General features: G+C 41.6%; 1 protein-coding gene across 1 annotated transcript; it reads right to left on the bottom strand.

Annotated features, from left to right (window-relative positions):
* Positions 1–31508: 31508 nt before the first annotated feature.
* On the bottom strand, positions 31509–115270 carry vegfc (vascular endothelial growth factor c). The gene is made up of 7 exons (XM_069712023.1): positions 114884–115270; positions 82626–82869; positions 80626–80816; positions 60711–60850; positions 48608–48750; positions 39977–40301; positions 31509–32077 (listed from the first exon to the last, which is right to left on the bottom strand). Exons 1-7 carry the CDS (start codon positions 114995–114997, stop codon positions 31969–31971), a joined length of 1266 nt encoding a protein of 421 aa, XP_069568124.1. The 5' UTR covers positions 114998–115270; the 3' UTR covers positions 31509–31968.
* Between the last annotated feature and the right edge of the window lie 28909 nt (positions 115271–144179).

Here is a 144179-nt window from a genome sequence, read left to right on the forward strand (position 1 = left end):
ACCACTGAAGGTCAATTATGCACCTTCTAAGCAGAGAGAGCACACATCATTTTACTGGAGATACCAGTAGCAGAATTCGATTAGTTTTAAGCAGAAAAGTGGGTGATTAGTTTTCTTCACATCTTGAGTTAAAGTCATATGTTTTGTTGAAATACTTTTTACTATTGATTTCCATTGTCTAAGACAAAAGGATAAATACATCTCTTCAGAAAATGTTAAATAAAAAGACAGAGACATTGGAGTAGTTCTAGAGAGTACCACTCACCCAGATGAACCTGTGGCAAAAAACAGCAAAGTAGGGCAGAGAAAGTAGGGGCTCATGTTTAGAGGTGGAATTATGTATTTTGGATGTGTATAGTATCATGGTGTAACGTCATTCATTTTTACTCAGCTGTATGTCGCTGGTATGAATGACCCAGCCTCTCTGACTCTATTATTGTGAAATGACATAATTACATTGTATTACAATATACTATATTGTGTGACTGCCATCTGTTTAAAAAACCCCGTAGCTTTCTTTGTCTAAACATCTGGATTTTAATTGATTCTTGTTTTGTGCAATTCACTGTTTCTCAGCTTCCTGCTTGGACTGCGTGCATATCCTCAAAGGTGAAGTCTTACAAATCTGTGTGTGTACAGCATTGTCACACTAATTGCTGGGCTCGTATCTGTGCTTGTGCTGCAGGGAGCTGAATGACACATTTGTTCCTTGAGTTTAAGAAAAGCTCCAGCCGAACCACATCCTGCCTCTGAGGGGCGCTGCTCATTGTTTAAACATCTGGCTTCCGATTGCATGTTTGACGAATTGGCAGCAAGTCTGAGTGTGTGTGTGTGTGTGTGTGTGTGTGTGTGTGTGTGTGTGTGTGTGTGTGTGTGTGTGTGTGTGTGTGTGTGTGTGTGTGTGTGTGTGTGTGTGTGTGTGTGTGTGTGAGAGTGTGTGTGTTCATTACAGTATGAAGGAGATGGATTTATGTGGCATTGATAGATTGAGCTATTTGTTTTCCATCGCAATAGGAAATGTAATTGATTGCTTGACTGGGCAGGTTCAACCCTCTTCTGGAAATAAAATCCTTCCACACACACACACACAAAATATGTTAGCCTGCATACAGCCAGTATTTAGACGCAGAGTATATCTCCGGTGCCAATTACAGGGACACTCTCACCCGCCTGCACAGGTCTCAGGGTCCTTCTCCGCCTCTGGACTCTGCCAGAGTTCCTGTCCCAACCACGGAAAGATCCCGGGTGGCTAGTGAGTGTTGTTGGCTTACAGCCATTCTGGACTTGCCTCTGTACTCGCACATAATCCCATTAACTAGTTTCCTGTTCTGTGTGGAAAATAAACCTGTGTTACATCAAATCTTCTGCTGTGTGTGTGCATTTGGGTCCGTTCAACCACCACCTCATAACAGATTTCCTGATTGTCAGTTAGTTCTCACAAAATGTTTATATATATATATTATGCGAATCATTTATGATCTCAAGTTAAAATGGAATAGAAAGTGGAGACTACAGATTTTTGGCAAGATATGAACTGCTGTATTATCACAAAGATATTAATACAAATATTGAGTTTGATGTATGGCCACATTCATTGACTTAGATGCCTCGTGAAGAATTGTTCCATTACTTGCGAGCTATCTTCTCCTTCTCTGTCTTTGCTGACACATTGTTCTTGGTGCATTACCAGCAGTATGAACAGCTGCCCCTCGTTACAAGCCCATGGAATATACAGAACAGGGGCCAACCCAGCTCCACACCACAAAAAGGTATTAATCCTTTAAAATAAAGGGTTTCTGACTATAATTAAGAAACGTAGTTCAGTCCAAAATTCCCATTGTTTGAGCATTAATGACTGGATGCAGGGGGAACCTGCTGTACTGGCCCCATCAAAAGCTCAACATATTATCTTGCTGGCTGCCTACTGTCAAAGCTCTATCAGTACTTGGATGTATGAGTGACTGCCAATTCAAAATACAGCTATGAATACTTCAAAAACTCACCTGTATTCATCGTACCATAACCCTGTCAGTCAGTTTTGGAGGGTCAACATTAGTTCCACCAAGGCCTCTAACTCCTGTGAATAAATTTGACTGAAGAAAACTTTCTTTTTATGGATTAATCCACAGAAGTGGCCTCCAGAGATTACTGGCCCTACAAATGGTACAGCATCACCATTAACTCAATCCGATGCACAAAAGTAATTCTAGCAGAAGTAGACCAGCAATGAATCGTTGGCTGGGATACAAGTCAACACCTTTCTAGCTAGGATTCTACATTTGCTTCAAATGAATCAAGGATAACTTGTAAATTGTAACATATTCCTCATACAAGCTCTATTCGGCTTCTATCCATCAAAATGTTTTTCAAGTGCAACCATTAAAAGTAACATTCCTCACCCTTTTCTCTGAAAGAAAAAGTCACCTGGGAGGGAAGAGCATAAAGAAGAAGGCTTTGTTAGAAGAAAAAACTTTGAAGTTGTAGAAAACCAAACTGAAGTGGCACAAGAGACTTCTCAGTCAATCAGTTTTTGATCAGCTGTGCAATTCTACAAGGAGAAATAAATATACTTGTATTAGGCTGTGCAGCAGAAGAAATGCAACATTACGGATTCGCTTTCAGTCGAGATTCTTGAGCAAACCCCCAAAAAAGTTAAGCAAAAACATGTTGTAAACAACATCAACAACGCAAGAAGACATTTCTTATCTCATGTAGAAAAAAGGAATAAAAGCTTTGATCACACGTCTGAAGACAACGTTTTCTGCTTTCTTTTCTCAAGGTTTCAGTTTTAAACTCGGTTCATGGTTTACTTAAATGAATAAATGAGGAACTCCATGACTGAACAACCAAAAGACTGCCCCCTGCAGCAACTGTGACATCCACAGAAAAAAATCCAAAGAATACTCACTACCCTCTGGTATGTATGCATTTCAGTGTGTGTGTGTGTGTGTGTGTGTGTGTGTGTGTGTGTGTGTGTGTGTGTGTGTGTGTGTGTGTGTGTGTGTGTGTGTGTGTGTGTGTGTGTGTGTGTGTGTGTGTGTGTGTGTGAACCCCTGTATGCACTGTGTGTGAGTCACTGTGTGTGGCCTGTTTCTTATTCAAAGTGACATTTTAAGCCGTTTAGCTGTCACTCAGCAGCGCAGTGACACGGTGTTGATGACCACCCCCCCCATGGGGGTTTTGGTACGACCCACTGGAGCTTTGCCTGTTAATAAGGGTCCTGCCATGTCCGGTGGGTAGGGGGGGTTGACAGGATAAGTGGCTATCCTAGCGGGAGTGATACAGCTGAATAAGTCCGGAGTCTTTGATGTGATGTCTAATAAGATTTTAAAGGAGTGAAAAAAGAAGCAGTCTGGAAGCAGGAGGCCAGTTAACTGCGAGTCATTTGAAGCTCTTCTTAAGTTTTCTGTAGTGACAGACAATCAATCACGCTTCTGAACTTACTGAGCCCAACAGTAAAGCTGAGCAAGTTTAGTCTGTTATCTGGGGAGCTGACGACGACACATGAAAACACAACAGTGCGGCTGTTTGTCTGCTGTGCAGAGACCCAGCAGAGCCGAGGCCATTCAGGGTCTCAGCTGAAGCTTCACTGTAATGTGAAGAATTGTGAAGAAAGCTGACTCCAAGCCAGAGGACATATTTGTTTTTTGGGTCTGGTGAGATGTTTGGATGGCTCTCTGTGTGCTTGGGTGTTTGGCCAAGAAACGCGCTGAAGCAAACCACAACACCAGTCTGTGACTTTAATCCTTGACAAACTTCCAGTGGGTCCTGCTGATCCAGACATTAGCATGGCTCAAATGGCCATGAAGCTTTGTATGATGCCATTAGAGTATCACATCCCCCGTAGTTTTTGCAGCTCTGTTTTTGTACAAAGCCCCATTTATGGAGTTTAAGATATGAAATTTAGGAGGACTAATAAAGAGAGATTGTTTGCATTATGGAAAAGTGTATGGAAGTGTATGGAAATGTCACAGAAATGGGTGCTGCCGTGTGTGTGTGCAGTAGTGACTGGGGGTTGGGGACGCATGCACAAGGTACTGCTTCCTGCCTGGCCCTCAATACCAAGCTAAGAGCACAACTAATCTATGGGGGGGATGCCGTTATATGTACAGTTGCAGCTGAATTTGTTTATACCTTTCCAGTAAAGAAAAGATAAAACCCACAAGTTTTTTTTTATAATTTTAAATTGATAAAAGTCTCCATGATTTCTTATGCAATATCAAGTAAAAATTGGACTTTGCTTTTTTTTTTGTGGATGTAACAGACTTTCCTAAATAATAAAACAAAAGAAAATGACAATGACAAAAATGATGGGAACCTTGATCTAATATTTATATTAGTAATATTTATATGTCCCTGTCAAAAAAGTTGTGACAGTGCATGTTTATCACTGTGTTGCATCACCTCTTCTTTTTACAACACTCTGTAAACATTTGTGAACTGAGGAGACCAGTTGGTGGAGTTTTGAAAGTGAAATGTTGTCCCATTCTTGCCTGATATAGGATTTCTGGATTTCAGCTGCTCAACAGCTCGGGGTCTCTTTTGGCATATTTTCCATTTCATGATGCGCCAAATGTTTTCAATGGTTGACAGGTCTGGACTGCAGCAGGCCTGTTTATCGCCCCGACTCCTCTACTATGGAGCCATGCTGTCGTAATACGTGCAGAATGTGGTTTGGCATTGTTTTTCTAAAATAAGCAAGGCCTTCCCTGAAAGAGGTGCTGTCTGGTTGGCAGCATATTCTGGATAACAAGCTGGATGGCCCCTCTCCTCTTAAACCCAGATGATGCAGCATCCATGATTTCCAAAAATAATCACAAATTTTGATTTGTCAGACCACAGGACAGTTTTCCACTTCACCTCAGTCCATCTTAAATGAGAAGAAGAACTGTTGTGATGATCAGAGACGTTACAGTGAAGGCTTGTCTGGGCTATTAGAAAAAAGAAAAAACAATAATTTGGTTCATGAAACAGTATATCAAATAAATGTCTGTCTTATTTTCTACATACTACCTACACATTTATTGGTTTTGTCCCTCTTTTCTCCATCTCTGCTTTATCCCACTAAATGATCCATTGTGTCCTTTTACACATCTACACACCGACTTACACTTAACGTGTCTTCACTCAAATCCTATTTTTACTGTGGAATTAAAGTGCCATATATTAAACGAAAGAGAAAATGATAGTCAGACAACATTGTGTGTGTGTGTGTGTGTGTGTGTGTGTGTGTGTGTGTGTGTGTGTGTGTGTGTGTGTGTGTGTGTGTGTGTGTGTGTGTGTGTGTGTGTGTGTGTGTGTGTGTGTGTGTGTTCAGTGAGACAACATTAAAAGAGTGAGAAAGAGATCAGACAGTGAAAGGATGCTCAGGGGATTTTTCTATACCTTCAGAAGTGTCATTTTCTCTCTCCACACCAACCAACACAGCCAATTAGCAACTACTCCTGCTAAACATAGACTGGCTGAGTGACTGCTTTACTGCCTGGCCGCCTTACAAAAGAAGTGGGCCTGATGCTGTTTGTTTTCATGTGGTGATATCAGGCTTGGATTGATATGGAAGTCTGTTTTTGTCCTGTCACTAACAATTCAGTGAGTGTTGGGGAATCTTTAAAATTGTATGTATAAATATGTATTTAATTTTATATGATATTATAAAATGTAATTTCGATGTAAAAATATTAGTTTTCAGGGATTTAGTCCATGTGCAAAGAGGAACTTTAATTCAGCAGGTGACTGGAGAGTCTGAAGGCTGGTCATTAATATACTAGCATCATTAATGGCATCAATGTAGACATTTTTAAAAGTATTTGACAGAAAATATGCCTGGCTCACAGTATGAAAAGCTCTCTTTAAATCCATAGGAAAAGCACTTATTTCACTTCTCCATCTAATTTTGAGTTTACACTCACAGGAAATTAGCAGTTATATATCTCTGTTGAATTTTTTGCAAAATCCCAATTGCACTAGATGCAAAAGGTTATGACCCTAATTCAAGTGGGTGAAAGCCATTTCTCACCCACCTTTGACGACTATAGTTACAATACGGTTTGGCCTTTAATTTTCTGCAGATGTTTAATACGAGCAGCTATCTTTGGAAAAATGTCTTGCTTAACTGACAAATCAGATGAGCAATAGGGTATGTCCTTTTAAAATGTGGTCTCTAACGTCTTTTACTTTTGAGTCTATTAAGTAGCTCATGATGCTAACACTTCTGATTCAGATACAGTATTTTTTACTATTCTAAAAATGAATGAAGGTACACGATGTGGTTCTGAAGAAGTGTTGACCAGTTCCTCAACTGACTATAAAAAGGTTGTTAAAAGTACTTGTGTTAAGATTTGTAATCCTCCCAATGTGGCCTTGCATGGCTGGGTAGATTTCTAAACCAGACGAGTAGGTGAAGTGTTACCCATTCATGTATAATTAAATTGCTATTCATTTGTAGTTACTTGAGTTCCCTTCAATATTTTTGGGCTGAAATTGGCTACTGTGTCATGACAGGCGCCGACTCTCTAGTTCATTTTTACGTCAGTAGACAAGAGTGAGCTTGTTTTTTTTATATTGCTAACTGATTCTCAAGGTTGCATGAAAAATATGATCTGTTGTGTGCTTTTGCCCACTGAAGCCACAAAAATAACCCTCAGTCAGCCATGTATAGCACTTATAATTAGTTTGAGCTGGCAGAAACACAAGAGTGGTTTCACCTCAAAATTGCAATTCACGAGTGTATCCTTAGAGATCCACCCTTTGTTGTACCGTTTCACCCATCTCAGGGCAGCCTGGGTCATGTACGGCTATGACAATAGCAACTCGACACAAGTGAAGAAAAAGGCCCTCGTGCTGTACCACATTCCAAATAAAAAATAATAATAGAAAATTGTTGGGGAGGGAAGACAGAGCCTCGACAAAAGCAAAGTGAAGCTTGTGATTGGTCAGAATGACAGGTTTTTTTGCCCACTTAATGTGATTTTTGGGCATTTTGTTCAATTGTATGCACAGTTCTGTCAATACATTTGCATTGCATGTCTGAAAATAAAAACTTGATTAGTATCACATATTTGTTTTATCTTCTTTTGTCGTGGTTTGATGGTTTTCGAATGTAACCCCATGGATTTCATGTGGCAAAGCATCTGGGTTTCACAGGTAAATGAATGGGTAGTTTTAGCAGAGCAGCTCCCCCTCCCTCTCCTTCCCTCTGTGTGCTTATAAAATTGTCTGCAGGTGTGCCGGGGTCAGGGGCGGAGCCACCAGCTCCACCTCATCAAGACCTCCACATTGACTCAGACCTGTTATCTCCATGCTGCATCACAGTTAGCGGTTCTACATTCCAGCCTGATAAATGCACAGTGTTTTCACTTTTGTTTTTGACCTTGCTGTGACTAACTTCATTCTCCATCTCCTCCTGGTTTTGGCATCCTTGCCTCTGACCTCGCCTCTGACCCTGCCTGGTCTCCCTCAGCTGCTGCTCAGCATTTATCTCTCCCACTCACTTTTGGATCCCTGTTCACTCAGTTCAGCTGAAGACCTCTTTGGACCTGCACACCTCTGCACCACTCCCGACGCCTCCACAGCGTGTCTGCATCTGGGTTTACTCGCCCAGCCCTTCAGATGGTTTCACATATAATCCCATGGGTTTCATATACAGTGGTGTGAAAAAGTGTTTGCCCCCTTCCTGATTTCCAATTTTTTTTTGCATATCTGTCACACTTAAATGTTTCAGATCATCAAACAAATTTAAATATTAGTCAAAGATAACACAAGTAAGCACAAAATGCAGTTTTTAAATGAAGGTTTTTATTATTAAGGGAGAAAAACAATCCAAACCCACATGGCCCTGTGTGAAAAAGTGTTTGCCCCTTCCTGTTAAAACATAACTTAACTGTGGTTTATCACACCTGAGTTCAATTTCTCTAGCCACACCCAGGCCTGATTACTGCCACACCTGTTCTCAATCAAGAAATCACTTCAATAGGACCTGCCTGACAAAGTGAAGTCGACCAAAAGATCCTCAAAAGATAGACATCATGCCGAGATCCAAAGAAATTCAGGAACAAATGAGAAAGAAAGTAATTGAGATCTATCAGTCTGGAAAAGGTTCTAAAGCCATTTCTAAAGCTTTGGGACTCCAGAGAACCACAGTGAGAACCATTATCCACAAATGGAGAAAACATGGAACAGTGGTGAACCTTCCCAGGAGTGGCCGGCCGACCAAAATTACCCCGAGAGCGCAGCGACGACTCAGCCGAGAGGTCACAAAAGACCCCACGACAACATCCAAAGAACTGCAGGCCTCACTTGCCTCAGTTAAGGTCAGTGTTCATGACTCCACCATAAGAAAGAGACTGGGCAAAAATGGCTGCATGGCAGAGTTCCAAGACCAAAACCACCGCTGACCAAAAAGAACATTAAGGCTCGTCTCATTTTTGCCAGAAAACATCTTGATGATCTCCAAGACTTTTGGGAAAATACTCTGTGGACTGATGAGACAAAAGTTGAACTTTTTGGAAGGTGTGTGTCCCGTTACATCTGGCGTAAAAGTAACACCACATTTCAGAACAAGAACATCATACCAACAGTAAAATATGGTGGTGGTAGTGTGATGGTCTGGGGCTGTTTTGCTGCTTCAGGACCTGGAAGACTTGCTGTGATAAATGGAACCATGAATTCTACCGTCTACCAAAACATCCTGAAGGAGAATGTCCGGCCGTCTGTTCGTGACCTCAAGCTGAAGCCAACTTGGGTTCTGCAGCAGGACGATGATCCAAAACACACCAGCAAGTCCACCTCTGAATGGATGAAGAAAAACAAAATGAAGACTTTGGAGTGGCCTAGTCAAAGTCCTGACCTGAATCCTATTGAGATGCTGTGGCATGACCTTAAAAAGGAGGTTGGTGCTGGAAAACCCTCCAATGTGGCTGAATTACAACAACTCTGTGAAGATGAGTCGGCCAACATTCCTCCACAGCTGGAAAAGACTCATTGCAAATGATTGCAAACGCTTGATTGCAGTTGTTGCTGCTAAGGGTGGCCCAATCAGTTATTAGGTTAGGGGGGCAAACACTTTTTCACACAGGGCCATGTAGGTTTGGATTGTTTTTCTCCCTTAATAATAAAAACCTTCATTTAAAAACTGCATTTTGTGTTTACTTGTGTTATCTTTGACTAATATTTAAATTTGTTTGATGATCTGAAACATTCAAGTGTGACAAACATGCAAAAAAATAAGAAATCAGGAAGGGGCAAACACTTTTTCACACCACTGTAGGTACCTGTATGTGTCTCACAGAAGAATATACATGGTTACACCTTTGATTTTTTTTTTTTTTTTTTTTTTTTTTTACATTTTTCGACTTTTACATGAGAATCTACACGGGTTTCACATAAACATCATTAAAAAGTTCCAAAACCCAATGTTTTCCATGCGTAAAATACATGTTCAGAGCACACGCTCTAAAGATTTCACATGTTTAACATGTTTTCACATGCAAAATTACATGTACAGTGAACCCTCGTTTTTCGCGGGGGTTACGTTCCAAATAGAAACCGTGATAGGCGAAATCCGTGAAGTAGTAACCTTTATTTTACAATTGAAATAGATAGAACTGGACATTAAATATATCTACGTTACATATAGTCGTAATGTGATTTCAATGCACGATGCAAATCCGTGAAGCAGCGAGACCGTGAAAGGTGAACCGCGTTATAGCGAGGGTTCACTGTATACTATTACATGAGACTCGTGTGTTTTTTGTACCAAACCGCTCATGATGCTGCTGCTCACGCCCAGACAAGACATCTCAAAGACCAGATTAGACAGAGAGTCTGCTGATGTCTTTGTCCTGCTTTCCTCATTGTTATTCCATGGACAAGAACATGGTATATTACAGTAGCTCACATTTAATCAGAAATTGCTATTCTTTTTTCGCTCTTCCTCACCCTCTCATCTTCCTCCACAAACCCCACCTCGTAAATACATTCTTCCTCTGCTTTTCGGATAGTTTCTGTTGATTTGGTGATATGAACTTTCAGCAACCTGTGCACTCTGAACTGGCTCATATTGGTTTCATCACATCATTAGCAAAAGGTATGATCAATTTGGAGTCGGGCTGAGGAAAGATCATCATGGTTCATCCTCTGAACATCATCATTCAATGGATAATTCATGGCCAGTCAAGATCTTCTAGATCACAGTATTGAATGGACAGACACATGGGGCAAACAACAAATATGTATATGCAATTCAACATTTCACTGCCACAGTGTGGTGAAAAGACTTTTCTTTTTGTTTCACTGTTCAGACCAGTAGTTACATTTTGTAGGATCTGTTAACTTTTCAAATAATTTGTTTTTGTAAAACTACATTTTATTGTAATTGCAATGCACAGATGTTGGTAATGATAACATGTTGACAGTGAAAAATGAAAAAACCTTCCAAAATAAATGATTAATGTTTTGCAGAAGCTTTTAGTGCCAATGTTCTGTTCAAGTTGAAAGTCATTCAACGTCACCCTGTTTTGGTGCTAATGTTAACGCTGCAACATGTAAAATTTAAGATGTAATGCTTATTATTATTATTATTACTACTAATCATTAAAAGGTCAGTCACCTGCTTGTTTTTATGGTTGTGTGTGTATGCTGTATCTGCATTATACAAATTTTAGACTGATACTACTACACACAAGTAGATTGTAGAAAATTAAAGGAAAGGAAAAATGAGAAAAGTGAGGCTGTACCATACTGCCATCACAACACAACAAGTTGCCCCGCTTGTGTTTCCTTCCTCTTGTTTAGGAGTGAGTCCAGTAGCATCATTCATCACACTGAGGCCTGAGTCTGGTAAAAGAAGCTATTGTGCTTCTCCGTGAGGAGTGTCATTGGAGTAGGCTCAAATCTGTAGACAGACTGCCCTAAGAACAAGGATCAGAAATAGAGATTTCTGGGATGATCTGAATCCTGAAATGTAGCCAAAGTGATCATGTTGGTTTATGCCACCAGTGGAAGAATCCAGCACTGACTTAATATGGTCAGACCAGGGAGATAAAAGGATAAGCTAACAGAAAACTGTCAGTGTGCAGCAGCTTTGGAGCTGCTGGAGGTTTATGTAGCTTCGCTTTTGAAAAACCCTTTTGGTTTCAAGAAATCAGCACAACATACTGATACACAGACACAGCAAGATCGCCACGATCAAAATATGTAATAGAATTGTATAGAATATTTGAAGAATTTCTGCTGGTCCCTGGAAAACACACAGACTTCACACTGCAGCCAGTCTAGAAATCCAGAAGTAAAAAGTAACATTCCATCACAAGTTGGATTCTCCTTTTAAAAAGGAAGTTGACACCAGCTGTGAAAGCACTCCTCTTCAGTTAAAAGGTTCAGGCCTGTTGCACATGACAACACCCAGCTTTGATGGTGTGATCAGAGGTGTGTTCTTTCCAGGTTCACATCACAGCAGTGTATCCATTTACTCTGGTTGTAATGACCTTGAATAAGTAACTTTGGCTGACATGGACACCGATACTTGCAACATACCTGATGCAAGCTTTTCAAAGTGGAAATATGACAGATACTTTCAACATGACCAATATGATAAAGCACCTGACTTCAACACATTATAGCAATTTTACCTTGGTGACAGATGTAAGCGGCAAACTTTGGAGGGTACTTCAATGATGAGAGGAGTTTTATTGGGACACCGGAAAGCCCTGAAAAAGACAGAGGAATGATTTGACGTGATTGAATTTAGCCCCTTTGTGTGGCTGGCTGTTGGTTTTTCCCTTATGGAGTCTTTGACAGTTTTTGAAGAAAAGTTATCAAACAGTGTTATCAGTGTGACTGTGTTATGTGGGGAAATGTAATAATTGCATCAGTCTCAGTCTTGGCAACTACCAAATATTAAATGATTAAGAGCTGGACTGGGACCAAAGTTTAAAAGTTTTAGAGTTAGGTTAGAATAAAAAAAAAAACAGGAATAAATTTCCTCTCAATAGCAATCTAACGGGCCTTTACAAAGATTTTATACATTTTTGTGTGGAGTTTTTTGCCCGATAGCAGGAAAAGTGGACAAGGTAAGGGGAAAAAAATCACAAAATGCAGAAATTATTAGTTAAATATGACGACCATGAACTTTAGGCCACGCCTCTGCCCACGATGTCACAGCTAGAGCTTTCCATCCCCTGTCAAAAGGAAAATCCCCCCTGTGACATCATGCTTGGCCTCTTTCGACCCTCATGCTGTAGTGGCTTTCTGCCATGTGTGATCAAACTCAAGACCCACTGATGAAGAGACATGATCAAAAACTCCAAAAAAGCTGAATTAGAATAAGTCAAGTTTTCTTTCCCCCAAACATACTCTTATAATATCCTCCAAATTAAAATATGACATTGTTGTTGAGTCTCAATTGTAAATTAAAGAAAATTGCACCTACACCGGGCTGAGAGCTCATTCAGGGTCGTTGTTACATGACACTGCTAGGTCAGGCAGTGAGTATCTGCAAGGTTCAAATATGTTGAATACCAAGTCAGCACTGACATGGTGTCTTGCAGATGAAAACTTTTTTTGTTAGAAAGAGGAAAATGTGTTGAAAAAGTTAGCTTCCACAACATTGATAACATTTTAATGAGACGCAGGTCTTTCAAGATTTGGAAGTACTGATTGTCTGAGAAGACTTTAGTCTTCCTTTTCAGTTCAGTCACTTCAACAGAATTCATCAAGTGCTTCCTGACTGTGACAACCTGATAATACCAGCACTTTGGAGATACTTGAGCTCAATCCACTCACATCAAGAGTGGACTGAATTTAAAATGTTTGTCAGATGTGTCCTTCTTCCCTTTTTTCTTTCCTTTTTGTTTCAGACATGGTTGTATCTTTTTCCATTGCTGTTTGGTTAGCTGGAGACATCTTACATTAGTGTGCCGTCATGTTTTCAAAGCGTGATCAGGAGGACGGTGATGAAACTAGAAAAAAAAATGAAAAAAATCAACTTGTGTTCCTGTCAAAAAGCTCAAAGATACACATGAGAGAAGAGAGACAAAAAAAAAGATGACTGAACTTTCCTCAGTGTGTGTAAGAGCCTGTGTGTCTGTGGTTGGTTGGTAATGTGGGGGAACTAAATATTCTTGTGGTTATTCTCCCGTAGGGAAAAGGCAAGTCTATGAAGTGTGTAAGCTGCTCGGAGTGTGTGTGTGTGTGTGTGTGTGTGTGTGTGTGTGTGTGTGTGTGTGTGTGTGTGTGTGTGTGTGTGTGTGTGTGTGTGTGTGTGTGTGTGTGTGTGTGTGTGTGTGTGTATGTGTATGTGGGAGGGGGTTGTGATTGACAGGCCGTGACGAAGTGCCTCTCATTCCTATCTCATTCCCATCTGCACGCTGAGCTTCCGATCCGACAGCACTCCGGATCAATCAAAAACTTCCGGGATGGGAATGCTGAGGAGGAAGGAAAACACGGCTCGCTTCCCTGGTTTTACACAAACCCAGACAGACAGATAGATCGATCCACGGCCCGTCTCCACTGCGTAAAAACCAAACCAGACAACTGATCCTTGCTGAATCTCAAGCACTCTTCAAATTACACTCGAACTTTGCTATAACTAAAGTTTACAGCATTGATGGGAGCTGATTTAACCGTTCTTACTGTAGACATCTACTAGTTTAAAAGAGGGGCTATGTCGTTGGTTTGATTCAATTCAAAACAAAATAATGAAAACCTGTCAGTTTTTTCCACCAAGGCACACCAGTAAAATGTGAACAATGTAAAAGTCAATGCTAGCCCTACCTCAAACTTTTTCTTCAACAAAATGGTTAACACTGTATGTTTAATTTCTTTCTGACTAAGACTTAGCATGTAGACATGTGAGTGGCAATCTTGTAATCTAAATATGAAACTCCTACGAGCAGCCTGACAATTTAGCTTAGCATAAAGACTAGACTTAGTAAGCAGCTCACCTGGCTCTGTCCAAAAGTAACAAAATCTTCCTCCCAGCTCATCCAAAGATCACCAAATAAAACATTATGACACTTTATTTGATGGGGGTTATTTACCAGTCTGGGCAAGAAATGGACTGGCCAGAACTCCTGCCCATTTAATTGCACACAGACCAAAGGCAACATCTTGAAACCGAGACATTTTATTGTTTTATGAAATATATGCTTATTTTGAATTTGATGGTAGCAACACGTCTCAAAAAAGTTGGGACAGGGTTATGTTTACCACTGTTTTGCATCACTTCTTCTTTTAACAACAATCTGTAAATGTTTGGAAACTGAGGAGACCAGTTGTTGAAGTATTGAAAGTAAAATGTTGTCTAATTCTTAATTTCAAATGCTTACAGTTCAGGGTCTTTTTTTGTCATAGTTTTCATTTCCTGATATACCAATTTTTTTAAATAGGTGACAGGTCTGGACTACAGGAGGCCAGTTTTTTTACCCAGAGTCTTCTACTACGGAGCCACGCTGTTGGAACATGTGCAGAATGTGGTTTGACATTGTTCTGCTGAAATAAACAAAACCTTCCCTGAAAGAGACGTTGTCTGGATGGCAGCATATATGTTGCTCCAAAACCTGAGCACTGATAAAAAGCTGGGTGGTCCCTCTCCTAGAGGATGCAGCATCCATGATTCCAAAAAAGAATCTCAAAATTGTGATCCATCAGACCTCAGGACAGTTGTCCACTTCACCTCAGTCCATCTTCAATGATCTCGGTCCAGAGAAGGCGGCGGTGTTTCTGGATCATGTTTCTATCTGGTTTCTTCTTTGGAGAGTTTTAACCTGCATTTGTGGACGCAGCAATGAACTGTGTTCACAGACGATGGTTTTCACAAGTGTTCCTGAGCCCATGCACTGATTTCCACTTCACACTGGCCCTGTTTTTAATGCAGTGCTGCCTGACGGCCTGAAGATCACCACCATCCAATATCGGTTTTCTGCCTTGCCCCTTGTGTTCAGAGATTTCTTCAGATTCTCTGAATCTTTTAATGATTTTATGTACCGTAGATGATGAAATCCCCAAGTTAATTGTGAGGAACATTATTCTTAAATTGTTGCACTACTTTCCAACGCAGTCTTTCACAGAGTGATTAACCTCTCCCATCCTCACTGCTGAGAGACTACCTCTCTGAAATGCCCTTTTTATTTCCAATAATGGTACTGATCTGTTGCCAATTAATCTAATTAGTTGTGAGAACTTCAACCAGGTGTGTGTTTTTTTAACTTTACACAACTTTTCCAGTCATGTATTGACCCTGTCCCAACTTTTTTGAAATGTGTTGCTGGCATCAAATGCAAAATGAGCATATATTTTCATAAAACAATAATATTTCTTGGTTTCAACATTTGATATGTTGTCTTTGGTTTATTTGAATTAAATACGGGTTTATGTGATTTGCAAATCATTGCATTTTATTATATTTTATACAGCATCCCAACATCCTTGGAAATATGGTTGTATAATGGAATATAAATGTGTCTCCTAAACCACAATTATTCAGGTTTGATCATCTAAGGCGTTCATATCATGTGTGTATTGAATTCAAGGCCGACTTGTCTACTGCTGAAACAGTGCTTCTCTTGCTTAATCAGAAACACAATTGATTTGTTTGACATAGCAGCTAAATATGCCCAGAAGCAGCTGTCTTTTGCTCGCCCTGTGCAGCTCATTATTACAAAAAGCCAGAGTGAGTGAGTGAGTGAGTGAGTGAGTGAGTGAATGAGTGATGAAATTACATCCAGGTGGCAAATCCCCTTTTTGGTTTGTGAACGAATGCTTTAAACATTCGCCAAATGTCTTACTGGCATTTGGCAACTTCTGTTTTTTGCAGTCAGAAATTACCATATTTGAACAAGTTGGGGAGGACTAAGTGGTGGATCTGACTGAAAACCTGAGGGCACCATGCCCCGCCCACCCATACCGAAAACCTGCCTGCACCTCAGGCATGTCAAACAAACCAGGCATGCTCTCAGATAACCCTCTCTTTGAGGTCTAATATCTAATTAATGATGGAATTATTTCATGTTCATTCTTCAATTAATAAATCAGAGGCCTGCTGTTAAAAAGCTGGATGTCACCACGACAAATTTTTCACTCACATAATATATCACATAATAATATGACAGACACAGACACAAATCCATGCCTTTCATCCAGGACTTGATTATTGGGCCAATTTGATATCTTTCCTTTTTTTATTTTGTCATCAGGCCTGTCATTTCCTAGTAACACAATATTCCAAATGATTCAGAAGAATGCAACTAGAGTTTAGCTTTTTTCATGAAAAAAGAACATATTTCAAAAATTTTAGTTCACCTTCATCGATTATGATGTCACAAAAAATTCCAAAAGGGCATGCACCCCTCTGATCTTCTAAAACGTTGCTCTACACATCCTTTGGCCTTCAGGCAGATTAAACTGGCCATAGTCTCAATTTGTATTATCAGACTATATAGTGCATACTATTTCTTTACAGCTACAGTATGTTTAGACCAATTTAAGTTTTAATCTTAAAGACATTTCATGTTTTATAGTAGGAGGCTCAGCATTAAATTTAAAACATTATTACTATGTGTGATAATATCTCAAACACAAAAGTGTGTAAAAGTCTTCATGCTCTGAGGGAATGTTTCATTGTCTAAATTAATAGAATAATGCCTATTCTATGTTGAGTTGTTTTTTTTTCTACTAATGCTCTTACCTTGTGAGCAAAAACCGTGAGATACACAAAAAAAGTGTAAAAAGAAATTTCTCGGTCGCAGATGTTTGTGTCAGTGCAATTACTGGTATCCATTATAAGCCGCTGGAAGCAACATGTACTCTGACCTGACCATCCATTTCAGTAATGCTCACCATCATTGTAAATCATCCTTCTGCAAAACACTCAGTAACCTCCTCAGGAGCAAAGCATTTGGGATGACCCCATTGTCAGGGCTCTGGGCTCTCTGCTTCATGTTACTTGGAGGAAAAACAGACCTGGAGCCGATGTTGTTCAGTCTTAAGTGTTGCAGTTACATTAGTGCTCCTGTGCGACTGCCAATGTCGCCAACATTATGTGAATTCCACTGCTTCACTAAACCCCTCTCATGTGGCACTTACTCCCCATAGCTTAAAACAAACACAGACAAATTTGCAGCTGCTAATTAACCCAGCAGGTCAGATGAAAAAAATGTTAGCGCAGAAGTGGATGCTGGGATACCACCTGCTGCTTAACAGCAAATACAGTCCCAGAAGGCCAGGGCCTCCCACGATGCATTAACTTTCATCAATCTACCGTAGAAGAGGTTAATGATGAGGTTAGACACACCACACAATGGTCTGAGTCTCCAAGCTGTTAGTCAGATCAGTCAGTCTTACAGAGTTGATACGGTTGGTAAGGTCTCTAAAATTCCTTAAGCCCTTTCTGTTCCTGACAGCATAATATAGGAGTGTAGCTCTGGTCTCATAGCCGCAGATCACAGGTCCAGCCAGACCAACTTGCCCACAAGCTCAATTGCCCCTGGCTACAATAGAAATGGGTATTTGGACCAATTGGATTTTATGGCGGAAGCAATCTAAAGTCAAGTAGCTGTTACCAATGAGGCTGAGCAGATAACTGACCCTCAGTGAGTCTATGTCACCATTTTCCAGAGGGAATTCAATTAATTTCACATTTGGTTTGAGACACTACAGCGCAACAAAAAATGAAGAAGTAATTGCCCTGACCTGATACTTCTTGCATTTTTGATCAAACTTGATTCTCTGTCATTCAAGAGCATTCCAGTATAAACATTACTGAGTGCTTTCTCAGACCAAAGAAATAGTTCCAGCCACATCATGAATTACTTCCCAACATTAATTTAATCATCTCGGATGTCCACATCAGTTATTAAATCCTTCAGTAGAGAAACTGTTGAAACAGTTTTATTAACAATCATTAACTCAATGCAAAACATGGCAATCTCTCTTTTTCATTTTTTAAATTAAAATACAAATGAATAAAAGATTATCACTTGAGATCAAATCTACTGATTTATGAACGCCACAAACCACATCCTGTCACGTTGTAATGTTTTATTTAGACCACAAGATGGCAGCATTAACCAGAAGGATGGTCCTGCTGTACTTGGTGGCAGCAGTGCAGCACAACACCACTGCCATTCTGTCATGGTTTTCACTTTGATGCAACATCACTGTCTTTGGAAAAAAAACCAGGATGGAGCACTCAGTGTAAAAGTTGAACCTCGGCTGGTACTTGTTCAGACCGGCGGGTGGCAGTATTAAGCTACATCAGGTCGATCTGGGGCACAAACAAGAGGAACAATGCCCGGCCTTCAACTATTGAACTGTTGCACTTCAATGATGAATCTCAGCAGAAAGGTGTGCTTTGACTTTTGACTCATCATCCACTCATTAGGGTCAGTCAGGGCTTACATTCCTCTGAACGACCAGTCAAACTGTGTTGGCCACAGTTCTGTATGAGTAAGAGTTGTGACATTGAAGGGTCTGGAAGCATTTTAGGCTTTGAGCGGTTAAGTCTTTGTTTCCTGGAGCAGCACTCTGTTGCTAAGCATTGTCAGCTACAATACAACCTCCTGGCTGGTACAGTTTGTGCGATCTGGAACCGTTAAGTGATCAAACACCCCCTCAGGAAATGTCAGAGCCCTCCTGAGGACACAGTCGAGGTGAACACTGGTCAATGATAACAAATCCTTTTTTAATACAACAGCAGTTTTCTTGACATTTTCTCAAAACACCGTATGGAGGCAAAAACAATCTGTCCTTTCAGGACTAACAGGGTTTTCTGTTGTTTAAACAGAAAGTATTGTGTAGTGAGTGGGTTGAAATGGGACACCACCATACTTCACCCACCTTCAAGGTGCTTTTCTTTATCATTTCACAAAAGGGTCCTCAGACACAAACGCCATGAAAACTTAAGGGCTCAGCGTGACCAATGCTGAGTCAGGTTTAATGTCCACATTCATTTAATATCCAGTAGCTTAAGTTTGAGTCAAGCAAAACGTATCATGGATCCCACTGAGCCCAACCACCTCGGAACAAAGAATACTTTAAATTCAACAAGTGCAATGTTTTTATCACACAGTTTTGGATGTAATTTCAATGTAATTTCAATAACAGCACTGCTCTCACAAGTCAAGTCTCTTGTTCTCACCAAAGTTTGGAGTCAGTCTGGGAACATAAAAAAGCATCATTCCAATGAAGTCTGATGGATTTAGAAACATGAGCAGTCAGATGTCAGACAGGTTTCAAACATATAGTTTAGCATAATTCCCCAAAGGCTGGTCTTTTTCCCCTGCAGCCTTTCAGCCGATCTTAACCTGAGGCCAAACTCGTCCCTGACCTGAGGCCTGTACCACAAAGCAGGATTTGCAGTTATCAAAGTAACTTTGGGTTAAACTCCAGGTTTTCAATACTACGAGGCTGGTTCACTTCTTACCAGGATACATTCCCATGACAACTCATGCTGCAGAGCTAACCTGCTGATTTCAGATCAAAGTCCCGCCTACTGACAAATCAATTCTCTCTGAAAAATGTCATCACCAATCAGAGAAGATCCCGTGTATCTCGACGCGCTGTCAGTGAGACAGTCCTCTGTGGAGTGAGACAGTCCTCTGCGGAGTGAGACGGTCTTCTGCGGAGTGAGACGGTCCGCTGTGGAGTGAGACGGTCCTCTGCCGAGTGAGACGGTTTTATGAGGAGTGAGACAGACCTGTGTGGATTGAGACAGTCCTCTGTGGAGGGTAGAGTGTCCAGAGGCCGACAAACATCTGTGGCTTTCCCTGGGGATTTTTATGAGATATGGATTCATACTTGTCGTATGTATATGATAGTAGGTAGGTAGGTAGGTAGGTAGTTACTTTATTAATCCCCAAGGGGAAATGTTTTCGCTACAGCAGCATTTATAGATACAGGAAAGCAATAAAATAACAGTAAAAAAAACTATTAAATATAAAAATGCACAGTATATACAGTACAGTATATATATATATATATTATATTTAAACGAACAAGAAACACAGACAACAGTGTTATTGTTGTGTGATGGATTTTGCCAGAGGTGAGTTATTGTACAGTCTTATTGCGGTGGGCAGGAATGATCTCCTGTATCTATAGTATAGTATAGTAGATAGTAAGCCAATTCATAGGCTGGAGCCTATCCCAGCTCACATTGGTTCACCCTGGACAGGTCACAGGGCCAAGTGATATTAAGTCATTCAACTCATACAGTCTGCGATTTCTTTTTTTAACAGCACATTCTTCTGTCATTCAGCAGCTGCAGCTGTGCTGCTTTTAACTGGATTATGTGTTTCACTTCTTCATATGTTTCTAAAATTATGAATGGAACATGTGGCTCTGCTGTCAGTACACTTGTCCATGTTTGTGATTGGTCAGATGCTGCAAACACCTCCTCTTTTATGTGAACGCACTCGTAGCTGGATTGAGAAACTCTGGGTTGAGATAGTGAGTTCTTATCGCTTAGCGCTTCTTGTGACCGCTTAGCGCAATTTCATTTGTCAGGGTTTGTTAAGCCAGATAACGGAAAGACATCTTGGGTATTTTGAACTTGCTTCGTAGTACAAGCCTCTGGTTCACCTATCAGAGAGATAGGGGTGCTCTTTTTCCACATGCTGACCTGCAGAGTTTTAAAAGGAGCGCTGAGGACAAGAGAGTTTTGAAGAGCTCAGCCTTCGTCCAGCCAATCAACACACAACAAATTGATGTACAACAGCGAAAAGCCGACCAGCCTACTTTAGGGACTCCATTGAGGATTGCTACTGCAACAATCAACAGTGCTGTAGATAACTATTAGAGCTTAATAAAGAGATAAACGGCTGCATCTGTGGCATTTCTCTGCAGTGTCTATTTTACACCAATTCCTTCTCTGGTTCTTTTAGATCCAGTTAACCTTTCTTGACCTTTAATTCACAACTTCATAGTGCATACATAAATAGATGAGTTCATACATGTTTTCATTGTCTTTTTCTGCACATGTGCTCGTGCATATTTTTACAACTTTACTTAAAGCTATAAAGCCCCACGAAGCATACGGCACTTTAATAAAGTGAATCAGGAAGTCAAATATTTGATTCAATAACCTCCCTGAATGTGGACATCCCCCCGGACTCCAGCAGACCCCACTGAAAACACTGTCCCAACGATGTGAGAGGTGATCTGACATAAATATAGGTTTGTGTTCATTAAATATTTTATGTCCTATGTGATTGACTGTTTCATTCCTCTGTTTAGAAGTCTGAATGAACGACCTTATATAGAATAATGTGTGTTTTCCAGGAATTTAATATTAGCTAGACCAAGTGTCTGCCAGTGCTGGCGGTCGCTGTGTTTTCATAACCAGAGGAGAGGAGTAGTAAGGCTGCCTCTCTGTTTCTCTACCTCACACACACACACACACACACACACACACACACACACACACACACACACACACACACACACACACACACACACACACACACACACACACACACACACACACACACACACACACACACACACACTGGTTGCAGCCAGTGAGAGGTTCAAAGATGTTACATAAAAAAACATATTTTGGCCGATATAGGCATCCCATGTGGCAATTCAATGTTAGTGAAAGGTCAGGTGGTGAAGAGGTTTTAGAGATACACGCTGTATATCACATACCGACCTTTTAATGAAACTCATATTAACCAAACATACATTCAACCTTCTTTAACTTTGTCCACAAACTCTGTTGATACAGCTGCAATATTAAAGGGTTTGCTCCATGGACTATATATAAAAGTGGACGTAGCATTTGGGTATGAAAAAGGAGGCGGATGCAGAAGTGCAATATCACCATATGTCGCAAGAGGTTGCCTCCAAAAAGCCTCCAGTTCCATAGACCCCCATTCAACTTCTGACATGAATTATGAAGTTAATACATTTTTTCCAACTGTTATCTCGGTGTTGTTAGCTAAAGTCACTCCTTCCTTTTAGTTTTCTGGAGGTCCATCTGAATATAATCCTGTCATTAAATAGAAAAAACCTTCAAAAGGCCATGTTTTTGGGGGCGTGTCTGTTTGATTGACAGGGCTGTGGTGCAGTCAGGGGTCCGCTTTATGTGGGCAGAGTGGAGTGTCCTGGCATTTCCAAACAGATCGAGTCAGATCCACCGCTTGCTCCTCCCCAGCTCGTCCAAATATGGTCACTTCTGGCTCCAAACCCCCAAATCCATCAGACGTGTTGCTGCACATCAAATTCAAAATGAGCATATATTTTTTTCAGTTTCAACATTTTATATGTTGTCTTCAGTCTATTTGTAATTAAATATGGGTTTACATGATTTGAAAATCATTGCATTCTGTTTTTATTTACATTTTACACAGGGTCCCACATTTTGGGGAAACACAGTTGTATGTGTGCTCTCATGTAAACTATTTGCCTGCAGTTAGTAAGAAGAACAAAATGAGCTACAGTGCTGCCATCTATTAACTCTTTTTACCAGAGAGCAAAGAAAAATACTGCCTGTCTTATCGATCTTCAGAGTTGTGCTCCCCTGAGAATTCAGCTAACTGTAGCTACTGCCGTTAACACTGTCTCTTCACTTTTACACTGAGAGACAAAATGAAATGAAAGAAAATATTTTCTCTGGCTGTGTCTCAAATCCCATTCTTGTGAACTTACAGTTGCTATTTAGAGTGCATAATTGCATTCAGGCAACTAGACACTATAAGTACCCAGAAGGGGTAATCATACTGGTCCACAGATTTAGTTGGAACGCTTGACACTTTCCACCCCACTTTGTAAATACAAGTTATACATGTCCACAGTGTTTCCAAAGTACCACTTCACTGTTGGTGAATAGAAGCCATCATCATGTGTATTGTGTGTGTAAAACAAAGGGCATGAAAACATGTGAATTTTTAGGTCAAATAACCAAACAAAGCCAGGAGATATGTCTGCGGGTGATGCATTCAAATGTTATGGTCATCATCGTAAAGTGCATAGTCTAAATTAAAGTACTAACCTGGAAGTATACTAATGTGAAGTATACAAATTGAGACACAGTGAGTGCTGCTACTTCCTGCCACACAGTGGTTCATCCAATTTAGCAACCACACAAGCAAAGTGCACTGAGGAAACCTGAGATTCTACAAATAGTCCACTCCACAAGGCCATCTGACGGCCACGGGCCAAAAAGCATCGTAAACAGCCTCAGCCTGCTGGACCAGACTACACATAAGCAAACACAAGATAGTGTATCTGATGCTGCTCCATACGCTTTTCACCTTCTTACAAATAAACATGCAGGAATCATTAATACAACGTTTTCTCAAAAACTGAGAACATTGTTAAAACCCTTTCTTTTAGATTTTTTTTATTGATATGAAAAAATGACTACAACTGAAGGTATTTAGCATGAAACAATGATCTCTGTCAACTGTTTTAGTTGAGTACTACAAAGGAACAAGGGGTTTTAATGGCTGACGTGATTCCGACTCACTGTTTGTAGTCGTTTAACTGTAAAGCAATCTGTCTCTGTTCGGCAGCTTGTTACACATTTAAGAGGATTTTATGGGTGTTGAAATTAGGATTGCACACACACACACACACACACACACACACACACACACACACACACACACACACACACACACACACACACACACACACACACACACACACACACACACACACACACACACACAGATCACCCAGGCAGGTGTTTCTAATCTGTGCTGCCTTCATTCACAATTATTCACAGCATGTTTGAATATTATGAACCCACAGGAGACACACACTCATGTGAGTTAAATAAAAACCTGATGCGTAGGATATCATGTTGGTGCGTACAAGGGCCCAATGTGACTTTTTAAATGTGAACACTTAATGCAAAATAAACTCCACTTTTTTTTTAATTTTAAGTGTGGAATAAATCAGCATCTGGAGTGTGTCGGTACAATGACGCAGCAGGAGGGTGCAGTAATGGGATATTCCAGGTATCAGCCATTTGTTAGGCAGAATGAGGCTGGTCTGACTGCACACCGCTCAGCCAAATGATCTGCGCTGACATTTTAATTTCTCATAAGAAGACAAATAATGCCCTTATCAACATGTTGCCCTCATAAAAAGGATTTGAGAGAGCAGTGTGTGAAAAGCATGAACAACAGGATGTGCTGAGGTGAGGCAGCTGCCAAACAACCGGAACTGACTTAATGGTTGTGATATAATGAATTCAGTGGTAGATTACACAGTAGCATGTCACAGTATGTAAGGGGGGATGAACAACAATCTGCATAAATTTGAGGTAGTGCAGGTAGAGTCTATCAGAGCTGTACATGTTTCCCTCTGATCCACAGAGAAAGGCTGAGCTGTATCCTGATGCAGTATCATGCATGAGACCACCACAGGTTGTAATCACAGTGTTAGAAGGCACACATAGATAACAGGGGGCTATTTCACCCAGCTGATCAGGGTGACTAACGCTGCGATCATCACCTGTAACCATGGAGTGCTGCTTTTGCTTTGATTGTTGTGTGTCATCATCCTGACAGTGACACTCTAGTTTATAATGGGTTCACACGAACTACATGCAGCAATTGTGTATGCAGAGAGTCGGCATGGTTGTGTTGGCCAGACATTTGAAAATACAGTCCGCTTAAACTCCCGTGGCATATTAGTATGTCATCTGTCATATCCATAGACTTTATAGAATAAAGATGGACAGCATGACTGCTCCCCAGAAGCGAAGCCAATATATAATGGAAATGGGTGCTGCCATCTTGCGCCTGGTGATGTCATTTGCAACCAGACCCTGCACAGCAGTGATCAGGGTTGGGGGAGGCTCAGAGGTCCCACCTCCTTGGGATTGGACAGATATACATGAAGTCAAACATTACATTTTGATTTTGTGAAAAATCCGTGACTGCATAAAGTCTTGGACCGACAGAGATCGGGAGAAGCTTTGTGTCTTCAGCAGGTGGCATTCAGCTCACCTGGCTTGATGTCACCTGAATGACTCTTTAGGATATCTTTCGGATTGTTGTCCTGCTGAACAATGAAGTGTGGCCCTGTAAGTTTTGATGCATGTGTCTGAATGTGACTTCACAGAAATCTCCTGCATATCCCTTCACTCCTCCTGCTGCTTCTGTCAGCAGTGAAATCATCAATAAATGCATGCCGGTTCCATTGGCAGTCAAATGTCCAAGCCAAAACAGCAGCACAATCACGTTTACAAATGAGCTGGTGATTTGGGTCGGGAGCTTTTTTCTCTCGCCACTTCTCTCTTTTCATTATATTGACAGCGGATGAATTTTAATCTCATTAGTCCATAAAACTTTCTTCCTCTATCGGTTTGTTTTTGTGTTTTTGTGATCTGCAGCTCAGCCTGTCTGTTTCTGAGGCGTACCAGGAGTTTGCATCTCATTCTGCCTGAGGTTCTGCTCATGGTGGATGATGGTTGATAATTGTGACGGCCCCCGGGGCCACTATGAGGACTTGTGTGCTGCGTTTGCTTTGTTTGTGTCTTCCAGCACCACTGCTTCCTGGTTGGTTGTGGAGTCATCAGGGCAACAGGAGGCAGCTGGTCACCGTCTCCAGGTTGCTTAAAAGCCACCACTGCCACCAGTCTGTGGACTTCTGCTCCTTTGGCACCACGTCAGGCTGTAACAGGCTTTAGTTTTCAGGACGACACGTTTTCTGCGTTCAGTACTTTTGTTAGAATTGTTTCCTGGACACTTTTTGTTAATTTTGATTAAATAAATGAATTATTTTAAGTCCAACCCTCTGTGTGCTTCCTCATTTGCTATGGTCACAGAGCCGGACCATAACACAAAGGAAATATGTTCACCTACACCCTGGAGAGCATTCTGGACATGGTGTGCAGTTATAACAGGTGTTTTTCACCATGTAAAGGATTTTTTTGGCCAAGTTTTAGATAAAGTTGATATAGGATACAAAAGATAAACCAGGAGACTAAATTCTCTGTTTTCGTTTAAACTTAAGAGAGAACTCTGTGTTTGAAACCATTTCTGTAAAATGTATTTCTGTCTGAATGTTTCCCTGAATCTCTACGACTGAGTGCAACGTTAGCATTAACCAACATCCAGAACGATCACATTCGTCGGATTCAGACTGGAGCTTAAAACCCTTAAATATGTTGCTCTAACCCAAAATAGATGCACAGACCGAGCAGCTGATGTCGTCATCTCTGCTGCCAGCAGAGCAAAAACATAATAATTCGCTCCTAAGTGGCTGCCTGTTCTGATTTCACTGCCAATGTGTGACTCATGGACGTTATTAAAAGCTTTCTGTTTGACAAAAGAATGTACCGTTGACTACTGTTAACTGAAATCTTTATTGCATCTTTCGGTGTATCATCTCAGATCAAATTTTTGCTGAAATGTATTTGAATCCAGCTGGCAGTTTGGTAAAATGAGGACACATATGATGGATGGCTTTACTATTTCCTTGAATTCAAATGGACAGTCAAGAAAATTGTGTTTCCTTTCCAAACATCACATCAAATATCATTTAAAAAAATAACCACATTTTACTGCAGGTCGGAGAAGAGGCATCTGCATGCTTCTGGCTATGAGGCCCGATATGAACGACCACAGAGGTCGAGGGTGGCGGCTATGTGTGTTCTTTGAGGAATAAACGCTGAATAATGAAAAAGAATGTCTGAGTTGATTTCTTTAAATCTAAAAAGAAAAGTAATTGTTATGAGAATTATAGAACATTAACACACACACACACACACACACACACACACACACACACACACACACACACACACACACACACACACACACACACACACACACACACACACACTTGCAGTGTCATATTGTATTGTGTCATCTAAGCAGCTGACACACCCAATACCCCCGTTTCCCTCCTATATGAGCACTCTCTCTCTGTGCATTTCTTTTCACACTCTCTATATTTTCCCTCTCATAGACGCATACTGCCGTCCCCCCACGACCTGCCCCCTCCCACAAACACACACACACACACACACACACACACACACACACACACACACACACACACACACACACACACACACACACACACACACACACACACACACACACACACACACACACACACAGGTCATAAGTCAAAAAGGGTTTGAATGGCAGGAAGGGAGTGGGATTGTTAATACTGGACTTTACTGTAATATATGGTGTGAACTGCTTTCTGTGCCACCAAGCTTATCCTTACCTCACTACACACACACAAACAAACACACACACACTCTCACACTGTCTGCCAACATCTTATCTCCTCATCAGCAGACCTGGGTAGCTCTGTTAGCTTCCTTCCCTATTATGGAGGGACTTGAGGTGTGTTTACATTTGTGTGTGCGTGTGTGTGTGTGTGTGTGTGTGTGTGTGTGTGGGGGGGGGGTGTGGGTGTGTTGTGGGTGTTTGTTGGAGCCGCTACAACTGTCCCACCTTTACTTCCTGGAGACTAAAACAAAAGCAAACAAAAGAAATAAAGGGAGTTAATGTATCGAAAATTAAAAATAAAATTGGCCGCTCGACACTGCACTGATTCGTTTTTTGATGGAGATTTATGCACAATGGAGTCCAAACATCTGAGACCACTAGTTTCAAACTTTGTTTCAAACTTCATTCAAAATATTTCCTTACAAATGATAATATCAGCTAGCATGGACTGCGTGGGCTCCACATGGTTTGTGCAAAAACTTACGACCCATGTTGTATCGGCACGATCAGCCAATGTTCCTAAGAGTTTCGTGTCATGTCAGGAATGTTTGTCTGTCTTTCACTCTCCAAGTGTCCCGTGAATGTTCAGTGGGGTTGAGGTCAGGTGACTGTGGAGGAGAGACCATGACAGTCAGCATCTCTTGGTCTTTAAGTCGTTTATAAGGTTTGTATGGACTCATGATGCTGCTGTAGTAAGAATCTTTCTCCACAAACATGCAAACCAGAAGAGGGTGCTGGATGGAGTCGATTTAAAGGTGTCCACAACACCTCTAAATCATCAAACCTTCTGATTATTTCATGGTCTTTGACTTTTGGACCCACTGTATGAGGGTAAATCAAGTTGCGAGACTACAGCCTTCAGGAGAGCTGAGACAATGAAGCAATGAGCCTGGAGAGGTGTTCTGAGTGATATTCAGGTTTCAGAGTGGCAGAGCATCTCTGTCCAAAACTGAAAAAAGAGCATCAGGTCAGGAGCAACCAGGTGGGTTTGAAACCACGGCGCTCTGCTGGGACCTTCTGAGGTGTCTGACGGAAAATGTGGAATTCAAATGACCCAAACTGTGGCGCCATGGTAACAGGGTTTTCCAACATGACATCACAGCGCAATGAAAACGCACAAGTTTCTCTCCCACAACAGTACAGTCGTTGCTCCTCAAAACTCACTGGATTTGTCTCTCTGAGACTTCTCTCTGTTCCCTAGAATTTTTTTTACAAACTTTGATGTTCGCACTCTGATAAAGTTTCAGGTGTGTAAAACATCGCCGATGCACCCAGAACAATGCTCACAAAAACGTGTGTAACTCAGGAACTGATGATGATCAAGCGGCAACATTTGTACCAGTTGCTCATTTGGATTTTATCTTTCTCCTGCTCCGTCTACGTCATGATGCTGCGCTTGGTGTGCACACACGAGCAGTCGTCTCGGAACATATTGATTTGCCCTCGTATAGTCGTCTCCAAAATGTCTCTCTCCCAATCTGAGATAAACACCAAAAGCACAAGTTTGGAATGTATCCCAGATCAAAACGATGATGTGAGTATCACCATTTGCAGGGAAAAGACTCATGAAACTTTAAAAGCAGAACCAGATCTGAAACTTTACATTAAAACAGACAATAAATGTTTCCCCTTCATTTCAGGTCCAGATTAAAACAACCAGTATTTCACTTTGATGGTGTATTTTTAAATGCCAATAGAGGATAAAGTTTGTTATATATTGTTATACTTGTATTCAACAGCCAAACGAATTCAGCCTCCCCTTCAGTGCCCCCTCCGAAACTCAGGCCCTGATTCATGGACCGACTGTGCAGAGGCACCGACACAAACAACTGGGCTGAACGTTTTGAGCCCGGCAGCGCCGACTGTCGCTCCCAGTGATTTACTGTGATTGGACGGCTGGTGACAGTGACGAGCGCACTAGCACATTTTTTAACTCTTGGTGACTGTATAAAATCTGTGAACCTTCAGCGCGCAGCGCAGAATAAACACTCAGCACTTCATCCCGCTGCTGCTGTTCATTAAAACTATTTTAAAAATGTGCTGTACTCAGGAAAATAAAACCTTTGGTGAACCGTAGATAGCTGCAGCGTCAGCTGGTTACGGCGCATACTGATTGGTTCAAATTAACTCGAGATCTACGCATAGTACGATGGAACAACTGCAAAACATTCCCTATGGATTGTGGCCAGACTCATATTCATGGAGTGAAAAGAACGTAGTGACAATGCGTCTGGTTCGCACCAGGATAGAACGTTCCAGCATCACACCAAAGATATCTGAAGTTCAATTCATTTAGTTCCACTCACTCAAACTGAAGTCCAAACAAGTCTCAAAAACACTTTAAAGGCTGAAGTTTTTCACCTCTACAGCTGCGTGTTGAGCAACATGCAGTGTCCATGGCTGTGGACACGGGACCACACTCTTCGTACGAGCCTGCAATATAACAAATCTCATCTTCCTTTGAACAAATGTTGTGATGTTCTGACATCTCATCTCTCTGTAATCTAATTTAAATCTAATTGACATTTTGTTCAGCAAAAATCACTTTGGAAATCATTTCTTTCTCACTTTGAAAACGATGTGAAAGAATATGTGTGTTTTTGATCACTCAGTTCTTGATTTATTTTGATTACTCTTTTGGTGAGTGTCGAGTTTGTGTTTAACTTTCCCCCCAAGCAAAACAGCAAGGATGCACACATGCAAAGACTCACAAACACACACACACACACACACACACACACACACACACACACACACACACACACACACACACACACACACACACACACACACACACACACACACACACACACACACACACACACACACATACACACACACACAGTTATTCCAAATCCAACATCCAACAATCCAAATCTAACAGTGTTCAGTCTGTACGGGCGTGGACGAGAAATAAAGGTGTTTCCTCTTGTCCACTGTCTGTCTCTATTCTTCAGCTGTGCACGCGCACACACACACACGCGCACACACACGTGCGCACACACACGCACACACACGCACACACACACACACACACACACACACACACACACACACACACACACACACACACACACACACACACACGCACACACACAGTGCAGCCGTTCATTCAGGATGTGCAGCTCCAGAGGCCGATAGACTTTTTAATCCACTCCAGATGTAGTGTTAGTTGTTGAAACACCATTGCTAATAGCCCAACTGATGTGTGATTGTTTCTGTAAAACCTGAATATTCCACATTTATCTGACGTATGGAAACAGCTTTGACTATATGACTAAATAAACAAACTGTCGTTAAAATGATGGTAAAATAAAGTACGTCTGTGAGTCACTGCAAAACAGTCTCATAATGCTCCCAAGGGAGGAATAATGCATCGTTATATTCATACAGTATTAGTCAAAAGTTTAAACACACCTACTCATTCAAAGGGATTTTTCTATGTTTTTACAATTTTCTACATTAAAGGCAAATCTGAAGACTGAAAACATCTGAGTTTGATCTAAAAGCTTTCAAATTTTAGTGACGTTAAACTTCATTTGTATTGTGCCGTCTGTGTCGCTGCAGGGAAGACGAGTGGAGCAAGTCCAGGAAGGAAATGAGAAGGAAACAATAGGGTTTGTTTTTAGATAACGTATCTGAAAGTCTTGACTCAATTGTTTTTAAGTCTTTGCAATTAAAATAATCATATCTATTAGTAATCTTTACTTTACAGGAGCATACAGGTCAAGAACATGTTGTAATGGTTGTCAGGCTTTCTTTGTCGGTTAACTGGTAAAAGTATCAGTGGTTGGTGTCTTATGTTATTCTCACAGTATATGACTAACTGTAGGTGCACAGGGCCTAAAATGTAAGTAAAGAGTTCAAATCATTTTACATGGAGCCGTCCACCATGAGGTATCCACTGATCCACAAGGAGAATATTATACGAAAAGTTAATTTGATCTTTTATTTGTGGTCTCGTGGCATTATTAGTGACACAATCTGAAATGTTGCGGGAGTTTTTCAGCTGAAGCTTGAACAACTAAAGAACTTCAGAGCCTTCATCACCTTTCGGAAGTCATGGCACTTCTTTCCTGTTCTGCCGCTGAAGGCGAGCGTTTTGCAGGAGATGATTTGTTTGACCTCTGAGTGTGTTTGTGTGTTTATTAAGTGTATGTCTTGCGCTGAAGTGGAATAAGAGCAGATTACAACAGCAGTACAACACTCACAAGAACAGACTGGATGACAAACTAAGTTAACAATATACAACATCTAGTATACTTTTATTTTACACATATACTTTACATGATACAAAAATATTGATCACAGTGTATTTTCATGAAAAATACTGAAATTGCAATATACAGAGGTTGAAAAATAACATTTAATAAATTATATAATCAATATCTGACATAAGAATATTGAGACATAATTAATACATTCTCCCCCAAATATTTTAAAACAAATTATTTAGACAATATTTTCAAACAAGTGTCGAGTGTTGACTCTTTCTTTTAGTCCTTCCCTCCAATCCAGGACTCCGATCGGTCGCTCTCCCATTAAAACTTCCTCACAGCGGAATCAGTGCATTTTCTGACCTCCAGATCACCAGAGTTTCCCATATCTGCACTCCAATCACTAAGGCCTCCCCACGTCCATCAGGGTCCACACACTTAGCTGCCATCACAGCTGATGGGGATACTCATGACCAGCAGGTCTACATGGGACGGGTGAGGAATTCTACTCGTTAAGTTTATTATCTGTTCGTTAGCGCCTCGTGATCCGGAGGTTAGTCCAGCCGTCTCCAGTGAGACGGAACGCAGCGACACACTTCCTCACTGAAGAAGAACCCTGGTTCACACCTTCGCCTTCTGACCTCACAGGGAGGCCTGAGACAACTGCAATGAAAAAGAACAAACAGGATTCAGCTTCAAACCCAAAAACAGCCTAACGCAGGCCGGACATAATGTACAATAAATTATATTAAGCTAATTAAATTGTGTGGCCCACCCCCTTTTATTATGGGCTGGCTGTATGGTAATTTCTGGCTATGCTACTGGTTTCAGCCAGAAAATCTTTGAAGACCACAACTTAAATTGTATCATGTGGTTTATTTTTTGTTGTGATTTGGATTTTTACTTTTCCGTCACAAATTACTTCTCATGTTGCTCATGAATGAAGTCCATTATCCTTTGGTTCCAATGCGTCACATAATCCACCTATCATATGATGATTGCATTTTTTTTTTTTTTTTTGCAGGAACATATTCTAATGGTTTACTATTGGAGAGCAGTTGACTTGAAACCTGATTCCAAAGTAATGTTGAGATCCGGTTCGTCACTGGTATGAATGAAAACTAAGGACTTACATATTATCCACTATTTTGTTTTGGTCACATAAAGTCTCCAGCCATGATGATGTGCTGTGGTGGTGTACTGTGTCCCGGGAGCCTGCAGGCTTTCAGTATAACCAAACACTGCTGCCTGACAAAGAGAAAACACTAACTACTTTCTTGTGTGTCCTGAAGGTCAAAGGCCCAAACTAAGGTTAAGATTTCATAGCAGTAAAAAGCACCTCCTTCAGAGCTACCATGTGATTTACAGCCCATGCCTGATCCCCCAGAGCTTCCACCAGACCACGGTGTTAATGTTGAAGAAATGTTTTAAAGTTGAACTTCTAATGCAGTTACTGGTCCCTGGCATTTTGAAACATTGTGGTGTTAATCCAGTTTCTAAGGATTTTTTTTTTTTAACAAGATGAAAAAATTAACTGATCACTTGGATTTTCTGAAAATGATCAAGTACTCTGTCAGAAATGACAACGGAAATACCTTAAAGCTCAGAAACATCTGCAGCTGCCTTGTATCTTATATCTCATATTAAGGCTGTCACAATATCAGATTTTCACAACACGGTTAGTGTGGTCAAAATAGTTCACAATAGCAACATCAATATCGATTGAACATATTTTTCAAAATAATTATAATTACACTATTCGGAGGGGTACCACACTGTATGGGAATTGATGATTGGTGGTGGCACTCCTCCTTAATGCTGCTTAGTACTCGCTATGTAATAAAGTTCATCTATATCAATGACTCTGTAGGTCTTGCTCACTCTAGTAAAGGGTGGATGAATTGTCTTCCTACACCAAATCTGTCAGCCCCAGAAGACTCATGTACTGTTACAATTGGATCTGCAAGTTCCCCTTGTGCACTTACATTTTGAGCCACAGCCTCTTTTATTTCTCTTTATTTAAACGTTCTAAAACGGCCTGCTATATTAAAAACATTTTATTCTTCCTATCACGTAGACGTATATTCGATTTAATTGCTTTACTCTCAAAAGTTGCAAAGTGAGAAGGGACGCTGGGAAATGCTTGTTTGTGATGTGTCATGTGTGAGGGGTGTTTGTGGTGAGGGGATGGCCCATGAAAACTATTTGCATGGGGACCAATCACATTTCTCTTATGCTGCAGCTTACCAGTGCTTGAGAAAATGTCAGCTAAAGAAACATAAAAGGCTGCGGAAAGAATGAGATGCTTTTAAATTTCATTGAACAACAACAGTCCTGGATAGAAAACAGCAACCATGATATATTTTTTTACAGTTTGCTGGTCACTACTTGGCAAAATAAGCCTCAGTGTAAACACAATGACAAGGCTACTCTTCAGTAGTGAGCACAAATACACTGCTCCAAAAAATAAAGGGAACACTTAAACAACACAATGTAACTCCAAGTCAATCCCACTTCTGGGAAATCAACCTGTCCAGTTAGGAAGCAACACTGATTGTGAATCAATTTCACCTGCTGTTGTGCAAATGGAACAGAAGACAGGTGGAAATGAGGCAATTATCAAGACAACCCTATAAAGGAACGGTTCTGCAGGTGGTGACCACAGACCATTTCTCTGTCCTCGTCCTTTCTGGCTGATTTGTGGTCACTTTTGCATTTTGTCAGTGTCCTCACCACTAGAGATAGCATGAGGAGGTGTCTACAACCCACAGAAGTTGCTCAGAGTGCAGCTCATCCAGGATGGCACATCAATGCACGCTGTGGCAAGAAGGTTTGCTGTGTCTGTCAGCACAGTGTCAAGAGCACAGAGGAGATATCAGGAGACAGGCCGGTCCACCAGGAGACGTGGAGGGGGCCGTAGGAGGAGCGCTGCCAGAGCCCTACAAAATGACCTCCAGCAGGCCACTAATGTGCATGTTTCTGCTCAAACTGTCAGAAACAGACTCCATGAGGGCGGTACGAGGGCCCGACGTCCACAAGTGGGGTCTGTGCTTACAGCCCAACACTGTGCAGGGCGATTGGCATTTGCCAGAGAACACCAAGATTGGTAGCTTCGCCATTGGCGCTCTGTGCTCTTCACGGATGAGAGCAGGTTCACACTGAGCACATGTGACAGACGTGACGGAGTCTGGAGACGCCGTGGAGAACGTTCTGCTGCCTGCAACATCCTCCAGCGGGACCGGTTCGGCGGTGGGTCAGCGACGGTCTGGGGAGGCATTTCTTTGGAGGGCCGCACAGCCCTCCATGTGCTAGCCAGAGGTACCCTGACTGCCATTAGGTACCGGGATGAGATCCTCAGACCCATTGAAGACCATATGCTGGTGCAGTGTTCCTTCTGATGCATGACAATGCTAGGCCTCATGTGGCTGGAGTGTGTCAGCAGTTCCTGCATGATGAAGGCATCGATGCTACGGACTGGCCTGCCCGTTCCCCAGACCTGAATCCAATCCAGCACATCTGGGACATCATGTCTCGTTCCATCCACCGACGCCACATCCACCGCAGACTGTCCAGGAGTGGACTGGTGCTTTGATCCAGGTCTGGGAGGAGATCCCTCAGGAGAACATCTGTCATCTCATCAGGAGCATGCCCAGGCGTTGTAGGGAGTGATACAGACACGTGGAGGCCACACACACTACTGAGACTCATTTTGACTTGTCTTGAGGAATTTCCACAGAAGTTGGATCAGTCTGTGATCTGATTTTTACACTTTTATTTTGAGCATGATTCTGAATCCAGACCTCCATGGGATAATGATTTTGATTTCCATTGATCATTCTTATGTTATTTTGTTCTCAACACATTCCACTATGTAATGAATAAAGATTTTCAACTGGAATATTTCATTCATTGAGAGCTAGTGGGTGGCACGGTGGTGCAGTGGTTAGCACTGTCACCTCACAGCAAAAAAAAGGTTCCGGGTTCGAATCCGGTCCTGGGCCTTTCTGTGCGGAGTTTGCATGTTCTCCCTGTGCTTGCGTGGGTTCTCTCCGGGTTCTCCAGCTTCCTCCCATCATCCAAAAACATGCACCTCAGGTCAGGTTACCTGGCGCCGCGCTAGTGGCAGCCTGCTGCAGCAGCTCCCCCCTGAGAGCCCCCCTGCTGTAGCAAAGAAATTTCCCCTCGGGGATTAATAAAGTGTCTAAAATCAAAAAAAATCTAGGATGTGTTGTTTAAGTGTTCCCCTCTTTTTTTTTTTTAGCAGTGTAGATAGACAGGGAGTGAGGTCATTGGATGAGCACATTTTCATTTCCCAGCATGTCTTTTTCCTTCTAAGTGATGGGAAGAAATATTCATTAATTATAAAACATGCGTTTTGTAAAATTTCAATAAAAAGATAGATAAAATACATTGTAACTCAAACCATAAGTGCACACGGGGGCAGGCAGTATATATATTCCCATTTCTTTCTCACACTGCTAAGGTGTTGGTGAAAGTCAGATCTCGTTAATCCATCCAGGTGAAAGAATATTGGAGCCTCTGGCCCTAATTAAATTCAAGCTTGCACTACACCAACAGATCATTGACCATTATGAATTGTTAATGAGTAAATCTTCATCCTAGTCACTTATATGACACCTAGCAGCTGGCACATTGCACGGCAACTGTTGCAAAGAGGCTGGGCCTCATTGTCCAAACTTCAGATAATTACATAAGCAGTGTAGCCATGAAAGTCAAAATAATATTTGAAATGGTTTTACTTCAGCACAGTAAAGGTTTTGGTGTGTAACTGTCACTGCAGTCGCGGTTGCTTAGGGAGACACCTATGAACCTGTGATGAAATACACAGAATAGTTTGAATGCACAGAAACTCTCATTCACACACACAGTCATAGTCAAACAGACCTAAGTGCCAGATCCCAGAGTCAAGATTCCTATTGCAATGCTCTACTCATAAATCACTCTCAAACAGGGTCACAAAGGGTCAAACGTGGACGGGATGGATGGATGTGTGTATATGTGTGTGTGTTTCCTTCTGTTCTGGGAGAGGAAATGGTTAAGTGACAGCCAGAAGAAGTCATTAGCACACTGAAATCTTGTATTACACACTGGGTTCACTGCAATAACCACCCACTGCCGTCAGACCTGTGCTTTCCTCTCGCTATATGCACCCACTAACATTCCCAGTGTATGAACATGTGTGTGTGCGTTAGTGTGGACTTCTCCAGGATGATGCAACCATTGAAACATACCAAGAACTTACACTGTTGAAAGACCCTAATCACAGTCATATAGAAATCATTTATGTCAATTTTGTAATTCATTTTTTGTATTCACAAATTCACAAAATGTACTTCAAAATGTCTGACTTTACATAACACGTGAATACAAAAAAAACTGATACAAAAATTAGCAAAACAAAATGTACTTCAAAATGTCTGACTTTACAAAACACGTGAATATGATAATCAGAAGTGGATGAGTGGATGCACAATGGATATTGAATGGATAGATGGGTGAGGGGATGGATTGCAGTTTAATGGATGAAGAGATGGCTATACAAACTGGCAGAAGAATGGATGGGTAACTGAATGGACAAAATGATAGAGATGAATGGACAAATGGATGGCTGCATCAGTAAATTGATTTATGAAGAAATTAATGAAAAGACATTTAAAATCACAGAGGTTGCACGACACAAACAACACGCCTGTGAGATTTGTAAGCATTTTGAGATGGCAGTGAATCCCAAAAGTTGAAAATTATAAAATGAAGATGAAAGACACTGCAACTGGAAACAAATTCCTAGAGCAAAAAGGGGGCTTTCATTCTTGCCATCTAATGTACGATCTTAGCTTTCCACAATCACAGCTTATCTCACAACTTGAAGTGAAAAATGGTTCACTCAGTGGAAATTTACAAGAGCCAACAAAATACTTAATTTCTTTGGTTTAGAATTGCACTCATTTGCAATGAACTGCCTTTTCAACCGCTGCATTGCAAGCGCCGGTGCACCGAGAGCGAATGCAGGTGTGGCCGATGAATGTAGATGTGGTATTTTGGTAGAATTTCAGTCTTAGTATTACTCGATCTCAGTGCTGCATTCGACACGGCCGACCAGTCTGTCTAGTAGTAACTAGTAGTAACTAGACAGACTAAAAATCTGGGTGGGACTCTCTGGCACAGCACTAAACTAGTTTGAATCCTACTTGAAGGACCGAGAATACTTTGTGTCTGCAGCTAATTACACATCAGAGCGGACTAAAATGACATGTGGTGTTCCCCAAGGTTCAATTCTGGGGCCTCTTCTGTTCAGCATCTACGTGTTTCCACTGGCTCAGATTATGGAAAGAAACAAAATGTGTTATCATAATTATGCAGACAACACAAATCTACATAACTATATCGCCAGCGGACTATAATCCCATACAAGGGTTGTAAATGCATTGAACAAATCAACAACTGGATGTGCCAAAATTGTCTTCAATTAAACAAAGATAAAACAGAAGTCATTGTTTTTGGGGCCAAGGAAGAACGATTGAAAGTCAGTGCTCAGCTTCAATCACTGATGTTAAAAACCACAAACCAACCAAGAAATCTGGGTGTAGTTATGGATTCAGACCTCAATCTGAACAGCCATATCAAGACAATTACAAAATCAGCCTACTATCACCTGACGAATATATCAAGGATTAGAGGACTTATGTCTCAACAGGATTTGGAAAAACTTGTCCATGCATTCATCTTCAGTAGACTGGACTATTGTAACGGTGTGTTTAAGGGTCTCTGCAAAAAGTCAGTCAGAACACTGCAGCTGATTCAGAACGCTGCAGCTCGAGTCCTCACTAAGACCAAGAAAGTGGATCACATCCCTCCAGTTCTGAGGTCTTTACACTGGCTTCCTGTCCAACAAAGAATTGACTTTAAAATCCTGCTGTTGGTTTATAAAGCACTGAATGGTTTAGGGCCAAAATACATTTGCTGCTACCTTATAAACCCTCCAGACCCCTCAAGTCATCTGGGACGAGTCTCCTTTCTGTCCCCAGAGTCAGAACGAAACATGGAGAAGCAGTGTTCAGTTTCTATGCTCCACATATCTGGAACAAACTCCCAGAAAGCTGCAGGTCTGCTGAGACTCTCAGCTGCTTCAAATCAAGATTGAAGACTTTTCTGTTTGCTGCCGTCTTCAATTGAACCAAACTCAAGAATGTTGATCAGTTTCCTGCATTTCTGCATTATATTACTCTATTTTATTTCTTAAACGGCACTGCAACTTTTATTCTATTTTTAGCTTGTTTAATGTTTTAATGACTGTTTTTAATGTTTCGATCAATGTTCTTAATTGTTTTTAAATGTCATTTTCTTTTGTTTTTAAATTTCCTTTTCTTTTGCCTGATGTTTTGTTGCTTTTAATGGTTTTATGTGAAGCACTTTGAATTGCCTTGTTGTTGAAATGTGCTATTCAAATAAACTTGCCTTGCCTTGCCTTGTCTTTAGGGAACACAAACGCAGGCGCAGCGTGGCACAGTGGTAAAGTAGAAGCAATAGATAATTAGAAAGTGTGTCACAGCCGACTTCAATCACGGCCCATTAAATCAACTCCTCTCATTCCCTTTAAAACAGCTGTGGTGCAACTGTTGATGAAGGAGCAGACCGGCACCGGCATCCAAACTTTACGCAGAAGGAAAATTATTTGTCTGTTATTTTACAGTTCGCAATCACCAAATTTATGGTACTGCGAGTCGGTCTCAGAAGATGTAACTAATATTATAAATGCCTCTTTCCCTGGTATTATGAGAACCGCCATCTAGTGTCAGAAGCAGTTCAATGATATAAGATTAAGGGACAAACAAAATCTTGAGTCACGTAAATGCAAAACACTGGCATTAATTAAATGTCAAAGTCAAATTCCACCAAATGACAACTGGCGGACTTTTGGATCTTGGATAGAAACTACAGACTGTTTATTTCCTGGGTTTCTGCAGCCTGCCTCCACGGCCAGTCAGTGCCAAGGAGAGGCGGGTTCTGTCCTCACCGCTCCAAACTCTAAACAGCCCGTCCGCCAGGCTGCCTACTCACATACACAAACCAGAGGACTACGGCAGAAAGTAACGTTAATATGCACGACAACTATTTTAACAGTGTAATGCTGGATTCAGACATTCATACTGCGTCATGACATGTGCCAACTGCTGGATTGACATCTACTTCAATAGACAAGAGTCAGCTTAATCTTGAATATGATTAACTGAATCAGATGGTTGCATTAGAAGATCTTGTTTTAATTATTTAAACTAGTGGGATTAAGTACCATATTTGAACTGCAGAGACTCATCTTTACGCACACCTTGTTGAGCCTTCTGTCCATCTCGATGCAGCTGGGTTTACATTGAGCCATGGAAATTACAAATTGGCGCAAGCACGAAAAAAAGAAACCTTGCGCGGTACCGGGTATGAATACAGGGCCCAATATCTTTAAAAGCTGAGTGCTCTTTTGCAAAGGATGGAATTTTTAAATCAGCAAACAGTGGATGGTACTGAGCCCCGCAGATCTCTCCTTACCTGCATGTGGCTTGGTGAAACCTTCTTCCTTTTAGGAAACACTTATTAGGTGATTCGTTACATTCACAGGAACACTTGGTCTTGTTGAGGGGCTGGTGCCTTGGACACGTCTTACTACACATGCACTGGCAGGTGTCCTTGTTGAAGACGTGGTTCAGCGGGCAGGATGGAGCGGGCAGCACGTTGCAAATGCACTGGCAAGTGTTGCGGTCGAGGTGTCGGTTCGGGCCGCAGTCATGAGTTGGATCCCTGTGCCGACACACACACTGGCAGCTTTCCATGTCCAGTTCCTTATCTGGGCCACACACATCTGCTGAGAATATGTCTGGAGGTGGAATAAGAAGGAGACATACAGGTGAAGTGGGTCATTTACAGTTATTAGATAGATAGATAGATAGATAGATAGATAGATAGATAGATAGATAGATAGATAGATAGATAGATAGATAGATAGATAGATAGATAGATAGATAGATAGATAGATAGATAGATAGATAGGTAGGTAGGTAGGTAGGTAGGTAGGTAGGTAGGTAGGTAGGTAGGTAGGTAGGTAGATAGATAGATAGATAGATAGATAGATAGATAGATAGATAGATAGATAGATAGATAGATAGATAGATAGATAGATAGATAGATAGATAGATAGATAGATAGATAGATACAGTGGGTACGGAAAGTATTCAGACCCCTTTAAATTTTTCACTCTTTGTTTCATTGCAGCCATTTGCTAAAATCAAAAAAGTTCATTTTATTTCTCATTAATGTACACTCAGCACCCCATCTTGACAGAAAAAAACAGAAATGTAGAAATTTGTGCAAATTTATTAAAAAAGAAAAACTGAAATATCACATGGTCATAAGTATTCAGACCCTTTGCTGTGACACTCATATTTAACTCACATGCTGTCCATTTCTTCTGATCCTCCTTGAGATGGTTCTACTCCTTCATTGGAGTCCAGCTGTGTTTAATTAAACTGATTGGACTTGATTAGGAAAGGCACACACCTGTCTATATAAGACCTTACAGCTCACAGTGCATGTCAGAGCAAATGAGAATCATGAGGTCGAAGGAAGATCTGGCCAAGGTTACAAAATAATTTCTGCAGCACTCAAGGTTCCTAAGAGCACAGTGGCCTCCATAATCCTTAAATGGAAGAAGTTTGGGACGACCAGAACTCTTCCTAGACCTGGCCGTCCAGCCAAACTGAGCAATCGTGGGAGAAGAGCCTTGGTGAGAGAGGTAAAGAAGAACCCAAAGATCACTGTGGCTGAGCTCCAGAGATGCAGTAGGGAGATGGGAGAAAGTTCCACAAAGTCAACTATCACTGCAGCCCTCCACCAGTCGGGGCTTTATGGCAGAGTGGCCCGACGGAAGCCTCTCCTCAGTGCAAGACATATGAAAGCCCGCATAGAGTTTGACAAAAAACACATGAAGGACTCCCAGACTATGAGAAATAAGATTCTCTGGTCTGATGAGACCAAGATTGAACTTTTTGGCGTTAATTCTAAGCGGTATGTGTGGAGAAAACCAGGCACTGCTCATCACCTGCCCAATACAATCCCAACAGTGAAACATGGTGGTGGCAGCATCATGCTATGGGGGTGTTTTTCAGCTGCAGGGACAGGACGACTGGTTGCAATTGAAGGAAAGATGAATGCGGCCAAGTACAGAGATATCCTGGAAGAAAACCTCTTCCAGAGTGCTCTGGACCTCAGACTGGGCCGAAGGTTCACCTTCCAACAAGACAATGACCCTAAGCACACAGCTAAAATAACAAAGGAGTGGCTTCGGAACAACTCTGTGACCATTCTTGACTGGCCCAGCCAGAGCCCTGACCTAAACCCAATTGAGCATCTCTGGAGAGACCTGAAAATGGCTGTCCACCAACGTTCACCATCCAACCTGACGGAACTGGAGAGGATCTGCAAGGAAGAATGGCAGAGGATCCCCAAATCCAGGTGTGAAAAGCTTGTTGCATCATTCCCAAGAAGACTCATGGCTGTACTAGCTCAAATGGGTGCTTCTACTCAATACTGAGCAAAGGGTCTGAATACTTATGACCATGTGATATTTCAGTTTTCTTTTTTAATAAATTTGCACATATTTCTACATTTCTGTTTTTTTCTGTCAAGATGGGGTGCTGAGTGTACATTAATGAGAAATAAAATGAACTTTTTTGATTTTAGCAAATGGCTGCAATGAAACAAAGAGTGAAAAATGTAAAGGGGTCTGAATACTTTCCGTACCCACTGTAGATAGGGGTCTGAATACTTTCCGTACCCACTGTAGATAGATAGATAGATAGATAGATAGATAGATAGATAGATAGATAGATAGATAGATAGATAGATAGATAGATAGATAGATAGATAGATGGATAGATGGATAAATGGATAAATGGATAAATGGATGGAAGGATTTCTGCAGAATAGAATTTAACAATATCAGAAAAAGGAAAGTGAATGGTACCCTATGCAAAACGCTGCTGTAAATGTGGTCTATTATTGATATGTTGCACAACTGCATATAAAAACAGTGTACATGGCAGTTGCTTGACGACACTGATAAAGTATTCCTTAAATGTACTTGTGATTTTCTCGCTTTCCTTTGAGAAAACACAGATGGTTCTCTTTCAGTGCTGACAAGTCAACATTTAGCTGAAAAACACAGCAACAGAAACCAAACAACAGCAACAAAAGGTCTGGCAAGTACTGTAGATGTTCAGATTGTTCCAAACACACGTGTGTTTGCATGTCTACAGATGAACAAACACAGATAACAAAGAGACCCAGATTACTGCTGAGAAAATCCAAGACGCCTTTGCTCCCATGTTCACACAGACTTTAAAAACCTAAAGTAATCAAAAGAGGTTCAGGAGAACTTAATTTTTCTGCACGGATGATTGTGTTTAATCTGGGAAGAAAATCTTCACCACACAATATAATTCATGTAGATATTTCGGGGGAGAACACTTGAAAAATATCTGAATTAATTCAAAGGTTTTGCCCATAAAGTACTTTTTAAAACGTACTCATGTTTGGAAACAAATTATTAATTGACCGTAACAAAATAGGTGATTAAAGGAAAACAATTCTTTGAGGAAAAAGATCACATTATTTATGGGCAAAAATTACTAATTTTAGGGAACAAATCAGCAGAGAACTTGAAAAACGACATAATTTAAGGGAAGAAATTATCTATTTGACTGAACAAATTATTCAATTTAGGCAAATACTATGAGCACTAATAAAAGAACAATTAGGAGAAGAACAACGTGAACGCTTTGAGGAGGTGGTTATAAACCATTAGAATCACAAAACCAATTTTAAAGCCAAGAAATATTGAGTGTGGGCTGGATGTCAGATAATATTGAAATATTTGAATGGTATTCCATATTGTCAGAGTAGTTTACACATTCATGTTTCCAAAGAAAGATACAAAAAAATATTAATTTCTGCAAAATCACATAATGCTGATACATTGTGGTTAGCTGCAGTCACTGGCAGAGGTCAGTTCTCTGCAAACACACGTATAGATAGAAACACAATTTACTACTGAATAGGACAATATCATCTCTATGGAATTTAAGCAAGAAATGTGTGGTTACCCCACCCCTACTTGCCCTAAACTAGGATTTCACAGGATCAACAAAAGACTGGAAAAGTTGTGTGATGCTAAAATAAAAACATGTGGTTGAATATCTCATAACTAATTAGGGTTAACTGGCAACAAATCAGTAATGTGATTGGGTATAAAAAGAGAATCCCAGAGAGGCAGAGTATCTCAGCAGTAAAGGTGGAGAGATTTCATTATCTACGATACATATTATCATTTGAATATTCAGAGAATCCACAGAAATCTCTGTAAACAAGGAACAAGGTTGAAAACCACTTTCAAAACGCCACCATCTCCTCCATTCCCAAATGTGTGTTGTTAAAAGAAGAGGTGATGCAAAACTGTGGTAAACATGCCTGTCCCAACTTTTTAAAATGTGTTGCTGTTGCTGCCATCAAACTCAAAGTCAGCACATATTTTCTAACAATGAGTTCAGTTTCAACATTTGATCTGTGTGTGTGTGTGTGTGTGTGTGTGTGTGTGTGTGTGTGTGTGTGTGTGTGTGTGTGTGTGTGTGTGTGTGTGTGTGTGTGTGTGTGTGTGTGTGTTTAAACATTTTATTAAATAAACGTAATCAAATAAACTGACGGTGGTTGAGACACAGATGCAGTCCACAATAAAATATTATTTCAGCCTGACACTATAGTCGGTCTGAAAGCAGTCAGCTTAGTGAAGATAACTTAACATACTCCCTTGTTAAGTCGGAGTAGGAAAATTATTTGTCGGGTATTTTCTGGTCCGTAATCACCACATTCATGGAATTGCGAGTCGGCCTCCATTATGAGAACCGCCATCTAGTGTCAGAAGCAGTTCAATGATATAAGATTAAGGGACAAATAAAATCTTGAGTCACATAGATGCAAAACACTGGCATTAATTAAATGTCAAAGTCAAAGTCCACCAAATGACAACTGGCGGACTTTTGGATCTTGGATAGAAACTACAGAGTGTTTCTGCAGCCTGCCTGTGGAGGCAGGCTGCAGAAACAGTGCTGTGGAGCAGGGCAGCAGCGAGTTTAACCGTTTGAGCTGAGTATTCATCTCATCCCTAGTGACAAAACCAGACTGTGGCAGTGGGGCGTGGTTGTGGGTCAGCTGCAGGTGGGACTGATTGGGGGAGAGGTTCAGGAACCAGGGAGAGTTCATCAGCGCAGGTGTTTGGTGTTACTGATTTCTCTCTCTCCATATATACCAGCAGGAGCGCGCTGCACCGCTCTCTGACTCCTGGGGAGGCAAAGCAGCAGAGAGGCTGCAGAGGGACTAAAATGTGCTCGGAGGCAGGACAGGAGCGTGTGTCCTTTAGAATAAGCACATATATCTGCATCTAAGTGGTTTTGCGTGTCTCTGCTGAGAGAACTCAGGGAGGTAACAGAGCCAAGTTACAAAGACCAAAAGTAGTTTGTGTAGTAGTGTCCACACCAGGGCTGTCAGAAGCTTATTATCTGTTTCTGAGCTCGTTGCATAGCTCGCTGAAGGTTCAAAAAATATGTACATCAATATGATAACACAAAGTCACTTGGTAAATCTGTTTAGATATTTCTATCCAATCAAATTCACAGACATCTCACCCCTTTGTGACACAAAATGATTCTCACATCAGGTGATGTCATCAGGTTAGCAAGCACGCAACAGATTTCACGATGGCCACGGACAGAAGCCAGGCCAATAGAAGGCAAAAAGCCTTCTATTTTCATGAAGAATGGGAAGCTGAGATTGTGTGTGTCTGTGTCTAATTTTCAGTGCGAGCGTGTCACTTTGTAAAAGATGTAACTTCGACAAAGTTCACAGCAATTTTTCACGGGACTTTCCGGCTGGTAGTACTCTACAAACAGAGAAGGTGAATGAACTGAAAACAGCGCCTAAACGGCTGCAGTCTTACCAAACCGACAAAGAGGCCGACGAAGCAACAGAAGCGTCATTTAAAGTGCAGCACTTTCTAACGGAGCACAAAAAAAACCTTCACTGATGGCGGGATTGTAAAAGAGTCAATGACCGCGGTGCCTGAAAGATTATGATAAAAGTAAGACAGAAATGATGTCTGCTGTTGCCTTTCTTTCCCTGCTGAGTGAAATCAAGACTTTCATGGAATGTAGGGAGGAGGATGGCATCCTGTGGTCTGATGCTGAGCGGCTATTTGATCTCACGTTCCTGATAGATGTAACTGAGAAATTTAATCAGAAACTGAAGGGAAGCGATGTGATACAGTCACAAGTGGACAGACAGAAATTATGGACAAATAAAGTGAGCAATAACCATTGTTTTGTTTTCAATGACAGATGTGAGCTTCATCAAATGAAAATAAAATACATGCAGAAAAAGCAGTACATGCTGTTGAATTTAAGCTGTTGTGATACAACATGTGTGTTGAGTATCGATTTGTTTTTGTTCAGATTAAAGAATCTTATTCAGCTGGCTTGGGAGGAGCTTAGCTATGTGAATAAATGTTTCTAAACATGAAGAGCTCTCGGACACTTTCATTTTGTCAAAAGGTTGGAGACTCCTGTTCTATATAGATGTCATTATTTCACTCACACCTTCACCAATAATCCTGTTCCTGTTTCTATGTTTGGAACATAATCCTTTGACCGTGAAAATAAATTGATATGTCTGCGTGTGCCATGATTTTTCTTGTAATCTTTAAAAAAAAAAAAAAGAGCTTTAAAATAAAATTAGAGGGCAATAATATGTATAATTAATTAAGTACTATATAAGTAGAGCTGGTGGAACACTCATGGAGTATCCAGGACATAAAAGGTTTGACCTGCACAAAGCATAAATGTACAATCTGATAATAATATTTTGACAATGCTTTTGTCGATCAGCCAGTCAGACGTTTTGCTTCTGAACTTGGTTTTGAAGGAAAATACCTCCTGCTGTCTTTCCCTGATAATCTGTTCTGTCCCTGTGAAACACACTGTGTTCGTGGAAGTGTGTATGAGTGAGTATCTGTGGAATCTGCTGCTCTGAGGTCTCCACATTCTTCTGTTTTTCATTTGTTTACACTGAGTCCAAAGAGTGTTATCATAGCCAAACACACACACACACTGAGGAACTCACCAACACACACACATGCAGACTCTCAACAAACACGTTGCAGTCATAAATACTCCTCAATGAACACATGAACATTCTCCTGTCACAAACACTAACACAGAGAGAGACTCTGCTAACACTGTGTGTCTGTTTCGGTGTTTGGTGTGTGTGTGTGTGTGTGTGTGTGTGTGTGTGTGTGTGTGTGTGTGTGTGTGTGTGTGTGTGTGTGTGTGTGTGTGTGTGTGTGTGTGTGTGTGTGTGTGTGTGTGTGTGTGTGTTACTACAAGTCTTGGGGACACATCGTCATGCAGCAACAACCCACACTGATCCATCCTACCTGAAGTATTTGCAGCTATTTATCTGTCCACTGATGCACTGGTGACTTTTTTTTTTTTTTTAATCTTTGGCCAGTACAGATGACCCAGCTGTTCAGTTTAGTGGGATAGTAAAATGGGATGACATCAGAGACAACATGTGGCCAGCTGTTCTTTTTCTTTTTACGTCTTTAAATATATTTTACATTTGCCGATGTGCATTCATACCAAACAGCTCAGGAATCTAAATCAGAGCCCTTCTTAAAACATTTGTAGACATAAGCAGTAACGAGAGCTGTTTATATTTTAATGTACGATGAGGTCAACGGTGTCAATGGGCCTCATTCAAGGACTGTTTCACAGTATGGCCCAAAACCTCTGTTGCTTTTACTGCGAGGTTTGCTAGCGTTCCACGTCGGACTCTCCGAACTCAGCAGAAACCTTTTGAAAGTTTGCAATGAATTCCACTTGTTTATAAGGTGTGTATTCATGAGATTTGACCATCAATAACCTGGTAATACTTGGAGTTCTACACAAAGAGTTCAAGTTTTGTTTTATCACATCAGAGAATAATTTTTTTTGTGTGCTGCTGAAGTCCTTTAAACTCTTAGTCAGCATTTTAGTTTGCTGTTCTTAACACCTGATTGATGAAGTGCTTCTGAGATGATCATCATTCTCACAAGTTGTCTGATGTCTACAGAGGACTTGTGGACCTCTGTTAGAGTGACCAGTAGGTTCTAGGTCATCTTCCTGACCAAAGATGTCCATTAAGAGTCCAAATGGTTCCAAACATCTTCAGTTTCACAATTATTAATGTCACTCTGCTTCTGGGAACAGTCAAAGCGTTAGGAATGGTTTTACACCCTCGCCATGATTTATGTGTCACCACAAATGTATCACAAAGGTCTACGGAGTGTTCTTGGACTTTGGGGTTTTGTCCTGACTCTGGTTGAATAGTGTAGTCTGCAGACAGGGCTTGGAAGCATCCACTAGCTCCAGTGAGGTGTAAATCAAAAGGGTCAGTGTTGATAGCAGTATACAGCTAATATGTACGCCCTAACTCAAGTTATGACACGTGGAAAATTAAGCACGTCCGCTGAGTAATTTCAAATGATGCAACAGCAGTCTTTGTATATTATAGATGTAATACTGTGTTTTGGAGTAAATACTGTGCTGGAGTTTTGCTAACGTAAGCAGACCGTTTAATTGAGTTTTATTATCGGTGTTTAACTATGAGAATACAGATTTGTACAGTGTTGCGTAATGTAATTTTATTTTTCTTGAAATGGATTTTCCAAAATGTGTATAGAAAATAGTAATCTTCAGAAACTGGATTCAAAATCCAGGTATTGGTACTGATACCAAAAATGTTGAACATAACTAAGTCCTATTGTTGACAATTTCAAAATCTCAAAACACACACAGCTTCCAAAAGCTTTGCCATCTATACTGCTTCGTCCAGCAGTCTGGACTTTGCTGGCAGCAGAGGTTAATTTCCCAGCTATTAGACCGGCCTTCTGCCGATCAGCAGTTGTAATTATTGCTTTACCTCCTCCTTTTTTCTTTTTTTCTGGGCTACTTCTGGAAAAATAAGCAAACACGGCTTCCTCTGAAGTGTTTCTGAAAAAAAATACCAGAGACCTCTGTTTGCAAAAAAGCAAACACTCACCAAGGTGCTGCTGGGAGGGTCTCACAGGGGGCATCGGTGGGGAAGGGGGGTTGTGGTGCAAATTGGCCACCATGCTGATGCACCGACACTGCCTGCTGCTCCAGGTGTGACCAGGCGGACACGTCCTGTTGGCTATTGGACACCTTCGATGGAGAGACACAGAAAGTTTAGTTAACACTTCCAATCAAAAATCAGTGATGTAGTCCATCAGATAATATAAACTATAATGTACTGATGTTGTTGAGGGATCACAAGCTTCCAGTATTGAAAAAAGGACAACATGAAAGCAGCGTCACAATAAGAAAGCAACTGACGCTGCGGGAATATTACAGTGAGTTTCAGTTCATCATTTAACTCCTTGGCAGCAACTTTATTGTTTTGATTCACCCTCATCACTCTTTTAGATTCATGTTTGGCAGCTATTTCTAAGGATGAAGCTCTACAAAGCTTCTGTACACTACCTGCTCAGCAGCAAAAAGCAAACAGACACAGTTAGAGATGAGTGCTGGTGAATGTAATGCAGCATTTAGCAGCTAAGGAGCTAATTATTTTCTTCCACTAGTAGAAACCAAAAACAGAGCTGAAGTTGGAATATTGGAAATTGAGGCACCACTTTAAATTAAGGCTAAGCTTACTTCATAACTGCTTGGTGTGTAAATAAGCAGCCGTTTGTTAACAACTTCTTCATATCCACCTAAAAGGTGATGATACAGTGAAAAATGTGTTTTCAATGACAGCATAAAGTCTACAACCCACTGAAAGAACTGCACATGTAGTATCTGTTCAGAGATCATTTTCCAGGCCTTCAGTCTTCTGCTGAGAAGAATCAGAAGAACCGGTGAGAGTGGAGGAATGGTTTTGTACATGACGAGGAAAAATCCTCCTCCTGCTGCCATTATAATCAATTCGGAGAGTAAGCCACTTCCAAAAGCAGCCATACAGTGCATCCGGAAAGTATTCACAGCGCTTCACTTTTTCCACATTTTGTTATATTACAGCCTTATTCCAAAATGGATTAAATTCATTTTTTCCCCTCAAAATTCTACACACAATACCCCATAATGACAATGTGAAATAAAAAAAATTGAAATTTTTGCAAATCTATTAAAAATCAAAAACGAAAAAAATCACATGTACGGAAAGTATTCAGACCCCTTTAAATTTTTCACTCTTTGTTTCATTGCAGCCATTTGCTAAAATCAAAAAAGTTCATTTTATTTCTCATTAATGTACACTCAGCACCCCATCTTGACAGAAAAAAACAGAAATGTAGAAATTTGTGCAAATTTATTAAAAAAGAAAAACTGAAATATCACATGGTCATAAGTATTCAGACCCTTTGCTCAGTATTGAGTAGAAGCACCCTTTTGAGCTCGTACAGCCATGAGTCTTCTTGGGAATGATGCAACAAGCTTTTCACACCTGGATTTGGGGATCCTCTGCCATTCTTCCTTGCAGATCCTCTCCAGTTCCGTCAGGTTGGATGGTGAACGTTGGTGGACAGACATTTTCAGGTCTCTCCAGAGATGCTCCATTGGGTTTAGGTCAGGGCTCTGGCTGGGCCAGTCAAGGATGGTCACAGAGTTGTTCCGAAGCCACTCCTTTGTTATTTTAGCTGTGTGCTTAGGGTCATTGTCTTGTTGGAAGGTGAACCTTCGGCCCAGTCTGAGGTCCAGAGCACTCTGGAAGAGGTTTTCTTCCAGGATATCTCTGTACTTGGCCGCATTCATCTTTCCTTCAATTGCAACCGGTCGTCCTGTCCCTGCAGCTGAAAAACACCCCCATAGCATGATGCTGCCACCACCATGTTTCACTGTTGGGATTGTATTGGGCAGGTGATGAGCAGTGCCTGGTTTTCTCCACACATACCGCTTAGAATTAACGCCAAAAAGTTCAATCTTGGTCTCATCAGACCAGAGAATCTTATTTCTCATAGTCTGGGAGTCCTTCATGTGTTTTTTGGCAAACTCTATGCGGGCTTTCATATGTCTTGCACTGAGGAGAGGCTTCCGTCGGGCCACTCTGCCATAAAGCCCCGACTGGTGGAGGGCTGCAGTGATAGTTGACTTTGTGGAACTTTCTCCCATCTCCCTACTGCATCTCTGGAGCTCAGCCACAGTGATCTTTGGGTTCTTCTTTACCTCTCTCACCAAGGCTCTTCTCCCACGATTGCTCAGTTTGGCTGGACGGCCAGGTCTAGGAAGAATTCTGGTCGTCCCAAACTTCTTCCATTTAAGGATTATGGAGGCCACTGTGCTCTTAGGAACCTTGAGTGCTGCAGAAATTATTTTGTAACCTTGGCCAGATCTGTGCCTTGCCACAATTCTGTCTCTGAGCTCCTTGGACAGTTCCTTCGACCTCATGATTCTCATTTGCTCTGACATGCACTGTGAGCTGTAAGGTCTTATATAGACAGATGTGTGCCTTTCCTAATCAAGTCCAATCAGTTTAATTAAACACAGCTGGACTCCAATGAAGGAGTAGAACCATCTCAAGGAGGATCAGAAGAAATGGACAGCATGTGAGTTAAATATGAGTGTCACAGCAAAGGGTCTGAATACTTATGACCATGTGATATTTCAGTTTTTCTTTTTTAATAAATTTGCACACATTTCTACATTTCTGTTTTTTTCTGTCAAGATGGGGTGCTGAGTGTACATTAATGAGAAATAAAATTAACTTGTTTTATTTTAGCAAATGGCTGCAATGAAACAAAGAGTGACAAATTTAAAGGGGTCTGAATACTTTCCGTACCCACTGTACATAAGTATTCACAGCCTTTGCCATTACACTCAAAATTGAGCTGAGGTGCATCCTGTTTCCACTGATCATCCTTGAGATGTTTCTACAACTTGACTGGAGTCCACCTGGTAAATTCAGTTGATTGGACATGATTTGGAAAGACACACTATATAAGGTCCCACAGTTGACAGTGCATGTCAGAGCACAAACCAAGACATGAAGTCCAAAGAATTGTCTGTAGACCTCCGAGACAGGATTGTATCACGTGACTTCCTCCGTGCTTCACTAATGACCTGGAATGGTTTGAAGCGTGCAACCACTTCCTGTCGTTCTCCACACTTTTTGGTCTCATCTGTCCATAATTTTTTTTTAGCAAATTTCTATCCATCCTTTGAATTCTTGCTGCTGATAAGAGGTTTGCATCATGCAGCACGGCCTCTGTAATTCTTCTGTGAACTGTGGATTGTAATATTTCCACACCTGCCAGTGACCTGTCAGTCACCTCATCTTCATGTTGAATCTCAACAGATAAAAAAGAGACTCAACATTATAAGGGTTCTTTGTTCGAATTGACAAAATATGTCCTTATAAATAAAAGTCTGTCTCTAGGCCAGGGGTCTCCATCCCGTCCCTCACCAGCTACCAGTAGCTTGTTATCTGAGTAACTTGCTTAAGGTTCATAGACTTAGTTGGGTGTACTGACGGCTACCCAAGTATATTTGGTGATCCATTTAACCTGTCCGAGAGAGCGATGCTATCAATGCCATTGATTAACGAGTGAACAATCTCCCGTCGCTCTCCATCACCTGTGTCTGTCTCCGCACCCTGTCGGTGCAGCAGAGGCTGAGCGCCGCCCACAGCAAGACACAGAGATCAGAGGACAGAAACACAGCCGAGACTCTCACACTGAGCTGGACAGAAACAGGTGCTCATAAATTAGGTAAATAACATAAATACCATATTTTTGGCTGCACCGCAACAGCAGAGTGGAGCTGTAAAGCGAGAGTCTGTAGTGAGAGATCAAAGTTACACCGCTGTGGGGCTGGATGTTGAAACTTATCTATTTCTTAAAAGCATACAGAAAAAAGCATGCACAAAAAGTGTGTTGAGTATCGATTTGTTTTTGTGCACATAAAAGCAGCTTATTCAGCTGGTTCTGGTGGAGCTCACTAAACATGAGTAGCTCTCGGACACATTCATGTCATCAAAGTAGCTCTTGGAGGTTGGAGACCTCTGATCTAGGCAGTTGAGTTCAAGACCAAAACACAATGAGACAAAGCTTAAGTAGCAAAAACATCACATTGTTGTCAACTGTCAGGATACTTTTTGAACGCTCTGTGTGGCAGTTTAGTGTTAACTTGTTTCAGATGCCCCGAAGTGGAAAAATACGAGTTGTTGCAGGTTTAAAAAGTTTGGCAAGGGTAACTTCATCCAACAAATCAAGTATAATCAAATAAAATAAAACATCAATTTCACAACTAAGTGTTACCTAAACTTTATCAACCCAAAATGAAACTTTTCTTTTTCTGGGCTGCAGGAGCTCGCTCGGACTGAAACAGAGTTCAATTGGTTCAAGAAATGTGATTCCTCAGATGTGTGTGTGTGTGTGTGTGTGTGTGTGTGTGTGTGTGTGTGTGTGTGTGTGTGTGTGTGTGTGTGTGTGTGTGTGTGTGTGTGTGTGTGTGTGTGTGGTGTCCATGATAAGCCAGCTGAAGGATTGTAGACAAATAAACACCTTAATCAAAGAAGGATTTCTTGGGTGAGCTTCAATCAGACAGTCAGGAGGGAGAAGAAGGAAATAGCAAATAATTATCTTTGATGAGATGTCTCTGGGATTAAAAAAAAAAAAAAAAAAGCATTCCATTTCTGGTTTTTCTGTTGACTCATGTCACAGAAGCTGCAGATCCATCTGTTCAGCATTATGCTATAATAGAAATAATGCTTTTGTGTCTCCTTATCCACGTGTCAGCTGGTGGAGAAATATCAAAAGAAAAGTAAAAAGATGAGTGTGAAAGGGGGCTGTGGGATTTAGGTATATATGTGCATCCCTTTCCCAAATAAAGTGACTAAAATAATGTGGAACCAACGTGAGCAGGTAAAAACTTGTGTCAAACGCACTGATTGTTGGCCCCGAGACTGCAGCTCTCCTCTCAGTGTGGTGGGGACACACCAGCTGAAGTAGAAGAATTAACCTTTCTGCACCCTAGGAAAACATCTGTTAACCAGTGTGTCCCTGTTTATTGTGTTGTGTGCACAAAAGTAGAGCTGTAACTACTAAACTCTGAATGTAGCCTGTCCAGAAAAAAAACAAAAACATTTTCTGTTTTAGAAACATTTCTTAGCGATGTCATATTTTTCTGAGAATGTTTTCTTGATCAGTTCCCTTCTAATCTAGTGACTTTCATCGGTCTGCAGGTCACCTGAATTTAGCTTTTGCTTAATGCTTCATGATTTCTGCTGCTGTCTCTTTATATCTATCTGTCAGTCACGCTGATCCAAAAAAAAAAAATGTAATGCTCATGAAGAGATCTGGCTTCACTATTTAGACCTGTTGATTCAGTCATCCATGCTGAAATATTGTTACAAATCTTGGATGGATTGCAATTATATTTCTTACAAGTATCTACAGTATGTTGATTTGACTCGTGGTTAGGTGGATGTTCACACGTCATCACAGCCTCACACCTTTAAAATGTCAAGAGTGACACAATCCAGTCTAGTTATTGAGCTTTTTGATTTAAAGATAGTGAGTTCATGTGACTTGGAAACTTTATACTACCATCAAATGATAAATACCTACAACACTGTCAATAATAAAATCACTTTTGTTAAGTCAAATATCGCAAGAATAAATGGTAACATGGCACTGTGAATTTAACCTTTGCCTTACAGAACAAACACATATATTTCACATGTACAAAACTCATGTGATTACATGTGATCACATCCACATGTGAAACGTGGCTTTGGAGCATTTTCCTGGTTTAATGTGTGAAGCCATGTGAAAACTTTTCCCCATATTTTCCCCATGTTATCGTATGTTGTAACATGTGGTAAACGTGTGTCATACATGCGATCACATGGAAAACATGGGAAACCCATGTCCTTTTTCTGTTAGGGTTAGCTCAAAGCCCCACCGTGCCTCACTTCCTGCCTCACAGAGCCTCTAAAGAAATGGTTCAATTTAAGGCCACATATTTTCAGCATAAGAACCAAACTTCTTTAACATTCAATGTCCATTTCCAGAGAGTATAATGTTGTGGTGGCTACAACAAAAAGGGAAGGTTTGATGGTCACTTTACATTTAACACTGTGGGCAAGGATTTAATCCCTATTTCTAACAAACAGTCAGCATAAGGTTTCTACAATGTTGAACAAGCCTTGAAAATGATCTCTCCCTAACCTTTAAGAAGTGGTTTTAATTGCCTAAACACAGACTTGAAACAGAGACCTGCTCAGATTCATGTTAACAGCAAATGAATCAAGTGCAGTGTAGAACAGTTTAGTTGATAATGTAACCGGAAGGATGCAGATTGTTGGGTAAATAAACATCTCCATCAAAGACAGGCCACTCGGGTCAACTTGAGATAGGTGAGGGAGAGTCACTGATATCTCTGCTGTTTGCTATGTTAAGATCACATGACCTTCATATTTGTTTTCTCTGGATAAATCGGTCCAGTTTTCTTTTCCCCATGCCTTCTTATTCATGTTTCATCCTTTTCAGTCTTTCTTTCAACTCCTTTCCGCTCACTGACCGCTTTTCACAATGTCAGAGCCTCCATTTCTTCTACCATCTAAACTTTGTTGTAGCTTTTAAAAGTCATAAACTTGATGAACATCAAGCTGTCAGAGTTCAGTCCAACCAAGACTGGATTTTTGGGGCCAATACCGACACTGATACACAAAGATATTGAGTTTATATAGCTAGAAATAGAACTACAAGATGTTGATTTTGAAATAAAAATAGACAAGGTAATCCCACTTTGCACTTTCTTCATTCATTACTTTACTTAAAAAAATCATTGGACATCAAGGGGTCATGAAAATGTGAGTGGAAAATAAGCAGTGGCAGATTATGATCGTCCATATATTTGATACATGACACTTCAGTCACTTTGCAGGAAACAAGCAGATTGATGTTTGTCAGCTGATGTCTCTGAATCATGATGATTCAAAGATCTTTCAGAGACACATCAGAGGAACGTGTCAGGAATTTATAACCTTGGATCTCTTCTCCTAGTTTTTGGGCAGCACTCCGACCAATGAAGATGTTGTTTACTGTTTTGATTGTTGATCTCTGGAACACAACGTCATTACTTCAGTGAAGTTGTTTTCCAGTCATCCTTCTGAAGGATGGCGTACTCACACCGTACGCCTTTTAACAGCCAAATGGTGCTTATACGCTTCATGTCTATTTCCCTTTGTTTTATGGCAGTGACTGTGTGCTCTGAAAAGGACGGAAACTTGGTTGACCTACAACCAGATGCAGTCAGACAGGTGGTAAATATAACTCAGATTTATGGATGTTATCTCAACCATTTTGACAAATGTTACCACATTGGAAATGTAGGTTACAGTTATTCGCTGTATTAAAAATTGGGCAGATTTTATTCTGATTGAATCCAGAAGTCTAAATTAAATGGAGGTTCATTTATAGATTGGATAACAGTTTTAACATTTTTCCATGTTCTCTCGTGTACTTTTGTCATAAGTGGAGTTCTGCTATCACCCGTCTGGTTGGCTGAAGGCAGCAACACTTTACATCAGCAGCATTAAGCAACCATTTTTAAACCAACCAAAATTTTAAAGTTGAATATTACGTGATCGTTGAAGTTTTTTCTCAGAGTAAACAGAGTGTACAAGTGGAGGGGAAACAGGGTTGGACAAGAATGTGGGCGGAGGGAGTGAATGAACATTTCCCTCCCTCTGATGTGCCCCTGAGTGAGGTACCTGAAACCCAACTGCTCCGCGAGCACCGCAGCTGAGGTGGCCCACTGTGTGTGTGTGTGTGTGTGTGTGTGTGTGTGTGTGTGTGTGTGTGTGTGTGTGTGTGTGTGTGTGTGTGTGTGTGTGTGTGTGTGTGTGTGTGTGTGTGAGAGACTCCCGAGTATGTAAAATACTAGCAAATAAAATAAAAATAAGCAGCCGACATAAAAAGGTTTTAAAATTGGTGGTAGATTTAGATGTACACTAATGTTATGATAGTTACTGAAAAAAAATAGTTAGTTAACTATCATTTTTAAAATGCAGTTACATTATGATGTCACAAATATGAAATTAGCATGTGATGCAACTTGTGACTTTTTAGACAGTACACTATCATTCTTCCCCCAAATAATTTTCATACGGTCCCTTACAAACAGCACGTGACTGTATGAAGGTATAAGGTTGCTCATACATGTAATCCAAAATAAATCATTATCTCATATGTCACGATATGTTTTAATTGAAAATTAAAATAAACTTTACAAATATAAAAAAATAAATAACAAAAATCAGTTTTCCATGTAACTGAAAACAAACTCACAACCTTATGCTGAATTACTCTGGAAATCAGATACCGTGTTTGGATTTCTACAATGCCAAGAAAAATATAATTCCTCAGACAATACTGTTCTCACACACACACAAACACACACATACACACACACAGCGTCAATTATATAAACCACCATGATGTGAACATAGTCCGTCTCAACTGCAACATTTAGGGAACGTTTGACTTGGACACAGACAACCAATGGTGTGCTTTCAGATGGACAAATTGTCTGAAGTTGTGAAAGAGTGTGGCGATGAAAAGAGACGGTGTGGTTTTAATTAGAGCTGCAGTGCACGGATACCCAAGCAGACATACATAGTGATGGGATGACAGGAGACAGAGGAAAGTAAAAGACGGAGAGACGAAGACAAAGAGAGATTTTGTTTGGGGGTGGAGGAGTGTGTGGGTGGTGGCCAGGGTGTGTTCTCTCACTTCACCTAATGTGAAACATACGTGTGCTTCATGCTCATGTGTTCTTATATGGTGGATGATTTGTAGGTGTGAAAATCTCGACAACGCATTTCCTTTTCCAGCCATAGTCCGACACGCTTTGTTTAACCTCACAGCTCTGAGTGTGTGTGTGTGTGTGTGTGTGTGTGTGCGTGCGTGCGTGTGTGCGTGCGTGCGTGCGTGCGTGCGTGTGTTCATATATGTTGGCATTTGACAACACATGCTCCACACCAACTTTCAGACAGAAATATGTAACCACAAAGTGCTGTTAATATATTTATGCAGTGAATATAAGAAGTCCGATTAAAAGGTGAGTTTGAAGTCCAAACATAAATCATTTGTATTTCATTAACAGAACATCTGTCATATTACAGCAGGTTACATTCCACCGGTATGTCTTTCATACACACCAACACAGTGCTCAGTATTCTGTAACCCTTCATGACTTCCCTGGGTTTAGATTTATTGTGAAGGTCTGCGGCATAAGTGCACATTCCATATTTGAACAGGCCATTACTCTCTGCTGGTGTACCCCACCAGGACACACATGCACACGAGGGGGCTTCTTCTTGCAACATCCACTTGGATTTCATACGTACAAGGATGTGACCATCGTCAATCATGTAGTTAATTCAACTGATACTTGAAAAAAGAACGGGACTGAAAAAATAACTTCCTCTCCTTCTATGTGGTACAACGGGGGATTTCCTCCATTTAACTACATGTAACCATACACAGAAGATGTATTGTTCCACATCACTGCAGCGGTATCAGTATCAATATATGCAGTATGCCAGCTGTGTAGTGCATTATACAGAATCCAGCACAGAAATAATCAAATATATGTAATTTGACAAGAAGCAGTAAATTAGACCTTCAAATGTGAAAGAGGCCCCGCCCACGAGCACAGTTCATGTATCCACTGCAGCACAGAGCCCGACACCCACAAACATGCTGGATTAATGAAATAATCTGAGCCTGAACTGATGTGGTCGGGCCGAGCCTGACGGTTCAGGTTGTGAATTACAACACTCTCGTGGTCAGATATTTACAAATGTAGAATGCATAATAAGTGGGTGAAAAGTGGGTGGAAAAGTGAGATCCAATCACAGGTGATCACTCATGTTGAGATGCATTGTAATGGCAGGTGTGAAGACACATTTAGAGATGTCCAATTGTGATCAGATCACCCAGGACACATGATACTGCAAGGTATGAACAGAGCCACAGCCAGTAGTCTGTGAAGCATTCATTTATAGATTGGATAACAGTTTTCACATTTTTCCACGTTTTCTCTGGCATATACTTTTGTCTTTATGTAGGATAACTTTGTCTGACCCACAGAAACACAATGGCCACATTTATGGGAAATATTCCAGGTTAAAATAAACCAGAATTATCCTTAAAGACCCTTTCAATGATTTTTTTTTTTTTTTTTGGTATTCTTTCCAAATAAGCACGCAGCAACACTTTAAATCAGCAGTGCATGTTTAGGGAACATCAGTTAATTGTAAACGTCTACCCGTGTTCTGCATGTGAGGCATTTAGGAGACACATTACAGAAAATAATCTGGGTCTCGCCATCTAAACTGCATAAATCCTTGAATACACATCAGTCACAGGTCGCCCCACCCACCACCACAACAAACACTAAGGTCTCAGCAGTGTCGCCATAAGGTGTTATTATCAAACTCATCCAAACTTGCTGAAATGTTACTATCATAAATTATGTTCTTGTATCATAAGCCAGCAATTCTAAAGGTGACAGCAGTGCATTGTGTACAATACAATATCAAAATATAAATTCTGATCTTTTGATTTTGATGAGGTTTGTAGTTAAGGCTGGTTAATTTGTCCCTGAAGTGTCCCTAACACAGTCTTATTTTAAGTCACTGTTAAAAATGTACGATTGTGGACTTGCTTTTTGTTGATTTCACTTTTATTGATTTACTGTCTTTTTTGTTTTCTTGTTGCGTTTTTTTCGTTATATTTTATTAACCGTTTCCTAATGTGTTTTTAACGTATGCAAAGCCATTTGTAACTTGTTTTTCAAAAGCGGTATATAAATAACGTAATAATAATAATAATTATTATTATTATGCGGGGGGGAACCTCCCACCATGCACTGAGTACCTCTCCTCTCTTACTCTCCATATATTCATATGTCACCATTGCATGTCATGAAGTTTGTGTTTTCTCTCTCGTAGTTTGTGCTTTTTTCCTCTCGGTCCTCTCCTCCTGCACCTTTCTGCAGGTATCTCCGGTTCTGGAGCTGCATGTTTCTGATCTGGTCACTGGCCCTCCAATCTAGCCGTTGTTTGTTGTTTATTGTTTCTCAATGCTCATCTTTTCTCTCTCTGCTCTCCCCTCGTCCCAACCACTTGAGTCTTGATCTGTCCAAAGTTTCTTCCTCCTCACTGTCACCAAGTGATTGCTCAAGAGTGAATTTTTAGGTTTCTCTCTATAATACTGTAACGATTTGATCTTACAATGTAAAGTGTCCTCATACAACATGTTATGGCACTTTGTAAATAAGATCCATGACCTCAGCGACTTCAGACTGTCTGCATGGCACTCCTGCTGAGGACCAATAGTCAGTGAAGCGAAGTGACTGGCAAAATCTCTACAAGAAATTAATTAATGATGAATTAATGAGGCAAAGCGAATATCATATCTTTGCAAACAAGTGTCATTCTAGATATGTATATTCGTGTTAAAGTATCTGAGCTGCTTTATTTCCGTTCTTGGACAAATATTAAACGCGGGCATCATTCTGTTTTCAGAGGACATAAGCCAAAAAATACATCACCAACCACTTCCTCATCGGATCCCGGTTGTCGGTCGTCATAAATCACAAATGTAGGTGTGCACACAGGAACCTCCGACATGTCTTGGCACTGTGATAACGTGAAACGTTTTTCCTAAAGTAACACCCCTCGTATACACACAGCACAGGAAGCAACCTCGGCAACAATAGACTCAAACACGCCTTACGCGTGTGTTGCCAATTTGAACACCTCGACTGGAAAAGGAAAGGACTGCTCTTATCCTACACACACACGTACACACACACACACACACACACACACACACGTACACACACACACAAACACGCACACACACATACACAGACACGCATGCAAAAGAGTCCATTAGTTATGGTTAAATATAGAGTCAGTGGGGAATTAATTGAACTCAATGTATTGACCTCTGAATATGTGTGTGTGTGTGTGTGTGTGTGTGTGTGTGTGTGTGTGTGTGTGTGTGTGTGTGTGTGTGTGTGTGTGTGTGTGTGTGTGTGTGTGTGTGTGTGTGTGTGTGTGTGTGTGTGTGTGTGTGTGTGTGTGTGACTCAGTGATGCAGAGTGCTTACTCGTGCAGGGCTCTCCTGATGATGCTGTGAACTTGTTTGTAGATGTCCAGTTTGGACAGACAGCTGCACTGGGTGTGGTTGGCCACACTGATGGTGACCGGCTTGGTGCCCTGGGTGATCGGCACTGTGATCTCAAACAGCTGCGGAGAGAGCAAAAGAAACACAAGAGAGTCAGAGAAAGACCTGGCGAATCAAAACAGGATGCAAAAGGCATGTGCAGCACAGTGGAGTGAGTACACCTTCAGATTCAGCCAGAAGCCAGAAGTCTCTCTCCCTACAGGTTCAATGAGTGCCACAGATTCATGTGGACATACTTCCCTTAGTACACTAACAAATAGTGCCCTCACAAGTTCAGACTCTTACTTGTGTAGTGCAGGATTTTTTACAGGGTAGCATTCTTACAAATCACACACTTTCGTTCTGCCCTGACAGGAAATGACCTCATCATGTGAACACATCACCCTCCAAAATATCTGCAGCTTTAATTATTTTACTCAGAAATCAGTGTTATTTTTGTGTCCACTGTTTAACACACTGAATAAACACACTGATTCTTCTGTCCAGCAGCAGCAGTGAAAAAGAAACACTTTTGTGTTCAGGAACAGCTGCAGCTTCCTCACACGCCTTCATTTGAAACGGCTTTACGTCGATGGCTGCGCCCCTTCCTCTACATAGCCAGGATGGCGACTGTTTAGGGTGGAAAGTGTCCAGTCCCTGCGTTCCAGTGTCCATACTACCACACTATTTAGTACGCAAAAAAAAGATTTAGTGTGTCCCAATACATAGTATGTTAGACGTAGGATGCCAAAAGTACCAGGATGTTTTACTACATCCGGTCGTATTTTGCAGTCTGCAGGTCAGCGTGATACTCGAGCTGTTCTGACCCACAATGCTTTGTGCGGGAGAAGATACATCACACGGCCTCAGCTGCCGACACAGTTGGTGGCGCTGATGCTCCGCCCACAAAAGGAAGAAAGAGGAGAAGAAAAAGAAGAGTTGTTAAAATGAAGCATACTTGCTCCAAATCGGATCCTTTTTCTTTTTACTGCAAACGTCGCGCTACGGATTGGATATGACAAAGTGCGTCAAAGTTCAAGACGCATTTTTATGATGAAGTAGTTTGTCCCAATTGTACACATACTACATGCAAGAGTACATCATGTTTAAGGGTAGCTGCAGTCTGTATAAAAGTACAAATAAATAGTATGCGATTCAGAACGCAGAGAGTGTTTCACACTTTTTCGGGCCGTTTTGAGTGCATCATCCTGGTACTTGTAGTGTACTGCATGTTTCTGTACTGACAGTAGTGAGAGTTAGTACACAAGTTCGCCATTTGGAACATAGCAATAGCCTCGTGGCGATAGTGGTAGATGCAGAAAGTCAGGAGGCATGGCTGACTGCCACCTCAGTGTAGCATGAACAGCGACACAGAGCTGGAAGTGAGAGCCAGCAGCCACGAGATCCTCCCGTCAGATGGTTTCTGTTACAGGGGGAGAAATATTTTTCATATCAATAGTACATTTTTTGGTGCAAAGCCGGCATGTGAAGTTCTACAGGTAACGCAGTAATGTGTGAAACAAATTGGCAACTGAGATCAGTCAGAAAGTATTTGTTTAGACATAAACACTGAAAACCATTGTAATGACCTCATGCAGGAAATTAATACATGATTGATGATTTGTAACAGGAGGAAAAACATCAGAGCTCCACCAGCTTTGTTCCACCAGGTCTCTACTCCGTTTTTACATGCTCATGTCACAATTAAACATTTGAAATTTGCCCCATTAAGTCCAATTCAATTGGATTGAATTATAAATTCAGTTAAAAAAAAAAAGAAAAAGGTAGTCCACCACAATAAACGACAATTCCACACATTCTTCAAACAAGAGCCCTTCAAGCTGAAGGAGAACCTAGAGCTTGAATCACTGGCCACTTGCTGTAGATATCCTGGAGCCAGAATGTGAAGGATTACCACTTCAAGAACAAAGAGAGTAATAAGGGTTTTCACATTGCACTGATGAAGATGTTACACAAGACTATTTGTACATAATAGAACAGAAGCCCTGAGAGCTACTTCATTCTTTCAATCGGGGATGTTCGGCCTGAATAATAACTAATTAGTCTCAATGACTCCTATTCAAGACACTTAAACAGCTTAAACTGCCTCTCTGCCTCTCATCCGAACGAGGATATCATTAAAGCTGACCTCACCATGGTTACAGGGCACAAAGAGAGCTCCACACACAGATCACAGTGAGCACCACCGGGTTGAAAAGTTCACCTGCACACAGCAGCGAGGTGAAGTCAGGGGAACCGTGGAAATAAAGAAGCCCAACATCTGGAGGATCCTCAAACAGTCTGAAATTAAAACATTGTTTTTATCTTTAATTTAACATTTTCCCTTATTAGCGTTATGAACATGGTTTGCTGCATGACTAGTTTGACTATTTGAATCAACAATAGAACTAAATGTTCCTCCAGTTTAATTCACCAAAATGTTTCCTTTTCATTCTTTAACTGCACCAATGCTACTGGTGAGGACTTCATATGAATGTTGGAGCAACTGTCTCATTTGAAAAACAAGGTATGTGATGAATATTATCATCATAGTGTCGATACATAAAGCAGCACTGCAGTCAGTTTGAGAGCTGTTTTTGTGCCGACCTTTATATAGATTGTACTTCTGTGTTTTTTTGTTATTTCATCAATACGTTGAGGTCTTATTTGTTTTTGCTTTTTTTTATTATTATACACCCTGTGATCTTTTCCTTTCCTTTAGAGTGTGAGGGCCAGTGTAAAATTAATTTCAAATTTTGTTTTATTCTCAGGGATTAATGAACATCTAAAAAAAAGTCTGTTGAGAGAAAGAGGCTGAAATCTGAAATACTGTCACCTTCCTAAAATAATGTCCCAAGTCATTTTTTTTTAGGTTTTTCAGGAAACACAAAAAACGTAGCCAAATGCTGATTATATAATATGATTATCAATAATTTCAGTCAAAAAGGTTATGACAATAGATGACTATTGACATACTAATAACAATGTCTGTCAATTATGTAACATAAGAGGAATAAATGACTTAGGCAAATTTTTGAACATACCTTTGTGACTTAAGCAATTTTAAACCTTCAACTCTGTCAACAATAAAGCATAACTAACAAACTAACTCAACATAATGCTGAGGAGGCATGTGCATCTCCTCACTTCTCCCTCCAGCTCTTCTTTGCTGGGTTCTTGACTGATGCCTATTGATGTGGCAAATTGTCAAAGAAGTGATGACACTCGATGTGTTTCATTGACTGGAGGTCCTGGAACTTTCTCTCCTTGATTGGCAGAGCACATGGAAACATTATCCATGCTATCGGCTCATTTGGCACCTGTACCCTCTGTGGCAGTGCTTCCCACGCAGAGTCCTTCGAGAAGGACAGCTTGAAATGGACCTAGTCCATTGTCCAAATGGACTTCTTAATTTTCGCTGAGTCCTTGTCCCAGGATTTCTCTTGCCTCACTTCATCTTTCTTGGTGACATGTGCATCATATTCGGCCTCACTGATATTCCCACGCTTGAATGAAACACAAACATCACACTGATTTTTTCCCGGAATGAATACGGAATAGTTCTCTTTATGGAACACATCTGTGAAATATCATATTCCAACGGCCCTCACTCCAGCAGTTGCAGCTGCCTGTTGATATTCCCGATGTAGTTGGGAGATGGTTGTGTCTGGGTGAAGGAACGTCTTGTCTTTGTAGGTCTTCTGAAATATCCACTGCCGCTGCTCTTCTGTAATGACTTGACAGTGTCGAGTTGAGACTTGCTGACATAACTTGGAGTTGCAGGGAGGACGCATAGCCTTTGCATTTATTTCTTTGCCACCTTTGCTCTTGTATGACATTCTTTGAGACGTTTCTCCTTGGATTCATTTTGCTTCCATGTTCCCGGACTAAGGCATTTATTTATTTCCCTTTGGACCATATGGTTTGAATCAACATCCTCATCCTCATCCTGCTGTTCTGGAGTTGTTGCCACCATGGTGAGGCTGTCTTCATTTTCAGGGGCAGAGGACACATCACAGGATGGGGTATAGTCTGGATCGCTGATGACATCATCATCATCATCATCAGATATGTCCTCTTCATGGTGTGGATGAGTCTGCTTGGCATCTTCAACAACATCAACGAGCGTGTTTAAGCTATTGTCTGCTCCATCTGAAACAGTCTTGGCCTGGTACATGCTGCTTCATCTCTTCAACAACGGTCTCATTGTCATTTTCAGTGGATGAGGCCTGATCGGTGTCAGAATTGTCAAGTGCATCTCCTACCAAAATTGAAAAACATTTCAACCCTTTGAAGTGTACGGTCACATATGTGTGATCAATCTCAAGTGAGATTTCCATTGACTAAAATGCTGACTAAAAAGACTGAATACAAAGACTAAATAACTAAGCAATATTTATAGCCTAGCCTATTTTATAGTAAACCTCATCACTTACCAATAGGGGACAAGCCCTGAATCATGGAAATAACTCCAGTGGCTCGGTAGATTTTCGTTCTTCTTGATGCAGCCGCCCTCTTGAAAAGCTTGTAAAATTGCCTAAGTCACATTGTCTTTTGACTTAGGCAAAATAAAACGGCCTAAGTCACACTCTTGACATAGGCCATTATACTACAGGGGTAGAATCACATGATCTGTTCAACTGAGGATGTAGGCGATTTTACCAGAGGTGGCCAGCATCATGAGGAGATGATTTAGGCAACAAAATCATTTTTGTCAAAAAATGACTTAGGCCACTATTTTAGGAACGTGACAATATGCAGTTCAATTCACTTCTATTTATTCAGCACTATATCATACCACGTCATCTCGGGGCCCTTTACATAATTAACCTTGCAGTAACCAATAATTCCCCCTTGTGCAACCTTTCTTAAAAGTGTAATCTGTATTCTGTTGGTAGGTCAGAATGTGATGTGTGTGTGTGTGTGTGTGTGTGTGTGTGTGTGTGTGTGTGTGTGTGTGTGTGTGTGTGTGTGTGTGTGTGTGTGTGTGTGTCTCTCCAGCTGCTGCCTCTTTTCAGCTGGATGATCGGCCTCACCTGATGCTGATTTTCCATCAGTGGTGGTGCATTAAAACCTGAGCTGTATGTGAACGTCGTCAGTGGACCATTCAGCAGCTTTCAGACTGCTTGTAGCTTATTTTTGAATCACTAGTGATTGTGGACCAGAGCCAGTTACTCTCTTAGTTGAGTTGGTGTAGTTGCCTTTTGTTTTCGGCTGAATTCCTGAGGTTCTTTTTTCCACGGGTGTCTTTATTCTTGTGTTGCTCCCTTCATCTTTAGACCCACTCTGGAGACGTAACAAAAGTCTTCTAAACTTAAGCATGGCATCAGAACTCAGAGAAAGTGCCGGAAGTCGAATTGTTATTCTAATCAAAGAGGGGATTCCCTCAGTGTCAAATCATGGCTGGACTGAAGGTTTCTGCAGTGCACAACACTCCAGAATACTTGAGAAGCCTATCAGATGATCAACTCATCCAGCTTTGTTCAGTGACAGTGACACTTCATTACAGATACAGAATTCATTAAATAAAGAGCACAAAACTCCAATCAACAAAAAGTCCTGTCAAAAGGAGGTTGTCTGGTCTCAGAGGATTATAGTTTCTCAAAACCACTTCTCATAAGAGAAATAATACTGAATCGACTACATCCTTATTTATTAAGACAAACAATAGATTGATAGTTTTTATTTATTTTGTATTGATCTTTCCAGCAACAAACTGGTAGCAGAATGTATGACAAGATCCAGAGGCTGATTACAAAACCATCAGGAGAATCTTTTAATTACAGGGATTATTTATTCATGCTGTTAGTAAGTCAGTCATTTAATGCAGCGCTGTTAAACCTGATGTTCGCCAGTTTATGTGTTCGCAGTGTCGTGCAGTTGTATTGTTGTATAATCCAGTTCCACTTAAACTTCAAATCACGGACTAAACACCAGACATTTTCCCTCAAAACACCCACCCCACCTCACCCCACCTAACCCCACCTCACCCCAAACCCAAAGGTGGTGTTCTGGCATGATTGACATCAATCTTTATTTCCTTCGGGGCTAGCAGTGGTTTTCACTTCACCCCTCTCCTGAGAACACCATTACTCTACTGTTAAAAAGACAGTTGCCAGAAATGAATGCTGATCTGGATTGAGATGTGAGGAGCCTGCAGTTCCTTGGATGTTATCTTTGAAGGGAAGGTCACTCTTGGGAAAGTTCACTAGGTTTTCTCCATTTCGAGATAATGGCTTTAACTCTGGTTTGTTGGCGTTCCAGAGCCTTAGAAATGACTTTGAACCCACCCCAGAGACATGTGCAGCACAGCTCAAAGGTTTGGACACACTTACTGTAATATTTTCTACATTTGTAGAACAATACTGAAGGCATCCAAACAAATGCATAACAGAAATGGAATTATGTAGCAAGCGAATAAAGTGTGAACAACGCATGTGTTAAATTTCAGATTTGTCCAAGTCGCCACCTTTTACCCTGACACTAGCTTTGTGCCCTCTCTCCATCGGCTTCATGGAGCCGTCAGCTGCACAGCTCGTCCAACAGCCTTGACGGTGTTTCCACATACGCTAAGCACTTCTCTTTCACTTCGCAGCTCGGCTCATCCCGAACTATCTCGGTTAGGTTAAGGTCAGGAGATTGCAGAGACCAGCGCTCCATCTCTCTGTTTGATAAAGTTGTTCTTCCAAGGCCTGGAGCTGAGTTGTGTCAGACTGTCACTGCTGACTAAGTGTTGCCTTGAATTCTGAATAAATGGCCGACAGTGTCAGCAGTAAAGTCCCCGGACGATCCCACCTCCTCCTCCAGGCTTCACGGTGGAAACCTCATGTTCATATTAGGGCTGGTCCATATATCAATATTGTGACATGACACAAAATATTGTCTTAGATTTAGAATATTGTAACCATGATAAGACGTAAGTGTTGGTTTTTTTCCCCTGATTTTTAAGGCTGCATTACAATAAGTGATGTAGTTTTCTGAAAGTAGATTCTTCTCATTCAAAATGTCACTGTAAATATTTTGTGAAAGCAACAATAGGCATCACTACAATATTGCTGCAATGTCCATGTTGACGTCTCAGTTCAAAAGTATGATATTTGATTTTGTCCATATTGCCGGTCCTGATGTAGTTATCATCCGTTCACCTGCACAGTGACTGGATCCAATAATTTCCACTTCGGCCTCATTTTCTCTGTTCTAACTTCCAATCTTTGTGTTTCTTGGGTCACGCTTGATTCACACAGTTTCCTCTCAAAAGTCAATGTTGAGATGTGTCATCTCCATGATCTCTGGGCTCCAAAGTGAGGTGCCATTTATTCATGATTTCTGGTAACTTTAAAGAACTTTTGATGGTTTTTGAGCCTGCACTTGAAGAATTGCTTGACCTTTTCTGTATTGACTGACCTTCATGTCTTAAAACAATTATGTACTGTCAATTAGTTTTACTTAGTTTAGTATTTCATGTCATAATGTGTATTACTATACACTTTTGAAGAGGCTAACCTGCAGATAACAACTATACCATGTAGCCGAATAAGACAAACCATGGATACTTTGAGAAATGTATAATTTGAAAAGACACTGTATTAACACTTTTTTTTGTCACCACAACATGAATCCAAATGTGTTATTTCATAGTTTTGATGGCTTGAGTTTTGTTCTGCAATGTAGAAAATAGTTAAATTAAAGAAAAGCCTTTAATGAGTAAGCGTATCCAAACCATGGCTGGTTCTGTATATCCATCTTCTTCTTAATCTGCTGTGAACTTCCTTCCATTGTGGCATTATGTGTTGTTGAATGAGGCATTTTAGACAAATTGACATATTTTCTTTAAGTGGTGTTTAGATTGAACAAGGCTGACAGTCATCAGGTTTGGGTGAGTTTGATCCCAATGAACCCATTTATCAATGAATACTTTTCCACTCATGTCCAGTTTGTGTTGAATAACTTTTCTTATTCAATAAATAATGAAATAATAATTCAACCAATAACAGTTATACCATAAAGCATGACATTGTTTCAAAAGCTTGAAAATTTAGTTTAAGCTATTTTAAGATAGCAGCAGCAGCACCAAGCAAGAGATCGTTACTTTGTAATAAGAGTGTGAACACAGGAATATGTAGAGGCACATATGAAGGTGTATCAGAAAGATCCAAGACTGCTCCTGCTATGCATCACTGACATGCACAAAGCAGGAGAAAGTAATATTACAGAGTAACATGATCAAAGTCAGCACCGGAGTTACACACGTTTCTTGTGAAATGTGCGCTTTTGCGATTCCACCATGCATCTGAGCCGAGGAAGCACATTACATTTTGTGTTAAACTCAGGAAATCTGCAACGGAGACCCTCTAAATCAGGGGTGGGCAAACTTTTTGGCTCAGGGGCCACATTGACTTTTAAAATTTGACAAACGGGCCGGGCCAGCACCAGATGCATACATATCAAACATAAACATAAAAAAGGCATTACAGTGTTAATACTTACATTCACTTTTAGTGGGAACAGTGTTGTTGATCACCTTCTTTGCCAGTGCATCGAAGTCTGGTGTTAGTTTTGTTGTGTTCTCAGAACAGATCTGAGGTGTTCATCACTCAACTGGGATCTGTGAGGTGCTTTGTTGGTGTTCATCACACTAAAAGTCTGTTCACACACATACGTAGCGCCAAACAACACCAGCATCTTCTGGGCCATCTTCTGGATGTTTGGAAATGTGGCTGCGCTTAATGAAGCATAAAACTCATCCAGTTTAAGAGAGTTGAACTTCTCCTTGAAGACGGTGTCACATTGGAGATCAATCAGTTCACACTGAAACTCCTGTGGTGCCGTTTCAGGGTCTTGTGTGAAGGGACACGACACCAGCTGAAGGGACACGACACCAGCTGAAGGGACACGACACCAGCTGAAGTGACAAAACACCAGCTGAAGGGACAAGACACCAGCTGAAGGGACAAGACACCAGCTGAAGGGACAAGACACCAGCTGAAGGGACAAGACACCAGCTGAAGGGACACGACACCAGCTGAAGGGACAAGACACCAGCTGAAGGGACACGACACCAGCTGAAGGGACAGGACACCAGCTGAAGGGACAGGACACCAGCTGAAGTGACTTGTCAATTTTTCCAAAATCAGAGAACCGATGGCAGAGTTCTCCGTGCAGGTTGTCCAGTGATTTCCTGTATGTCTTCATGTCGAGGACGTCTTTCAGCGTAGCCAGTGTGGGGAAATGAGCAAATGACTTGTTTGACATTTGCTTTGAGAATAAAGCTAGCTTGGTTTTGAAGGCTCTGACGTTTGTGTACATTTCATGGACAAACTGGTCTTTCCCTTGTAGCTTCACGTTCAGCTCATTCATGTGTGTCAGTACGTCCACAGCAAAAGATAAATCACAAAGACAATCTGTGTCACTCAGCTCAGGAAAATCGTCAGCTTTCTCAAGTAGCTCCAAAAATGAGATAATCACGCCAGACTAGCTCGGGCTTAAGTACTAGAAGCAGCAGAGGTAAGAGATGAAGAACTACTAGAAGGTGTTCTCGGGAGTGTGTTGGGTCAAGGGCAATAATGTGAGCGGGGAGAGGTCCCCGTTGAGTTATTAAAAATATATAGAGGGAATAACCAGCAGTAATTAGAGTGCCAGTACCAGTTAATGCTAGAGTTCATCATGATCAGTTGAAGAGGGAAGAAATAATTATAATTATTGTTGTTGAGCTCCAACACTCGTTGACGTACTTTCCCCAAACTCAACCAGCGGACGTTGGAGTGGTGAAGCAAGTCCTGGTGATCAGAGTCAGTTTCTTCAAGAAACTTAATAACCTGACGACGGTGAAGTCCCCTCGCTCCAATAAAGTTCACCACTTCTACATCTGGCTTCACCACGTGGTCGAGCTGCAGGACGGATTTACACAGTGCTTCCTGGTGGATTATGCAGTGTAAGAAAATGACCTCCTGCTCAGGGTTGTCCTCTTTCACCCCCTCCTGGATTCTTTTGAGCAACCCGACGTTTTTTCCAGTCAGATTTGTCGATCCGTCTGTGGTAACGTTGGCGAGCTACTCCGAGGTAGCTGGAGCCTCTCGATGACCCCGACACGCCGTCATACGAGTCCTCTCCCCGCGTTTTCCCCTTCAGGGATTCCACGGCCAAAAACTCCTGTTATCTCAAAATTGTCATTAATCCCTCTGATAAAAATTAAAAGCTGAGCGGTGTCCTTTATGTCGTTACTTTCGTCCAATGCCAAGGAATATCATGTGAATGACTTCGCTTTTTTGTTTAGCTTGCTAGCCAAGTCTTCGTCAATCATCTCAACACGGCGAGTCACCGTCCTGCGTGATGAGCTCATGTTTTCTAATTTGTTCTTCTCTCAGGACACCAGATACCTGCTGTCTCTACCAGCACTCTTTGAGAAACTCCCCTTCGGAGAAAGGCTTGCTGGTCTTTGCTAATTTGAATGCCAGTAAATAACTTGTCTTCGTGCTTGATTCTTGGATGGCAGTTTGTCAGATAAAGGTGTTTTGCTGAGCCTGCAAACGATCTGCCGACCTCCGAGCGGTCGCCGTCCGTTCCCGCGTTGACCGGTTGTTAGCGCAATTAGCATGCTTGGTGGAAAAGTGACAGCTGATGTTGTATTCCTTTAAAACCACAACGGTTTCTTGGTAAATCAGACACACAGCCTTCGACCGGACTTCAGTGAAAAAGTATTTAGTCGTCCGTTCCTTATGAAACACTCGGCGCTCGCTGTCGACTTTTCTTTTCTTTGGCCCGTTCATTGTTGCAGATGTGTTCAGAGCAGCAGCAGAGTAACAACAGAGAGCAGCCCGGCCTCCGCAAAATCAAGTCAATGTATCACTGCGCCTAGTGCGGCGCCACCTGGTGGACCGCCAGGTATTACAGGACAAGGTCAAATGAATGCAGTCATAATTATGATATGATTTGATTTGGGAAATTCTGTACCAATCTTCGGCGGGCCGGATTAAAAAGACCAACGGGCCGGATGTGGCCCGCGGGCCGTAGTTTGCCCACCCCTGCTCTAAATGCTTCAGACAGTCTACAGCAATGATGCAGTGAACGGGCCGGGGTGTTTTGAGTGTTAAACGCATTTCAAGGGGGTCAGAACGTCACTGAGTGTGTGTGTGTGTGTGTGTGTGTGTGTGTGTGTGTGTGTGTGTGTGTGTGTGTGTGTGTGTGTGTGTGTGTGTGTGTGTGTGTGTGTGTGTGTGTGTGTCTCTCCAGCTGCTGCCTCTTTTCAGCTGGATGATCGGCCTCACCTGATGCTGATTTTCCATCAGTGGTGGTGCATTAAAACCTGAGCTGTATGTGAACGTCGTCAGTGGACCATTCAGCAGCTTTCAGACTGCTTGTAGCTTATTTTTGAATCACTAGTGATTGTGGACCAGAGCCAGTTACTCTCTTAGTTGAGTTGGTGTAGTTGCCTTTTGTTTTCGACTGAATTCCTGAGGTTCTTTTTTCCACGGATGTCTTTATTTTTGTGTTGCTCCCTTCATCTTTAGACCCACTCTGGAGACGTAACAAAAGTCTTCTAAACTTATGTTAATACCCGTAATAATTATTACAGATACACAGTATGTGTTTACTGGTTACTTTCCTGTACACATACGTTCAAAACCTTTAAACTTCCTCTTACATTTTGATTCAATCTGATGCATTTTGAGTTGTCAGAATACCTGTAAGCCTCTCTTTTCCTTCTTTGAACACTCAGGTGGATTTAAACAGCTCAATGATTTGTTCTACCAAATCAACTAGCAGCCATTGATCACCTGTTATAAATATGGCTGCAGCACGTACCTTTGTGAGAGTGGGAAACATGGCATCAGAACTCAGAGAAAGTGCCAGAAGTCGAATTGTTATTCTAATCAAAGAGGGGATTCCCTCAGTGTCAAATCATGGCTGGACTGAAGGTTTCTGCAGTGCACAACACTCCAGAATACTTGAGAAGCCTATCAGATGATCAACTCATCCAGCTTTGTTCAGTGACAGTGACACTTCATTACAGATACAGAATTTATTAAATAAAGAGCACAAAAGAAAAGGAGGCTGTCTGGTCTCAGAGGATTATAGTTTCTCTAAATCACTTCTCAGGAGGGAAATAATACTGAATCGACTCCACCCTTATTTATCTGTATGTGAGCATATTTTACCAGTGCAATTCAACTTGATCCATTACATAATGCCGACAATTTGATTTCCTCATAATGAGGGGGTTTAGAAATTCTCTTCAGAAACTGCAATGTCGTCATTTGGTCCTCAGACCGGGCAGAAGACAAACAATAGATTGACAGGTTTTTTTTGTTTTTTGTTTTTTAATTGATCTTTGCAGCACCAAACTGGTAGCAGAATGTATGACACAAGATCCAGAGAGTGTTTTCCTTAAGACACCTCAGAACATCACAGTGTAAATGACCTGAACTGAGGCACCGTGGCACTTTGGTTCACCAACATGATTATGGCTCCCTGCAATTTCGCTCTATTCTCCAAGCATTTCACACAAAATGTGACGTGTTTTCTGCTCAAGTTTCAGGTCCATGTGTAATTACAATTATGCAAATGTGCATTTACCATTTGTCCCAAAAACGTGTGTCACTCTGGAGAGTTTAATCAAGCGAGGTAACTCTGAATACTCGCCAAGGTTACAGCTTCCCTCTGCTCCGTATTTGTCACAGCGCTGCACTCCATTCGCACGCAACAGAAGCAATATCAGAACTTTCTGATTGCCCCTTGTACTTGTACATGATTGTGAAAACATTATGTGCTGCACAATGTTTCACTGTGAGTCCAACATACAAAATACTCTCATGTTTTAGTCTTGTTTTAGTAATAAAGGTGGCAATTGTGAGGAAGTCTTGTGAAATGTGTCTGTTTGTTGTGTATTTAAGTGGTAATGTGCTCACTAAATGAACTGCCTCTTACTTTTTTATGTTTTGCACATACAGTAACTCATTTTTTGCCAAATGATGGTACTAAAGAAATGGCAATAATGTCAAATAAGGGATTAAAGAAATTGTGCAGGGTGAAAATACATAGCACATTGCATTGGAATTTGGCCATTAGTTGTCATCATATCTTACTTTGGAAGGATGGACGGACCCTCAAACCATTGTTGGGCCCCTTTGCTAGTCGAGTTAAAAGAAGAAGAAAAAACATCTCTAATGTGTGAGGACAGCCAACAATGACAAAACCAGACCACACTGGACCCAGTACAGAAGAATGGAAGATGAAATAAATCAGGCTGTTAAGGAATGAAAATGTATGACAACACAGGTGTTGAGCTAAACCTTTCTGCACAGAACCACCAGCAGACATAAACGCTTTAAGATACTTACAGTCAGTCAAACACTCATTATACTTCTATGACTTGCTAAGTGTGGAGCCGCTCAATGCCTGCCAGCTGCTTCAAGCCTCTGCCAAAGCAAATCTTCTCATTGAAACTTTGAGGATGATGAAACTAACCACAGCATGCTTTTAGCAGAAACAGCCACATTTGACTCCTAACCTTTCCATACAGCCATTCCGAGAAAAAATATTTTCAATCACATTCAAAATGTTTTAAGAATTCAGGTGAGCTATTACTTGTCTAGTCAGGCTCAATTTGAATGATATACAGTGCAGCCGATGTAAATCTCCAAACTCTGGCCAGTAGTCCGAGACTCCGGCCAAAAGCAGCAGTTAGGAAAACCATCAGAGTTAAAGAATGTGTTGTGAAACCTCAGAGAGACTGTGGTTCAGCACCCACAGCCTCGTCTCCGCTGTCAGGCCTCCTCTGCCTCAACCTTGGCCTCCTTTTCTCTTACTTCAGCTGAGAGGTGGCATGCTTCAACCACTGAAACACCATCGTCCAATTTTCAAAATACTAGGATTCTTTGTTTGTCATTTTACCGACACTAAGGAGGTCGGTTCTGGTGCCGTTTGCATATTTGTTTTTCATTATGGAAAAACTACTCACCTGCTTTTCATGAGACACGATGGAAGGGTGTTTATTGAGCCAAGGAAGAACAGCTCAATTTTGGAGTGAATCCGAATCATAAGGCAGATCCTCACACTATTTTTACTTCCATAACGTTTGCGAGATGTCACATTTGGCCAGCTAAATGCCATACATGTAAATCTTAATCCTCTGTGACAGATCGGACATCACGAAGCGTATTGTGTCACTCCCTGTTGCCAATGTGCTGTTGTGTTCTGCCCTTCACAGGTATATCGTAGCTCATACTGTAAAGTGAACTATAGGCCTTGGTGGAGGTCTGCGCACTCTGTGTCCTTCTACTTTCACAAAAAGAATCTGCTGTTCTTACTGTGAAGCAGGGGTGTCCAAACTACGGCCCGCGGGCCAACTGCGGCCCGTGGCTCATTTTTAATTGGCCCGCAGCAAATTCTAAAAATATAATGGAATATGACCCACACATGAAATTTGCACTTGACTGTATTTTACTTCTTACTTGGTTTCTACTCGATTGCATGTGATGAGAGCACAGACGCTACAGACACCGCGCAGCTGTTCATTGTTTTGCGGGGAGTTGACAATAACCTTTGCGTTACGGAGGAGCTGCTTGATCTCAGGAGTCTAAAGGGCACAACAACGGTAGGACATTTTTGAAGCTATGTCAGATGCAATTGACAAAATGGAACTTAAATGGGATAAGCTGTGTGGAGTTACAACGGACGGGGCTCCACCGATGACAGGCGAGCACAAAGGAACGGCCTCAATGGTGCACCAAGGTGGGAGAGTGGAGGCGAGGCTGTTAACATGCATGTGCGAAGCTTCGTCTCTTTGAAACACAACTACGCATCTTCAATGTTGCGCACTTCCCCACGTTGTCCCAAATCAAATGTGCTTTTCCGAAGGCCAAACTTTCTGCTAAAAGGGGGAAGTATGTGTCTGTGATCACATCTCTTATGACAGAATTCAGTCAATGCTTCCGAGACTTTTCTGTCATTGAGAAAGAAATCAAGCTGTTGTCGACTCCCTTATATGAGAGTTAAACATATACTACACAGTATTCATGTGTTGAAAAGCCCAATTACTTAATAAATTCAGCCAATTAAAGTTGATATCATTTTCTAACAAACGTTAGTTGATGTGTTAACAACCCCAATAACGTATTTGCATAAATAACTTAAATAGACCCATCCCCTTGTTCCCTTATTTTTCCCTCTTTATACAGGGCTGTGAAGGGGAATCACCATCCTGACTAAAAAGCAATCTGAGGCAGCTGTTTTGAGAACAAGCCGTTAACCCTTTTTGTAACAAAATGAATGAAAACTAATGGAAAGTTGTGATGTAGGCTGTTTTTTTATTTAAACATAATCAATTATTAAGCATAATTGACCTACATTTGATTGATTTTGTTAACTTAAATTTGTTTCCTAACCCCAACCATGTGTTCTTTGTCACTAACCCCAAGCATGTGGTTATTTAGTAACTCCAACCACATGCAAAACGTTTCATTTTCCTGTAAATCACATGATTCTAAGCATGCAGTAGGTTTCATTGTCGTCCACTACAGGAAAACGTGTAACTTGCATGCCTAGACAGCGGCAAGTGTAGCAATCTCACGTTTTGTGGCCGTGGACGGGCGTGTTTATTTCACATTTTACCGTGAGACCGGGTTGAAATACAATCTACATATTCGTCACACTATTATTAGTGTTAGCATTACATTACATTTAGCTGACACTTTTATCCAAAGCGACTTACAATAAGTGCATTTCAACCATGAGGGTACAGACCCAGAACAACAAGGATCAAGAAAGTAAAATTTTCTTCAAGAAAGCCAAACTACCAAGCCAAACTACAAAATGCTATCAGTAAGTGCCATTTTAAGGGCTACTGAAGCACTACCTATTGAAGGTAAAGTCGGAAGAGGTGTGTTTTTAGTTTGCGGCAAAGATGTATAGACTTTCTGCTGTCCGAATGTCGTTGGGGAGCTCATTCCACCATTTAGGAGCCAGGACAGCAAACAGTTGTGATTTTGTAGAGTGTTTAGCTCAGTGAGGAGCAACAAGCTGATTGGTAGATGGCATTAGCATGAACGTTGCATCAAGCGATTGTAAATACACTTATCATTTTGCCAATTTTCACTAAATGTTGCATCAATGTTATGTCTTACTCACGATGTGTGTTACCATATGGAATTTGTTCATTCTTACTGAACTGCATTCATATCATGAACATCATATCCTCAGTTTACGTTATTAGCATTCACATGGAATAAATAGTATTTGATGAATGAAAGTCTCCACTAACATATAAGAACAACAATTCTCTCTTTGGCCGCCAAGTATTTAATTTCTTTGACAAGGTTCACTTTCTGCATAAACACAGGGTTTATCAGCTTAACTCAAATGGCTCCCAATGACAGTTAATAATAACTATTGATTGCTGGCGGTTTAATGTGCCTTCCAGCTTCATGCGTGCCAAACCATTAACGTACCATGCACACGAACATACAGACACGGCCACTGGCCAAAGTAGACTTCCTGTGCTGATTGAATCCACTTGAACAGTTCATCTACTGTAACAAAAGAGCTATCAGCTCAGACCGCTACTGCCAGTTCATTCAATTAACACACAGTAGGAAATGAATAACACAGATGAGCTGAAACAAAGAGCCGTCCCACACTGCATGAGCCAGTGCATTAACAGCAGCCATCTGGAAATAAATTCACTGGCTGAGAGAATGGACCAGTTCAGGAGCACACAACAAAATCTGTTTACACGGTTTTAAAAGAAATGTAGATACAGTCATTTAAAACTTCTTTCTGCTTATAACTGCTGCAGGACTGTTTGTTTCGTACTGCTGCATCAGCACGGGATGAGTGGGGCAATGGAGGAAGGGCTCATGAAAATAAAGCCTGTGGACTTTCCTCTTGGCCGCATGAACTTAAAGAGGAGCTGCTGTTGGGTTTGAGTCAACACTAAAACCTACACTGACATGTGAAGATAATGTATTTGTACTGCTAATAATAAATTAACCTGCTTCAACTTTTTCCTTGATCATGTCTCCATTTCCGGTCCCCAAAATTGAGATTTAAAAGGTTCTCGTAGCTGCGTGTCCTCGTGTCCTACATTTGGACAAGAAAACTGAAACCTTAAAGTCTGAGGCCTGCTAACGTATTTGTGAAAGTGCTGAAATGGGTCATAAAACAAAGTGGTAATGATTTTGCAGCTATGATTAGAGTTAGAGTATCACTACAGAAGAGAAGTTATAAATTCAGCGGATTTTCCTTTCAGGAGCTTCAGCACAGTACGCACTATTCTTTTATTATTATGACACATGATGTGTTATGCATCTTCATCATGTTGAAATGGAGGCATGTCCTCACTGTGCCCTCGTGGTCCAGCTGCACTAAGACGTCATACTGGGTGATCTTCTTCTCCAGAAAATGTTTATAGGAAACATGTGCTCTGATCTGTCCAAACTCCAGGATCTGTGAAACGCTGCTCTGAATCACCAGAAAGCAGCAGCACTTACTGTACACCAAAGTAAACACTAGCATCTCATCCGAGACGTCAACACCACACTACTGCCTGCATGCCGCAGCTATTTCATGCAAGACATCATCGGTTTATGTCACAGCTGCGTGCGTACTGAGTGCCTGATTGTTTAGCAGCGCTGTTGAGTCATGGAGAGAATCTGTGTTTATGAGCCCTGAGTGGCAAATTTGCTTCCAAAAGAAGAACATTTCCATCTATTCCTGTATTATTTACAGAGTATGGACGGTTAATGAAAGCAGAGTCAAAGCGTTGTGTCCTCCAGCTGCGTATCAGGTTACTCTCTTGGCAGAAACTTTTGAAAAAATGTAATGATTTAAATGCAAATATCTTTCAGCAATTTCAGTCCACTTTCTGTCTTGTAGAGCATTCTTACACATAGGTTTTATAAATTAACGTTTTTAAGAGGCTTTTGTTAAAGGAAAATCCTTTTTCAGGGAATGTGCTTACAAATGAGCGGGAAAATGCAGAAGGATTTTAACTGGCTGAGTTTGACGAGACGGTCTCCTGTGACGACGCACTGCCTAAACAACGCCATACTTCTGGTTTTCAAAAGCACCTGCTAGTTTCATTAGTTACATATATTCAGCCTCAAAGTCTGCCTGAACATTAAAACAAAAACAAAAGTCTCATCATGCTTCTTTCATTACATGCAATAAAAATCGCTCAGTGGTTTGGAGCTGTTCCAAACTTGACCACACGTTTATCGTGTAGATCACACAATATTTACTCGAACTATTCCCAGTTGCTCTGGACGTCTTCCTGAAAGAGTGGAGGGAACAGGGAGCAGAGGTACATTCATCACTGTTAATTTGTAAATTAAAATAGAAAGTCTGCAGTGTCGCTGATTCATGGATTTCATTCGGGAAAAAAATGTTGGGTTCCTGTCTTCTGCTGTATTCTAAATATACACTGCATTTAAATGTTTTGCCACACTAGCAGGGGGCTCTACGGGTGATACATTCAGACACACAACAGTCTGTTAAGCAACATTAATGTTAAAGTAACATTAAAAGCAACATCAGCATTAGAAGATACCCCAGCTACTGACACCCACATTCAATATCTTCAAATTTACACACAAACATTTTAACAAGTCTAATGTTTTAATTCCAAACGGTGCAAAAAAACAACTTTGTCTTGATGGCGGTATTATTTAATAGATGATGGACAGCTAAAGTTGAAGTTAATTTTTCTTTTTGTTGTTTGCTTGTGTAAACTGTGACTTTATGATGGCATTAAACAATGGTGACAAAATCAAAAGGGTTCTTCCAGGGGATACCAGGACCGTCCACACACAACTGATCATCTGGAGGTTTCGCTAAAATAAGCGGGTGTTCTTAGTATCAGTCTCCATGTTTTCTTCAAACTATATTAAAATTTCAAAGTTACCATGTATTTGATTAATTTTACTGTGACACATAAGGAAACGTCGAAGACAAATCCAAGTCAATTTTTATCAGTCATTTATAGTCCCACATTGAACGGGGCAGCGTCAGAAAGAGCCCCTAACTGAGTGTCTGACCACACACACACACACACAGGAACACATGCACACAAACACACACACAGGAACACACACACACACAGTATTCCTCCGGTCAAACCACATAACAAGCCAATTAAAAAGCAGCCTGCATGCTATGAACTCTTCCAAGTACAGTTGTACTCCAGAGACTAGTACACACACACACACATGTACACACACAGACACACGTGTATACACACGCACTTTCTCAGTGATACACACTCACACAGAACCAGTCGAGGGTCCTCCAGAGCTCCTGCCTCTAACCAGTCGTCATATTGACAGTGTGTCTAACACAGCTAATCAGAGAAAGGTTTTACACGCACGATAGTGAATCAGTGTTTCTCCTCTATCTGACCTTCATCTGGAAGCATGCGTACTTATTTTACATGTGCAACATGTTGGTCAGGGAAGGGTGGGGAAAAACCTTGATACCATTTTAACTTAAGAAATTGTATGAATACATTGATAGACATAAAATATCAACGCATTAGTCAGGTGCATGCAGCATTTATAACAGGTTTTTATGACAGTGTTGGTCAGTCTGTCACATTGTGCTGCTGTTAAAAGGATTGAAGTGAGATGAACAGACTGAATGCAACATGCTTATTATCACAATAATATCACATTGTGACTTATCGTGATAATATTGTATCTCGGGACCTCTGATGATGCCCACCCCGAATTTAAAGGTCCAGACGTGTGTGCATGAGAGTAGACTGGGAGGGAGAACACAGATACTTCTGGAGATGTTTTCATTTGAGCACATCATAACAACAATAACACTGATAATGGAGGAAGAGTAAGATGAGGAATGGACTTACAGTTTTGCTGAGGTAACCCGTGGAGATATTCCTGCACTGTTTGTCCTCAGAGTGGCAGCAGCCTCCACATCTGTACACGGACACACAGGGGGGCTTATAGAAGATGTTCGTGGGGGCCCCGAACTCCCTTCCCACGTCGACGCACACTTCTCTGGGCATGCACTGAGTCTTCCTCCACTCCGACTCTATACCTGCACACACAGGGAGTCACATCACCACACGGCCACAGACAGGAAGTCACATCGCCACACGTCTAGTTGTCAAACACACACACACACACACACACACACACACACACACACACACACACACACACACACACACACACACACACGCACACACACAGTGGCCAGGTTATTCTATGATTTGGCTGTTAGTAGCCTATACTCACACACTGTTAGGCTAAGATATAATATGTGTAAAATAAATACATTATGCAAATATTCAGTCTCCTTGCTGGTTGTTCCAACACATTCAGAATTATCAACACTTTTGCCATTACAATCGTCATTAACAGGCGGCTCTCTACATACATACAGTTGTAAAAGTTCAAGTTGACCACTATGTGACTATTTGAATCTTCAGTCAGGGGCAATCCTAATTATAACCATGACCTCTGACCTTATGGAGTCCTGTTCTCAACAATTTCCACATTGCAAAAAAGTAAAATGCCTTCTGTTAATATTTATTTTTAAATGTCTGATATGCAAGAATGTATCAGTGTGTCACAGTTCATCCCCGTGGTTTGGTTTTGTCTTCCCCTGTCCCTTTAGTGTCTTTTAAATATATAGATATTTAATGTACTGTATATATACTGTATGTACTGTGCATTTTATATTTTATATTTATATTTTTTATTTTATTGCTTTTCTATTATATTATTCTATTCTATTATTATTTTATTCTATTGTTTCTATTATTGCTCCTGTATGTATGCTGCTGTGGCGAAAAAATTTCCCCTCGGGGATTAATAAAGTATATACCTACCTACCTACCTACCTTTTCATTGTTTCATTTTCTTTCTGTGTCTTCCTTGTCAGTGTCTCGCTTTCCTTTAAGGGTTTCATGTTCATTTCCTGTTTTATTTTGGTAACTCTCCTTGTCTTGTTTCTGTTGTCGTTACTTCCTGTTCTCGAGTCTTTCCACCTGTGTCTGATTGTCTTCCCCGCCCTGATTGTTTCCAGCTGTGTTCAATTACCTCCTGACTTACTGTGTATAAAGTCTTTATGCTTCCTACCTGCATTATCAGATCGTCGTGATTGTTACCTCCAAGCTGGTTGTCTGTGCTCTTCCCGGTGTCTTGTAAGATTTCATGTTCGACCTGAGTTTTTTTCCCTTCTGGACTTTGTTTTCCTTTCACTGTTTTTGGTATCAAGGACTTGACATTTGTGAGCTTTTTGGACAATCCTTGTATCAACTTTTTTTGTTTAATTTGTGGGGAACAAATAAAAGAGTCTAAACTTGACTTTTTGTTTCTCATGCGTTTGAGTCCAAAACCCCTTAAAATGTGACAGTGTCATTTAATACATGTTCCCCTTAAATATGAAGTCGGTTATAGACATAATAGTCAGTCATACAGTGTACAATAAGTATTTACTCTCTATGCTTTCCTTTTATTTTAAAACAGGAGCACGTCATCAGTGTTGTTAATAAATGAGTTGCACTTCTCAACATTGTTGCAGCACCTGATTTCAATATATTGAAAATATTTATAGTGTTCTTTGTTCACTTTAACATTTAATCAAATGATGAAAGAGCAAATCAAGTTTTGAGTTAAAATATCCCCATTTCCAGTGCATCACCTGATATGCTGACCACGACACCCTCAAAACGCTTCAATGCTCACAGCTAAGACTGTTGAGGCAGCTCCATCTTGCCTTTGCGTTCACCACATGCGCTCCCAGCCCACAGAAAATAGACCTGCATTTGCGCTGCAACTGGTTTAACAACTGAGTGCTCAACTCTGAGGAAAATAATATTAAAACAAAGTGTAAACATACTTTTCAGGATATCCAAGTTGAGGTAGGCGGCAGCGAACGTTGGCTCGTCTGTATCAGCCAGTGGCCTCGGTCGACGAGGCTGTGGTGGCTGGGAGAGTTTGGAGGCCGAAGAGGCAGCGGCTGCAGAAAGCTTGGATCTGCACTTCAGAGCAGCCCAGTATGATGGATAAATGAGACTCATCAGTTCATCTACGCTGGAGGCTGAACGCAACTTCTCCTCCATATCTGGCTTTGGTGGAGAGTCCTGAAAAACACAAGAGACACCTTCACTCAGAAAACTGCTCTTACTGACAATTATTACACGATGTCTACTACTCAACTCTCACTGACCAAAAACACCTTCTCTACCCTTCTCTCAAAGAACACATCACAAAGTCATATTTTTGCATGTCAGAAAAATACATCGCCGATGGTCTAAAGTTGTGGCAAACAAGTCCTAAGTCTAGTCTAAAGTGAGGACCAACAAGTTCAAGTCAAGACTGGATTTAGGGCTAGTTTGACATTGAAACCAACACGTTCCAGGTCAGGTCTGGAGTTAAGACCACCAAGTCCTGGGTCATGTCCCTAATCCTAAAATTAGGCTAATGAGTCCAAAATTAAGTCCTACCCAGTCCTACACTTTGGGTTTCCAGCCCTAAACAAGTCGTTATGCACAATTTAATCATTTTTAAACTCCTACTTTTTTCAATTTGAATGAAGTCCCTTAAACATTTTGTAATCTGTAATGAGTTTGAGGCATTTTGTACACAGCCTATTAACTCTGGAGATCTATTGCCCCAATTCATAAACATTACGTAGGATCCACACTAAAAGTGTACGTGTGAACAAAGCTGCAAATTAACTGTGCATAAAAAACATTCAGATTTATAAAACCGTGCACACACGCACCTGCGTGTAATGTTCTCTTTATAAATCACAGTTCATGTAGAAATGTGCACACGTGAATCAGCCTCATATCCCGTCCATGACACACCCACATTCAACCATATATGGTCAATGCACCTCACGAATGTTGAATCATATAAAAGTAACCATTTGGCTCAGTGGTTCTTTATGGTTCATCATAGAACCAATGGAGAGGAAGAGCAAGAAAAGGAACATTCGTGACACTGAAACCGAGGTGTTTGTGGCTGAAATACAGGACAGAAGAGAAGGAAATGCAGTGAGTGAAACAAACAGGTCATTTCCTGAAATAAAGAAGAAATGAGTGTGTCTGCTGCCGGTGGTGACAACAGTACACACACACTCTCACTTGAACCCCGAATGACCTCAATACTCGGAGGAACAAGTGTGTTTGGGATATTGTCGGAGAATGAGGGAGACCACAGATGAACCCGGTAAAGTATCATTTACATTTGTATTGCGTTACGTGAACATGGACACAGGTGACAAAGGACTGTGCGCTAATGTTTCATGTTCTTTAGTTGTTCCTCCAGAGTCGATGGGAGCAGGAAGTGGCGATTCTCGGTGAGGAGATTCCAGGAGAGGGCGCTGTAGCAGAACGTCCCGCCGCTGTACCAGAGTGTCCTGTGCACGAGGCATCCTCTGGAAGATGCCTGGTCCTGACTGACGCCATCCTACAGAAACCAACAGACACAATTAGTGTAATCTATGTCATAGCAGACAAACTAAAACAAGAGAGTTTAACAACATTAAAAATAGTTGTTGAAAAGTGAAACTTTGCATTTCTGTCATTTTACATGTGTTGCATGATATCCTCACGGATCCTTCCTGGCCTTCCTGTCGGGGAGGGCGCTGTGGGCGGGGGTCCTCAGGCAGGGGGGTTGGGATGCCAGGAGGAAGAGGAAGGCCAATTCTCAGGGCCACGTTGTGTAAAACGAAACACACCGTGATGATGTGGCAGATCTTTTTGAGGAGGTAAAGAAGTCAGCCACCTTAAGTATCCAAACATCGGCATTTAAGGAGGCGTCTACCACGCTCTACAACTGCAGGCTTGGAAACCAGGTGAAGAGCCAGTGCATGAGCGGCTATAATAACCTGCAGGTTGTAATGAAGAGTAATTATTCATCAGGCTTGAATGGGCAGAATATCGACAATACGTCGTTATGTGAACTTACCAAGAAGCCAGCCATCACACACGGCGCCTGCCTGCCGTCTGCTCCCTACACTGCTCTGCACCAGGATAAAAGAAGGACGTGTCGAGCCATCGTGCCACCACATTCATCAGGACCGTGTTAGCATCACTTTAGACTTGTACATTGATAGATGTGCACATACTTTCTATTAACATGCACGAATTCATTTTCAAAAGGAGCCCTTATTGCACTGTGATCTCAGACAATTGCACCGATTGCATTTGAAAAACCAGACATGGCTGCAAATTGCCTTTTAATGTTGGCCGGTTCTCCCACAGTGTAACAGAAAAGGATGTATCATGTACTTAGTTTAATGATCCCATTTAAAACGGCATGAGGGTTATCCCAGACCTACAATAGGATAATAAGAATTGTATTAGCCTCTTTCAAAAAGGAGCTTGAGGCAGAAAGTTAAACATCATGCAGACCAACTGTTAGTTATATCAGACACACAGCATACTGTCAGAGTGGGCAGTACTCGAAGTGCTCGGGTTGGTCTGTCTATCGATGGGCCCTATTCAGCACACAGGTCCAAGAGCAGGGCTCTGGGAAATCTATATCAGCGTATTAGCCAGTCATCATCCTGGGCCAGCAAATCTTAATGGAACCTGAACACCAATTCCCTTCTGAGTCTGCCACTGACATAGTCCTCAAGCCAATGCAATGCAGACACTGGTACATGTCTCAACTCCAAATGTCCTACAAGAAAACCAGCTTCATTTAATAAGGCTCTGGAGGGGGGGAATCAATGGATCCACTTAAACAGTAACCACCTATAAGGGATGCTGGGAGACATAAATCGAGCACACCCGCAAAGGACGCAGTGACGATTCCAATGGTCTCCTGCCATGCTATTGGCTGGGGAACCTCGACAGGGTCATTTCGGGTAATTTAAAAAAAATCACTGAAGCAGCATGAGTGCAGGAGGAAGGGTTAAACTGGAGCACAGGAAATCTGTGCAGGCAGCAGTTTATCTGAGGGCAGATGTACAGTTTTGAAAGAGAGCTGAGGAATATCATCGAGGGAGCCGCGACTATCTGAGTCCGAGGGGAGACTGTTGAGAGAGAATATTACAATATTTGATTGTGAAAACAAGAAATCCTGCTCTCAAATTGAAAGAGCATGCTCTTGACTTATGGCAGTGATCTACTCCCAAACCAATTGTGTGTGTCTCTGAGAGTTTAGTGTTCAAACTGAAAAGTGTTGGAAAATGTTCATATCTTCAGCACCACAGCTTTCTTACTGCTGACAAGTAGAAGTTTAGCAGGATGACCCACAAATAAACTTAGAAAAAGGTTCTTGTTGACCTCTGACCTACTAATGAAGGAACATGGGTAGAGATTTCTTTATTTGTTTCTACGGTGCTGTTTTTCCTGAACACATTTGCTGTCATCACTAATGCAGCACTTGAGTGTCTGATGGCCGGTAATGTGTTCACTCATTGTCAAAGCTGCGTTAGTGTGACTGGGATGAGAACTGTATGGAAACAATTCACCGTCCGCACCGCTTTTAAGGCCTCCAGCGTGATGGAGCTTTGTTCTTCTTCTGGTTGCTCGTGCTTCTTTGAGAGTTGTGCAAATGTAAATATGTTCCATCCAGGTGTTCCCATGTTCATCTTTGTTCTGAGAGCTGACTCAGACTAAACAGTCATATTTACAGCTAAACTAATAATGAGGCTCTAACAGTAGGAGAGCATCGGCGGTTTGTATCTTTCAACACTTTCTGGTGATAAAAAGTCAACTTTAACTTTGATTAACACACACACACACACACACACACACACACACACACACACACACACACACACACACACACACAGGGGCTGTAAGACTGAGTGACTGAAGTGTGAAAACAGTAGCTGTGTGAGGGGAAAGCTGACACTGCCGCCTGGGAAATTCCTGCAGTACAGGGTCCCACACACATGCAGTAATATGCAGTGATGGTACAATGTTGAAGTATGAAAAGAAAGACAGAATTGGATAACGACTAAATTGTCCACCTCTGTTGATCCTAATGACTCATCACAAATTGCTGTGGGCTGTAGAACAAAGACGTGTCATAGGCTATATTAATTACTGCAGAGAGGCCTTGAACGCAGCCTGTGTCGGCCTTTTTAACCCTCATGGTGACTCAACCCAACGCAAGTTTGAAACCTAAACCTGTCTAACAGCTCACCTCTGTGGTTTGGTTTAAAGGGACTCGGGTGCTCTGCCACATCGCCGCGATTTGAGGTGTGAAAGCAAATGGATCAGCCACAGCATATTTGGAAGGTAGATATGTTTCAGCAGAGTTTCAGAAGCGGATCTACTATTAATTATATCGGCTGATTGGGTACTGTTCAGGACGTGATCTTGTTATAAGAAATCTCTAATTGCCCTGTGTGGGAATTATTAGTGTTATCTTACAGTGAGTACGGAAAGTATTCAGACCCCTTTAAATTTTTCACTCTTTGTTTCATTGCAGCCATTTGCTAAAATCAAAAAAGTTCATTTTATTTCTCATTAATGTACACTCAGCACCCCATCTTGACAGAAAAAAACAGAAATGTAGAAATTTGTGCAAATTTATTAAAAAAGAAAAACTGAAATATCACATGGTCATAAGTATTCAGACCTTTGCTCAGTATTGAGTAGAAGCACCCTTTTGAGCTCGTACAGCCATGAGTCTTCTTGGGAATGATGCAACAAGCTTTTCACACCTGGATTTGGGGATCCTCTGCCATTCTTCCTTGCAGATCCTCTCCAGTTCCGTCAGGTTGGATGGTGAACGTTGGTGGACAGCCATTTTCAGGTCTCTCCAGAGATGCTCAATTGGGTTTAGGTCAGGGCTCTGGCTGGGCCAGTCAAGAGTGGTCACAGAGTTGTTCTGAAGCCACTCCTTTGTTATTTTAGCTGTGTGCTTAGGGTCATTGTCTTGTTGGAAGGTGAACCTTCGGCCCAGTCTGAGGTCCAGAGCACTCTGGAAGAGGTTTTCTTCCAGGATATCTCTGTACTTGGCTGCATTCATCTTTCCTTCAATTGCAACCAGTCCTCCTGTCCCTGCAGCTGAAAAACACCCCCATAGCATGATGCTGCCACCACCATGTTTCACTGTTGGGATTGTATTGGGCAGGTGATGAGCAGTGCCTGGTTTTCTCCACACATACCGCTTAGAATTAACGCCAAAAAGTTCAATCTTGGTCTCATCAGACCAGAGAATCTTATTTCTCATAGTCTGGGAGTCCTTCATGTGTTTTTTGGCAAACTCTATGCGGGCTTTCATATGTCTTGCACTGAGGAGAGGCTTCCGTCGGGCCACTCTGCCATAAAGCCCCGACTGGTGGAGGGCTGCAGTGATAGTTGACTTTGTGGAACTTTCTCCCATCTCCCTACTGCATCTCTGGAGCTCAGCCACAGTGATCTTTGGGTTCTTCTTTACCTCTCTCACCAAGGCTCTTCTCCCACGATTGCTCAGTTTGGCTGGACGGCCAGGTCTAGGAAGAGTTCTGGTCGTCCCAAACTTCTTCCATTTAAGGATTATGGAGGACACTGTGCTCTTAGGAACCTTGAGTGCTGCAGAAATGTTTTTGTAACCTTGGCCAGATCTGTGCTTTGCCACAATTCTGTCTCTGAGCTCCTTGGACAATTCCTTCGACCTCATGATTCTCATTTGCTCTGACATGCACTGTGAGCTGTAAGGTCTTATATAGACAGGTGTGTGCCTTTCCTAATCAAGTCCAATCAGTTTAATTAAACACAGCTGGACTCCAATGAAGGAGTAGAACCATCTCAAGGAGGATCAGAAGAAATGGACAGCATGTGAGTTAAATATGAGTGTCACAGCAAAGGGTCTGAATACTTATGACCATGTGATATTTCAGTTTTTCTTTTTTAATAAATTTGCACAAATTTCTACATTTCTGTTTTTTTCTGTCAAGATGGGGTGCTGAGTGTACATTAATGAGAAATAAAATGAACTTTTTTGATTTTAGCAAATGGCTGCAATGAAACAAAGAGTGAAAAATGTAAAGGGGTCTAAATACTTTCCGTACCCACTGTATAAGAAAGGAGCTACAAAAGCAATAGTAACAAATGCATGCATGTCCTTGCATCAGTGTGGAGATTTAGAAAGATAGAAATATAACTTTTTGCCGTCACGGATCAGTCAGTGTGTTACTTCTGCATACTTCTTTCTGTACTTCAGCAAAAAGTGATTATTTGCTGCCAGTGATCTGATTTCCTCATGTGGGTCTCGATAATGCAGGTTGACAGAAACAGGCCAATCAGGTCTTGGTTGATGAATAAAAACTACAAATTTCACTCAATATTTAACCATAGATGTTACATTGTTTTACCTTTGACAAATAATTCAGATTTGATCAAACGTTCAGCCACAAACACAACAAAACCAGACGTCTGACGCCCCATTCGCCACCTGCTCATTACACACCAGAAGAACTACACACTTTGACAAATGCGTGGCTGCTGAATGTGAATGTTATCTCACTTCCTGTCCTTCACTACAGTTAGATGTATACCATTGTACTATTTATGATAAACATAAATTTAACATCCACACAATCAGTCTGACAGGAACAATATGACTGTTTGCTGCAAGCAAGGCCATATTACGCAAACACACACACACACACACGCACACACACATACACACACACACACACACACGCACACACAAATACACTGGCCTTTGTATTAGAAGCTGGTCAAACAGACAGTGAGGCAAACACTCAGTTTCCTCCTGGAAACATTTCCTACTCAAAGAATGTGTTGAGTTTCTATATGCATGTTGAGTATGTGCTTCTCTCTGAACATGTTTCTCCTTTGTGTATATGTCTGCCCTTCATGTGTGTTTGTGTGTCCTTCTGTATATGTTCTTGTCTCAGTTTCCCCTTACTCTATGTGTTTCTCCTTGTGTGTATGGGTGTGCATTTGTATACACCCCCCCACACGCACGCACGCGCACACACCCCCCCCCACACACACACACACACAGTCCCTTTACGTGGGAAAAATCCCATCATTTGTCTTCATATAGACTCAAAGAAGCTGAAACAAACAATTGAGAATACAGCAGACCTAAATATGACTTGTTTGTCACCTGACGGAGGGTCCAGCTTCCTGCTCTGCAGCCAGGCCCGGCTTTGCAAGGCTGACCGGGGTTGAATGGACTCCTATCACATCAGTCACCGTTTTGGTCCTTCCTGCTGTTTGTTGTTTCCTGAACATTTTAAATGTTTGATGGTTTGAAAATGTTTTTGAAATTCATCACTGCTGAGACCACCAGACTCAACATTTGAATATAGTTGGCAGTATATTAAAGCCACCCGACTAGTGCGAGCTTATTAACTTCAAGCTGTGCATGGGCTAAGTTTCTGAAATTTTCCAAAGCATGGTGCAACTTAGTCATTCATATTTGGTTTGAAACTTGAGGTCTACCATCGATCACAACAAAAAGCTCACAGCACTGATGTAAGTGTTCTGATATAGTTGTGCTTATTGCAGGTTTTACCAGAAAGCATTTTCAAAACCTCCATGACATTAGAACCAAAATATTGCATGAAACCATCATGTCACAACTGGGTCTAATAGCCTCTCAACACACATTTCTTCAACTTTCCTTTTTGTGCACATCATGTCAAACAAATCATGTTATTACCCTCTATGGCCTTTCTGTCCTAATTGCACTGTAATGAGAATTATTAATGAAAAAAAACAAAAAATAAACTGAGGTGTATATATTGATATTAACCACTATACAGATTGGTACAAATGAAAAGCAGGAGTCACTGAACAAAGATATCAGCATATGAGCAGCAAAAGGTGAAGCCAACTGCCCTCGAAAAAAAAGATAGTGAGAACCACAGACAAACATGCACTAACAAAGAAAACTCTTCTTAAATGTTTGGTAAATCGGTAAATTGGTGAAGCTAAGACAAAAAAGTTTCTGTTCAGCAGATGCCTGTCTAAGAAAATAAGAGGAGTTGTCTGCACACCTGTTTCCAGACGGGAGAAGCAATACTACAAAACACAAACAAATAACTTGCATACTGTCAAAATGGTGGATAGCTTTGTTTAAAGAAAGCAATCTTCATCGGGCAACTCTATGTATAAATTAGCCAATTTTAGGGACCAGGCAATCAACAATGAAAGAAGAACCTGTGAAGGCGGTGATGCAACCCAACAGGCAAATTTCTCACTCGTTCAATTCAATTCAATTCAATTCAATTCAATTCAATTCAATTCAATTCAATTCAATTCAATTCAATTCAATTCAATTCAATTCAATTAATTGCAGTTCAATTCAATTCAGGTATTCAATTCAATGGGTCGTGCTAACTTTGCATTCTCCACCCACATTGTAGGGATTCGGAGGAATGTGGAGGAATAAATGGTTTAAAAGGCAAACAAATACAGTGCTTGATGTGGTTTTTTTTAGTACAAGTGATGGATGTTAAAGACGCCTTCTAACTTCCACAGATGATGAGCTGATAGCAGTTCAACCTAAAAAAAAATATCTTCAGCCACAAATTACTGCAGCGACTGAATCCCAGAGTTGCATTTGTTTGCTGTTCAGTCCACACCTGAGTTTGACCAACTGCTTTTACAATAACTTAAACACAACTGCACCACATGGGCAAACTCTCCAGTTTGATGAAATCGAACGAAACAGGTGACAGTGAACATATTAGACTTACAGCAATAACAAGCTGCAGATGAAAAGGTGGGAAACCAGCCGAGAGCAACAGGTTTAATACAAATGTAAACACAGAAGTGTCAGATGAGAAGCACACAGCTGTCAGACTGCTGCACTCATGTCAAACAGCTCGGGTAATAGTTGTGATTATGAGACTCCAAAGCTAGAAAGCAGAGAATGACATTGTGCAGCGTGATGTCAGCAGCTGACACTCATCCACTCTGTCTGGGGGCTCCATGTCTCCGGATGTCTCAGGTCTGCCTGAGCTTTTGATCCACACTGGCTTCATCTCACTGCAGGGCTCTGGGAAAAGATCCAGGATCTGCATCCCCAGAGTCCAATCTCTCTGCTTCCCAGCTTTCTAGCTTCTCACAAGCCCCAAACTCAACTGTCAAGACATCTCACACAGATAATGTATATTCGTGCCGAGTGTTTCTCTTTTCAAGTTTAGGTATAAATGAACTGTTAAAACATCTGATGAGCTCCTGAGCTTTTCTTGGTCAAAACCAGATAAAAGGATATAAATGAGTTGGTAGAACTGACTAGTTCTTTTCCACAACAACACAATGCATCTATTAAACAGTCTCAATCCAAAGATGGAAGTTGTTCTGTCATTGTAAAGATGGTTTAATTGTGATAATTTGACCTAATTATGTACTTTGTTTTTGTTTGTGTGACAGGTGAGACTCTTGATGAAGCCCATGAGTTAAATTGTCTGGGAAATCTAGTAAAGTGGAATTTCTGTCAAACCATTTCCGAGATTAAGATGCTCATATTTTCAGATGTTTCCTTTTCACTAAATAAATAGACCAAATGACTTGATGACATAAAGATGGGAAAGATACAAAGTTGACATGGTCTCACACATTTACAGTGTTTCCTGATTGGGGAAACATGCCTGAACTAGTGAAATACACCGAAAATGTTTTATAAATAACCAAAATTGGGTCATTTTTAATGTATTTTTTACTGAAGAATTGACGAGTAACACAAACAGACAAAGAGGAGCCAGAGCCAGCGAAACACTGCCGGAGAACTGAAGCCTGAGCAACACATGGTAAAACACTCAGACGCACAGCAGACGTGGAAAAGACCTGTCAGATACTCAAACACAGAGCACATCAAAGAAAGGAAATCCAATGTGCTTTTTAGGACATTATATAAAACATCTAAGACACTGTTTTATGTTCCACTCACAGCCGGTTGGGATCTGGTGCACCACTCGTATTACTGTTACTAAATTTCCTTTGAGACATTATATATTATATTATATTATATTATATTATATTATATTATATTATATTATATTATATTATATTATATTATATTATATTATATTATATTATTGTCCACAAGTTTGTCCCCCAGAAAAATGGCATGGTTACATACTACCTGTTAATAAAATAGGAAAAGTAGGGCTCTAAGGGAATCTATATGGTACTTGAGAAAGAGATTTGATGTGAAAATCTGCAGAATAATCAACCTCCCTCAGGTCTAAAGCAGGAAAAGGCTCTCATTTCTGATTCTTTCTGGAGTAACAGGAATTGTTTGTTCTATAACTTTTTCAGAAGACAAAACACAAACAAAACATAAGCTTATGTTTTTTCATGTCAAGTCAAGACACTTGATGACAGCATATCACAACCCACATTCATGGGTAAAAATAATTCTCTGGGATACACGTGTACTTGCGCAACCTTGGTACAGCAGGCGGTCTTTGTGGAGCACTTGAGGACAGTGGTTTCAGAAAGACTATATTCAGACATATATAGTGATTACAGTTCAAGATTTGCAAATTATAGCTTAAACAACAAAATAAGTTACAATCATCCCCCAGTAGAACATGTGTGGTGCTGTAAGCAGTGTTGCCAACTCATCAAATTTGTTGTAAGATTTAGCAGCTTTTCAGGCCCCCATAACAACTTTTTTTTTTTTCAAATAAGCATTAGTGACAAATCCAGCAACGTTTTGAGAGAAAACCTTATGGGTACTTTCCAGATATGAGAGTCCCCAGCACCTACTGCCTTCCAAGTGAGAGGCACACCTCTCTCTCTCTGTCTGTTCAGTAAGTGGTAGAGAGGCTTTGTGTGGTATGAAAGGCAAAATTAAAAAAATATTCTGTTGTTTCTAATTTTCTCTCTGAGTGATCATTGTACAAGTAAATATAGCTGAAATCACACGACACCCATTGTCATTAAATTAGCCTTGCAGTGATTTCATCAGATGGTGACGTGGTTATAAACTCCGAATTTAAGAAGTGCAAAGCAGCAGCTTGGGATTGACTCCTGGTCACAGGTACTACACTAACACCCATGAAGATTACATTAAGATGCATTTCTTCCAATTCAAAGAACGGTCAAATAGATTCAAGTGAAAATGAACGTGTTTAAGGTTGAGAAGCTCATGAAGTTCATCATAACCACATTCATTAACACGTTTGTTGCCAACAGAATGAAGGGCTACGAGCTTTTTTTTTTTTTTTAAAGGAATAAACACTGAAAATGAACAACCCACTGTGTCCTTCTTCTCAACTCTACCATGCTTTTACATAGTGGTTACTTTGGTTTTCCAGCTCACAGCCGCTACCCTGTGCAACTTTGTTTTCAGCCAAAGCAAGCAGCTGCACAGCATTACTGCTAGAGACTATCTGGTGAACAAAGTGAGTCAGTAAGCAATGAGGCAGACATTTTTCTCACAGCTGGGGGAGACCAAATACTGAGCAAAACACCAGTTCAAAAAAAGCTGGATGTGTACATAAACAGCTGTTTGGTAATACTGTGACTTTTGTGCTGATGTCACTGTTGTGTTTACAGCTTATTCTTCTGCCCCCAAGTGACCAGGGAAGCAGCTAAGGAAGCTTTAAAGGCAGTTTACAGCCACTTAAATCCTGTTATCATTATCTGATCTTTCGCACCTGACATGGATGTCCGCTAAGCTTTTAAAACTGGTTGAATTAATTCCTAAGAGCCAAGAGACCTTGTTACTTTTGGACTTTCTGAAACTGCACATGCCCTCATGTGTTGCCAAACAGCTTCACTGCTGTTGTTCCCCAATGCCCCCCATTTTCCCAAGTGCTCTGTGGTTTCATTCTGTTGACCGCACATTCAAATCTTTTTCAGCCAGCAGTTTACACATAACTTGTGGTGTTTGTGTCCAAGTGCTACAGAACATTCTGACAGATAAGATGAATACATCTTCTATATCCTGAAAGGCTGCACTGGAATTATTGGCTTTAACCTGTTAATTATCAATTATATTAATTTTATCTGATAAATTTCCAGTTTCATGCCCAAGAATAATCTATAGAAACAATATTGTTGTTCATTAATAGAAAGAGGAAGCTAAGAGGCAGGTGCCTTGTAGATACAGATGCGTGGGGAGACCAGGTATGGTTGTAACATGAGAGTTGTTACGAGACACAAACAGGAATAATATGAGTTATTTGATTATTTTTGTGTTTACCCTCTTCCTCCCCGATCTAACATGGCTGTAAACAGGCATATGCAGATTTTATAGAGAAAAAAAACAGATTTTTAGGTGAAAAAGTAAATGTTTTGACCAATACTATTTTTTGTTTAGTAGTTATACAATTACGGATAAAATCATATGGTTTAATTTAGACTGAATCGTAGTTTCTCAGGCAAAATAGAATGCATTTTTGCCCTGCTAATATCAAGCCACTCTGCTGATACAGCTATTTAAACAATGACTGGGGGAGTTGTAACACGTCTGAAAAAGAATGACAACCACCTGCTTAAACACAACTATTGTCAGTCAGATCAGATGTGAAGGAACATGAGATCTGCCATGTAACAATGAGCACATACTGCAAATCACTGCAGACGCTCAGACACCAGGGGTCTGTTCTTAAGGAAAGAAGAAAGGCAAGCAAAGGAAAAAATACAGACTCAAGCATTAACAACATTCATTTGTAAATGGTCTGTACTTGTATAGCGCTTTATCACCTTTCGGTCTCAAAGCGCTTTAACATGGTTTTCCATTCACCCATTCTCACACTAATGAGACAGATCACCATGCAAGGTGCTGCCATCAGGAGAACATTCACACACTGATTGTACACCATCGGGAGCAACTTAGGGTTCAGTGTCTTGCTCAAGGACACTTAGGCATGTGGACAGGAGGAGCTGGGGATTGAACCACCAACCTTCTGATTAGTGCGCAACCCACTCTACTGTCTGAGCCACAGCCTCCCATTTGTCACCATTGTGAGTCTGATTAAGAAAATAGACACACACAGATGGACATTGTTTTCTAATAGACCTAAATAATCTGTAGGGTCATTGTAGTAAAGTGTTCATACCATTAAGTGAAATTGTTCTAATTGACTATTTTACACACACACAAGCACATACTCTCACACACACACTCCTGAGTCAAACAGAAAGTGGATTTGAGTAATGGACGGTCATGCACAGAGCGAGACCTTGCTCCAGATTGTTCTTTAACATCGATAAACCTCTTTTAAAAGCATTGTGTATATTCATTGTGTGAAATCTGTTTTTGCTTCTTTTATGTAATTGTTACAACTCCATGTATTTGACATCAAAATCACAAGATTTGTGATTTTCTTACAGAGGCTTGAATTGGTGCCATTTGTTGTAAACAAAAGTGGGTAGTTTGGTATCAAAGCTTGGGAATTCAATCTAAAAAAATGAGGTGAGTTACAGCCGCTGAAGCAAAATGTGTTACAACCATACCCAGTCTCCCGTATATCCAGAGAACCTCAGGTTTGATGCTCATGAACATGAGTATGTGTATTTATGTATGCGTATATGTGTGTGTTTCAAAGTCATCTGAAGTCAGTAACCAAGGCTTTTTTCTTTGCCAAACAAACCACTAGCTTGGTGGTCTCACCAGGAGCCAGCGGTTTGTGTTGTCCTTCTCTTTGTGTGTGTTCGAGTTAAAAATTCATCATGCTGTGTGTTTGTTTAACAGTCAAGTGTTTGATCGTATGTCTGAAACACACACAATCACACAAATTGTAAAAGAATTAAAGAAAATAAATAGTAAGTGACTCACATGGACACAAGCCATCAGTCTGAACCTGTTATGGAGGCTGGAAATAGGCTTTCACTGCTCCATCTCAAAATGTCCGTCATGGCTGGGTTTCTGGTTCTTGGTGGATAAAACATGTTTTTGATCATCTGACCTTTCCTACAGCGTAATGCCAAAATGCTAACTCTTACATCAGAAATATTAAATTCCAAAGAGCAGATAAATCAATTTGTTTTTAATGATACTAAAGCCTTTCGGTCTGTAGTAAAACCTATTGAGAGGCTTTATTGTCAGTTAGACAATATGACTGAAAATGTAATCTTGTCAGTCTTATTGACAATTCACAACCCATTTTTCTCTCTACATAAACGCAAGACAAAACATGCTTGAAAGATAATGTTCTGTATTTATAGGGGTACTGTGTTTGTGCAAGAAAAAACAAGTCAAAAGAGAGAGAAATATAAGAAAGATTTGGTCACAATGCCCTATGAGTACCCGGATGGTGTCTTCATTATGTTCCACAGCTGCCATCATGGCTACATAGCATAAAAGAGGGGAACACCGACCTATTTTCAATTCAAAAGCTGCAGCTGTTGCAAAACCCCACACTATGCAAAAACAAGTTATACACCCTCCACACTAAAGGGTTTATTTTTCCCCAAGTACCACTACACTGTTGTTGGATAGAATCCATCAGTATGTTTATTGTGTGCTGAGCAGAGCTTTTGTCAGGGAGGTGACTTAGAACCCAAAAGTCACTCAGAAGAGCTTCAGAAGTCGTCTGCAGGCACGACCTGACCTTTATAATAGAGGTTCTAGATGGAAATCACGCTGAGTTAAAGGCACATGACTGAAAACACAAGGAAATAGATTCTCTGGTCTGATGAGACACAGAACTCCAAGCTCTGTGTCTGTTGAACACCAAGCAATGGTCTTCACTTGCCTAATACTCTCCCTAAGGTGAAGCATGGTGGTGGCAGCATCATGGTATGGGGGTTCTTCTCAGCAGCAGGGACACAGAGCTCTGGCCAGAACTGAGGAATGCAGTCATATACAGAGGAGTCCTTGGTGAACATGTGCTGAGAGTGGAGTGACGGTTCATCCTTCAGAACAGCAACGAGCCGAAACATTCAGCCAAGACAGTGCTGGAATGGATTCAGGATAAGTCCCTAACTGTCCAACCAAAGCCCAGACTTAAACCCTGTGAAGAGACATGAAGAAGTCGGACAGATGGACAAAATGTCAATTTTATGACTCCATAATTGAATCAACCGTAAAATAAATTGTGCAAAAACAGAAGTGGTCAGAATGCTTTTTGAATCTATTACATACAGAAGATGTGCGTAATTAGAAAGAAACACATACAAGAACCTGAGAGAAGGTGGAGGGGGGCATTTTTATTTAAGACATCCAAGATGTTGCTGCAGACAAATGTGTAATTTTATGATCACCATATTATTTTGTAAAATGAACCAAAAGCTTCACAGCTTGCTGTAAAACTGTGGATAGCTGTGAGACACCAACTGAGGCAAGCAGACAGAATCACCATCGATGATTGCTCGTAGTGACAGCAGTCATATGAAAATACAGAAAATCACCCAACTGCAGTAGACAAAGCATTTACTGTTAACTGCAATTAAATATCACCTCAACTCGGCCTAAAAGATTTGTTTTGGATTTTTGGAAAGAAGTGAGTGTGTTCCTCTACAGAGAGACTTGTCTGAGCAGCACAAACATAATCTCTATAAAAACATGGGAGAGACTTTTACCTGAATCTACTATCACTGAATAGTTCATGTGTCTTTAGAATCATCAATTATGAACTATCTATTTCTTGTTGTACATCCCTGCACCACTCTGGCTTCCCAAGCACTTAACCTACTGCTCCAAATGATCTTTCTAGCTGGGAGAGCTTTGCGTAAGTGGATTTGTTCACACACACACACACACACACACACACACACACACACACACACACACACACACACACACACACACACACACACACACACACACACACACACACACAAACAGAGAGAGAGTGCTACATCTGAAAGTCCTTTCAGAAGCAGCACAAAAACACCCTGAGAGAAATTAGGCTAGATTAGATGAGATTAAATGGATAAGAAGGAACTGTGTGAATACAAAAAAAGCTCAGGAAAACAAAGAGACTTGCAGTGAGGAAAATAAAACAACATGATTTAGAACAGGTTTGGATGGAAATTCGACAGGGGTTCCTTCTGCTCTCAGTAATACCATGAAGAGGCACAAGAAGAATCACTGAATTTGAAGTGAAAACTACAAAGTACTCGGTGAAACAGCAAACCAAAATACCAACACAAATACAGCAGGAGTAGATGTCAGAGTGTTGTCAGCTGAGGAAGATAGCAGATTGCAGCACCTGCTGGCAAATCCAAAACAAGGTTAGTGTCACCGATTCAGCATCCGACCAAATGTGAAATATTGTCACAATGTTCCTGGGAATAATGTCACAAACGTGTTTGATCAGAACATTTTGATGCCACAGTGAAGTTAACCTGAAATCACTTCATCGTTTTATTCTATTAGACATGTGTGTGAAATTTTCTCAGAATTACAGTGTGAATTATTCATTCATACGTGTTTTGCGAGGTCACAGTAAGCTTTGACATACCCACCAAAATATAAACAGTTCATCTCTGAGTCCGAGTAAACATTTGTGCCAAGTTTGAAGAAATTCCTTGACGGCATTCCCAGAATAGCACGTTCACGAGAATGGGACAGAGGGATGGGAGGAATGGGAGGTCACAGTGGCCTTGACCTTTGACCACCAAAATATATTCAGTTCTTACTTGAAGTCAAGTGAATGCTTCTACCAACTTTGATGAAATTCCCTCCCGACACCCCTGAGATATTGCGGTCACAAGAATGGGTTGACATGAGGTCACAGTGACTTTTGATCCCAAATCAGTTCATCACGATCAGAAGTTTTTAATATTCATCCATAAGTTTGATCTAAAACATTATCAGATTTTCACACAAGTCCTGAAAAGAAGATAAAGAGAACCAAAATAAACAATATACACAAATGTGTTGATCTGGGTCATTTACATATAGAGTTAAATGATCTAATATTACATATCTGTGTGAGGAAAAAGAACGTGAGCCATTGCTTTTAGTATCTGATGTGACCCCCTTGTGCAGCAGTAACTGCAATGAAAGGTAACTGCACATCAATCATGAACAGGAATTATATCTTATAACTCCGTACAGAACACTTCTTATTTAAACCAAAAAGCTCTATTTAGGTTTCATCTATCCACGTGATATTTGCCGAACTGCAGACAGGCAGCAGTGTTCTTGTTGGAGAGCAGTGGCTTCCACCTTGTAACCCTGCTGTCCACACCATTGTTGTTCAGTGTTCTCCTGATGGTGGACTCATGAACATGAACATCAACCAATGTGTCAGAGACCTTCAGTTGCTTAGAAGTTAACTAGTATATTATACATCTTGTCCCTGTGCTGTGTTCCAGATGTTATACTTGTGTACTAATACTCACTAGTCTGAGTGCATCGGTGTGTTCACACTGTCAGTACAGAAACATGCAGTACACTACAAGTACCAGGATGATGCACTCAAAACGGCCCGGAAAAGAAGTGTGAAACTCTAGACACTTCCCACCCTGAATGGTCGCCATCTTGGCTACATAGAGGAAGGGGCGGGGCCACCGAAGTAAATGATTTTCAAATTAAAAGCGTCTGAGGAAGCTGCTGCTGTTCCTTTTTTACTGCTGCTGCTGGTGTTTGTTGGGTATGTTAAACAGAGGGCACAAAAACACATTGATTTCTGGGGGAAATAATTTAGGCTTATGGGAGGGTACTGCTCCTGGGGAGGGTACCGCTCCTGGAGAGGGTAACAAAAGTATTGAATTTCCTCCCTTTTTACAAAATCTATTTGATTGTGAATCCGAAGAAGCCCAAACCCTTCAGAGATCGTTTTGCAACCTTTTCCGGGGCTGATGAGTGTCAACAACTCTTCTCTGTTCGTGTCATCACACACTTCCACAAGTGAAGCTCAGACTTTGATAGATCCCTGTTTTTTACATGAAACCGGTCACAACTGATTATCATCCCGTTGATGGAAAACACTTGACTTCAATTCCATTTTCAAACTAATTGCAAACCCTGGAGCTTCACAGACTATTGCCACTCACAGAAATGCAATATTGGATTAACAATATACCTATAATACTTTAACATATTTGTTTAATTGAGTTCTCTTTATCAACTTTTAACACTTGTGTAAAAATGGGCTTCACAAACACTCAAGCACCACTGTACATCACATCATCTGTGAAAATACAGTCTCCAAAGCAGCATGTCACCAGCAGTTCAGCGCACTCACATCTGAACCAGCCGTGCCGACATCATCAGCAAAAATCATTTGTTATCAGCTTCTGCTCGCATTTCTGTCATGACAGGACTGAAGCAAAGACACAATGCACTATTATTAATGTCTGAGGAGTTGACTAGAGCAGACAGTGGTGATGCAAAATGACAACGATTCGTAACTGACCAAAATCTCTCCCTGCTCACTATTGAGTGTCCATACAAAGGGAGTCGTGAATAACTGAACGAGAGAATGATTTCGGAGACAGTTTAGGACCAAATGATGATTACCTGTGAGCATCACCATGAATGAGTGTCTATGTGAAAATGAACACAGGACCCACCGTGCCGGATCCCTTCAAGTTCCCAGCAGGAAGACTGCCTCCTGGCCTCTCAGCTGTGAGTGACAATCTCACTTCATTATGCATTCTAGCCTCACTGACCCTCTTTCACCCCCCATTCACTCACATTCACTACTCCCCCAACCCACCCCTCCCCAGTCCCACACAGCGTGTCGACCGGTGGGGTCTGCAGGTCAGTCTTTGGAGGCTCTAACTGGTTAACCTTCCAATGTCAAAATACTCTCAATGAGCTCTCACATACTTCATAGTTCAAAGAGCATCAAGAGTCAAAAAGGCCTCCATTAATACTGGGAGGTCGAAATGAGTTCTAGAGAGCTAAGAATGGGTCTCTGTTAAGGAATCTATTCCAAATTGTATATGTAAAAGGTCCGGGTAGGTTATCTATACATGAAGAGTAACATTTTAACACTGATTACAGCTTAGTTTTTCATACACAGACGGATGGAACGAGGTTAGGAGGGGAGGCGAGGGGAGAACGGGAGAGATGGATAAGCAGAGGGAGGGAGGATAATTATCAGGTTACACAAGCTTGGATTAGGTTTGATCAGTGTTTCAGTCCAGTCCAGATGTTCGATAACACAAAGAACATTTATTTTGGGATTGCCAAAAAGAAATGTAAGTCCTCTTCCTGATAGAAACCTCCAAGATGCTCAGAGGAGACTTTTATTCTGCGTTCTAGTCAGTGATGGAGGACAGCAGTATTTGCCCAAAAAGCTGACTCTTGTGGTCTGGTCACAAAAACATTTAAGATGACGGTGTCGTCAATTCACTTCGTTGAAAGTTCGACGCTCAGTAAATCTGCACTAATGTAATAAACCATGATACAAAAATGTTTTGTCAAAAAACTGGAGGTTGCCTTGATGACACTGACCGGGCCAGAGTGGAAGAATCCATATTTCAACACATGCTTCACATCCACACATCCTAGAATGGAGTCAATGGCGCGGTTAAAAAAAAATGTTATATATAAATTGTGTGAACTCATTGTCTTGTTAGCAATCATGCTAAGCTAAGAAATCAATTATCAAAACAGTTGCAGACTAAAAAAACGAATTAACTTATTGAACTTAATCTGTATTCTCCAATGATAAAGGAACTCCAGGACGCTGCAGTTCGTGTAGACTCAGTTCAAAATAAACAGAAAAAAACCTGCACAAACACAACATGGATGACTTCATTTTTGATAAAGAGAGACCCGTTCCATCCAGGTCATCCAAAACAAGTGAGACCTGAACAGACCCAATGGGAGAACAGCAGCAAACATCACGCACAAGATTCAAAGCCGTTGGAGTCTCGACTCCCAGCTGTACTCAGAGCAGCAGAGCATAAAGGCTTCATATTGACAGTAAATGAGTAAAGTATTAAGTTTTAAGCTTTGCAACTTTCTGCCTGAATTCATTTTATGACGAGTAGAGACAGAAGTTGATTTGTTGGGAGATAAAATTACTGACAATGACCATGCACCTTTTTAGTCTTTCTCTTCATCAGTCGAAACTATGAACAACTCTCTGATTCTTTCACAATATAAAACAAATGAGGGGCCGTGACTCACTCTGGTTGTTTTTGGCTCAGAAGGAGGGAATGAAGAAAGAAAGGATGAACAGAACAGATAAATTTGCTTTTCTGTAGGAGAGTGAGGACAGATAATAGATGAATGAGTCAAGTGTATAGACCTAAATGACTCTGTGTGTGTGTGTGTGTGTGTGTGTGTGTGTGTGTGTGTGTGTGTGTGTGTGTGTGTGTGTGTGTGTGTGTGTGTGTGTGTGTGTGTGTGTGTGTGTGTGTGTGTGTGTGTGTGTGTGTGTGTGTGTGTGTGTGAAAAGAAAGAGACATTGAGAGAGTTTTAGATAGAGCACATATGTGAGTAATCTGACCCACCTGGTTTCTATCTACAATGATTAGTGATGAACACACACACACACACACACACACACACACACACACACACACACACACACACACACACACACACACACACACACACACAAACGCACACAGTCTCTTTAAGGGTCAATGCAGCAGTGCAGGTTACTGCTACAACCTGAAGCTAATTTCTCTGCATAGGTCTGACCGTGTTTAGTTTTTTTTTTTATTTTAAAGATTATTTTGGGGATATTTCATGCCTTTATTTCAGTGACAGCGGAGAAAAAAAGGTGGAAAGAGAGCAGAGTGATTACATGTTGAAAAGGTTCGGCCAGCAGAATCAAATAGCAGAACTCAGGTGGTTGATCGTGATCCTGAACTGGAACACTGGATAGCCCCTAGTGTGTTACGTGAGGTGTGTCAGCTGGATTTACAACACCGGGTAAATCAACTGAAAGTTATAATAAAAGGACAATTTTATAAAGTGGTGTGAAAGCTGCCTAAACAGCAATTAGATCATTTGACAAACACGGAAACCACAATATTTATCCCACCACAAAAATCCACTTCTAACATGCCGAGATGAAGGCAAGCACCTGAACAGATAACAGACCGCATGACGACGAGGGTGATTGGATAAATGGGACTGCGGTGCTGTTCATGACCAGGTGTAATTAAATTACATAAAACTCAACAAGTGCACTGAAAACAGTTTGTGATCGGGCTGTAGCCGACTTATTTGTAGGGTAGGGGAAGAAAAACCACATACATAGTGTATTCATCTGCACCGGACAAAAACAGAACAGACAAATCCAAATAGGACATCTGGCTATTGTTGAAGCAACTGAATGTCCAGGGAATCAGGTAATTACCCGTTAGCTGGCTAATAGATACAGAGAGCAGAAACAGTCCAGCATTCAAATACAAATTCATTTGACAAATAAGATATATGCACTAAAATACCAAAACAATACAAAATATTTACATTGAGCTTATATAACTTCCTCCAGACTAAAATAAATTCACTCAAGCTGCTCTGATCTCTCCTGTGACAGTCGTGGACGTGAGGATACTTTGATCCACATCCTGCGTGCCACGCAGTGCCTGCCCCTTTTATTTACTTTATCGGCTCAATGATGCATTAGTGCCATCGTCTGGTAGGATGGACGTGTGTTTGTAGAGTTTGAAGGTCTTTGTGGTGCTGAAACGCTGCACGGCAGTTTATGATACTATGAGATGGGATTTTACCAGTTTGGAAAGTCACTGCAGTGACATCACTTCCATCCTTCGCTGTGACAGTTGTCATGTAAATCATCGAAATACAGCTAAAGTTGAACAAGTTCCAACTCCTGCAGTTGATTGCATCAGCAAACCTGTCCCACCAAAGCGAATGAGACAGATACACTTTCTGAAGAGAGCTGCCGTCATGTGACGTAAGTGTTATTGGATTTTAAAGCTGCTGAAATATATCTTTTGTGACAATAACTTTAATGACTATTTGTAGTGTGAAAGGAGTAACAAAGAATTATCACCCCCTTTATCACCTTTGTGCTCTTTGTCAAGTCAAGTGGCGCGCAACTTTACTGTTATGGTTCAGTCTTACTGTTCTCATCCACCTTGTTTCCAGCTACAGGCGGCTGCTGTTTGCAGTGAGCTTAACAACCAAATCGGCCGACAGAGAGAGTTACAGACTGGTGAGCTGGTGAACACAGACAAGGATTTAGCAGTTAAAGATCCAGATTTGTCACTCAGGAATTAGAGGAGACCAAAAGAGAGTTAATAGAGGAGTAATTGGACTTTTTTTTCTTTAAAGGAAGCATATTTTACACGTTCACAGTGACATTTCTCGTATACTTTACACAGTAGGTATTTGAAACAACAGACACACGTCTCCAGACCCAGACAGAGCTGGACGCTCCACAGAGAAATCCGAAAATTCCTTCAAAATGGTTGCTTATTACACACCACATTCTTTTGTCGATTCCAAGGGGTTGTGAAATACGGGAGATAGTTGAGATTTAAGAAATACAGATAGAGAGAAGGAGAAACAGAGAGCGATATGATGGTGAAGGAGTGGGATACAGAATAGAAAGAGTTGAAAGAGATGAAAGAGACTGTGGGCCAGGGTAAAGGCAACAAGAACAAAAAAAGAGATATATTGTTCTATTATTAGTCATCTTCACTATGATGAAGTAAGTGATGGAGCAACATAAGCCCACAGAGAGCCAGACACTGAGACAGATTTAGGGAGACAGAGAGAAAGACTTGGCTTTGTATTGATTATTTCACCACATCTGTCTACGCCTTCTGTAGTTCTGGGTCATCCACAGATTACACAAAGGTTGTAACTTCCTGGTGAGATAGAGTATGCGGCTCATCACTGTAAGCATCACCGAATTTATAAGACAACAGTAATATTTGATTTCAAAGAGGGTTTTTTTTTTTTTTTTTTATCCCTGCTTGGTGAGAATCTCGATCAAGGTTTCTGGGAGGGAAAGAGTAAATATTCATCCTTGCCATTTGAGCACAGAAAGTTTTTTTTTTTTTAAATCCATGCATGAAATACATCCTAAAACTGTTGTTAAATAGTATCACTTTTAGTAAAAAAAAATTTTTTTTTTGAAAATTACAGCATATTTAAAAAGATTTCCTTTAAAATTTCTAACGACCTACTACAAAACATTTGCACATTTCATTACTGCAACCCCATTTTATGCATAGCCAGTGAGCAAATGTCCCTCCTGAGCTCCTGTAGGTTCTGGCAGGCCTTGGCACCTCCTACTTCCTGGGTCACCCATTAGGCAGGGTATTAAAAGCTGCACCAAATGAGCTGCAAATCAGGCTGCTTTTCCCTTCTGGTGTTCCGGTGCTACAGAAATTGTGATGTGCAGAGATCTGGTCCAGCTCCTCAGGGAGGCCCAAACCAGGTGTGAACCTTCCTACATGGAGGATGCACGACATTCAGGCCAGAAATAAGTGAAAGCCACTGCTGTTTTGTTTTGTTACTGTTTTGTGTTTCTTCATTTCTGTTGCGTTGTTTAGTTTTAGGTGACTTTTGTTGGTATTTGTTTTCTGCTCTTTTCCAAATGGTTTGTAGGATTATTTTCCCCCAAGAATTAAATTTTCCTTAGATTGTACTTGAGTTAAGGTTTTCTTGTTATGCTCGGGGTGCTTGGAGCCGGCAGCAGCATGGTCGCCCAGGCGGTGGTGGGTTTGGTGACTGGGCCTCTCACATGCTCTTCACATTCCCAGTTGTGTGGTTGGTGGTAGTTATTGCACATCCTTCCCAATATTTGCATGCTTTTGTTATAATTTAGCTTTGTTGGATATGTGTGTGAGCGTGTAGAGCACAGGAGCTGGTGAGGGCCATGTCCCAGAACCTCCTCCCTTACCCCCACCACCCTTTACTGTCCACAGCTGCGGCCTAGTCACCGTTGGCACTCCACTTATGTTTGGAAGCTGCATTGTATAGTGTTTTCAATGTTGAAGTTTTTAAAATTAGATTTAATGAATTGCCCTTTATTCACTGCTTGTTAGATTAAAAAAATGTTTTAAATAAACATTGTAATCTTGGGGGAATCTGTGGTTAGTTCTATCCAAAATCTTTAAATTCAGAACCTGCAGTGGTGGTGGCCACACATGCTACAGATTTCCAAGTTAATTCATGCTTTTCCTGTCTTGTGGCAACCACTGCTTTCCATTCATTAATATTTGATATAAATAACAGCAATTAGTCAACTGCCTACATAGAAGGTAGAAAAAGCACGAGTAAAAAAAAGTAGTATCAAGTGAAAGTAATTAGTAAATAGAAGAAAAGTTGTAAATATTAATAGCAGACATCACCTTCAGAAAGAAGAATTAATATTGTAACAGGGATTTTTGAAATCCACATCAAGACTACATCTAAGGGCTCAAGGATTGGTGAGTGAAGTGCACGCCAAGAAACTGAAAATGAAGTGCTTCAAAGAGGAAAGATAAGAACAGCACTAAAAGACTTGGCAACATATGCTGAAACTACCCCGGCAAACCTTTAATGTCGTGGAAAATGGAAGACCGATAAATGCCTCACAGGGTAGCTGCTAAAAACCCTCCAAAAATGTACCGTTAATTTACATTTGCGAAAACATTTAGCGGGACACATAACGATGTTCTAAACCAGGGGCGCCCACACTTCTTTGGCTTCAAAAGCTACTTCTAAAATGGCCAGCTCGATGTTATCACCAAAAATGTTTATTTTGATTGCTAAAAAGGAATATAAATGTACTTTGCATTATGGTATGAACCTTCATGGTAAGACAATGCAGAAGTCAGCTGTGATTTCAGAACTAAATTAGCTGAAAACATTTTGTCAAACAGAGAAACGAATATAATCAGAAAGGGTAAGTTCTGTTTATTTTTTTAATAGCGGCACATTGTGAAGCGATCAGGCAGCAACTCAATCAAGAGTAGTGGGTGTAGAGATGGATTCAGAGCTAAACTCAATGTTTCATCACACAGACGAAGCACTGCCATTGTTGGACAGCTCCAGTTGTGCAACTTCATAGGATACACGCCGCGTCTCTCTGTGATGAATACTTGATGTGCAATTAAACTGGGAAAAAGGAGATGGAATTTGGATGATCAAACAGTGTTGGTATATTTGAAACCACCATATTTGAGAGTCTTCCCCGAATGGAAAACACACCGAATCGAACGGCGTAGATTTTTGAATGAAGCACGATCTGCCAGCATTTTGGACACCCAACCTCTGAACAATATCTTCATGAACGACAGATCAAGTGACCACATGGAATGTGTAAGATGTTGCTCATAGTGACACTCCAACACTAAATTACCATCCAGTCTGTGGTTCCTCCAAATTCTTTATCATCTTTGAGCTGATTGTTTTGGATATTAAGAAGGATTTTACTCAATAAGCTTCATTTGGTTCAATCTCACCGCTTCATCAACCCTGTTACTTTATAAACTGAACTAAACAGTGGATACTACGCATGGGTGTGTCGGGTTGCTAAAAATCACACTACAGGATATTTTCTTGTAAAATTCAGACAATTATGCGGCTACCTCCTTTTCCCTGCCCCAAAATTATATTATGAACATTTAGAAGTCAACCTCTTGAAATTGGAAACACTGTTGATGTTTGACTTGTTTCCCTGCAATATTACCAAACCAATCCTTTTCCCCCTCCTTCCAAACCACACAACAGCGGCAGAAACGAGGAAGCCACCCGATCATGAAGATGCCTCGATGAAGTACGTGAATAAAAAACAAGTAATGCCACTATGTTCGCCAACCGCAGGGTGGGAGTGCCGCAAATCCTTTAAGAGTGACCGTTCAGTAGTACACATACAAAGGTGGTGGTCAACATAATGCAGGGACAAGATCTAAAGGTCTTCAGATGTTCAGGTCAGGTGCAGGATCAGGCGGTTGATAGGGCTTATCCTCAGAAAACATCCAAAGCAACGAATGTTCAGAGCAAGCAGGTCAAAAGAAAAGCTAGATGCCAACGAAAACATTGTGGAGACATAAAAGACAGAGGAACCACTCGAAAAGCTGTGAAGACAAATGGGAACAGGGTTCATTGGAGAGGCTGACTGGGGATTTTTTTTCCTCCACAACAAGCCAAATGTAGTAAGTCAAATGAGTCAGAGAAGAAGGCTGAACCATTTACAAGGATTGAAGCTGTTTCAGTGAGCATGTTGATGTGTTACGTACAGTTCCTTCAATCCCTCTCAGAATTTAAACATGGGATCTTCCAGGCCACAACTCACACGAATGTTTTTGAAATTCAAGTCACCGTGAATAATTCAGGTATGTAGAGTTCACACGGTGAAGCACCGATTCATTCAGTAAAAAAATAAACCCTTCACAAGACTCTGTCATGCGGAAAACGCAGCCTCCAGACAAAATAATAGTTTTTACACTTCACAGCAGAAAAGTTTCTGATGCAAAGCTGACAGTTTGCCTGAGAGCGATGCTAAACAACCAAACAAAACCACCCTTAACAACCACAGCTAACTTGTGTCGTATCCATCATATCACAAGTGAACCACTGTTTGGTGAAACTTAACCTGGACATGCCTCGAGTCTATTGTGGGACAGATAGAACAAACAATATTTCCTACAGGCAATTTAGAGTCAACAGTCAACGTAACATACTCCAAACAACAACAACTCGACCCGAGAAGAACACGGCAGCAGGTTGGTCGGACGCGGCGACGCTCTGTTACTTTAAAGGCTCATTTTTAAGTCTCTCTAACTGGCAAACATCAATCTCCTTCAAAAATCTCTCAACGACACCAAAAGATGAGCCACGATAATGATGAAGCAATTACTCACGTGATTTAGTAGAAACAAACAAACACATCACTCGAACAAGTGTGGCTGTGATAATAACCATGGCTGCATCTGTTGGGGGATATTCATCAGTGTCCTGGCCCAACTAGAATAATAAATGCTGACAATTACACCTGCTTCTCTACCTCTACTCAGGTATGTGTCTTCAGGAGCTATTTATGCTCCAAAGGCCAGACAGTACACTGTCTCCACGGAGGATCCACCAGTAGGACTCACCAACACCAGAACCAACATCATCAGGGAATCTTGGAGCAACGATGACAACATCTTCAAAGTGTCCAACCAGCAATAACAGCGGTTGTTGGAACAGTATTCTAAAACTTGGCTGCTGAGGACATCACTGACCATCTCACCAGCAGCTTCTTCCTACTGCAACCAATGCAATTTGAATGTTGGGTTAATCACTCAAATGAAACAATCACATGCTACTTCATAGAAAATAACAAAGCCGGGGGTTGTGGGGGACTTAGTCTTTTACATTACATTTAGCTGACGCTTTTATCCAAAGCGACCTACAACATGGTACACCATTGGGAGCAATTTAGGGTTGAGTGTCTTGCTCAAGGACACTTAGGCATGTGGGCAGGAGTATGTTTTTGGATGTTGGGAGGAAGCCAGAGCACCCGGAGAAAACCCACGCAAGCACAGGGAGAACATGCAAACTCCGCACAGGACCGGATTCGAACCCAGAACCTTTTTGCTGTGAGGCGACAATGCTAACCACTGCACCACTGTGCCACCCATTGGATTTACAAAAAGCATTTGACACTGTTAATCTTTTGCAATAACTAGTCAGCTTCAATTTTTCCAGTTTTTCAATCATCCAAAATCCTACCTCTCATTTTACTCCCAACTTGTCAAAATCGATTTATTTAATCCAAATGATAATAATATTTAATAACAATCTAACCCTCTATGTATTTCATGTTCATTGTGTACATTAATGATTTGTGTTCTCTGTGTAGACGGTGTGATATTCTAATATATGCTGATGATACAATTAATCAATGTTGTTAACAGTTGAATGTGTTGAAAACACTTTGTATTTTTCAACAAAGGCCACTGAGTAGATACAGAGCAAAATATCTTCATCTTGAGCAAAAAACTAAAAGTAATTTCAGAATACAGATATTTAGGAGTTCATATAGATTCAAAACTCAGTCTGTAATTAAGGAAAATTCTGTTTGGCAAATTTGAGGTTTATTAGAAACTTCCTATCAACTGAGGTAGCTAAGATATACTACCACTCAAGGGGTCTCTCCACCAGCACCTATTCTTTGGTAAATTGGTCTAATACACACTATCCTGCCTTAAAACTACCGTAATCATTATACAAACAAGTACTTGAGACAAGACAAGCTATTCAGTTTTTACCATTGTCATATTCTAGGTATAATCTGCTTGGAGGGAGAAAGCTCATAAATGTCTGCCAAATTTACCAGATTATGAATGGTTTAACTCCACCTCCTCTGTCTGCCTTCATCAACTTTAAATCTACTGCAGTCAGAGACCAGAGAGGCATCGAGGGTTTCAGATCTGTTCAGTTCACTTCAGTGGAATTCAGTATCACAATCCATTAGAGAGTTTGCATTTTACTATTTATTGAACTAAGACTTTTTTTTAAATGGCCTACTGACAAGCAACAACATTGATGCTGTCATTATTCATCTTTTTAACATGACTGTACTCATACTATAACTCTATCATTGAACCGAACTCTAAATGCTTTTTTATATGCTTCTATCACAATATAATATGTTTTTATTACTATATACAGTATATTTATCAGATTACCTATGAGACCTAACAACGTGAGACAAAGGGACCACTGATGAAAACTAGCCTTTTTTTCAATGTCAATTAATTTGCTTTGTCGATATTCAAGTGAAATTTAAATTCCAGACTTTCTTTCTGTGGAGCATCAGTACTAATAAACCCAATTAATCCATGTGTTAATATGAACATGGCCATAAATATTGTCAAAGGTGTGATGTCCATACCTTGTAGAGACATTAACCAACTCAGCAGCTTGGTTCTTAGCATATTTTACTTGAGTGCTGAGTTGCAGTGAATACCATAAACTGAGACTATGTTTTTTGCACCAGCACCAGTGTTGAGAAGGTTACTTTTGAAATGCAACAGCTTACAGAACACTCGTTAACCTGTTAAAATGCAATAATTTATGTAACTACTTTAATTATTTCAACAATATAATGTAGCATATTACATTTGATTGCTTTTTGATTGCTTAGCACTCAACACTGATCAAGTAAGTCTACGTAAGGGAAACACTGCACTTTGGCCGAACCTTTAGCAAGCTACCCACAAATGTCTGGCGAGCGACGTGTTGGAGACCCCTGACATGAACCAGTATAACCCGGTGTCACTGCAAAGCGTGAAATAGACACACCTGTCCACTGCAGCAAAACGTTAGAAAGCCATGCTTTGGCCTCTCTAAGTGTGACAGTTTCATGTTTTCCTGCCGTGGACAAAAAGACATGTGATTTACAGGAAAATGTAACTGTTGGGGGAAAACAACATGGTTGGGGTTACAGAAAAAAAAAAAAAAAAAATAACAGAGTTGGGTCACCTCTGGGATTCAAACCTTTGTCTCCCACATGGCACTCTCTGAATCATTCCCCCATACCAAACCTGTTACCACCTACTACTGCTGAAAAATTTTCTTTGTACTTGGTCACATTCTCCTTGGTCACATGATCCTTCATGTCATTACTTTAACGTGCATGTAAGCTTCACACTTATGAAACGTGAAACTCACACAGAGGCCAAAGCGTGTCTATCTCACGTTTTGCTGACAGCCGAACACATCGTGAGTCCTGACCACTTTCGTCTTAACCACGCCGTCGTGACCAGAGATGATTTCAGACTGACAGAAAATACTGTATGTTTATAATGTTTGTCAAAGACAAATATTTGACCACCTACATCTGCTACATTTCAGGCGCACCAGCGACACCAACAAAAATGTTTAGTCAGACTTGACAGATTTTTGGTCACATGTTCCACTGAAATGGTCACAATGGATCCCAGTGTGAGAACGATGAATAAAATCAGTGGAGTTCTTTAAAAAAAAAAAAAAAGTACAGTCTTACAATAAAAAGCTGTCTTCTGTACATTCATTAAAACACCAGAAAGGGACATTAAGCTCTTATTTAATCTCAAATAAGATCTTTAGCGAGCAATAAGATGGTTATGCAAGCATATGTCAGTCATATGTCAATTGTCTGTTTCTGTGGAAAGAAATGAAAGAAAAGCCCAGTTAATGGCTTTGTCTTGAACCTGAGATATTTTCTGAATTGAGCTGAACAACCCATTCAACCACTAATTTGAAACATGAAAGAGACCTCATCCGTGCTCTGTGGCATTGCTTGAGAACTCTGAAAACAGCATCTGCCTTTTAATCCGCGGACACCTGATGGCTGTGAGGTTTTCACCCGACAGCAGCGATGAGTGCGGCAAATTCCTCGGAATAACTGTGAGAGCTTTACAGGCGAAGGGATGGTAGCTGGGAGAGAAACTCATCATCCCAATTAAGACTCTACTGTGATCAAATGGCTGCATGCTACTGCTTAGCACTTATCCCCCCACCCCCTCTTTTACCCTGCTCTGCCTCTGTGGAAGCTACACACACACACACACACACACACACACACACACACACACACACACACACACACTTGACCCCTGTGACACCTGCCTCCATTGGCTCTTTTCTCTGGCTAATTTGAAAATACCCCTTCTACCCCCCCCCCCCCCCCACCCTACCCCACCACCACCACCACCACCACACTAAAAAATTTTCCCTGCCCTCTCTCCGTTCCTCTCTCATCCACTTTCTCTGTGGGTTCAGTTCAATCTGTTGTGCTGGCATGACATTAGAGAGAAGTCTGTTTTAAGGGTGTCTCAGTCCAACTGTTAAAATGGCACCGGACAGATGGATAATAACAGTTTAACAAGAGCCAGTTAAGATCAGCATTATCTTCCATGTTTAAAACAACACACAGTCAGTTTATGAAGTGAGACATAAAGTCAGTGTTTGTGTGAGTCTCTGTGTTCTTTGACCTCTCAGATCCAGAGGCTCCGTAGAAAAAGCTGAAGTTAAACCTTTAACGATATCCCGCACACCGCAGCAGAGGAATACAATCAGTTAAGAAAACACAATCAAACGGAGCCGGCTGTGGCTAACATGCCTTTTGTTTTCGCTCGGCCAAAGCCAAACACATCAGGGGAAAAAAAAACTTGGACTGTGAACAGAGATCATCGAGAAACCTGAGTGAAAAGGAGAAAGTGCAACAAACCAGAGTGGGATATACATTTTTTTGTATTTTATTTGTACATTTCTAAATTATATTTTGTATCGGGGATGTTCGTCTGCTTAATCTAGCTCTGCGGGGACATTTGGCAGGATATACATGAGTAAAAAGATCAAGATATTCTGACTTGTAGATTAGTCAAACCTCCAAAAATGCTGCATCCTATCAATCCAGTTTATCTCAGTCTGCAGGTCAGAATGGACACGTTTTGTTGCAAAGTGTAACAAGATGACTGCTGCCCTGAACTGAACTTCATGTGTGAAATAAATAAATACTCATTTTCTTCACTGACAATCCACATTGCTTTTTGTCTTTTAGCGAAGTGGAGTGCATGAAGCCAATGTTTTATGAATGCCTTTTGATAATTTATCCAAATCATTTTTGTGCAGTCATATATGTTGCTTATTGGATGAAGTTCATAAAGTTTGCTGCATCATTAGGATTCGTGTCCCCCTCAGCAGGTGGTTCCATCACACCGTGGCAGCCCTGAGATTCATCTCACTGAGTTAGTTTTTAGTTGAAATTTTAAAACAAATACTTGCGTTTCAGTCTTAAGATCTCTGAAAGGACAATGTGGACTAATGGAGGACAGAGAGAGCTCTCCTTCATCCACACTGACGTTTCACTTGGACAGTCTTTGATTATCTCAAGGTCATCTGCAGTCCCCTGATCTGAACTTATTCAGACAAGCCTGAGAGATCAGTTAATAATGGTTTAAAAAATCACATTCACGGCACAACAGAAGTCAAACTGTGGATCATTTTTCAGACACAAAATGCACTGAGCACATCTTCACACACTGCTGCTGGAGGGAGACACATGCTCCTGAACTCTGTATGAAAAGTTCTGGTTGTATTAGTGCATTTTGAATTAACTGTCGTTCTGAGCAGCACATCAGTGAAGAGAAAGGTGTGTTACCAATGTAAAAATACGGAATAAAAAACCACATCTCCCATCAGGAGTCACATGTTGGTCCCTGCACCTCAGTGTGGGTCCTTTAACATGGGACAAACATGAATGAAATACTTATAGTATTAATATATTTATATTAAAATGATTGTTATGATGAACCCGTTCACTAACCGGATCAGCTGGAACTTGAAAGCACATGAAGGCAGGGACACTCGTTCACTTCTAACAGGCTCAGATGATTTTCCTCTCCAACTTACCGGCTCGTCCATCTGCTCCTGATCGTAGTCCTCATCGTCGCTGTGGCTGAAGTCGCTGGCGAGGTTGGTGTAGAGCAGATACGCCAGTACCAGAGATATTCCCAGAAGGTGCATGTTTATATGAAGTCCTCAAGTGTTTATGATCCGACAACCATAAAAAGGAAAAAACATTAAAAAGCCCTCCCCGGTGTGTGCGCTCTCTTCTTCTCCTTCTGCTGCTGGTAATAACACTCTTTCATTTGCGCTCTCTCTCTCTCTCTCTCTCTCTCTCTCTCTCTCTCTCTCTCTCTCTCTCTCTTTTCTTTGTCTCTCTCTGTCAAGGTCCAGTAGCCCACTCACTCCTCAGAGAGTCCGCAGCATGTGTATGAACCCCGCTGTGGATAAAAGCCCGGTCATATGGAAACAGATAAATCCGGAGGGTCAGCGGAGGCTGTGCGTCAATTAAGACCGTCAAGGCGCACAATTACAGGAAAACGGACGACCTGACTTCAAAATAAGAGCCTGGAGCTGACCACCTCTGTGAGAGATGACCTCCGGAGGGTGACAAGACTAATCCATATTTTCTACTGACCTCTGTCGCCAGTTGATAGAAACTGCATCAACAGATTACATTTTCCCAAATGAAAACTATAAATCATGTCCATGAACTAAAGAATAGGTCTAAGATCTCTTTCTCAAAGTACTGTGTAATATACCACTTTTTTTTATATATATATATAATTTATAACCATTTAATAAAATCAATAAAGCACTAATCTAGTCCAGTACGCCTCTCTATCCTGATGAAACACACTTTGTTTCAGAAGGAAGGTGGTTTAATAAAAGAATAAGTAAAATTGTTTATTCTGACTAGTTGGTTCTCATATGAGAAAACAAAATTAGACAACATTTGCAAGAAAAATATCCAGACTGCCTAAAATCACAGTGTAGTCAAGCTGTTCACTGCCCCAAACAGTATTTGGATTTTAGCCACAACCAAAAATGTAAGCAAATGACATTTATTGTAAAGAAAAATTGCAAAGGCATAAGTTTCAAGCAGAATATTCCACAAGAAGTTTGTAAACATTTTTGAAAGCTTAAACAGTTTATATCTCAACTGGAGCACAGATGCTTCACTGAAGGTCCCAGTTACAATGTTTTAGTATGTAAAGACTTTTTTTTTCACAACATCCTTCATGGGCTCTGTTGGATTTGTGTCAGGCCTCTGGAAGATCAAATCTAACACTTCGATTTTCTGGTAGCTGCTATGCTTTGGATCATTATTAAAAATCCACTTCTGTTGCTTGTTCATTTTTTTATTGCATTTATTGCACACTTCATTCTGAAATGAAAAAACTAAACTTTCACCAGTTTAAGAAAAACAGCCTCCAACTGCTCCAGGGGTAAAACATGGATGTGGCAGTCTACTTGGAGTTCAGGCTGAATCTGGACTCATTTGGAAACAACAACACATCTCCGAAGCTGTCTGTCTCTGCATTTTCTTTTTGCTCATTGTAGCTGTCTTATTCTTTGATTTTAAGAATAGTGTCTGCTGTCTCACTCTCCCTGTGTCCAACCTTCATACTGTTTCTGGTCTGTGAATTCAGATGTAACTGAGAGAGATTCTAGCTCCTGTTTCTCATATTTTCCTTCATTTTACTCTTAATTCAGTTTTTGGGTCGATCTGTGCAGCTTCTGTTTTCAGTTACAAATCGTCTGAATCCTCTGTTTCTGTTCTGGTCTCATAAATATTTTTTTTTGCAAACAATACTTTATCTTTTCTCTAAGTTAACTTTATTTGTCCTTACCATTTTGGCTTTCAACTATAGTATTGTGATGGATGCCACACTAACAATGGACATATTCTATTAAGTTTTACAATCTGAACTTGATGTGTTAATAGAAAAGACTTGTTTGGAGTTGTGCTAAAAGTGTTTTCTATGGATCAAGTACCACTTAATCTAACATTTTATGAAACAAGCTGACCCTCAGGGGCGTTTGATGATAGTTTAACTGTCCAAAGTTCATTATGGATTTATGTTGAGGAAACAAGAGCACCAATCAATCCAGCATCACTCAAGTAACTCTAGCCCCTTAACATTGTGGTAGAATTTGCCAAACGCGCCTCCTCATGCGCCTGAATGTTGTTGTTTTTTTTTGCAAACAAATTCCTGCAGATGACTGTAGCTGGGACCTGCTAGCTGAAAAACACAATGAGACCACAGCATGAAGTCTGACCTACTCCTGATTAAAATCTGCTGACAATGGCACAGAAAATTGGTATTTCACACATGACTTTCAAGTTCAGGCATTTCTGAAGGATGCCATTTGGAGAGATTTGGAGACATAACAAGTGGTGTGGTGGAAAATGTAATGTAATATAAAAGAGAACCCATCAAACTATTTACAATAACACTGATGAGTAAAGTAAAGTTTGTAAAATGTCTATGAGGCATTGTTTTAAGATAAGATGAGACTTTGTTTGTGGAAAATAAATAGAGTATATTTTGTGATTTTACTCTTAAACGGGGATTCACAGAGGCATTATATCACATTTTGTCCAGAAGCTTTGTGAAGCAGTTTCAGCCGAGCTCATGCGCCTTGTTGCACCGCAGGTCGTTGACTCTGGTGTACTGACAGCCAGAGACTGAAACACTGACCTCTCAGGCTGACCAGCTCCCCTTTAAACTCGCTCATACCAGCCACCCATCCTGTGAAACAGATTCCAGTCATTCTGCCATTGTTTCCAAAATGACACATTGTTGTTGGTACAGTATTTTTTTTGTATCCCTTTGACCCTCGGAAATAATTCTCTTCTGACCAACAAGATTTTTTTCATATTCTCAATTTCATAGTATTTTATTTATATAATATGTATATGTATATATATACACATATATGTATATATATACATACAGCTGCGTAACCTTACTTTTTATTTGCCTATTGGATGACACTGAACAGAACCATTTCCTCACTCCTGTCTCCTTCTCTGTAGTGATTTATTTTTTGACATTCATTGAAGTCATTTATCTATTATTCCATTAGCCTGGTTATGATCCACAGTACTTAACCAAACAGAAATATGAGTTGAATACACCAGAATGGCCTGTTAGTAATGTGTGTGTTTGTTAAGGTTGGCAGTGCCTCAGCATGATTGTGCAAAAATCTGGTGACACGCAGCATCTTCCCGGCTTAACGTCAGCAAAGGACGCTGGTTACTTTGATGAGCAAGTTGACTTTATACCATCTTTATCCTCGGTCATAAACCACATGTCCGACCAAGTGTTTCCAGTGATGGAGACAGCAATGAGTGATTAGGTAGGATACACCTGTGGACAAAAGCACAGAGTAAAGAAAAGTAAATATTAAGTTAGCTCAAGTCTTTATGTAGACACACCTATGACAAGTATCAAATCACCATGGCAACCCTAGACAGATGTGTCAAGATCCCTGTCCTTCCTAGTGTTTTCCCCATGTTGGTGGGTGTGTCCCTGTGTTGGTGGGCGTGTCTGGTGGTTGTCTGCAGCTCCTCAGGTTCCACCTGCTGTCCATCAACTCTGGTTCCTGACACAGCTGATCGTCATCCCACTAATCACCTCAGCAGTATATCTACTCCTGATCTTCGTCAGTTTGTTCTGACTGTTTCACGTGTCAGTGCCTTGACTGCCATTATGTTGCAAGCCCCATTTTCCAGAGGCTCATTTGTCTAAGCCTGCCTGCAGTCTGACTGTCTGTCAGTTCTGTCTGCCAGCCTGCCTTTGTTCTATGGAGGATTTCCTGCCAGCCTGCCTGCGTCTCTACCTGTCTTCTGTGATACTCTGCCAGAAGAGTAGTCCTGTGCTCGGTCCACTCACCTGGGTTCCCCTCCTTGTCCACCGGCTGGTGATTCTCCACTCACCTGGGTTCCCCTCCTTGTCCACCGGCTGGTGATTCTCCACTCACCTGGGTTCCCCTCCTTGTCCACCGGCTGGTGATTCTCCACTCACCCCTCCTTGTCCACCGGCTGGTGATTCTCCACCTGGGTTCCCCTCCTTGTCCACCGGCTGGTGATTCTCCACTCACCTGGGTTCCTCTCCTTGTCCACCGGCTGGTGATTCTCCACTCACCTGGGTTCCCCTCCTTGTCCACCGGCTGGTGATTCTCCACTCACCTGGGTTCCTCTCCTTGTCCACCGGCTGGTGATTCTCCACTCACCTGGGTTCCTCTCCTTGTCCACCGGCTGGTGATTCTCCACTCACCTGGGTTCCTCTCCTTGTCCACCGGCTGGTGATTCTCCACTCACCTGGGTTCCTCTCCTTGTCCATTGGCTGGTGATTCTCCACTCACCTGGGTTCCCCTCCTTGTCCACCGGCTGGTGATTCTCCACTCACCTGGGTTCCCCTCCTTGTCCACCGGCTGGTGATTCTCCACTCACCTGGGTTCCTCTCCTTGTCCACCGGCTGGTGATTCTCCACTCACCTGGGTTCCTCTCCTTGTCCACCGGCTGGTGATTCTCTCCACCTGGGTTCCTCTCCTTGTCCATTGGCTGGTGATTCTCCACTCACCTGGGTTCCCCTCCTTGTCCACCGGCTGGTGATTCTCCACTCACCTGGGTTCCCCTCCTTGTCCACCGGCTGGTGATTCTCCACTCACCTGGGTTCCCCTCCTTGTCCACCGGCTGGTGATTCTCCACTCACCTGGGTTCCCCTCCTTGTCCACCGGCTGGTGATTCTCCACTCACCTGGGTTCCTCTCCTTGTCCACCGGCTGGTGATTCTCCACTCACCTGGGTTCCTCTCCTTGTCCACCGGCTGGTGATTCTCCACTCACCTGGGTTCCCCTCCTTGTCCATTGGCTGGTGATTCTCCACTCACCTGGGTTCCCCTCCTTGTCCACCGGCTGGTGATTCTCCACTCACCTGGGTTCCCCTCCTTGTCCACCGGCTGGTGATTCTCCACTCACCTGGGTTCCCCTCCTTGTCCACCGGCTGGTGATTCTCCACTCACCTGGGTTCCCCTCCTTGTCCACCGGCTGGTGATTCTCCACTCACCTGGGTTCCTCTCATTGGCTGGTGATTCTCCACCTGGGGCACCGGCTGGTGATTCTCCACTCACCTGGGTTCCCCTCCTTGTCCACCTGCTGCTCCTGCCTCTGAGTTACTGCACTCTCCTCTCTGGACTCCAGATCCTTTGGACCTCTGGCTTTCCCTGCCAGCTGTCTCTCACCTGCAGACCTCTGGACCCTGAACTCACCTGTCTGCCTGGTCCGTTGCTGCCCAGCAGTAACCTCCAGTAGCTCACCCGAGTTCTCCACTCCCTGCTGGATCTCCACCTGCCAAGCCAGCCGTTCACTCTCTTGGCAGCAGCCCTCGACCACTCGTATGCTACCCAGTATCCCGGCTAACCCCAGGACTGACTGGATGTTCTCTTCCTCTCATCTCTTGGATAATTTCCACATCACAACCTGTTTAACAATAAATCTGGTTAACCTTCATTCTGTGTTGTGCTTCTAGGTCCAGTTTCCTGTCATCATAATAACAAAGTGTATCATACAATGTCATCAAAATATTCTTTTAACTCAATGTTTATCCAATTTCTTAAAATTAGCATCCAAACCTAGCCTCAAATTAAATTATGTAACCTTAAAACAAAACAAGCCCATTCTATCAAGCTTCATTATTGTTTGAATTTCAAGTTACACAAGACATTCAAAAGTAGATTATAAAGACGAGGTGAAAAATAGATTACTAAAACAAATCCAGACCTTGAAACAAGCCTGAGTGCATTTGGTGCTTCACAAGCCGCTATGACTTTCTTCAATGTTCTTTGGGGGCAACTGCATTAAATCTATATTGTTTAAAGTCTTTCCAGGCAAAGCAAATTTGCCAACTCTGTGAGCCATATTTTGCAAGGCAGGGCTTTTTCCTGACTTCAAGGCGTTTAGCCAAACAGACACAGAGAGGATTTGTTATTTTTTTTAGATATGTGCTTAAAGGGAGGGGGGGGTACTTTTTGGAAAGTACTGGGGAAAACACAGGCGTCATCAACTGACCAATCATGGCTTTTCTGTCGTCACTGCCGTCTTGACATGTCGTTACATTTCTTAAGTGCACATAAAGCTATGAATCATACAGAACTACAAGTTAATTTTAACACTTTAGTGTCTGATTTTTAGGCCCATTTTATGTACTTTTAAACCACATATCTCTCACTTGGTTTCATAAACACATGAGAGACATATAAGCAGCTAATTATACTGTATTTTCTGACACTTCTGACTGCAAATCAGAAGATCATTTCACGGCAGCGTTCACATTCCTGGTGGGTCAACGTGTGGAGGTGAATCCAGTCCACAGTGTGAGCAGGTTCAGCTGAAATAACTTGGCATGAGAGAGATGGAGCGACAGAGTTATTGAACAGGCCTGGAGCTGTAGACACACACACACACACACACACACACATGCACACGCATACGCGCACACACACACACACACACACACGCACACACGCACTCACACACGCACGCATGCACTGTTGAAGTGGAAAGGTTGTACTATGCAGGGGGTCTCTCTCCACTCCATCTCCAAGTTTAGCCAAGAGTCTGTTATGCTGAAGACTGTGTGTGTGTGTGTGTGTGTGTGTGTGTGTGTGTGTGTGTGTGTGTGTGTGTGTGTGTGTGTGTGAGAGAGAGAGAGAGAGAGAGAGAGAGAGAGAGAGAGAGAGAGAGGGGCCACTCTGCAGACATTTAGGGGATATGAAATCCTTCAGCATTCCAAAGTATTACAAGACACACACATGCAAACACACATACTGAGAGCGTGAATGGATTATTTTCCCAAGGGAATATTCAGTTTGAATAAAACTGAGTGTGTTTGCAGAAACAAGTTAACAATTATGCGTGTGTTTTTAACAATTTATGGCTGAGATAAATATAGAAATGGTCTTGCATGTGCATATTTTTACGTAATCTTTGTTTTTATTGCCAGAAAGTGTGTGTGTGTGTGTGTGTGTGTGTGTGTGTGTGTGTGTGTGTGTGTGTGTGTGTGTGTGTGTGTGTGTGTGTGTGCGTGTGTGTGGGTGGGTGGTTGTCCCGTGTTCCCCATTAGACCAGAAGAGATTACTATTTGACTTTACATTGTTTTGATTGGCCTCTGCCTCAGAGGTCAAGGGTCAATCCAGGGATTGCGGAACAGACCCAGGGCAACAGTGTTTGGACATCACTTACTGCCGTGACAACAACCACCGACATCAGCAGTATTCAGATTCCAAGATGTAGACACATCCACCAGGCATTAACACATGCAGTCATATCATTGGTTTAAAGAGAAACAATCAGCTCAGCCAAATAACTCTGACTACAAACTGACTCGTGTACTGGAAATTATAATATTCTCATCTGTATGTTTTATTATTATTATGTGCAGTGATAGAGGATAAGTTGTGTATTCTTCATTGTGGGTTGATTTTGTCCAATTTGTTTGACTGTGTCTCTGTGAGACTTGACTGAAAACACCCGATATCTTTCTAGTGTTGTAGGATCCACAGGTTAAGAAAATTTAAATGTATCTTCTTATACTTTCTGCAGCCCCTGAGGTGACCAGGCGCAAGTTAGGTGAACTTGTCTTCTAAAAATCTGTCCAAACTTGACAGAACAATGGCCAGACTGCTGCTTAAGCCTCATCCTCTCCATGCCGAGAGCCTGTTGCTGGCCACAGAGTGAGGCTGATTATGTGGCCTTCACCAGCTCTCAGCCACCACCTAAAAGCCTAAAAAGGAGAGTCATTGGTCTTTGAGCAAAATTAGTGTTTTTTTAAGTCTCTTTTCAGAGCTTGTCAAAAAAATAATAATAATAAACTTTATTTGTATAGCACCTTTCATATAAAAAACACAGCTCAAAGTGATTCACGGCAAGAAAATTACATTCAGTGTTCCACATAAAAACAGACACAGAGGAACACCCAAAAATACAGGGGGAAAAAATACAGCGATAAAACAGATAAAATGTGTAAGAACAGATACAATGCATATATTTAATACAAGTAGATCAAAATATATAGTCAAAATATGAAATGAGCAATATGCAGTTCAACTGCACTTAAAGTATCAAGTCCTGTTCTGTTTACTGAAGTCACATAATGCACAATGCTGTTTATTTGCTGACTGGATGAATCGTATTGAGAAGCCGATTGCCTCATTCCACAAACACACCCAGCCTACTGTACCTGTCCTCTCTCCAAGGTCTTCCTCACTGTCCTTCCTCCCACCTCTAAACAAATGGGCAACAGCTGTAGTTGTCAGGAGCCCCTTTTCCAGAGCTGGAACCTTGAACATGAGGTGTTTGTACATGACACATAACGTTTTTAACTGATGCACATGGAAGGTTACTCAATACCAGGATGCACCTGTCATTGCCTGCTTCTTCACTAACCTACTCCTGTGAAATATGCAAGGTAGAGCCTGAGCACTGATGAGTCTCATCATAATAAAACACAGCCAGTGTTTTCACCCTTGTGGGTCTATTCTTATCTTTCAACACGAGCTTGGCTTTTCAAGATCTCCATTTCATGCTCTCAGTGCTGCTACAAAGTAGTAACAAATCACTTTTTTAAATCAAATAATGAAATTACAATAACTAAAATGTAAGTGTTCAATGTTCCTAACTTTTGACTTGTATTTAAGTATTAGACAACAAGTAGACACCCTAATCGCCCTATTTCTGCCTGCCGCACTCTGGAGTAGGAAGGACAGTGACTAGCCAGGGCGAAGCTGGCGCATCATGCTTAAGGTTGAAGGTTCCAAGTGGAGGTACCGGACCAGGTGTCACTGGACAGCCACCCTCCACCGGCCTCCAAGATCAAGTGCATGTGGAGGTGATGAGAGACAAAGGGTTGTCCAGTCAGGAGTGAGTCAGAGACTACTGGGATCTCGTGGTAGTTCAGGCAGGCATGGAGTCTGTCACGGGGCCCTTTAATCTTCAAAGGCTTCAGTCCGACCCTCCCAGTTAGCGCGCTTTAAAACCGTGCCCCGTTAATTCACTCCGCCCACTCTGTGCTCGCCACATGTTAAATGTTACCCAGTGCCCTCGCTATAGTTGGCTAGAGTTACAAATATAAATAGAAAAACTGTACGGACAGGATGATGCTCTGAGGAAAAAGGCCAAGTTTGAAAGCTCAACACTATACCTGGCTCTTGGTTCCTGGTTGGATAATTTTGTGATATTTCACAAAAGAGAGCAGAAGTCTGAGAGCAGATCTGTCAGGAGTGCACAGAAGCTCAGGACATTTGAGCAAACAATAACACATCTAAGTGCCGCCATACAACCTTGAAAAGGGTTGGAGCAACTCTGTAAGCAAGCAGGGATTATTAGAGTGTGAGGGCAGGGTTTTGGACGAAAGCATTACAAACTCTGAGGTAAAATCAAGTAATCATGTTCTCTGAAAGTCCATTGTAGTGGCGGGCGTGGTTTGGCTCAGCTGCAGGAGGGACTGATTGGGGGAGTGGTTCAGGGAAAGGTGCTTGGAAGGGGCTTAATTAGCCCCAGCTGAAATCAATGACTGATTGTCCCTCTCTTCCCTTAAAAACCCAAGCAGCAGGACACTAGGTCTCTCACTCCTAGGGACACAGAAAGGCTGGCTGGGGGGCTGGCGGGCTGGCTGGCATGCGCGACAAGTTAAAAGTGATTGTTTGTGTGGAATAAACAAATTGGAACATCGTACTTTGGTGAAGTGTTGTGCATTCAGCCGATAGAACCCACAGTGACGGCAAAGATGTCTGTCACACTGGCGCCCAATGTGGGGCCCGGCATGAAGATGGACGACCAGCACATGAACTTGGTGGTCATCGCCCTGGGGCAGATACTGGGGGAGATCGCAGCCATGCAGCAGGACCATGCTGAGGCCAACAGGGGGTTCCTGGCGGCGCTTCAGGCCCGGGCAGACAGATAAACTGAGGTGCTTGAGCAGCTCGCAGCACGGGCAGCTGCATCCCCGCCACCGCGGACATCTTTGACGTTGGCAGGGGTGCACCTACATAAAATGACTGCAGCAAACGACGCGCAGTCCTTCCTCAGCATGTTTGAGGCAGTGGCAGAGGCATGTGGCTGGCCGGCGGTGTAGCGGGCGATTCGGCTCTTGCTGCTCCTGGGGGGGGAGGCACAAATGGCTAGAAACAGCTAGAAACAGCTTCGCTGATGTGAGGAAAGCCATCCTGGACCGGCTGGGCCTTTCGCCAGAGGCGCATCGACGGCGGTTCCGAGAGGCCAGGCTGGAGCCTGAAGATCGGCCCTTCACCCATGCCCAGCGACTAAGGGACGCCGCAGCCAGGTGGTTGCAGCAACTCCCGCCCCTCAGAGAAGGTCACAACGGCAGCTCCCGGCTCGGCCGCTGCCATCTCCGCGGTCTCACCCTCTCCCTCCATTTCTGTCTTCACAGGTCCCAGTAGCTACAGGCACCCTTCCCAACCTACAGGGGGCTCCTCATACGTCAGGGCAGGAGTGTTGGAGGTGCGGCCGGCCCAGGCACTGCTGGAAGGAGTGTCCATTCCTGGACGTAGGTCAGGTGATTCATGTTGCCTGTCCTCCAACACCCTCCCCCGGTCCAGGGGCGACATACCGCGTTCCAGTAAGGATCCAGGGGGGTGTACATCAGGCAATGGTGGATTCTGGCTGTACACAGTCTATGATTCACCAGAGCCTGGTTCGGCCCGGGGTATTGGTGTAGGCATTGTGGGTGAAGATTAGGTGTGTGCATGGGGATGTTCACGAGTATCCCATAGTGTCAGTGGAAATTAGATACATGGGGAAAAAGCACAGTGTGAAGGTTGCGGTTAGCTCCCACCTTACACACCCCCTAATCTTGGGAACAGATTGGCCTGGGTTTCATAAGTTAATGGGGCAGTGTGCAGGGGTGCGTTCACGGCAGACAGGGTCGTGCAATATGTGTGCTGTGCTCAGCGGTGACGCAAGGTTGTCCGACACTGCAGACGGGGAGGGGGAACCAGCGGAGCCTCCCAGGGAGACTCCGCCGGTTCCCGAATTGCACTCCATGAAGGGTTTTCCACTTGAGCAGTCTCGTGATGATACTCTATGCTTTGCCTTTGACCAAGTGATAAGAATTGATGGTCAGTTGGTGCACCCTGACGCAGCACAGTCATATCTGCACTTTTCATTGATTAGGGACAGACTGTATAGAATGAGTTGTGACACTCAGACAGGACAGGAAAACATCCAGTTGTTGGTGGCAAAAAGCCGCCGGGAAATAATTTTTCAGGCGGCTCACTATAACCCAATGGCTGGCCACATGGGATACGCTAAAACACTGGACCGGATAATGACCCAATTTTATTAGCTGGGGATCTAGGGGGATGTGCGCCAGTGGTGCGCGTCCTGCCCAGAGTGTCAACTGGTAAACCAGCCGGCCATTCAGAGGGCGCCCTCTACCATTAATGGAGGTCCCATTTGAAGGAATTGGCATGGACCTCATCGGGCCATTTCACTGGAGCGCACGGGGATATCAGTTTGTGTTAGTTCTGGTGGATTAAGCAACATGATATCCCGAGGCAGTGCCGTTGCGCAACATTTCTGCAAAGAGTGTCGTGCAGGCTGTGTTTCAGGTCATCTCCCGAGTCGGAATCCCAAAAGAGATTCTGACTGACCAGGGCACCTTGTTCATGTCACGAAGGGATCTTTACGGATTACTGGGAGTTAAATCTATTCGGAACAGTGTTTATCACCCACAGACTGACGGTCTTGTGGAGCGTCTGAATAAGACTTTAAAATCCATGATTCGTAAATGTATACACGAAGATGAACACAATTGGGATAAATGGCTTGATCCTCTGTTGTTCGCAGTGCGGGAGGTCCCCCAGGCCTCCATGGGATTTTCTCCCTTTGAGCTGCTGTTTGGCAAGAAACCACAGGGGGTGCTCGACCTGCTTAAGGAAAACCAGGAGGAGGGTCCGAACCCCAGCAAAAATGAAATTCAATACGTCGTGGGGCCAAGCTGAGGCAATTCACACTGGGAGAAAAGGTACTTGTATTGCTTCCCTCTTCCAGCTCAAAACTCCTCGCCAAATGACAAGGGCCCTTTGTGGTCACACGGCGAGTAGGGGACATCGACTATGAGGTGGTGCGGTCTGACAGGGGCGGAGCTACACAGATTTACCACCTCAACCTCTTAAAAGCATGGAGAGAGGAGGAGTCTGTTTCTCTGAGAGAGAGAGGAGCTGGGGCCAGAGGTTCCAAAGTCTACCAATCCTGCCTCACTCCCTTATGACGCCCATCTCTCCGGGACCCAGAGAACAGATGTTGCCCAGTTGCAAAAGCAGTTTGCTGATGTGTTCTCCCTCCTGCCAGCATGCACAAACCTCATAGTGCACAACATTGAGACGTCTCCGGGCGTGACGGTGCAGTCGCGACCCTACAGGCTACCTGAACACAAGAGAAAAGTGGTTCAGAGGGAATTGGCTGCTATGCTGGAGATGGGAGTAATAGAAGGGTCCAACAGTGCCTGGTGTAGCCCCATTGTTCTTGTTATCAAGAAGGATGGATCTATACAGTTTTGTGTGGACGATCGCAGGGTGAATGATGTGTCATAATTTGATGCGTACCCAATGCCCCGGGTCAACGAACTCCTGGACCAGCTGGGCAATGCGCATTTCTTTACGACACTGGATTTAACCAAGGGATACTGGTAGATTCCTCTCTCGCCAGAGTCCAAGGAAAAAACAGCCTTCTCCACTCTGTTTGGATTATATCAATTCACCACACTTCCCTTTGGGTTGTTCGGTGCCCCAGCCACTTTCCAATGCCTCATGGACCGGGTGCTGCATCCACATGCTGCATATGCTGGATGATGTCATCATCCACAGCACCACCTGGGCGGAGCATGTGCAGCGGGTGGGTGCAGTGCTAGAGTCCCTGAGGCAAGCGGGGCTCACCACCAACCCAGGGAAGTGTGCAGTTGGACGGAGGGAGGTACGGTATCTGGGGTACCACCTGGGTGGCGGGCAGGTGCGCCCTCAGGTGGACAAGACTGCTGCTATCGCAAGACTAAAAAAGAGGTGAGGTGATTTTTGGGGCTGGCAGGTTATTACAGACGGTTCATCCCAAACTTTGCGGATCTGACCAGTCCTTTGACCGACCTGACCTGGAAAGGTGCCTCAGATCCGGTCCAGTGGATGGTGTAGTGCCAGTGGGCATTTGAGAGGGTGAAACAGGCTCTCTGTGGGGAACCACTCCTCCACACACCTAACTTCTCTTTCCCCTTTACTCTGCAGACTGATGTGTCGAAAAGAGGGCTGGGGGCCCGTTTTGTCCCAGCAGGTACGAGGGGTTGACCGCCCTGTTCTTTACATCAGCCGGAAACTATCGGAGAAGGAGGCCAGGTCCAGCACGGTGGAGAAGGAGTGCCTGGCCATCCGGTGGGCGGTCGACTCCCTGCGTCACTACCTCCTGGGATTCTGATTCACCCTCTGTTCTGCTCCGCTCCAGTGGCTCCACCACATGAAAGATACTAACGCCCGGATCACTCGGTGGTATCTGGCTTTACAGCCCTTTAATTTCAAGGTGGTCCATAGGCCGGGGGCGCAGATGGCCATGGCTGACTTCCTCTCCCGCTCTCAGGGGGGGGGGGTAGGTTAGGCAAGACGACTCCCCGGCCTAAGTTGGGCGGTGGGGGTATGTGGTGGCGGGACGTGGTTTGGCTCAGCTGCAGGAGGGACTGATTGGGGGAGTGGTTCAGGGAAAGGTGCCTGGAAGGGGCTTAATTATCCCCAGCTGAAATCAATGACTGATTGTCCCTCTCTTCCCTTAAAAACCCAAGCAGCAGGACACTAGGTCTCTCACTCCTAGGGACACAGAAAGGCTGGCCAGGCATGTGCTCGAATGCCCGGCAGGAGAGCACCAGAGTTAAAAGTGATCGTTTGTCTGGAATAAACAAATTGGAACATCGTACTTTGGTGAAGTGTTGTGCGTTCAGCCGATAGAACCCACAGTGACGGCAAAGATGTCTGTCACATCCATGCTCTCAAATATAAACAGGAATATACCCCAATGTTGACACATTAATTTTAAACTGCAGCTTCTAGCCTACTGAGACACATGGGATGGGGTGGACAGTTAATATTTGTCATTGTGTGTGTGTCTGTGTGTACTTAGTCATCAAGTCCAACTGTGGGAATTTTTGTTCTAACGGAACTAAACAACAATGGGCAGGCGAATAGGGTGTTTAGTTAGTATTTGTGTGTGTGTGTGTGTGTGTGTGTGTGTGTGTGTGTGTGTGTGTGTGTGTGTGTGTGTGTGTGTGTGTCTTCCCATTTAACTTTCAAGGAAATTATACTTCATGTTGAAATTTTGCAAATATGTATATGAAAAAGCCAAATACATGTAGGCAAGGCAAGTTTATTTGAATAGCACATTTCAACAACAAGGCAATTCAAAGTGCTTCACATAAAACCATTAAAAGCATCAACACATCAGGCAAAGGAAAAGCGAATTTAAAAACAATTAAGAACATTGATCGAAACATTAAAAACAGTCATTAAAACATTAAACAAGCTAAAACATAGAATAAAAGTTGCAGTGCAGTTTCAGAAATAAAATAGAGCAATATAATGCAGAAATGCAGGAAACTGATCAACATTCTTGAGTCTGGTTCAATTGAAGACGGCAGCAAACAGAAAAGTCTTCAATCTTGATTTAAAGGATCTGACATTCTCAGCAGACCTGCAGCTTTCTGGGAGTTTGTTCCAGATATGTGGAACATAGAAACTGAACACTGCTTGTCCATGTTTCGTTCTGACTCTGGGGACAGAAAGGAGACTCGTCCCAGACGACCTGAGGGGTCGGGATGGTTCAGAAGGTCGCAGCAGATCACAAATGTATTTTGGCCCTAAACCATTCAGTGCTTTATAAACCAACAGCAGGATTTTAAAGTCAATTCTTTGTTGGACAGGAAGCCAGTGTAAAGACCTCAGAACTGGAGGGATGTGATCCACTTTCTTGGTCTTAGTGAGGACTTGAGCTGCAGCGTTCTGAATCAGCTGCAGTGTTCTGACTGACTTTTTACAGAGACCTGTGAACACACCGTTACAGTAGTCCAGTCTACTGAAGATGAATGCATGGACAAGTTTTTCCAAATCCTGTTGAGACATAAGTCCTCTAATCCTTGATATATTCTTCAGGTGATAGTAGGCTGATTTTGTAATTATCTTGATATGGCTGTATATGGCCCATGTAAGTACTGTTAAAAGTCAAAAAAGTTAAGCATGGGTGATAAATGTAATAAAGTGACAGGGAATGATCAGAACTATAATCTGCGCAGAAGCCAGACTAAAAGTCATGTTTGTTGCAATCTTTGATTTGTTGTAAGTTGATTTTAAAGGTGTAAACAACTGCAAAGAATGATGATAAAAGCAACAAGAATATCTTAAGAACTGTCAAACTACAACCCCGTTTCCAAAACAAGTTGGGATTCCACAGTAAAATGTAAAAAAAAAAACCAGAAGGCAAATCACGTAAACCCATATCTCATTGAAAATGGACCAAAGACAACATACAAAATGTTGAAAGGGAGAAATTGAAACTGATGAGCTTGGACGGTACCAGCGGTCGAACGTAGCTGTCCCTGTTCTCTAGGTGTGTGAGGCCTGTGTGTTGTTACGTTGACGGCTTCCTTTGTGTCTGTTCGGTCTGTATGCGAACTGAAGAGGGTCCAAAGTGTCCGGTATGATCATCTATGAGTTGGTAGTCATTAGGACAGGTTGCTATCTCCTTTTTTTGGCAGTGGAATGATGGTGGTTGTCTTAAAGCAGGTGGGGAGCAGGACAGGTTGAATATCTGCTAGTGCCCTTGAGCAGGTTTTCAATGCTCGTCCAGGGAGGTTGTTGGGGCCGGCTGCCTTCCCGGGAGGTTTATTCTCCTCAGAGACTTCGCCACATCTGTAGATGAAATCACAAATGTGTGCTCTCACTGTCCAGCTCGCTCCCCAGTGCCTCGGTGTTGATGGGCCTCAAAGTGGTCCTAAAATCCATTCATCTGGTGTGATGTGACTGTCTGTGCTGCTTCCTATCCCCGGCCATGTGCGTTGGGAGTCCACGCTGGTGTGGTGACCCTCTGGTTTCAGGCTGCATAGCCTTCTGGTGTCCCTTATGGCTCTTCTCAGGTCACATCTGGCTTTCCTGTAGTCACTGGCATTACCTGAGATAAATGCCTTAAAGCAAACCTGCAGCCTGGATCCAACCTCACAGTTTATCACACAGATCCTCAAGGCCGTTTTCATTACAGAGGGGGCCTGCTGGAGGAGCTGTCTGTATGCCGGGTGTAGAAACACTGAGATGTGATCAAACTGACCGAAGTGGGGGCGGGGTGTCGCCCTGTATGCCCCCCTTCAAAGTGATGTACACCTAGCTGAGAACGTACTGGTGGTATGCTGGCATCACAGTTACAATGGTTAAAATTGCCTGCTACAATAAACACGTGTCCAGGTGTGTGTTTTCTTGTGTTTATCACATCGTACACAGTCCCAACAGCTGCCGCGGTGTTCACGTGTGGCGGGATGTAAACAGCCAGGAGAAATAAAACGGTAAACCCCCTCAGTAGATAGAGTGGTCTGCACTTCAACACTGAAAGCTCCGCGTCACTTGAACACATCCATCGGTTGTTTACATCTGTTTTCCAGAGGCCGCTGTGCGGTCCTCGTGGTGTATGGAGTGGGTGTTCAGCTGGACCGCTGAGTCCGGTTTACTGTCCGATAGCCAGGTTTCAGTGAGAATTAGCACACAGCAGTCTCTAATCTCTCGCTGGGATGTAATCTTGGTTCTGAGCTCATCCATCTTATTTTTGGGGGATCAGACATTTGCATGCAGGAGGCTCGGCAGAGGCGGTCGACTCGTCGCCGCTTTGATCATTCCTTCCTCCGGCGGCACTGTTCGCTCGACTGCGGTGTTTGTGGGCCCCGTTGATTTGAGCTCATGCGAGGTGGTCCGGATCTGACAGATTAAAAGTTAAAAGTGGGCCCATAAGGTTGTTTCCCGATCTCCAAAAGCGTTTGTCTGTCATATGTGATCAATGCTGATGAAACGTGTATGTGGAATGACTTCCGAAACACTAGACAAGCAAAAATAAACACCTCATAACGACGGAGTACACAGAGACGTCTGCCACAGTGGGCGCCATCTTGCCTGCTGAAAGCCTCATTCAGGCTCTTTTATCATGCTACTGACGTGTTGCCAATTAACCTAATTAGTGTTTCTTTTAGCATTAAGCAGATTTTTCAGTCTTTTGTTGACCCTGTCCCAACTTTTTTAAAACCTGTTGCTGCCATCAAATTTAAAATGAGCGTTTATTTTTCATAAAACAGAAACATTTGTCAGTTTTAACATTTGATATGTTTTTTGTGGTCTACTTGCAATTAAATATGGGTTTACATGGTTTGCAAATTCTGTTTTTATTTACATTTTACAGAGCGTCCCAACGTATTTGGAAACGGGGTTGTACATCTAGACAGACTCCATTAATTTGTCAGAATGCACTCAAATGTTGAACTTCTTCTTTTTGATGGGTTCTCTTGTTTAAACTCGCACCGTGTCTTTAAACAACCACGCCAAGGTGGTTGACCGTCATGTCAGATAAGACAAAGAGGTATTAAAAGACTCATTTTGGTAACGGTGTCAAAAAAGAGATTTGGTTTGAGGTTATGGGAGCATTTTTCCATTTACCTCAAAGGTTGTTCGTGATTTACATACTTGTGATTTTTTTTGGGGGGGGGATGCGCTTTAAAATCAATACGTTAAAATCTTAATTCAAGCTATATGTGATAACTCTTTAATAAATGGCAGTGATCAGTGTTGAGTACTGACATTTATGAGAAAAAGTCATTACATGTAATAAGTTGTATTACTTTGCTGAAGTAATTAAAATAATAACATTCCTTTACAATTTAACAGGGTAAATCTTTAACCTATTACATTTCAAAAGTAACTTTCACTACACTGTTGATACATCACAGGACAGATGCAGGATGGAGGGCCTTGGAGACGATTTCCCTTGTTTGGGCCTAAAGAGAGAAAGTTTATGAAAAGAAAAACCTGAAGAGGATGTGAAATAGTTCTGTCAGCAGTAAGTTCTACTACTATAAATTCTTATAATTCTCTCTCCCTCTCTTTCTCTCTCTACCCCCCTCCCCACCCACCACACACACACACACACACACACACACACACACACACAGTGGCTGGAGGGAAAGCATGTTAGCATAGAGATAAGATTCCTTTGTTGCTTTGGTTGACACTTGGACACCATTAATTACAATGGGTCCAGGGAAAACTGATAGCTGGTGTGTGTGTGTGTGTGTGTGTGTGTGTGTGTGTGTGTGTGTGTGTGTGTGTGTGTGTGTGTGTGTGTGTGTGTGTGTGTGTGTGTGTGTGTGTGTGTGTGTGTGTGTGTGTGTGTGTGTGTGTGTGTGTGTGTGAGTGAGATGGTGAAAGTGTTTTGTCTCTGAACAACTCCACCTACTTTGGACTTGAAATTTGTCATCTGACCGGTTTTGTCATTCATGTTTCGTCCTTCTGGCCGAGACAAGTCAAACAAGCGGGTTTATAAATGTTTGCTCAGTTTTCACTCCCTATATTCACAGGCTAAGTTACAGTTGTACAACATGTCTGAGTTGGACATTCTGTCCATTGTGACTTTGTGTAAAAGTGGCTGCAATGTAATGTTAGGTATTTGTTTGATGTTGTTAGAGAACAGCTGTTATCGTTAATTTAATTATTCATTTATTTATTGGCCGTATGGCCATAGACTTTCAAAACATCACCAACATCTGTATGTGTTTCAATGAGAGAAGGGGTGATAATAATGGATTTCAACAACTAGGTTTGACATTGAAGAAAAAGTCTAAATTCTGTAATTTTGAGAGAATATTTGTGCCTAGATTTATATGGCAAAGCTGCTAATTAACCTAGATTCACCTACTTTTGCAGATATTTAAGCAATATTACACTTCAGTGATGTTTAGGCGCCTCAGTCCTGACTGCATCACACCATCATGCAATTCGCTCTCAAAATGTAAAACTTTTTGTTAGTGCGATCTCTGTTGCCATGGCAACACATGGGGTATGAACTGGAAAACAATCAGTTGCATCAGTAGACTCTTCTGTAATGTACGCATTGTTTACTACTCCAGCCAGTAGGCCGACCCTATTATGCTGATTTGAGCACGTTCCAAATGTAAAGTTCATCATTCAGATTTCTGTGTGGGAGCTATTTGTTGTATAATTTTCAATCATAAATGCCAGATTTTCTCAAAAAGTACTTGTGGTTCCTTGTCATAAAATTGTGGACATTTCAAGTCAAGGATTTTTTTTTTTTTAACTCCTACCCAAAAAGTAAATTGTCATATGGGATCAGTTTTTGTAATAATGAGTATTTTCTGCAAATCACGAAAATATCTGGAGAAATTTGAGTTTTTATCCTTATTCTTCGTCCTTATTTTCTGAACTTAAAGAACCATCATGAGGCTCAAACTTAAAGTTTTGGAGTCATTAATGGCTGTAAGATAGAACAGAAAGATCAACGTCTTGTGTATGAATAAGTTACATTTAAATGCTTTTCAAGTGATATTCCACACATCCTGTATGCACAACAGTAAAGTGCAGTAAAAATCATACATCTCATGAAAGGACCACATTTCCCATAAACCCTGTCACTTCCTGTTTTGCCATGTTTTCCTATCAGCCACATGTAGAGGAGAGGTTGTCGATAAAGCAGGTTTAGTTTAGGAAACAAATACTTTGTGCCATGATGCCTTCAGCAGAGTCTCTAATGTGGATATTGAATGTGGAGAAAGATATTAAGGATATTGATTGAATTTGCATTCATATTTGTGATTGTAATTTCCTAAAGGGCTTGATTATTGATGGAGTTTGGAAACTGGTTAGAAATACTGAATGCATGTGGGAACCACCTCAGTTTCAAAGTGGAGACATTTTCTAGTTTTATTGTTTTACTTTTGCCCGTAACACCACCAGAGAGTGTTATTTTCAGTCATGCTCGTATCAGAGGAGTCAGCCGAGGACACTGTGAGCTCGGTGAGGTTGGTGATATTCTCGCAGGATTTCAGATCAAGTTCACAGTCAAGCACCACAGCAGCGTTGACATGACTAGTGGCTGACGAAGGGCATGAGTACTGAGAAACCATGGTTGCAATGACAAAACACAGTATAAACTCAGGGAAACATACAAGCAGGTGTAACAGTTTATAGATTTATGACATGCAATGACTGATTAGTATTAGTGGTTTGTAGCCCATCACGGCTGTTAATGGTTAGCATAATTTATCTGCATTAGCGATGAATATAAGCAGTGCAGGCTGTGCGACATTCATATCATGTTTGAGTTACTGTAATTAGCAGTTTCCTGATAAATGCCTTTGAGTTATAAATAAATGTACTACTGGGAGAGTAAAGTTTTTTTGCAAGCTCTGATTTATTCGACTCAGTGCTAAAAAGTACCGAAGGTCCAGCAAGCAACCACGTCTCAAGCAGGCAATATGTTGAAAGTTAATACTTTCACGTAGCACTAAGTGCTATATGGACGTTTTACCGCAGTATAGAGTCTAATTTAAATCTTATTACATGTCAAATCCGAATCTATTTTGTTTCCACAGAAATGAAAAACACTCCAAATTTAGTGAGAAACAGCTCCACAATGGAGAAGCCAAAATAAACAATATTGGACTCTATGGATAAGAGACACTTGGGAGGATTTTGAAATACAAAAAGGTTCCTTTGTCTCCATCAGCAATTCAGAAGGAGATGTGGAAAAACTCCAGTATAACATGACATTTTTATTTCTACTTAACCAACACTGTAAATTTGAGAGTATAAATACACGTCAGTGTCATATAAGTACTTAAGAGGCCTTTTCAATGAATGCGCCACAATCAGCAACCTCAGGTTTTGTTTTGAGAAGAGATCAAGTCTGGTCACAGTGCAGAGACCTCAGGAGACAGAATTAAGTGAAGTATTGTGAGAGTTTCCAGCAGAACTCCTCATTGAATGAACGACAGATATTCTGACTTAATGTAATCTAAATATTTCGCAGCCTTTACTACAGTTAGTGGGATGCTGGAGAAAGTTAAGATCACTCTCTCCCTGCGTCTCTGCAGCTCTCAGTTACATAAACAACTAATCCTTGGCTCAGCATTGACCTCTTGGTTAGGCAATTAATTGTGCACCCATATACACACACACACACACACACACACACACACACACACACACACACACACACACACACACACACACACACACACACACACACACACACACACACACACACACACACACAGCAGGTTAATCCAAACACCCTGACAACCACATTCTCTCTCCCGCTCAGTGTGTGTGTGTGTGTGTGTGTGTGTGTGTGTGTGTGTGTGTGTGTGTGTGTGTGTGTGTGTGTGTGTGTGTGTGTGTGTGTGTGTGTGTGTGTGTGTGTGTGTGTGTGTTCATCCCTCCGTGCGTCAGTGTTTGTGTGTGTTCCGTAATTGGAATGCTGTGCTTTTTGTCGCGCAATCACAGACGCCTGTGGAATTTGACCTGATATGAAAATAATTGCTCCACTTTGGCTACTAGCTCTGTGTTTTCACAGTGAAACGAGGAAAACAATACGCTGCAGCTTTTACGCTCCGACTTATCATAACCTGGTGGCTGTTGTGTGCTTCAATTTAATAAACTTCTTATTTAGTGTTAGCCAGTAGGTTAAGAGTGCTGTATCATATCGGAACATTGGAACAAGTACTGTGTGTGTGTGTGTGTGTGTGTGTGTGTGTGTGTGTGTGTGTGTGTGTGTGTGTGTGTGTGTGTGTGTGTGTGTGTGTGTGTGTGTGTGTGTGTGTGTGATTTTGTGTGTGTGTGTGTGTGTGTGTGTGTGTGTGTGTGTGTGTGTGTGTGTGTGTGTGTGTGTGTGTGTGTGTGTGTGTGTGTGTGTGTGTGTGTGTGTGTGTGTGTGTGTGTGTGTAACATGTAAATCCCTAATTAGCTCAGTTCAATAAACTTTCCTCACTGACTGATCAACAGAAGAAAACCAGACAGAATAGGACAGGACATTTGAATTTAGTGTGTGTGTGTGTGTGTGTGTGTGTGTGTGTGTGTGTGTGTGTGTGTGTGTGTGTGTGTGTGTGTGTGTGTGTGTGTGTGTGTGTGTGTGTGTGTGCGCGCACGTGTGTTTGTCTAATGTCTGTATTGAATGTACGTGGGTCATTAACATGTTCAGGTAAACAGTAAGGCCCGATGAGGTGAGTCATCATGGATGAGGTTGAAGTACAGTACATTATTCCTTTGTGACATTTCCTCTGCCAAGTCCATTATTTTCATTGTTGGAACACTTGGGAGTGAGTTATCTGATTCATACTGCACCATGACCACCCACCGAAGAAACATTTGCACCTCGTGTTTGTGTGCCTCGGCCAACCAGTCAAGTTGCAGCTGACATCCATGTCTCCCCAGACTCATATGATAAATGACGTTGAAGACATTTGACCGGTACGGCTGATTCTGATAGAACATAAAGTTGTAGGTAGGACCGTAGACGATGCTTCAAATATGGATGTTGCCGTAAAGAAAAATCGTCATCATCTTTACGTCCAAGTGAAAGCTCATGCTAAATGTGAAGAATTTCTCTCAAGGCGTTCTTGAGATATCGCGTTCAATAAAATCGGACGGACATAAGGTCACATTGACCCTGACCTTTAAAAAACAAAACCGAATCACTTTATTATTGAATCAAGGGAACGTCTGGGACAAATTTCAAGATATTATCTCGAAACATCCCTGAGATATCGTCCCTCTTCCACTATGTATCGGGCTGAAATTATTCAACAGCTATTAGGTGGATGCCTTGAAATCTTTTGACACACTATCATGGTCCTCTAAAGATATTTTTCAATGACTTTGGTACTCTTACTTGCATTCTAGTGCCACCACTTTCCAGTTTATCGTTGTCTCATATCTTGGTTTATAATTAAATACCTACAAAACTGATCACAAAGTAATCAGTTTCATCAGCGTCGGCTACCATTTGTGTTTTGGCTAATAAGCAAATCTCATGCTGCTTACATTTAAAAGCACACACACAACACATGCCCTTGTGTTGGTGTTTTATATGCTAAAGGACATACCGAAGTAGTCAATGCCATGGCGGAGCATTTCCACTTTGGAACTGCAGTGTACAAATAGTTGTCTCAAAAACACAGATTCAGACAGCGAGGGTTTCCTCCATCAGACACCAAAGGAACCAACCTCGTCAACGTGCAGGTTCGGCTCTCCATATTAGTTATTTCGTATCTCCGGCGTAAAGCGACTTGTTTTCTGTGTCGGTTGAAGGACATATCCTGCAACAGAAAGTTGGAGGGAGTTCCCCTTTTTTTGTGTGTAAGTACAAGGGGAACCTAAAACCTTTTAAGATGCTATAACTCAGTTTTGTGGTATGTTTTTAGCTCCTACGCCTGGGTTGGTACTCTCCCCGTTACAATAGAAACTGCGGTGGTGTAAGTGTACAGTGATTGGTCAAACACAGGAGCACAGGCAACCGCCATGTTTAAAACACCGTTTAAACAGTAAGCCAGGGAAACTACAGCTACGAATGAAGCCCTTTAAAACAGATGGAAAGACTTTCAAATGGAGACACACGACTGAGAAAAGGACCGACAACAAAGTCCAAATTTATGAAGTCTTTACACATTAGAGGAAACACAGCGTGACTTCGATACAATGAAGAGAAATATGAAAAGTCGCTCCGTTTACGTCGTACTATGCAGGGGTGTAGTAATATTTGTTGAAGCACTAGAGGGCGCATGTGATGTGCCTCCAAGAGCGTCACAGTTTTAACGCCTGCTCCTATGATGGCATGTCAATAATGGTTATTTCTATCGCTTTGTGTTGTTTTCTACGCTTGTTCTGATTACTTATTTAAGTTGTGATTGCCTGACTTCAGCCATAACACGTTCCTGCAAATGTTTCACAATAAAAGAGGTTTCTTTCTAATAAAAGGCTATGAAGCTATACATTTTAAATAATACTCATAACTATATATAATAATAAGTGTTGAGTTTGTATTAACACGTACTGAAGTTGCTGACAGCGCAAATGGTAGCGGATCATAACAAAGCTTCAAGTTTATTTGGTGAATCAAATAATATGTCTTAAATATAGCCATAACAAATTTGACCATTCCATCTGTTTTGATTGGCTCTCTTGAAAGACATACGCTTTGGACCTTCAAAAACTTCCTGCTTCTAGATTCAGACAAAGCAGAAGTTCTTGTACTTGGTCCTAAACACCTCAGAAACTCTTTCTGTAATCACTTAGTTACTCTAGATGACGTTGTCTTGGCCTCCAGCAAAACTGTGAGGAGCCTTGGAGTCATCTTTGATGAGGATTTGTCCTTTAGCCACCATATAAAGCAAATCTCCAGAACTGCCTTCTTTCATCTACGTAATATTAATAAAATCAGGAAAATCCTTCCTCAGCGTGACGCAGAAAAACTCATTCATGCGTTTGTTACTTCTAGACTAGATTATTGTAATTCCTTGTTGTTAGGATGTCCAAATTACTCATTAAAAATCCTGCAGCTGATCCAAAATGCTGCAGCAAGAGTACTGACAGGATTTATCAAGAGAGATCATATTTCTCCAGTTTTATCTTCTCTTCACTGGCTTCCTGTGAAATCAAGAATATAATTTAAACTTCTCTTGATGACTTACAAAGCTCTACATGACCAGGCTCCATCATATCTTAGAGATCTTATAGAACCATATAATCCTAGCAGAGCACTTCTCTCTCAGTACGCTGGTCTACTTGTGGTTCCTAGAGTTTCCAGAAGTAGAATGGGAGGCGGAGCTTCAGTTTTCAGGCTCCTCCCCTGTGGAACCAGCTCCCAGTTTGTGTTCGAGTGGCAGAAACCCTCTCTAGCTTTAAGATTAGACTCAAAACGTTCCTTTTTGATAAAGCCTATAGTTAGGGCTGGCTCAGGTAGACCTGAACCAACCCTTAGTTATGCTGTTATAGGCCGAGGCTGCTGGGAGACCTCGTTACATGCTGATCTTCTTTTCTTTCCTCCTACTCTTTAACTGACTCATACCTCACCATCTTTTTACCTCCCGTAGTTTCTTCTTATTATCTGTTGTCTCCATTCAGTTCCTTCGCTCGCGTAGTTTCTGTTCTTTCTTTTCCAGATGTCCCGTCATGGAGCTGCATGTCTCTGCTCTGTGATTGTCGTCTCCACCAACAGTTCTTCTCTTCTATCTCTATGCTGTCCTTTTCTCTCTCTGCTCTCCTCTCACCCCAACCGGTCGAGGCAGATGCCCGCCCACCTCTGATCCTGGTTCTGTTAACAGATGCTCCGCCCACCTCTGAGCCTGGTTCTGTTAACAGAAGCTCCGCCCACCTCTGATCCTGGTTCTGTTAACAGAGGCTCCGCCCACCTCTGATCCTGGTTCTGTCAGAGGTTTCTTCCTGTCAAAGGGAGTTTTTCTTCCCTCTGTTGGAGGTTTTTCTCCCTTAAAGAGGAGGGTTTTTTTTCCCTCCTAGCTTATGTGGGAATTGTTGAATTGTTGAATTGTTGGATTTCTGTGGATAATATTGTAAAGTCTTGCTGTAAGGACTTTAATGTGTTAAGTGCCATGAAATAACCTGTGTTGGGATTTGGCGCGATATAAATGAAATTGAATTGAATTGAAATACGTAAAATATGTACGTGAATTTCAACCGGATCAAGAAAACTGAAAACTTTATAACTTCACTTGGAGAAAAAAAAGTGGCAGCGCGTTCTTCCGACAGCATTACCTCTATATGGTGCTGCATGATTTCAGAGTTCCTATTGGCAGTGCAAAAGCAAAAGGCAACCTTTTTAATTCTGGGGGAAACTCTGTGGTTCCTCTCAAGAAAGTCCTTAGAACTGTTTGGTCTCATAGAAAGAAAAAAGAGACAATTAGACACAGGTGGACACAATCAGATCGGGGCAAGTAGAACTTCAGCACGTCTCTCTTCACACCTCCCGACTTCACATAAACAATTAGAAACCGATGTAGAAACAGGGCGAGAGGGAGCTGAGGTCCTCGACCGCAAGGGGGAATGTTGCACTGATAGCAACCGGAGATAAGTGGTTTGATATGTCGGGAGAAATATGTGCTGGACAGAAGTGATCAGAATGAATATCAAGTGAATGAATAACGGTGTGGTTCAGTAGCAGGACGTGAAGATGGGTGCTCATTTCAAGTTCTACTTTTTGCTTTGTAAAGTCAATTTGGGGCTGTATCGTGTGTAATGAATATATCATATATAATATCATGTAATATATCGTATGGAGACTGGATAAAATCAGAAGATAAACATATCATAAACATAAAATATATTTTTTTTTTTTTTTTTCTGGAGATGGGGCATATTTACTTTTCCAATGGCGCTGTAAGCAGTGCATGGTGTCATGATGGTGTGTCCCATTTTGTTTTGTTTTTATCCCCTTTCAGCCCTCATGAACTCAAACACTTAAACTCTACTACACTTGGCTTTAAGGTGGACATATGGATTGGGAAACAGACACTGCTTTTATTAAAAATGTTGGACAGCGAGAAATTATTAAACCTGAAAATCCTAAAACCCAACCACAATAAAATAATTGATGTAAATCTCTGCAGAATTAAATTCAGACAGGGATCAGTGAACCAATATTCTGCTTGCTTTACTCATTAATAAAGAAATAAACAGAGACTGTAAATTGTAGGAGGTATATCGGGATATAACAAACAGTGTGAATGGCATTTACCACGTCTGTGTTTGCTGAGTAGTGTGAGAGTAATCCTGTGGGACAAACCCACCTGACGACACACACAAACACACACATTTCTTTGTTCCCTAAATGGGGATAAATCCTGGGACTTTCTGGGTCAAACACTCTCAGTTTGTTTCTAAGATGTGTTCGTATTTTTGGATAGTTGGCCAGGAGGTCGCTAATACTCAAAACTAGCTGTTCCAATCAAGAATGATCATTGATTGATTGATGCTGACCTGGACTATAAATAGTATCAATGAGATCCATATGTCAAGTGAACCTGACATTTATACCTGGATAAGATGCCTGATTAAAAACAAACTGAAAATAAGCAACGGCAGAAAAAAGAGAGACACAAGGCCAACTCATACCACCTGAAGTCACTGGAATAAAAATAGATTCATCCTCTTGGAAACATGCAGTTGCAATGACTTTCATCAGCAGTCAGTCTATTTCATTAGGAAATGCACTTTGCAGTGTCAAGAAAAAGAAAAATTGAATATTTGAATGCCAGCATAAAAAAAAATAGTTAAGTGGCTTCAATGTTCCTGTAAACCAGAGAAGTGTCTTTTTTTTTTTTTTTTTTTTTTTTAAATACTACTGTTTGTGTATCCTAATAACAACATAAAAGCCTTTGGGTTTATTCTAACTTTAATTGTTTGAGAAGTCTTGAGACGTTGTTTTTAGAATTTGGGCTTCTGCCGTCAGGTTGGCATGTGTGTAACTACTTTGTTCCCAACTCACTTTGACTCACAGGGTAAGAAAAATCTTGTGTAACTGAAAATTAATCAAATGAAATCATGCATGCAGAATGTGAATCTTTCCGAAAATCACTAGGATTTGACTTTTTGTCCTTTTGTCAACTGATGAAATGAAAACACCAAAACCAACATTGAACTGATACTACTAAAGAGCAATTTGTACGTATCAAAGATAAATCTGCCTCCTCTGTATCATAGAGCTTCACTGTTGTCCAAAAACATGAAAATACTGGCTGAAATACTAATTAATTATGATGCAAACATACACTGTAGTTTATTTGATTAAACCCCACATCCATCCTGCTTCCCAGAAATACATGATACAGCAGGAAATTAACTGTAAAGGGCAGGACCTCTAAAATAAGATATGGAAATTAAAATAACGATGTCCTTGTCCTTCTATGGGGCTTCAGAGTTACCTTTTCCTTCAAAGCCAAAACTCATCACCTTTGGGAGGAAATGTGGAAGTTGCCCTCAAACAAAAGAGGGAGAAAAAACTCCAGGAATTTTAGGAATTCTGTCTGACATATGGAGGCGATGAGGTGACTTAATTCTGTTTGTTCAAGGGTGGAATGCTGTTGACAATGTTTTGTCACCCTGGACACAATGAGTGACGTTGTGACTTTTGAAGAATACTTACTGACTAACCGCACCTGTCCTGCATGTGTGTGTGTGTGTGTGTGTGTGTGTGTGTGTGTGTGTGTGTGTGTGTGTGTGTGTGTGTGTGTGTGTGTGTGTGTGTGTGTGTGTGTGTGTGTGTGTGTGTGTGTGTGTGTGTGTGTGTGTGTGTGTGTGTGTGTGTGTGTAAGACAATGAGAGAGAAACACCTGCTGCCTTTATGACCAGTAAACACATCCTGCGGCCCCTCAGAAAGTTAAATTCCCTGTGTACTGTCGAAACATAAAACAGGCTGGTGGAAGGAACGCTCACCAACGGACAAACAAATAGATTTTTTTGAAGAATAGCGCCGGCATGGTTCAGTGCATCCTGCGTGAAATGATCCTGACGACAGACGTTTTTGTGCAAATTCCAGAGGTAGCTTCTACCTACTTCTGTGCTACATGACCGCATGGGTGCATATCCAGCTTACTTAAAAGTAATGAAGGCAAACAACAGCTATGTCCCTGTTGTGATGAAGAACAAAAGACCTCGATAAAGAAATGTAATCACATTGCTGCTGTTAGCTACACAGCGTAGTTTCTGTTCTTTCTTTTGCAGATGTCCCTGCCATGGAGCTGCATGTCTCTGCTCTGCGCTTGTCGTCTCCACCAACAGTTCTTCTCTTCTATCTCTATGCTGTCCTTTTCTCTCTCTGCTCTCCTCTCACCCCAACCGGTTGAGGTAGATGGCCGCCCACCTCTGATCCTGGTTCTGTTAACAGATGTTCTCCACCTCTGATCCTGGTCCTGTGGGAGGTTTCTTCCTGTTAAGAGGGAGTTTTTCTTCCCTCTGTTGGAGGTTTTTCTCCCTTAAAGAGGAGTTTTTTTCCCTCCTAGCTTATGTGGGAATTGTTGAATTGTTGGTTTCTCTGTATAATATTGTAACGTCTTGCTGTAAGGACTTTAATGTGTTAAGTGCCATGAAATAACCTATGTTGTGATATATAAATAAAGTTGAATTGAATTGAATTGATCTTTAACATGATTGGGTATAAAAAGAGCATTTCAGAGGGGCAGAGTTACCACTCTGTGAAAGACTGTGTGGGGAAATAGTAGCAATAACAATTTAAGAACAGTGTTCCTCAACATGAAA

This window comes from Brachyistius frenatus, unplaced genomic scaffold, assembly GCF_029030835.1.
Source record: "Brachyistius frenatus isolate BFR_SWC_R1_liver_20210118 unplaced genomic scaffold, ASM2903083v1 Contig_105, whole genome shotgun sequence".
NCBI classification, from domain to species: Eukaryota; Metazoa; Chordata; class Actinopteri; family Embiotocidae; genus Brachyistius; species Brachyistius frenatus.

Bases quoted from the DNA above. Each gene is read 5' to 3' on its own strand.
- vegfc (XM_069712023.1), bottom strand. From the start codon at position 114,997: ATGCACCTTCTGGGAATATCTCTGGTACTGGCGTATCTGCTCTACACC. The intron at 80,817-82,625 runs GTATGTTTACAC...CTGTGTGTGCAG, and splicing joins CAACTTGGATATCCTGAAAA to GTATAGAGTCGGAGTGGAGG. The intron at 32,078-39,976 runs GTAAGGAGAGAT...TTTTCATTGCAG, and splicing joins TTTCACCAAGCCACATGCAG to TTGTCTCAGGCCTCCCTGTG.